General features: G+C 36.6%; 3 protein-coding genes and 1 pseudogene across 3 annotated transcripts; 1 reads left to right on the top strand and 3 right to left on the bottom strand.

Moving 5' to 3' along the window:
* Nucleotides 1–20,880: 20,880 nt before the first annotated feature.
* LOC149834272 (auxin-responsive protein SAUR78 pseudogene) lies at nt 20,881–21,258 on the bottom strand (annotated as a pseudogene).
* Nucleotides 21,259–70,139: 48,881 nt separating this feature from the next.
* On the top strand, nt 70,140–96,427 carry LOC149834271 (ARM repeat superfamily protein). The gene is made up of 19 exons (XM_090010042.1): nt 70,140–70,789; nt 71,753–72,281; nt 72,479–72,739; nt 73,231–73,322; nt 74,407–74,616; nt 74,695–74,886; nt 74,986–75,207; nt 75,634–75,812; nt 76,050–76,143; nt 78,657–78,713; nt 78,821–78,955; nt 79,062–79,133; nt 89,392–89,505; nt 91,765–91,926; nt 92,043–92,171; nt 93,439–93,540; nt 93,636–93,715; nt 94,787–94,939; nt 95,386–96,427. Exons 1-19 carry the CDS (start codon nt 70,280–70,282, stop codon nt 95,996–95,998), a joined length of 3,906 nt encoding a protein of 1,301 aa, XP_089866168.1. The 5' UTR covers nt 70,140–70,279; the 3' UTR covers nt 95,999–96,427.
* Nucleotides 96,428–98,674: 2,247 nt separating this feature from the next.
* On the bottom strand, nt 98,675–106,699 carry LOC149834270 (3-oxoacyl-[acyl-carrier-protein] synthase II, chloroplastic-like). The gene is made up of 13 exons (XM_090010041.1): nt 105,928–106,699; nt 104,864–105,066; nt 104,537–104,740; nt 104,126–104,236; nt 103,928–104,023; nt 103,746–103,791; nt 103,529–103,608; nt 103,231–103,299; nt 103,060–103,144; nt 102,807–102,961; nt 102,545–102,625; nt 99,211–99,270; nt 98,675–99,059 (listed from the first exon to the last, which is right to left on the bottom strand). The coding sequence occupies exons 1-13, from the start codon at nt 106,328–106,330 to the stop codon at nt 98,943–98,945; spliced, it is 1,710 nt and encodes a 569-aa protein (XP_089866167.1). The 5' UTR covers nt 106,331–106,699; the 3' UTR covers nt 98,675–98,942.
* A 21,232-nt stretch (nt 106,700–127,931) lies between these two features.
* On the bottom strand, nt 127,932–135,977 carry LOC149834269 (large ribosomal subunit protein uL4-like). The gene is made up of 2 exons (XM_090011310.1): nt 134,808–135,977; nt 127,932–128,253 (listed from the first exon to the last, which is right to left on the bottom strand). Exons 1-2 carry the CDS (start codon nt 135,921–135,923, stop codon nt 128,152–128,154), a joined length of 1,218 nt encoding a protein of 405 aa, XP_089867436.1. The 5' UTR covers nt 135,924–135,977; the 3' UTR covers nt 127,932–128,151.
* Between the last annotated feature and the right edge of the window lie 8,202 nt (nt 135,978–144,179).

Genomic DNA, 144,179 nt, shown 5'->3' with positions numbered 1-144,179 from the left:
GATGGATTTTCATGTTTTAATGATGTACGCTTTTTGGCGCGGGGTGAGTGGTTGATATAATATGATACTTTCTCATATATTGTTTTTATATTGCTTTATTGATAATATTTTGACTTTATATATACTATGATACTCTTTCATAGGCCGTTGTTATATCCCAATAAATGAAATAAATTTATGTGATTGTATAGAATGAATGGAATGAATATATGATTGTATGAGTATGTTCATTTTTTAATTAATAGAATGAATATATGATTGTATGAGCAGGTTTATTTTTTAATGAATGAATATATGATTGTATGAGCAGATTCATTTATGAAAGAATGGAATGAATATATAAATATATAAGCAAGTTTATTTTTTGATGAATGGAATGAATATATGATTGTATGTGCATATTTATTTTTTAATGAATGAAATAAACATATAATTGTATGAGCAGATTCATTTATGAATGAATGGAATGAATGTATAAGCAACTTCATTTATAAATGAATTAAATGAATATATAATTGTATGAGCAAATTCATTTATGAATAGATGGAATGAATATACACTACAAGAAACCTGTGGATTAACAATGACCTAAATCCGACACTAATCCGCCGCTAATCCGTCGCTAAACAGCTTAGCGACATATTAGCATCAGATTAGCGACGGATATCTTCCATCGTGAATTTTTCGATGCTAAATCGTGACAGAATATATCTGTCGCCCATTCCGTCGCTAAGTAGCGACGGACTGTATCTGTCACCAGTTTCGTGGCTAAGTTGCGACAGAATAACGAATGCCAACATCTGTCGCAAGGTCGTCGTTACTATATGGTGACTTTGGTTTTGCGACAGATGTATAGTCATTGCTAATTTGTCGCTACATTCAACGCTAATAGTAATTAATGACAAATATATCCGTCGCTAATCCATCACAAACAAGAAAAAAAATTAAAAAAATATTTAAAAATTAAATATCGAGAAGAATTTCTTGTCATACAATTTATATTTCCTGTACAATTTATATTTCTTGTGAATAAAAAACAAAGTACACATCAAAATACATATAAAAGGAAACTGAAACAATTAATCAATCCACTATAAAATTCGCAAGTTCTAATTATTTACAATTCAATATTTACATTTTTGAAACAAAAAGAAGGTAGAACAAATTCAACACATGAATCTAATCATCGTCAAGATTTTGTGCATTCTCTTGTTCATTGTCTTGATCTGTACCTTCAACTCCACTACGTTGATTATCGCCAGCAACCTACACAAGAAAAGAAAGGTCAGTATTGATAAACAAAATATATTGAAATAAAGTATACTCTATATGTGATTCTATCATCCTCATATGTGTTCTAAGGCAGTAAAAAAAACTATATATGTGATTCTATCATGCTCATATGTGTTCTAAGGCAGTAAAAAATTTGTATATGTGATTCTATCATGCTCATATGTGTTCTTAAGGCAGTAAAAAAAACTTATATGTGATTCAACCATGCTCATATGTGCTCTAAGGCAATAAAAAACTGTATATGTGATTCTATCATGCTCATGTGTGTTCTTAAGGCAGTAAAAAAAACTTATATGTGATTCAATAAGGCTCATATGTGCTCTAAGGCAGTCAAAAAATTTGTATATGTGATTCTATCATGCTCATATGTGCTCTAAGACAGTTAAAAAAATAATATTTATGTGATTCTATCATGCTCATATATGTTCTAAGGCAGACAAAAAACTATATATATGATTATATCATGCTCATATGTGTTTTAAGGTAGTAAAAAAAAGTCTATATGTGATTCTACCATACTCATATGTGTTCTAAGGCAGTAAAAAAACTTTATATGTGATTCTATCATGCTCATATGTGTTCTAAGGCAGGTAAAAAACTGTATATGTGATTATATCATGCTCATATGTGTTGTAAGGCAGTCAAAAAAATGGTATATGTGATTCTATCATGCTCATATGTGCTCTAAGGCAGTCAAAAAACTTTATATGTGATTCTATCATGCTCATATGTGTTCTAAGGCAGACAAAAAACTATATATGTGATTATATCATGCTCATATGTGCTCTAAGGCAGTCAAAAAAACTTTATATATGATTCTACCATGCTCATATGTGTTCTAAGGCAGTAAAAAAATTGTATATGTGATTCTACCATGCTCATATGTGCTCTAAGGCAGTCAAAAAGTTGTATATGTGATTCTACCATGCTCATATGTGTTCTAAGGTAGGCAAAAAATTGTATATGTGATTTTATCGTGCTCATATGTGCTCTAAGGCTGTCAAAAAACTGTATATGTGATTCTACCATGCTCAAATATGCTCTAAGGCAGTCAAAAAACTGTATATGTGATTCTATCATGCCCACATGTGTTCTAAGGCAGTAAAAAAATTGTATATATGATTCTATCGTGCTTATATGTGTTTAAAGACAGTAAAAATATTATACTGAAATATTATATAAAAGGTCAGTATTGATAAACAAAATATACTGAAATAAATTATATGCAATGCACCTAAGTTAAGGCAAACAAAGTTATATGAAATCTAACAACATGCAATATATCACATGAAGTTTTCATACCTGAGAGGCACCTGCAATCAAAGTTCTCATGTTCTGCAAAAAACTGTTGAACTCATCTCAGAGAATGTCGGCAATTGTTTTATGAAAGTAGTCACGCATTGTATCCTTAACGATCTGGCGTACATCATCACCGGAAAAAATAGGATGCCTGGAGCTGATGTTGATGGGAGAAGTCTGTGAGCCGTGACTGGAGGAAGCAACGACAGGTGAGGTATTCATATTACTCCTAAACCTGAACACACGACCTTTTTTGGGTTCACCTGCTGCAGTCACCCATGCTACAGGATCAAATGATGGATGTTGAGTAGTCATCATCATATCGCTCTACCATCTGTTGCTCATATGCCTCCTACAAAATAATATTTACAGTATGCGTTAATAATTAAGAATTACAATATTTATGATAACTTGTATGTTATAATGATTATTAATACAATAAATACATATCATTGTCATTCTCGCCTTCTCTGATACGAACTCTCCTATGGTCTTACATTTATGTGTTTTAACAAACACATCCTTGTATGGCACAATGCCTCATTTCTCTGCTTCCTGCGAAGTGAAATGATAAAAGATTTAGTTAAAAGATTTACAACAATACTTATAAAATTGACAATATATATATTGATGAGTTACAATTTTCTTCAGGTGGCTCCCAAAAGTCTTAGATCCACCTGTGTGTAGATGGGCTTCGGGCATTTTCGCTCGATTTTGTGCAGCCTTCACTGAGCAATTTTGAAATGCATCTCCCACCCACTTGTCGCACATTCTCTCCTAATAATCTCTCCTGATAGTAATAGGGTCATGGCCCTTCCACTATAGTGGATCATCTATTCTGCCAGATGTTTTTTTTGTTGCAGTCTTCATATTGTGCAACATGTCTGCAAATCGATTGGCAGCCACCTTCTGACACACCTTCCTTGCATCATGTTCCTCCATCGCAGTCGCGAAGCGATTCGAAGCCTATATATATTTTCATAAAGTTAGTAGACATGACTATAACAAAAAATTAAATATGAAACACATTAACTATGACAAACAACTGTATATCGTAAATAAGGACCATAATCTATCTATCACCCCTTTTGGATATTCTTTTCATTAAGCCACTGGTCCTGGTAGATGTTGAAGCAGTGAATTTCTAATATCGCGTACTACTTATTGTGGCTCAAACCTCGTCCTGCACATGAATTGGTACACAGTAAATATCAATATACAATATTTATAAGATATAGAATAAGTGAAAATGAAATACTTACGGTCGATTATCGATATACACTATTCGATTGAGTCTTCTTGTGCGAGACTGAGAAGACTTTGCATCCTGTGTTGGCTCCTGACTTGTATGATCAACTGGTGTAGGTGGGTAATGTATAGGCGAAACATCATCTGTAAAAAAATACGTTAGAAATTCTCAGAATGCGTATTTGAACTAATCATACATCCAATTAGTTAAATGATATACCTATCAAAGGAGCTCGTGAAGACGAAGGTTGAGCCTGGCTACTACTGGATGAACGACCACTGTAAGCTCCACGAACCATATTCTAACAAATAAAAAATATCATACAATACATTCAAATTGTTTCAAATCATTCACATCAATGCAATATATTTTAATACATTCAAATAATTCAAATCAAGTATTGCAATACATTCAAATCATTTATTTATTTCTACCAGATGCCCAAATTTCTACCAGGCTATCAGATAGGCAGCAGGTCTTCATTTATTTAGTGAAAATAATAGCAGCAATGAGAAATAATCATTCATCTCCAAAATAAAAAATAAAAAGCCATGTTTGGTGACAAGCTAAGAAAACATTATTTTCTGAAAATCTGGTATCCTGAGAACCTGGTTTAAAATCCGGTCTCTAAAACATCAAGAATACATGGTTTTCTTATTTGGATGACAACTATTAACATGTACATAACCTGATTAACTGGAAAATTCTGTTTGGAAGGCAGTAAATTGGGTTTTGTAATTTATTCACTAAATTTACTTATAATAATAAATTTTTAAGTAAAAATTAATGATTTTCATGAGTAAAAGAGATCTTTCTTACAATAACACTCAGTTCAGGCATTCACAGGAATAATCAGTTTTTTCACTGTGAATCATCACTATAAAGTATAAACATACTTTATGAATATTTCAATGGTGATATCAAGTGAATCAAAGTTATACAATAAAAAAGCATCATCAGTGATGCACTAACAGTAAAAAATAAGCCATCTAATCCACACAAACACTCGTATCAACAACTCACCAAAAATCAAAACCAACTTCTGAATTTCAATTTCCGCATAGATGGTTGAAGAAAAAAATACATAACAACTTCAGTTATAGAATTGTTTCAACACTGGAATCAAAGTTACACAATAAAAAACGAGGCAGAGGGTCGCCTCTCCTCCCTCCCTGTCGGAAAAAAAAAGTGGCAGGGGGGCGACTCCTTGCCCGAATAAAACAACGCGGCAGGGGGGTCGCCCCCTGCCGAAAAAAACAAAACGCGGCAGGGGGTCGCCCCTCCTGCCGAAAAAAACAAGCGAGGCAAGGGGGGCAACCCTCTGCTCGAATAAAACAATGAGGCAGGGGGGTCGTTCCCCCCCCCCTGCCGAAAAAAAAAAGTGGCAGGGGGCGACCTCCTGTCCGAATAAAACAACGAGGCAGGGGGGTCGCCCCCCTTCCGAAAAAAATAAAATGTGGCAGGGGGTTGCCCCCCCTGCCGGAAAAAACAAACGAGGTAGGGGGGCGACCTCCTGCCGAAAAAAATAAAAGGGGCAGGCACCCCTCCTGCCGAAAAAAAAAGAGGGATTTACCTGGGAGGCGTCGGGCGGGGGGCGACGGATCGGGCGGCGGACCAGAGAGCGATGGGCGACGGGCGGCGAGTGGTGGGCGGCGGGTCGGGGAGTGCGTCGGGCAACGGAGGAGTGCGTCGGGCGGGCGGGAGAGACGAAATAGGAAAGAGAAAAAAGGGCTCTGATTAGGGATTTACGAGAAAATTTACGACGAATTTGGCGATGGCCTAATTCCGTCGCAACACCATCATAAATTTATATGATCAGTTAGCGACGAAAGATTTTCGTCGCTAACGTCGTTGCTACGTAGCGACGAAAAAACTTTCGTCGTCAAATCTGTCGCTAATTATCGCGTGTGTTGTGGCTTAGCAACGGATTAGTTTCTCTCGCTAATCCACCGCAACGTTGCGACGGAAAAAATTTGTCGCCAATATCCATCGCTAATTGGCAATTTTCTTGTAGTGATATAATTGTATGAATAAGTTAATTTATGAATGAATGAAATGAATATATGAATGCATGAGTATATTTATTTTTTAATGAATGAAAAGAATGTATGATTGTATAAGAATGTTTATTTATGAATAACATTGGGATATCAAAAATATGGTTGTGTATTTATTTTACATAAGTTTTATATTATTTTGATATTTAGATCCAATTCAAGATCCATATTCGAGGCAAAAATTTATGAGTTTTGGCATACGTTTATAATTGGATCCAATATAAAACAAATTATAAAAAGTTGTATATCAAAAATATGGTTTGCATATTTGTTTTACATAAATTTTATATTTTTTCATATTTGGAACCAATTCGAGATCTATATTCGGGGCTAAAATTTATAATAAACATGTCAAAACATGTATAATGGTGGGGTGGATCGGGTCATACGATTCAAAATGATGTTATCTGACACACTGTCCATGTGTGTCCAAGTTGTCCACACAACATATAAACCAAACAATGAAAATAAGAAGCACAGCATCCATGTATAGTCTGTCAAACGTTCACCACAACAAAGCAGTGGATTAGCGACGACCACATTCCGTCGCTATTCCATCGTTAACCGCCTTAGCGACGGATTAGCGACGACGAGGCGACGGTATGCTTACGTCGCAAATTTTTCGACGCTAACTGGTGATGGAATAAATTCATCGCCAGGTCCGTCGCTAATTGCGACAGACTAACGAGCGATGTATTTCGTCGCCAATCTGCCAGTACTAAACGGCGACCTCGGCTTGGCAACGGATTTACGTCCATCGCTAGATTTATATGCATAGCGACGGATGGTTCCGTCGCAAACACGAAAAAAAATAAAACAATTTATTTGAAAATTAAATACTGAGAACGGTACAATTTATATTTCATGTAAATAAAAGACAAACCACACAAAAAATTCCATATAAAAGGAATCTACAACAATTAATCGTTCTGCCTTAAAATTATCAAGTTTAATTATCAACAATTACATTTAAGAAACAAAAAAAAATAAAACTTCTTCAACACAGTTCTCTAATCATCACTAAGATTTTGTGCGTCTTCTTCTTCATTGCCTTTATCTGTCCCTTCAGCTCCGCTACGCTGATTATCGCTAGCAGCCTACACAAGAAAAGAACAGTCAGTATTGATAAATAAAATATAATGAAATAAATTACACACTATATGTGATTCTATCATGTGCTCATATGTGTTCTAAGGCAATAAAAAAAATTTATATGTGATTCTATCATGCTCATATGTGCTCTAAGGCAGGCAAAAAACTCTATATGTGATTCTATCATGAATTATTTGTGTTTTAAGGCATTAAAAAAAATTTATATGCGATTATATCATGCTCAGATGAGTTCTAAGGCAGCTAAAAAAACTCTATATGTGATTCTACCATGCTCATATGTGCTTTAAGACAGGCAAAAAGCTATATATGTGATTTGATCATGCTCATATATGTGCTAAGGCAGTCAAAAAATTGAATATGTGATTATAGCATGCTCATATGTGTTCTAAGGCAGGGAGAAAAACTCTATATGTGATTATATCATGCTCATATGTGCTCTAAGGCAGGCAAAGCAAAAAACTTTATATGTGAATATATCATGAATGATATATGTTCTAAGGCAGTAAAAAAACTCTATATATGATTTTGGCATGCTCATATGTGTTCTCAGGTAGTCAAAAAACTGAATATGTGATTATAACATGCTCATATGTGTTCTCAGGCAGTCAAAAAACTGAATATGTGATTATAGCATGCTCATATGTGTTCTAAGGTAGTCAAAAAAACTTTATATGTGATTCTATCATGCTCATATGTGCTCTAAGGCAGGCAAAAAACTTTATATGTGATTATAGCATGCTCATATGTGCTCTAAGGCAGTCAAAAAACTCTATATGTGTTTCTATCATGCTCATATGTGCTCTAAGGCAGGCAAAAAGTTATATATGTGATTCGATTATGCTCATATGTGTTCTAAGGCAGACAAAAAACTGAATATGTGATTATACCTGAGAGGGACCTGCAATCGAAGATCCCCTGTTCAGCACAAGATTGTTGATCTCATCTCAGAGAAAGGGGGCGACGGTGTCATGGAAGTAGTCATTCATTGTGTCCTTAATGATCTGGCGTACATCATCACCGGAAAGAATAGGATGTTGTTTATAGCTTATGTCGGCGAAAGAAGTCTGTGAGTCGTAACTGGAAGAAGCAATAACTGGTGAAGTGTTCAGATTACTCCCAAACCCGAACACGCGACCTTTTTTGGGTTCACCTGTTGCAGTCACCCATGTTATAGGATCAAATGATGGATGTTGAGTAGCGTCATCGCCATATCGCTCTATCATTTGTTGCTCATATGCCTCCTACAAAATAATGTTTAAAGTATGCATTAATAATTAATGATAACATTATGATAACTTGCATATTGCAATGATTATTTATAGAATAAATACATACCGTTGTCATTCTCGCCTTTTCTGATACGAAGACTCCCGTGGTCTTCCGTTTATGTGTTTTAACAAACACATCCTTATATGGTACAGTGTCTCCTTCTTCTGCTTCCTGCAAAGTTAAAGGACAAAAGATTTAATTTACAAGTTTGCAACAATACTTATAAAATTAATATTATATATTGATGAGTTATCATTTTCTTCAGGTAGCTCCCAAATGTCTTGAATCCACCTGTGTGTAGATGGGCTTCGGACATTTTTGCTCGATTTTGTGCAGCCTTCGCAGAGCGATTTCAAAATGCATCTCCCGCCCACTTATCGCACATTTCATCCCAATAATCTCTCCTGATAGTAATAGGGTCATGGCCCTTCCACTGTAGTGGATCATCTATTATGCCAAATACTTTTTTTGCTGCAGTCTTCATATTGTGCAGCATGTCTGCAAATCGATTGGCAGTCACCTTCTGCCACACCTTCCTTGCATCATTTTCTTCCACCGTAGTTGCGAAGCGATTCGAAGCCTACAAATATTTTCATAAAGTTAGTAGACATTACTTAAATAAATTAAATATGAAACACATTAACTATGAGGAACAACTCTATACCGTGAATAAGGACCACCATTTGTCTAACACCTCCTTTGGGTACTCTTTCCATTAAGCAACCGGTCCTGGTAGATGTTGAAGAAGTGAATTCCTAATCTCTCGTACTACTTCTTGTGGCTCAAACCTTGTGTTGCACATGAATTGTTACACAGTAAATATCAATATAAAATATTTATAAGATATGCAATAATTGAAAACGAAATACTTACGGTCGATTATCGATATACACTATTCGAATGAGTCTTCTTGTGCTAGACTGAGAAGACCCTGCTTCCTGTGTTGGCTCATGACTTGTGTGATCAACTGGTGTAGGTAGGTCGTGTACAGGCGAAACATCATCTGTAAAAAAATACGTTAGACTTTCTCAGAATGCGCATTTGAACTAATCAAGCATCCAATTAGTTAAATGATATACCTATCACAGGAGCCCGTGAAGATGAAGGTTGGGCATGGCTACTACTGGATGAGCGACCACTGTAACCTCCATGAACCATATTCTAACAAATAACATATGTCATACAATACATTCAAATAATTCACATCAAGTATTACAATACATTCAAGTCATTCGCATCAAGTATTACAATAATTCAAATCATTCGCATCAAGTATTGCAATACATTCAAATGATTAGCAACAAGTATTATAATACATTCAAATCATTCATATCAGGTACTGCAATGCATTCAAGTCATTCACATCAAGCATTGCAATGCATTCAAATCATTCGCATCAAGTATTACAATGCATTCAAATAATTCAAATCATTCACATCAAGTATTGCAATAATTCAAATCATTCGTTGCATAAATTACAATACATTTAAATAATTCAAATCATTCATATCAAGTATTATAATGCATTCTAATCATTTGTATCAAGTATTACAATACATTCAAATAATTCAAATCATTCACATCAAGTATTGCAATGCATTCGAATCATTTGTATCAAGTATTACAATACATTCAAATAATTCAAATCATTCACATCAAGTATTACAATGCATTCAAATAATTCGTATCAAGTATTACAATACATTTAAATAAAATTTTTAATCATTCACATCAAGTGTTGCAATACAACTCATTCATTCGCATCAAGTATTACAATACATTCAAATAATTCAAAGCATTAACATCAAGTATTACAATGCATTCAAATCATTCGTATCAAGTATTACAATATATTCAAATAAAATTTTGGATGTTTCATACACAAGCTTGGTGGAAGGTTGTATGGAGTTACAAATACTGGTCAGCATGAGTATGGAGTTGATCTACCCCCAAATGGATTAAATCCATCTGTACATAGACCGAGTCTAACATTTCGCACTTCCATTGCGAAGTTTTGATGAGTACGATCAAAGTGCTTCCAAGCTTCAGCGTCAACAGGATGCGTGATCTTGTTTTCATCGTGTCAAACTTTATTTGCATGTCATCTCATGTGTTAAGCTGTCCTTGAAGACATATACAATCGCTGCAATCTAGGAGTGATAGGAAAGTAGCGGAGCGACTTGTATGAAACTTCCTTTGATCTCGTGCTACCATTGCCTCTTGTGTTTGGCTTGAACCGAGGATGCCCATATAACGGGCATGATATGTTGTTTTCCTGCTCCTTGAAATACAACATGCAGTGATTTGGACAAGCATCAATCTTTTTGTAACCCATACCTAGAGCGTTGACCATAACTTTCGCACGATAGAAATTTTGTGGCAATTTCTCATCTTTGGGCAACATACTCTTTACAATCATGCACAAACGGTCAAAACATGATTGACTCAAATTATACTTGGACTTCAAATTCATTAGTTGAAGAACTACAGACACGATAGTGTGACTCTCACAACCATTCCAAAGTGTCTCATCAGCATCTCTAAGTAAATCATAAAATCTACTAGCTGCATCGTTTGGTGATTCTTCATCTACGGCAGTTCTTATATCACTAGAACTCATAGCAAAACCCAGTTCTGTTCCTGCGGCATCAAATATCAAATTCGTATATGGATTATCGTGCACCACATTCACTGGTGCATCAAAATCGTTTCTAAATTCTTCTCCATGAAATGTCCAGTTCTGATAATCACTCACAAAACCCTTCCTGTATAGGTGATGTCTAACGCTATGAGGTTCTACAAATTGATTATTCTTACAAATCTTGCAGGGACACCTAACCTGTGGGATCCACTGTAATGATACTTGTCGTTGCAAATTCAATAAAACTGTCAACACCATCCATATATTCATGCGATAACTCATTGTCCACTATCTTACGGTACATTCATTCACGGTTTGTAGTCATTTTCTTATGATGTTACGAATAATAGCCTAACGAATTAAAAGAGAACAATCAAAATGCTACGATGAAGAAATTATCAAATTTATCATGCAATATATGATGTCATACAATAACAAGAATTTTGACGCATGTATTGATAACTTAATATTTTCATGTGCAAACTATTAATGACACGATACAATCATTTGAAACATGCTTTCAATATACAATTTCACATAGAAGTCATAATCAAATTGAAAGTAACTACATGCATGCATGGATACAATTACATCAAACATTGCAATATATCGTAATCATTCATATCAAACAAATGGCAAACATGTACTTGCAACAAACACACTTCAATATCTCACTAACTACTACCATGTCTAGCATGGACTCCGTACTCCAAAAATAAGAACACTTCAATATTCATACATTAAAATCATGCTCAGCATGATCTCTGAACTCCAACAAACCTAAATATCAACAACTAAGTAAGTGTGTGAACAATAAAGTGTTACATCTAATAAATTAAATAACATGTGATACACTTGCATCACTTACTCACCACGGGTATTTACCCGATTTGCATTGTTTTTGACACTTACTTACCACAGGTGGCTGAGCACGAGCTGGTTTCGTTGAAAAATTTGCACAAAAAAATACTGTTTTAAAATAAAGTCACCACGAAAAAAAAAAAGGTTGTTCCAACAAGGGGTCGACTCCCCTGCTGTTCCGGCAGGGGGGTTGACCCCCTTACGGAACATAGGGGGTTAACTGACCCCCTGTTCAGGCAGGGGGTCGACCCCCAGCCTTTCCGCCAGTGAGTCGACCCCCTGCCGGAACAGCAGGGCCCCCCCCCCGCCTGAGCAGGCAGAGGGTTAACCCCCTGCCGGAAACACAGGAGGGCCCCTGTCGAAAACACAGGAGGGCCCCTGCCGGAAAACGCAGGGGGTTAACCACCTGCGTTTTCGGCAGAGGGTCGACCCCCTGCCAGAAAACGCGCGCGGGGGGGGGCGTCCTTTACCTGTCTCCGGGCGGCGGGGCCGGCGGACGGTGGGACCGGCGAACGACGAACGGCGGGAGCAGCGAAAGAAGAAAAGAAAAAGTTGTCTGGGATTAGGGTTATTCGAAACTTAGCGACAGAATTAATCCGTCGCTAAGCCCACGTAAATCAAATTTACGAAACAAGCGACGGACTATATTCTGTCGCCAAGTCCGTCGCTAATTAGCGACGGACTAGAGGTTGTCGCAAGAGTCGTCGGCAAATGGTGTGGCCGTAACGACAAAATAGTATGTCGCAAAATCCGTCGCTAAGTAGCGACGGACTATATTCTGTCGCTATTTTCGTATGTTTCATTAATTATAGCGATGGATGTTTGTCACTCATTAATCTGTCGCTAACTAGCGACTGAAATATTTCGTCGCTACAGTCCGTCGCTAACAACGCATTTTCTTGTAGTGGTTGGATGGAATGCAGTTGTTATAAAATGACAAAACGTGTGTTCTATCAATTTTGTCCAATCTTGAACAAGCCACCAAACAAGCCCTTAAGACCTAGACTAGGTCAAACACATGGGTGGAGCATCTCTCTCTCTCTCTCTCTCTCTCTCTCTCTCTCTCTCTCTCTATATATATATATATATATATATATATATATATATATATATATATATATAAAAGAGATATCCAACCAAAAGAAAGTTTAAAATCTACAACCAATGATGCTGGGACAGCTCTCCTTCTTCAATGCTTGAGCATCTCATCGATCAAACCTCATATATTTGTTTTTTATAATTTATTTAGTAAAAAATATGTTTTACAAGAAAACTAGGACTGTAGGACATAAATACATGTTTTTCAAAACGTAAAAAATCAATGGATCACAATACATTTAAAACTCTCCAATACAAAGTAATGCGGGATGTTGATTTCTAGCGCTTTCAAAAATGCATTTAAATATTGAAAATTCTTAATTCAAAACATGTCGCTCACTAATTGAATGATAAAAATTCAATTATGTAAAGTTTAATCACTCAAAAACATGATCACTAGATAAGGGACGTCGCCCAGTTGTAGATTTTGGATATTCTTTTAGTTGGATGGTTCCTTTTTCTCATATATATATATATATATATATATATATATATATATATATAAAAGAAAATAAAAACCTCCTCATTAGAGCACCTACCAAACCTACCCACTAAGAAACTTTTTATCAGATTTCTTGTTTTTTTTTTTAATTCTGACCTTACAGCTTGTTTTTATAGTATTCTCGAGCATTTGATTGGGATGCATTAATAGGTTTTTATAAAGTTTAAAAAAAACAAAAGCCTATAATTTTTATAAATTTTGAAGGCTCCAAATACAATTTTTTCCACATCAGATGCATAACATTAAATGCCCTTCAACGTTCAACATGGTTGGATCGCGTGCACCTGTGAGAAATCCCCACTAAAAGTCTTTTTTATTCATTGTGTGTGCTGCTGATGACGTGTGTACAATATAACGTCCATTCAAGTGGGGCCCATCAGTCGTGGCCTTCCCATCTTTAGCATATTCCACGTAAAATAGGACCAGGAGTACATATAATCCTAGGATACAGGCCCATACCTCGAGAATACGAGGCTTCCCTCACTCTAAAGTCACTGCGAGATTTCCTGTTACATGCACTTGGCCAATCACTCCAAAGCAATAGTGGCCAAACCAACGTGGCTGATGTAAACAAACCAAAAGTTCATATATATATATATATATATATATATATATATATACTAAATGAGCTTTTTAAGGTTTTCTTGTTTTATTTTTTGAAATTCTAACCATAAAGATGTGAACATTTTGTATGGAACAGCTCTTGAAGTATTTGATTTCCCCACATGGGTAGGTTTTTATAAGGTTCAAAAAATCAATGATTCAAAAACTTTGTAAATTTTTGAGGGTCCAAATAACATTTTTTTTAATCAAAAACACATGATTCAGGTGTGGATTCCTCGTAAATCCATCATGTCCAACACATTTATGAGGTCGAAACTGTAAAAAAAACACCGAAAGAGTAGAAACACCCATTTAATAAGTATTAATTTTGCACCTACCAGTCAGTCTCTCTCTCTCTCTCTCTCTCTCTCTCTCTCTCTCTCTCTCTCTCTATATATATATATATATATATATATATATATATATATATATATATATGAGTAATGTGTTCCTTAGGCCCTTTTTTGTCCCTTCAAAAGCATAGTTTTAAGTATTTTTTCTCACATTTAATGTAATCTGTAGGTTTTATTTAGTGAGAGCTCACTTTTGGACTGCCTAAATTTGACCTGTATTAAGGTTTTGCTGGTGATCCAAAATCAATGGCTATGTACCAGTTTTTTTTTACTCAAAAAAAATTATATTTTTTGTCATAAAAATATGATTAAAGAGTAAATTCCCACTAAATTCAGTTTGCTAAATATATCTAATGGTTGAGATCTATCATAAAACACTTAAAACCTATGGGGCAGAACAAAAAATGGAGCTTAATATGTTCAGTGATATATATATATATATATATATATAGAGAGAGAGAGAGAGATGGACAAAACCATGGGCTCACACTGATTCGTGGTTGGTTTGTCTATATCTTTTTGTCTTCGTTGTGAGTTCAGGATGAAAAAAAAAAGGCTCATAATCTTTCACCCGGGGTTTACTTTATTGGGTGGCAGGCAGGCCCATTAATCTGCGCCCTTAGGAAGGTTCCTCATCATCAAAGAAAGAAAAAAACTAACTTTTTTTCCGTCATTACTGCAAAAAGTCACATCAAGTCGCTGGATGAGAGGAGCCCTGGTGGGCATTTTACCTTTTTATATTTGTTGTTCTTACTCTTTGGAAATTTGGAACGATTGTTATCAACTTACCAAACATGCATTAGTTCCTTTCAGTGCTTTTACCTTAGACTAGATATTTATTGGTCCGTCCATATGCCCGGCTTAGATAAATCATGTTTATATTAATTTTTTTTTAAAACAAACAAATAAATAAAGGCATACAAATATATATATGTTTAAAACATGTTATAACTTATTTTTAAAATATGTAACTAAATAACTTTAAAAATATATATTTTTTATATGATTTCATATATATTTAAATTAAAACACAGTGGCCCATCCATATGGATGAGCTTAGATTATATTATTTTTTTATGATGAATAAGATAAATAAACACATAGAAATGTGTGCATTTCAAACACATTTTCTTGAGAACATTATGCATGGAGTTGCCCGACCCCATACATAAGTTTTTTTTTATTGCCAATGAAAAAGGAGAGGGGAGTGATTTATGGAGATATTTTAAGATAGAGGGAGAGATTCTCATATGTTCACTATTGAGAAAGAGATGTTCTTTCTAACGGAATGAATCGATTTGATATGGCAAATGGGAGAGAAGAGAGTTATATACGGTAATTCAAGATTTTTTAAAAATTTACAAGATGCCATATAAGACTTTTATTTTTAAATTTGTATAAAGAAGGGCCAAAACATTTTTATTGACATTGTCAAAACATGCAGCAAGGATGTCAAATTTAAAAAAGTAATGAAGCATCTAATTTTTTACACCTATTATCCTTACTTCTACTTTCATAATATTTAGGACTTAGGATTAGTATATGATAGGATTTAGGATTTAAAATTATGATTATGATTATGATTAGAACATACGAGGGTTGGAGTAGGCCTGCTTCTTAGCTGCTCATCCATGTTCTACCTGATGTATTTCTTATGGTCGTTCTTAGGCAGCCGAAGACTGATCCAAAGTGGCTTCACCCCCTTTTGGTCGATTGTGCTGCTCTCCTTGTAAAGCTGGGGGTTGATTCCTCATCGTCTTGAGCTTTCTTATTCTTATTACTTTTATATTAATAAAATTTGAGTTTAATTTTTCCTCAAAAATAATATTTTAGGACTTAGGATTAGGATTAGTAAATAATTGAATTTAGGATTTAAGATTTAAGATTAGCATTATAATTAGGGTAGGATAATAAAATGTTGGAAGCATGGATATATATGAAGTTTGCATTAGTGCATGTCATAGACAATGTCATAAATCTACATGCTTGGATTTTTGGATTTCCCGTTATTGGTACATATCTAATAAATATCACACCAGCCCACAAGAGCCCTTCTCATTTGGTAGGGGCAACTTGTGAACATCACCAAGATAATGGGACATCACGAATTCAAAACCCATGGTGGGTATCCCTTGCTAGGGGTGTCAATGGTTGGGTTTGATCTGGACACGAACTTTACCAAACCCTATAGGGTTAGGGTTTGGTGATAAATAAGAAGGTCCAATTAGAATTTTGGACGAGCTCGAAGAATCCGATTAATATATGAAGCCAAGTATGGTTGAAATTTCATACCATACCCGAGTTCTGATTAAGATTCGCAATTTTTCAATGTAAAAATGATAAAAATTATTCTTTTATTGGGTATGGTCTGGATCTGGATCTGGATCTGGATCTGGATCTGGTTCATGTAATCTTTATAGGATCCATGTATGGTTTTTTTTATGGTGGGTCTGATTAAACCCAGGTCCAAACCCAGTACCATCATCTCAAGTCAGGTTTGGGTCTAGTTCCACTTGGGTCCGAACCAAACCCCGCCCGTTGGCACCTCTATCCCTTGCCACATGGTCAAAGCTAGGTATACTCCCTAGAAGGTAAGGAGAACCTCAAGGCCTCATTTGTTTCATGCAACTTTCATTGAAAAGTGTTGCTGGGTTGGCAATTCTAACGTAATCCTTTCCCACCTGGAAAAAACAAATATCGAATCATCATAGTTGTAAAGTGTTATGGTGGCACAATCGCGCCCTAGTTTTTCCCACCACCTCTTCTCATACCACATGGAATGCTGAGCTGACAAGATTTTTTAGAAATCAGTTTTCTTTTCCATGAAAAGCGTTTCCTTTACATGAGAATGAAACAAATGAGTCTCAAGTATTTTACCAACCAGAAGCATGTCAATGTGTGGTCAGTGATAGAGGGATTTTTCCTTGGGTTAGCTAAAAAAATAAATATATACTACACTGGAAAGGTTTTATGAAAACAAAACTTTGTATAGTGCCTTATATCACGAATTTCCTGGACCTTTGTTGTTGCTAGTAAGAAGCAAGAACATCAAAAAATGTTGGAAATCGTGGGTTTCTGCGATGCAACATGACCTTAGATTGTCTTCAAAATCCACAACACACTTGGTGGAAAACGCAGTATAAGTTGTGATATGGCATTGCAGAAGATAAACACAATATCCCAAATTATCCCATTTTTTTTATATGATAATTATGTGTGTGTTCTACTTGTAGTCTAAAAGCCATGATTTTCCAAGCTACTGAATTTTTTTTTTTTTACTTTGACCAATAATTGAATGACTTAACGTTCTTCTGCACAAGGATTCATGTGGCATGAGATTCTTAATGAATCCATTGAAAAGAACTAAGTCTAGTTTTTGTATGTTATCTATTTTGTGGGCACATGGGTAGTCTCCTTTATGTTTCTTCCTTTCAAGTAAACAAATTATTAATGGAGATGGGCACCCTACTGAAGGTCATGCATATATCCCTATTCATGTACCGACACTGGGACAAGACCAAGAAGTGTATAATACATATAAAACAGGACAATGATGTGAAGCAAATAGCTCTATAGGAATATATATCTATGCATGGGCATATATTCTTCCGAAACTTATTGCTAATTATTTGGAGCAACCCCTAGGTTACAATGAGGCAGATGAGGCCACACACATATATATAACTGATCATTGGGTATATTCAATCCCCGCCGCACATCTCACATGGGAACTGTGAGAGAAAGGCTCACAGATATCTCCATATTTGCAGTGGAGATGGAATATAACTGATGATGAATCAGTTATATACAATGTGACATGATCTTCCCCCGTGCACGTCGTGGGCGTCTGAATATTTGCTTTGATTCTTTCACATGCATTTAATCATTGAGCCATTTAATCCTTTATGTGGCAAGTGCAGATAAATGCAAGGCCGGGTTATCTTTTTAGAGCGGTGATATATTGACTCCGTGGTAGAACATAGAAATCAAGCTCTCATAATCTCATGCTGCCAACTGTAAAAAATTGGGTACACATGTATAAGAAAACCCATTGTGGTTGTGAAGTATGGTATGTTAGGAAGAAGGATTCAATTAATGCACTATAAATACATCAAAATAAACAAAAAACAAGAAAAATAAATCAACCACATGAATAACAAGGATTTTACATGATTTGGCAAGAGTTGCTTATGGTAACGGCCACACTAAGATCAAAACACATTATATTACAAGTAACAAATTGTTCTCTTTGAATACAAGGAGTTTACTACAGCTTATTCAAGATAAAATTATAAAACTACCCTGTCAGAAATTTTGCTCCACACTCCTCCAATATGGTACCATGCCTATGTAGGTATAGTCACTTGCTTGTGTGCATGTTGACATCAAATGTTAGATGTTTATCACTATAAAAATGTGTTTGATATGATGTAGACACCCAATTTTTTCAAGATGCCCAAAATACTAGCATTTTTTAAAGAATCAAGTTGAAGGTTAAAGTTTACAAAAGAGACTACACGAGAAAACTCAGAAGATTCGTTGGATGGCTATCTCAGTCTAACAGTCTAACCCTTGACGTTTATCTCAGTTTAACGGTCTGATATTAGACGGTTATCTCGGTTTAGCGGTTCAACCCTGGACGGCTATCTCAATTTAGCGATCTGACCCATGACGGCTATCTCAATTCAGCCATCCAGCCAATCCAGCGTTTGGTTTATCCTTTCCAGTAGATAGCCAACCCTGTTTAGTCGTTCATATCCGAATGGACAAACCCGTTTAGTCGTCTAATCAGTTCGAGTAAATGAGGCACATTTGCTTCATCTCTAACCATTTTTGCACTTTTTTGAAAGAATATTCTTCTCGGATAAACTTTCTTTCAAGAAAGACTCCTCCAAATTTCTTATCTAGAATGAGCACGGATCCATTTAGACCATATTTAAACCTGAAAAGTTTCATGATATGGATCCATACAGAACACCTACAAATAGAGGCACACCCCTATGATCAAGGAGAAAGGGAAGATGTCTGAGCGTTGACACTGAGAAGAACGAACGCAAGACCGCCGCCACTGGTCTCTTCGATTTTCCTCACTTACGCGGAGGTTCTGTCGGAACAACTGCAGAAAACCCTTACTTTCCTATGAAAGTGTTGTCAAATGGATGAAAAGAACTATAAAGTTTAAAAACATAACCCGAGTCCAAAAAATGTGTTTACTTCATTTCCTTCATTTTATTTGTTTATTTTATTTATTTAGTTAATTTTATTAGTTTAGAGCATATACTTACACACTTTTTTTTTATTTGCATCATTTGATGTGTGAATTGTGCTATGGAATCAAAAGGCGTGCTTCAGCTTTACATTTCCTTTAGCGAAAAATGGTCAAAGTTTGAATATTGTCCCCATATCTTTTAGAAAAGAATTTTTACAATTTAAAAAATAAGTTTCAAAAGTTTTTTATCAATACATGATTTCTTTATTATGTCAATATATAGGTTTATATATTCACATCCAACATAACATAAAATTCTTTTTTTTTTTCCTTTGATAATGAGAAACCCTCTCAGATAACCGGGTCCTCAGGTGGGGTCACTGATACCCAAGCCCTTACAAACCCACCAGTTAAAGACGCCCTCACACCTGGCTCCTCAGTTCATATATGTGTCTTATCAGCCAAAAATTGATATGCTTCACCCCCCCCCCCCCCCCCCCCCTAAACCAGCTATTTTTTAATAAATATAAAAAATTACTTAAAATTAATATTTTTTAATTATTTTTTGGTCGATTTAGAACGATCCACTTGAGTATCAGTATTGGCCTATTCACCTGAAGCGTTGGGCAAACGATACAGGGCTGATACTGATGCTAAAATCATTGGGTGTATCTGAGGAGGTCTGTTTCAAAGTGCAGGTACAAACCCACATCGCATGATACACAGATAATGTGGCATGGATTGTGAAAGCTTCATGGGGAGTGGTACTAAAATATTTACTCATAAAAAGTCGTGGGTGATGGGAAAAACTAAGGTCCATTTGTACCGGCATGACACTTTTTCACCATGAGGTTTTGATGTTTATTTCGTTCATCGTAAGAAACTATTACATTACGATTGCCAACTCAGCACTTTCCGGTGAAAATTGCATGAAGCAAACAAGAATTAAAAGTAAAGAAAAATATGAGAGAGAGGTGTCTCTTCCAAAATGCAGCTATGAATCCATTTCCCATAATACATAGCGAATGACATACAAAATTAACCAAAAGAAAATATGAGGGCCTAAACTAAGCTATATTAGCCTACCAAAAGGGTTAATCATTATCATCACCCTCCAGTGGCAGTCCATCCTCTTAGCTTATTGTAAAATACTCACATGTCAAGGTTACTTAACTATACCCTAGTCGAACCGTCAAAAGAAAAAAATAAGGAAAAACATATCTTAGTAGAATCTATGTATCTCTATGCATAAAATATTTACTTTTGTGCTTTTCCCGGATTCCCACTATCAGAGAATCATTTTCCATGGACAGAAGTTCAGCGAGCCGGTTAGTTAACATGCATAATATCCAGCAAGTTCATCTAGAGAGTCCTGTTGCGGGTCAGCGTTCTCCAACATCCAAAGTAGGTGCTCAAACAGGACCACTTCGCACCCTACAACCACTATGTCTGAGCCCTCTGACTTCTCAATAAGCTCGCGGACCAGGGGGTGGTTCACATGGTCTGAGCTGATGACGTAGCGCCGGCGAGATTTCCCCACATATACAGCCTGATATCCACCTGGGATCTGTTCACCGGAGTCCAAGCACCAACCATCGTCAGATGGCTTGGAGTCAATGCTCGAGTTCAACTTTGACCGCCCAATTTTGCTCAAGCCATGCCATTTCTTGATCATGAACTTCAGTTTCCATATGGTGCTTCCTTTGACCATCTTGGAAACAAAAATACCTGCAAAAAAAATTGGGTTTTATAAGACTGTACCTTCCAAACATGAACCATTTAAAACCGGTTCTTTGAATGACTCGGAATTAAGGAGTAAAGCACACAATGTGGCACAATAAGAAACAAAATCTGGTTAAGAGAAAAAACATATGATTAAGGTGCCTTAAAAATCCGGTTCTCAGCATACCGTTCTAAGAAAAACATATAAGGTACATTAGAAAACCGGTCATCAATATCCGGTTCAAAGAAGAACATATGATTATGGTGCATCAGAAAACCGAATTTCAAGCCCATGCACAATTAGGGCACCACTCATCTGGTAGGGGCGACTAGTGAAAGTCACCAAGCTGAAGGGATGTCACGAGTTTGAAACCCATGGCTGCACATCCCTTGCCGCCAGGCGGAAGTTAGGTGTACTCCCCAGCGGGCAAGAAGGCCCGGGGTTTTACACTAATGTACACGCCAGTGAGGTGCTTTTCCCCAATTGTCCAAAAAGAAAACCGGTTCTCAGTATTTTCACAGAACATGAAATGCATCGAGATCTGTTCAAACCCATAAACAAACGGGAAAGCACAAAAGTGTCTCTCCACGTATCAGAAATGCCACCAAGTTGACAGGATGTCACAAGCTCGAAACCCACAGGTCAAAACTGGGTGTACTTCTCAGTGAGCAGGGAGGCAAGGGATTTACCAACTGGAGGTCAGCCAATGTGCGGTGGGTGATTTGACACGGGGGGTGTTTACTTTGGATTATCAAAAAAAGAAAACACCAGAAAGTCCTTGATTCCTAAGAGGAACCAGGAAATTCTTCTCCATGGGAAAACTGGGATATAGACGTTTTCCAATGCAATGTGGACAAACGAAACGGGTTTGCTCTAATTTTGAGCCAGAAAAAACTGAGTTATAGAATCAACTTACAATTTAATTCAGAAGAACCAACAAAATGTTGGAAGGAGAAAACCCAGTTTTGGATCTCCAAACTGGGAAAAGGAAACCAGGATACACGCTTGAGTCGCCACCTAGTGTTAGCGGACTTAGGGAAAAGGAGCTGGCCTCTTTGTCTCAGGTTCTGACTCCCACTGGGTGTGCGGAGGTCTTTCACTGGTGAGCTCTGTAAGAGCTTGATAGTCGCCGGAGATTGTCGCCGGAGATTACCGGCTTCGGCAGAGAAAGTCGTCATCAAAAGGAAAAAAATGCAGATGCATTTGAAAATGCAAATGTGGTTATGAGAGAAACTTGGAACAATGATTTTCTATTTTTTCTTTTGCAGAATGAAGGAATGTTTTCCTGACTCACCTGCCTGTAGGATCGAGAAGCAGAAACTGCCTTGAGAGAGAGAGAGTTGGGAGGAAAGGAGGAAGCTTCCTGGCATATAAAGAGCTCAACTTGAGTTTTTCAAGCGAGTGAAGTAAAATTTTTGAGTTTCACCCTCTTTAACCATTTTCCCTTTCTGTTTGAACTTCTTTCAAATTTGGAAGAATACCACTTATTAGAAAACCGTCCCCACTAGCCGCAAGAGGCAACTGGCATAATACCCTCATTCTTATAGAAAATTACATGATGGGCAACCATTAGTAGAACCATCATGCTCGCATCATCAGTCCTATTTTTGGCTTCTGTCCTAGAGAAGCAGATCAGGTCATGTGGCATATAACTGATTCTTTGTTATATTCAATCCCCACCGTGCATCTAACTTGAGTGCAAGGGCCATTCTCACGCATCCCAAGTGAAATGCGCACTCTCGGTGTGAGATGTGCGGCAGAGATTGAATATAAGCAATGATCGTGTATATGCAATATATATGAATGTGCGTACGTTTGAATTGGAAAATAATAAGTGAAAGCTATATCGACTCAATTTGGATATGCAGATGTATTGACATGGTTTGTTTGTTCAAGACCAAACCTTCAATCTTGCTTTTTCATGTCAAAAGTATGATTTATTGAATTGTGAAATTTTGGTATTCTGTGAGCTGATTTTTTTTTTAATTATTGAAGATACTGCAAGGATATATATATATATATAATGAGTCGGTGTTAAATACGTTTTTTGGGCTTTTTTTATTTTGTTTTTAAATTCTGATCTATGTACTTGATTTTATAGGGATCAGCTCTTGAAGACCTTGATTCCAACACATGAGTGGGTTTTTATAAAGTTCAAAAAATCAAGGGTCAAAAATATTTGTAAATTTTTGGGGGCTCCAAACATTTTTTTTCCATGAAAACACAAGTGGTTTAGCCAAATGGGTTTAGGAGGGACCCATTACTCTCTCTCTCTTTTCAGCACGTGTGTTCTTTGCGAGAAGGCAGAAGAGGACATGACTCACCTATTTTGGTTTTACTTGATCGTTCTAAACCTATTTTTTCAAACTTGGGGTGCACCGTCTATTCAAATTCATTTGAGTTTCGTTATTGGGGACCTCTTGCTTGGTTCCATGATTTTACAGCAGGTATGGTTGTTTTTAGCACGGTGGGTGATATGGATTGAAAGAAACATCTTCCTTAGGGACATCAAATTTGATTTTAAAAGGCTTTGCCAGCAGGTTATGTCTGACATGTATTTAGCTCTTCAATTATATAGTAGAGATGAGGGTTTGATCAACTTGTACTCTGAATTGTGGTTGTCTTAACTTCTGTATTCTTCTCTCATCCTAATATTATGTATTTTGGTAATATTGAATGCTCTCTCTCTCTCTATATATATATATAGAGAGAGACGCGCACGGTGCAAACTTAGTTTTTTTTTTTTAACATAACCACGTAGACGTGATCTACATGTTTGTTTAATAGGATTAGAGTTTTTGATGGTCCAATCATGACATGTGACTAGGTAATTATACAATATTTCAAATTTTAATATCTTAATTTTTTTATAAATTTAAAGACTCATAAAATCATATTTTTTCATAAAAAAACATGATCCAACAACTTATTCTTAGGCTCCAAAGGGGTTCGGCATGGTGTGATGGGCCTTAGGCTGCTAAGCAGGCGGCCTCAGTTCAAATCCCATGGACGTTACTCCTTGCACAAGGAGAAGCTTGTTGACTCACTAGGAGCAAGAGATAAGCTCACAGAGTTTTACTCTGCTAGAGCAGTGATCTTAAGTAGGGCAGGCAAAGCCGACGTGGCTAGGTCTCTCATCTTTGAGAGCGGTTTTTTCGTATAAATATAAAGAAAACAGCATATTTTTTTAAGTAAATTGAACAAGCTGAATACATCTGCAAAGTTACATTAGGCAAACATGACTTGAAATATCAAAAATCAGCATTATCCACACGGTATGAACAGTCACTTACCAATTTTCACACACATCCAAACAGTGTTGGATCATACTTTATACGGTCTTTCATTGTAGGGAAGGTGTGCCAGCATTCAATGATTGCAAGAAAGTCACAACGTTAGCTCCCTTTTTTATCTTTCCAGTTTTTTATGTTATCTATGTGATGGTGTTAATCAAAAGGGGGATATACATTGTACAAGGGCATTTTTGGGATATGCAATCCACAATATAAAGATGTCTATGGGTCCGGATTGGGTTGGATATCCAGCAGTTAAGTTGCAGTGTACCTAGATCCGATAAGCCCCTTCCAGATCCAATAAGTTAAAAGTGTCGAAATTTGTAACCAAACAGGATAAAAAGTTAAACATTTCCAGATCTGGTAAAGCTTCCCCTGTTCGGGTTGAAATCCAACTACGTTATACCCAAATATATGGGATTCGGTGGTTATTGATATCCAACCTAAATCCCTAGCAGTTAGTTACGTACATCTGTAATGAGTCTTATGGTCCGATCTCCACGGCGAGAATGGAGGCAGTGATTATGAGACCTTATCCCTCACTCTCGGCCTGGTCCTGCCATCCCTACTTCCCTGCATTATTTTAAACTTTTTTTTATATTAGAGTAACCATTTCGAGCCGAGCAGACTCTATCCCGAGCCCTACTCAAGCCAGGGATCAGACCTAGCTCGGCTCAAACCCAACTCTTGTGCAGTTCTAATTAGACCTAAGATCTATCGGGCTGTTAAGTTGAGTACCCGACCCGACCTGGCTCAATATCCATAGCGATGAGTAGCTATTTAATTAATAATCTTCATTTATAGATTTATTTTATTCGTCAAGGCACCAACTACAAGTTTGTTGGTGACTAAAATTTGTTACTAGTGGCAGATACCCTAAGACTAAATTAATAGTTGTATTTTTTAATTGCTTAATTGTTTTATTAAATTATTTGTATATACAAAAAATAGTTTTTTTAAAATAAAGAAACAGTATTGATGGTGACAGACATGTGCCATTGGAATCGCCGAGCTTTCAAGTATTTTGCGTGGAGCCCATGATGGATTTCTATCTTTTATTTTTTAATTTTAAATGTAAATACATGGATTACCTATTTTAAAAAAGTTTACAAAATTTCTTTGTCAAAGAAACCTCGGGACCATCTTGGCTTTTGACTTTTATAATGACATTAATGCCCTTGATCTTTTAGAGTCGGTGTATATGGTGGGTGTGCACATGGGCTGGCCCGGCCCACGCTCGCATTAAAGTAAAAGTAGGAATGTCAACAGGTCCGGTTCAAAGTCAGCCAGATGCCTGCATGTTCCCATTATTTTATCCTCTTGATTGGTTTGAAAAGTTTATAATCTAGAGTTGAATCCGATCTAAGACCCATTAGGTCCAAAACTTTTACATGCTAAGTTTGGATCAGGACCTATTCATGCTAAGTACATGAATCTTGAAACAAGACAGATCCTTTTTTTCATCATAATCTACTCGCCCAACCTTAGCATTCAAATGCTTAATGGGTCTATTTAGACCTGGATCCAATACAAGCACCTCAATATTGATCTTGGTGTGAACTCACTCTGACCCAGAATAGGTCCAGTGCAATGACGGCCCTATCTAAAAGTAAAGATCCATCCTGAACCAAATTTGTCCACCTGTTTTAGCCAATGTCTAACACAATCCTGATCACGTGATGCTTAAGATGTGAAATGATATCAGATGATGCCTAGTGGGACCAAAATCTCCATATATAAGGATCCAACCCATTTCCAACCTCGATGGGGTCAGACTTGTAATATTGAAGAATGCCAAGTACCCATTAATCGGAACATTAAGCAGTTAGAAACGCAAATGGTATTTTCGTAATTTGATTTTTTTTTTTTGGGTCTTCGGAGCACTCGAGTACCTTCGGTGGCTTGTCGCTTTCGTACCCGCCGCAGCTGCCCAGCTGCATAGTCAAAAGACTAAAATGTCCTAATTAGAAGATGAAATCTCATTTTTGATATACGGTATAAACAAATCTGATGAAAACAATTTATTACGTTTTTCTTTTTTGTTTGAAAGGCACTACCACAACCACAGCCGCCCCCATGTGACAGAGGGATTTGATCCTGGGCCTTCAGCTTGACAAAGCACCCCGCTTACCACATGGGATACCACCTCGGTGGTACAATTTATTACTTGTAATGACAATTTTCTTGTGATGATTCGTAACAAAGATGGTCTGCTTTCTATGTTGAAAATACGTGGCTTTGAAAAAATAAAAAATACGATAAAAAAGATCATTTTCTCTCGTATCCTGTTTGTTGCGGTCCATTTTCATGGGAAAAGACCATCACATATACGCGTATAGAGGAATTTATTCTCTTAATCGTTCATAAGGTGTGTACGGTACTGATTTTCAATGTTTCAAGGAATCAACTGTTGGATCATGTTTTTACAATGAAAAAAAAATGATTTTATGGGCTTTAAAATTTATAAAATTCAGTGCTATTGATTTTTGAATCTTTATAAAAATCTGGTTATACGTTGTAATCATGATTCAAAAGCCAATTTCTACTAAACAAACATTGTAAATCATACCAACCGGGGCTCCGGTTGTCTAGCAGGAGCAGTGAGTCCACGGCACTTTGTGTTGGGACGTTGCAAGTTCAAATCCCAATGGTATGCTTGCCTATAAAAAAAATCATGTAAATCACATCTATAAGTCAGATTAAACAAAAAGATATTAAGAAAATAAAAAATTGAGACTGTCTGCATCCTCCTACCTACCTTCTCACGTTATGTGTTTTGCTGGGAGCATGTATTGCATGTGTAGACAAGGTTTTTAAGAGTTTCAAAAGTAAAAAAATTCCTAATGCACTAAAATTTGATGATTGAAGAAAAAAGAAATGGTCCACCCTTTCAAAATCTGTATGTTAAAAGTGCGAGCCTAAATTAGCACACTTGGTTGAAAGGGAAAGACAGGTCAGGCCGAAGAAGTCACATATTGTAAAGCACCGACAACACTGCGATAAAGAGTAAGGTTGCCAAAAGTTTTACTGAAGTAATGTTTTTTGGTAAATCTGATCATATAGACATGATCTTATGATTTCAAAAATCATTGATTATGAAATTTTCCTGAAAAATCAAAAAACTTTGATCCAAGAGTATTAATATGTGGATATAACATCGATATGGTGAGATTTGCCAATAAAACTATTTAACATTTTGAAATGGAGGACAAAGGGTGGACTATTTATTGGGTGGACCTTCAGCCTTCTCTCTCTCATCTTGTCTATAAAATCCTGGATGACGTATATGCGATTTTACGTATGCATCTTAGAGACCTTTCCTTTCATCTGAACAACATTCACTCAACGGTGGTTTCTTCTAATCCAGCGGATCCTGGTTGAGCTGGCTTTGTTGTTTGTTGCTAGCTGTGAGTAGTTTCTTTTTCTTTAGCTTTGTTTTTTCTATATTTTAGTTTTGTTTTCTATTTGGTTATCTTCATGAGTATTAATGTTGATCTTCTCTCTCTCTCTCTATATATATATATATATATATATATATATATATATATATATATATATATATATATATATATATATATATATATATCGTGTTTTTACATGCATGTCAAATGGACGGCTGAGAGTCAAAGGCTGCAGCCATAGCAATTGAATGACATTTCTTTAATGACTGAGCAGCATCCAAGACGCAATGGCCGCCCTTGATATATATATATATATATATATATCGTGTTTTTACATGCATGTCAAATGGACGGCTGAGAGTCAAAGGCTGCAGCCATAGCAATTGAATGACATTTCTTTAATGACTGAGCAGCATCCAAGACGCAATGGCCGCCCTTGATATGGTCCACACAATATATTGAGTACTATAGTAGGTACGGTACTCTTTAAGTCTTAAGAGCCTGTGAAGCCTGGGATGGGAATGCCCTTTCTCGTTAAAGAGCACAAATTTATAAAAATAACATGTCATGCTAGATTTTATGGAAAAATTCCTTCACCAGGGGGGAGGTGTGAAGGGATTTTCACGTAAAGGGAGTGAGAAACTGGAACCCACACCAGCCAATGTGAACTTTCCCTCTTCCTTTTTCATGCTGTTTGTTTTGCTCATGGTGGAAAAAACCCCAGCTTAATTTCCTTGGCCTGATAAACTTCAGGTCCCTTTGTTCTTGTATTACACAAAATAAAATGGACAAATTTATAAAAATACGCCTAACTGTTGGCCTATTTACAATAACATTCTTAAAAAATTTGAATTGTTTTGTTAATTAGACATGGATTCTTAATATCTCAAAAGTTAGGTTGTGTGCTTTTAAATAGGCCAAAAGTTCGGCATGTTTTTGTAATTTTTTTACTTAATTAGTTACATTAATTTTATGAAAACCAGAAAGATAATTAATTGGGTGCATGAAAAGTTGAAAACTTGTTAATTAACACTATTTACAAATGGATTTGGGTCAGCCCGGGCTGAACCCGGTTCACTTCACATTGGCCTGTTGGGGCAATGGGCTCGGCGATGGGCTGCTCTTCAAACCCGATCCCATTAAGAACCGGGTCATCTCCAAGCCGGCCCAGTGCCTACCCCTAAATATATCTACTATTTTTGGTATAATTTGTTGTAAGAAATTCTTCTTCTCAAAAGAACAAGTTATTACAAAAAAATGTATTAGTTTTTTTTATATTTACATGGATAAACCGTCCACATGATCAAAGACCGCTAGCCGCGATGCCTCTGCGGCTCTGCCTACCATACTTACAATCTATCTCCTGGCAGAGTAAAACTCTATGGGCTTTACCCCTTGCTTCCAGAGAGTCACCACACTTCAGCTTGTTAAAAAAAAGACACCCAGTGGATTTGACCCTAGACTGTCAGCAGCCTAGGCCCCATCCCACAACCAAAACCCCTTTGGGGCAAATGTATTTGTTAGTTTTTTTTTAAAGGCAAGCTAGGGTTAGACAGACCCCTAGTGGTTATACAACTAGGCCATTGGGTTTCAAACCCCGCTGGTAAATGTATTTGTTAGTTGCTTTATAGTAAATTCACAACATTAATTAAGCCAAAAGAATGGCTTAAGAGGAGTCACATGTCAATAAATAAGGGTTATGAGGCATCCAAATGATTGTGAATGTTCCTCTCTTGTCTTAATTTCAAAGCAAAACATAACTAAAGAAGGATCAAATAACAAGAAGAAAAGGATTAAATTAATATACATCTTTTGTATGACATCAAAACAGAGTGTTCATTTGTTGTCGAGTAATAGAAAAGGTTTTATTGTGATAAGGGGGCAGGATGTTAGCTAATCATATGGGACTATGACCATAAAGATAACTAAAAGATGATAAACATTATTATAATTGTAGCATTAGGATAAATATAGGATTAATTAAGGGAATGGGGTTTGACGTGTTTGGTAGGTGCGTAGGATTAAGTGGTTGTTGAGATGGCTTTACAATATGTAAAACAAATTAAGTTTAGTAAGATAAGAAAGCAACAGCATCTTATTCTTGGGGAATCTAATTAGGAAAAAGCTGATGGTCACTGCTGACACGTGGCGATCGGCGAAGTGCCAATATGCTTTTTTAATGTATCAGAGTCACCAGGATCCAACCAGCCAACTGAAACATAAATATTTTAGCTAATTAGTGCTTGATTAAATCAATCCATGGGTCCCTCTATGCATGGAACTTTACACATAGCATGGTGGTTGCAGTATATGAAATGGTTAGCAGATTGAGAAGTGGGTGTGAGAAACAATGCATGAAGCGTGAAGTGAAAATTGAATAAAGACATGCTTTGATACAGGAAACATGAAATATTTAGAAAACACAAAGGTAAGCAAGTATGATATAAAAATTAAAGAGTAAGAAGCAAGAAAATCAAATATAGCCTACACTTGCTTCTTTTGACCGTTTCTACTAGAAATACCTATCATAGCATATTTTCTGATATGAAAAGCACATTTCCAACATTAAGAAAATTCAATATCCTATTAAAAAACAAGATTTACCTTCTCTACAAACCAGTTTGCATAAAGTTTCAAGAGTAACTTTTTTTTCCATGAGAAATGGAGAAAACCACCACTGGGATCAGATACCTAGTCGCATTGGCTAAGCCTGCCATACTTACGATCGCTTTTCAGTGGCAAGAAGTCGCCTTGCTTCAGCACGAGCAAGGGACATAATGCCCTTGCCCCTTGTTATATGTATGGGGCTGATATCCACATCCCAATCCACTACAACAAAGCAGTAGATTAGCGACGACCACCTTCCGTCGCTAATCCGTCGCTAACCATGTTAGCGACGGATTAGCGACAACGCGGCGACAATATGCTTACGTCGCGAATATTTCGACGTTAACTGGCGACGGAATAATTCCGTCGCCAAGTCCGTCGCTAATTGCGACGGAATAACGAGCGCTATATTCTGTCGCCAATCCGCCGGTACTAAACGGCGACCACGGCGTGGCGACGGATTTAATTCCGTCGCTAAGCCGTCGCTAGATTAATATGAATAGCGACGGAATCATCCGTCGCAAAAACGAAAAAAAATCAAAAAAAAATTATTTAAAAATTAATTACCGAGAACTGTACAATTTATATTTCCTGTACAATTTATATTTCCTGTAAATAAAAAACAAACCACACAAAAAAATTCATATAACAAGTATCTATAATAATTAATCGTTCCACCTTAAAACTAAGAAGTTTAATTATTTACAATTCAACAATTACAATTAGAAAAAATAAAAAAAATAGAACTTCTTCAACACAGTCCTCTAATCATCGCCAAGATTTTGTGCGTCTTCTTGTTCATTGTCTTTATCTGTCCCTTCAGCTCCACTACCCTGATTATCGCTAGCAGCCTACACAAGAAAAGAACAGTCAGTATTGATAAACAAAATATAATGAAATAAATTACACATTATATGTGATTCTATCATGTGCTCATGTGTGATCTAAGGCAATAAAAAAACTCTATATGTGATTCTATCATGCTCATATGTGTGCTAAGGCAGTCAAAAAATTGAATATGTGATTATAGCATGTTCATATGTGTTCTAAGGCATATAAAAAAACTCTATATGTGATTCTACCATGCTCAGATGTGCTTTAAGGCAGGCAAAAAACTATATATGTGATTCGATCATGCTCGTATGTGTGCTAAGGCAGTAAAAAAATTGAATATGTGAATATAGCATGCTCATATGTGCTCTAAGGCAGGCAAAGCCAAAAATTTTATATGTGATTCTATCATAAATGATATATAACATGTTCATATGTGTTCTAAGGCAGTTAAAAAACTCTATATGTTATTATAGCATGTTCATATGTGTGCTAAGGCAGTCAAAAAACAGAATATGTGATTATAATATGCTCATATGTGTTCTTAGGCAGTAAAAAAACTGAATATGTGATTATAGCATGCTTATGTGTTCTAATGCAATCAAAAAAACTTTATATGTGATTCTATCATGCTCATATGTGCTCTAAGACAGACAAAAAGTTAAATATATATATATATGTGATTCTATCATGCTCATATGTGTGCTAAGGCAGTAAAAAAATTGAATATGTGATTATAGCATGTTCATATGTGTTCTAAGGCATCTAGAAAAACTCTATATGTGATTCTACCATGCTCAGATGTGCTTTAAGACAGTCAAAAAAACTATATATGTGATTATACCTGAGAGGGACCTGGAATCGAAGATCCCCTATCCTGAACAGCGGCCTTGATCTCATTTCGGAGAAAGGGGGCGATGGTGTATTGGAAGTAGTTATTCAGTGATTCATTAATGATCTCGCGTACATCATCACCGGAAAGAATAGTCGGCTACTTGGAGCTTATGTCGGCGCAAGAAGTTGGTGAGCCGTAACTGGAAGAACCAATAACTGGTGAAGTGTTCATATTACTCCCAAACCCGAACATGCGACCTTTTTTGGGTTCACCTGCTGCAGTCACCCATGCTGTAGGATCAAATGATGGATGCTGAGTAGCGTCTTCGCCATATCGCTCTACCATTTGTTGCTCATATGCCTCCTACAAAATAATGTTTAAAGTATTCATTAATAATTAATGATAACATTATGATGACTTGCATATATATTGCAATGATTATTAATAGAATTAATACATACCGTTGTCGTTCTCGCCTTCTCTGATACGAAGACTCCCGTGGTCTTCCGTTTATGTGTTTCTACAAACACATCCTTATATGGTACACTGCCTCCTTTTTCTGCTTCCTGCGAAGTTAAATGACAAAAGATTTAGTACACAAATTTGCAACTATACTTATAAAATTAATATTATATATTGATGAGTTACCATTTTCTTTAGGTGGCTCCCAAATGTCTTAGATCCATCTGTGTGTAGATGGGCTTCGGGCATCTTCGATCGATTTTGTGAAGCCTTCGCAGAGCGATTTTTAAATGCATCTCCCGCCCACATATCGCACATTTCATCCCAGTAATCTCTCATGATAGTAATATGACCATGGCCCTTCCACAGTAATGGATCATCTACTACGCCAGATGCTTTTTTTGCTGCAGTCTTTATAGTGTGCAGCATGTCTGCAAATCGACTGGCAGCCACCTTCTGCCACACCTTCCTTGCATCATTTTCTTCCACCGTAATTGCAAAGCGATTCAAAGCCTACAAATATTTTCAGAAAGTTAGTAGACATTGCTTAAATAAATTAAATATGAAACACATTAACTATGAGAAACAACTGTATACCATGAATGAGGACCACAATCTGTCTAATACCTCATTTGGGTACTCTTTCCATTGAGCAACTGGTCCTGGTAGATGTTAAAGAAGTGAATTCCTAATCTCCCGTACTACTTCTTGTGGCTCAAACCTCGTGCTGCACATGAATTGTTACACAGTAAATATCAATATAAAATATTTAAAAGATATGCAATAATTGAAAACAAAATACTTACGGTCGATTATTGATATACACTATTCGAATGAGTCTTCTTGTGCCAGCCTGAGAAGACCCTGTTTTCTGTGTTGGCTGTTGACTTGTGCGATCAACTGGTGTAGGTGGGTCGTGTACAGGCGCAACATCATCTGTAAAAAAATACACACCAAGTTCTCAGAATGTGCATTTGAACTAATCAAGCATCTAATTAGTTATATGATATACCTATCACAGGAGCCCGTGAAGATGAAGGTTGAGCCTGGCTACTACTGGATGAGCGACCACTATAACCTCCACGAACCATATTCTAACAAATAACATATGTCATACAATACATTCAAATAATTCACATCAAGTATTACAATGCATTCAAGTCATTCGCATCAAGCATTGCAATGCATTCAAATAATTCAAATCATTGACATCAAGTATTGCACTAATTCAAATCATTCGTTAATTGCATAAATTATAATACATTCAGATAATTGAAATCATTCACATCAAGTATTACAATGCATTCGAATCATTCGTATCAAGTATTACAATACATTGAAATAAAATTTTTAATCATTCACACCAAGTATTGCAATACAACTCACATCAAGTATTACAATGCATTTAAATAGAGGTTTGGACAAGCCAACCTCTCATGTGTGCTCCAACCAGATAACATACCATATGCAGGGAAGTCACTGATTGTCCATAGAACAACAGCCTTCATGTTGAAATTTTGTTTTTTGTGGGCATCATACGTGGTAACACCGTCATCCCACAGTACTTTTAATTCATCAATCAATGGCCTTAGATATACATCAAGATTTTGGCCAGGTGAGGTCGGACCAGGGATCAACAGAGACAAGAAAAGATTTGGACGTTTCATACACAAACTTGGTGGAAGGTTATATGGAGTTACAAATACTGGCCAGCATGAGTATGGAGTTGATCTACCCCCAAATGGATTAAATCCATCTGTACATAGACCGAGTCTAACATTTCGCACTTCCATTGCGAAGTTCTGATGAGTACGATCAAAGTGCTTCCAAGCTTCAGCGTCAACAGGATGCGTGATCTTGTTTTCATCGTGTCGAACTTTATTTGCATGCCATCTCATGTGTTTAGCTGTCTTTGAAGACATATACAATCGCTGCAATCTAGGAGTGATAGGAAAGTAGCGGAGCGACTTGTATGAAACTTCCTTTGATCTCGTGCTACCATTGCCTCTTGTCTTTGGCTTGAACCGAGGATGCCCACATGACGGGCATGATATGTCGTTTTCCTGCTCCTTGAAATAAAACATGCAGTGATTTGGACAAGCATCAATCTTTTTGTAACTCATACCTAGAGCGTTGACCATAACTTTCGCACGATAGAAATTTTGTGGCAATTTCTCATCTTTAGGCAACATACTCTTCACAATCATGCACAAACGGTCAAAACATGATTGACTCAAATTATACTCGAACTTCAAATTCATTAGTTGAAGAACTGCAGACAAGATAGTGTGACTCTCACAACCGTTCCAAAGTGGCTCATCAGCATCTTTAAGTAAATCATAAAATCTACTAGCTGCATCGTTTGGTGATTCTTCATCTACGACAGTTCTTACATCACTAGAACTCATAGCAGAACCCAGTTCTGTTCCTGCAGCATCAAATATCAAATTCGTATATGAATTATCGTGCACCACATTCACCCGTGCATCAAAATCGTTTCTAAATTCTTCTCCATGAAACGCCCAGTTCTGATAATCACTCACAAAACCCTTCCTGTATAGGTGATGTCTAACGCCATGAGGTTCTACAAATCGATTATTCTTACAAATCTTGCAGGGACACCTAATCCGACCTGTGGGATCTACCGTACTGACACTCGCCGTTGCAAATTCAATAAAACTATCGACACCATCCATATATTCATGCGATAACTCATTGTCCACTATCCTACGGTACATCCATTCACGGTTTGCAGTCATTCTGTCGTATGATGTTACGAATAGTATCCTAACGAATTAAGAAAAAAACAATCAGAATGCGACGATGAAGAAAATATCAAATTTATCATGCAATATACTATGTCAAACAATAACAAGAATTTTGATGCATGCATTGATAACTTAATATTTTCATGTGCAAACTATTAATGACATGATACAATCATTTGAAGCATGCTTTTATTATAAAATTTCACATGGAAGTCAAAATCAAATTGAAAGTAACTACATGCAAGCATGGATACAATTACATCAAACATTGCAATACATCATAATCATTCATATCAAATAAATGGCAAACATGTACCTGCAGCAAACACACTTCAATATCTCACTAACTACTACCATGCTTAGCATGGACTCCGTACTCCAAAAATAAGAACACTTCCATATTTCTACATTAAAATCATGCTCAGCATGATCTCCGAACTCCAACAAAGCAGTCCTAGATATCAACAACTAAGTGAGTGTGTGAACAATAAAGTGCTGCATTCAATAAATTAAATAACATGTGATACGTTTGCATCACTTACTCACCACGGGTATTTACCCGATTTGCATTGTTTTTGTCATTTACTTACCACAGGTGGCCGAGCACGAGTTGGTTCCGTTGAAAAATCTGCACAAAAACAAAACAAATTAAGTAACAAACTAACTAATCATGAAACAAGATGAAACACTAACTAAAAAAATTAAAACAAATTAAAACAACTCTAACTAATTGAAAGAAGAGAAAAGAAAAATAGTATATATGTTAAGCCAAATCTAACTAGAAGATGCTAATTTAACAAACCAGCTATAACATGTTGAACCAGTCGACTAACATAAAGTCATAGACAATTTCTAATATGAACTACTTAGCAAAGGAATAGTAAATCAATCAATTAGTTTACTAGAAAAGATGTAAACTCCGTTTAACCACCACTATCATAAAGAATTCAAATAGCCCTAATCTAACTAACTGATTGTGAGAACATTAAATACCAATCTATCTAAGAAAAATATAATTATAAAAGACTAATAGATTGAAATACTCTAACTAACCAGATTTCAAGAAAACAAATTGAAGTAAAACTAACTACCAGTAGACATTAACAAACTAACAAATTGAACAACATGGAAAACTTGTATATATACATTACAAAAAAAATTTCAACTTAAAATCCATATGGACAACATATATGCAAACTACACTTAAAACCATATGGACATCTTATATACACATATTACAATTTTTTTTTCAAGCTAATCACATGGACAACATAGGGATCACATAATAACTTTTTTTTTTTTTAAAAAGAGATCACATGGGCAGCATAGGTATCCATAACAAAAATTCTTTTCAAAACAGATCACATAGGCAACGTAGGTATCTCATAACAAATTTTTTTTCTTCAAACAAACACATAGGCAACATAGTATTCCTACTAAAGATTTTTTTTTCAAACTGATTTACATAGGCAGCATATGCATTAAAAAACAGATTTTTTTGAAACCAATTCACATAGACAGCATAATATATCTCATAACAGATTGTTTTTTTCAAAAGCAATACACATCGGCAGCATGTTATTCCTACTACAGATTTTATTTTTCAAACGATTCATATAGGCAGCATAGGCATTCAAAAACAGAAAATTTTTTTTTTGACAAGTCACTTAGGCAGCATAACGCAGGGGGTCGACCCCCCCTGCCGGAAAGCACGGCAGGGGGTTAAACCCCCTGCCTTTTCGGCAGGGAAGGGGGTTAAACCCCCTACCGGAAAGGCAGTTCCGGCATGGGGGGTTGACCCCCTGCCGTGCCTTTACGACAGGGGGGTCGACCCCCCATGCGTTTCCGGCAGGGGGTCGACCCCCCATGCCTTTCCGGCAGGGGGTCGACCCCCCCTGCCGGAAACGCAGGGGGTCGACCCCCCCTGCCGGAAAGCACGGCAGGGGGTTAAACCCCCTGCGTTTCCGGCAGGGAAGGGGCGTACCCCCTGCGTTTAGAAGAAGAAGAAGAAGAAGAAGAAGAAGAATATTACCTGCGCTTCGCCGGACGGTGGCGGGAGGTTGACGGGGAGCGGCAGCTGGCGAGCGCCGGCTGGCGAGCGGTGGACGGGGAGCGGCGGCTGGCGAGCGGCGGTGGCCGGACGGTGGCGAGAGCCGACGGGCGGCGGGAGGGAGCAATACAGCGAAACAGGGAAAAGAGAAAGAGGGATGGGATTAGGGATTTACGCGACATTTAGCGACGGCTTAGCGACGGAAAAATTCCGTTGCTAAGCCGTCGCGAAACCCAAATACCAAAAAAGCGACGGAATATATTCTGTCGCTACTCCGGCGCTAATTAGCGACGGATTAGCGACGACAGAGTTCCCTCTCTAAATTCGTCGCTAAAATGGTGTTCTTGTAATAAAAAGTAGCGACAAAAACATGCAGTCGCTAATCCGTCGCTAAGTAGCGACAGATTAGCGATAAAAGTCGTTTCCTCGCTAATCCGTCGCAAATTAGCGACAGATTCTATCTCTAGCTAATCTGTCGCTAAGTAGCGACGGGAAAAATCCGTCGCTAATTTCCGTCGCTAATTAACAATTTTCTTGTAGTGATCCTTGATCTTGTTATTTATAGGAAATTTTGTTTTTGGGTCACAGTCAACCCATCATTCAACCAGGTCGGCTTTGGTCACATAGGAAATTTTTTGAACTATGTGATCTAAAATGAACTCTCGATGGAATTTCTGCTAACCTGGATTATGACCAAGTTAGGGATGGTAAATGAACCAACCTCCTCATAAGTAGGTCACAACTTATATTGGTTAGCTTGGTAATTAACTTGTTTGGGCTCATAAAATAGGCTTTGACTAAGCTCAAGATGAGCTTATCATATTTTCGATTTATTACATGGTGGAAGCAAGTCTCTCTCTCTCTCTCTCTCTCTCTCTCTCTCTCTCTCTCTATATATATATATATATATATATATATATATATATATATATATATATATATATATATATATATATATATATATATAGAGAGAGAGAGAGAGAGAGAGAGAGAGAACCGAACATATTATGTCTCATTTATCGTTCTGCCCCATAGTTTTGAAGTGTTTTATGATAGATATGAACCGTTAGATGTGTTTAGCATGCTTAATTTAATGGAAATCAACTCTTGGATCATATTTTTTCGACGAAAAAACATGATTTTATGAGCCAAAAAAAACTGTATACTGGTCAGATTCCGGTGATCCAAATGTCTGTTCCCACTAAACAAAACCTATAGATCACATCTATGGTGTTACATGTGAGAAAAAAATCCAAAAATGACATTTTTTGAGGGGGGGGAGGGGGAATGGGGGCACAACGAGAAGATGGGCAGGAGGAGCACATTACTCACATATATATATATATATATATATATATATAGAGAGAGAGAGAGAGAGAGAGACTTGACCCATATTGGACCCGACTACTTTCCTAAACCTGTGAAGCTGACCTATCACCACACCAAAACACCTTGGCTTGTATCATCGTCCACCAAAGGCGTACACAACTACCCTTGGGTGTGTGTACATTTCACACACATATATTTCAATCAATATTTATTTTTTTCAACCAGAATACACTGATTTCTATTGTTTCAATCAATAAAAACAATTTTTTTCTTATATGACCGGCATGTTGTTAAATTTATTGCCTTGCATAAATCTCTTGAATGAAATAAAAGCAGACTTTTTAATCTTTTTTTTCTCTTTTTAAACTTTGCATATTCATGCAGCTTTTTGGGATACAATGATAATAGCTTTGCCTATTTTAGTTAATCAACACAGTAAAGAAAATGATGATTTTGCATTGCATCAGTCAATAAAAACACTCCAAGAACAATTCCTCAAGAAAAAAAAACTTTCCAAGATCCTGGAAAACTTAGCCTCTTAAATCCTTAAATGAGAGCTATTCTTTTCTTGACCCTGCATTTAGTTTTTGGGAACTGCATACTAAAAGGTTTGTCCTTTTCAGTTAAACAAACAGTGTAATTGTGAATGAAGATGATAGTGATGATCTAAACTTCCATTTTATGGTTTATTTGTTTAGTTGTAGTTTCTGATGGACAAAGATGAGCTGTCTATTACAAGGATGATGTTGTCTGCTTTCTTTAAAACACTGTTGCACCTAACTTGAGTGAGATTTATGTCTGTGTTTCTTATTCCAATTGCAAGTAGTTAGTGTTCACAGATCATCTTTGCCATTGATCTCATCATCATCATTGGAACTTTTCCCACCTTTATGGCTGTGGGGCTGATTCTTATTGCTGCTATACTTGTAGTCACTTCACATTTTTCCATTGCCTCTATGCATACTGAAGCTTGAGCAGTCCATGTGATAGTGGCACTAACAAAGAAATTAATACTTCTTATCACCATCTTGGTACAAATGCCAGTTTATTGGTGCCTATGAACTGCAGGTGCTCTGTATAGCAGATGTAAAAGAACAACAAAAATCCAAATTGAATTGATTTCTCTTTCAATGCCTAAACATACATAATTGGCTTTAGGTTTTGGGAATCAGGGTTGGTTGTTTTTGTTAGTCAGTAGGGATGCAAACGGATTGGATATGGTCAGATATCTGATTCGACTCCGACACGTTATTCTTGCATATGGATCCTTTAAGTAAAATCTGTATGTGCATGCAGATGGGATTTGGATCTGTTAAATTGAATTAATTTTAGATTTGGGTCGGATTTGGATTAGCATTTTAAGTCAGATCTTGACTTGGCCCGAATCAAAATCTGACATTGAGATTTTTTTACATGTAAATAGTTTGTTTTTGTTTTATTTTTTTCCTGGTCCAATTTTACCGCATGTATTTTGGATTCAAATTGAATCATATCTCCTCGGATTTTATTTGGATCTGGGTCTATTGTTTACATTCGGATTTGAATTTGGATCTGGCAAGATTCTGCCCACATTCGACCGTTTGCTCCCTTAAGAGTCCAGGATAGTCATCAAAGGGACAACCAGTCCATTGACATCTCTAGACCATGAGTGATTGAAATCTTTTAAAAGCATTGAAAGCTCGCTTGGAAATTAAGCATCAAGTTACTTCGCTTTTTAGCCCCAAGGGGTTTGGCATAGTGGGAGGTTGTGTTTGGGAGTTATGCATTGGAACTAGGTTGAGGAATCCATGATACACAGCTACATTTGGGAGTAACGTTTACCAAACAGTGGCATTGATGAGGGTGTTGGCACCTCCAACACTCTCTCCAACGTAGAAACACACCACCCACCTCCTCAAGTGGGTTTTGTAGAGTTCACCAATGAACACCAGCCTTGGTGCCTGCCCCAATGCCTCGTTAACCCAACAACCACACAATGCATGGACATATGAATGCAGGAAATATGCATGACACATATACTTTCATCAAAACATATCAAGGACAAATATACATACAAGGAAACATATTCATGGACAAATACTTTTGACATGCGTGGACATATGCATGAAAAAAAGACTAGCATATGAACTATCCTTCAAATAACAAAAAATTCTTTTATACTCGCTAATTGCTCTTATTACTTATGCAATATCTGTTCTGGTGCAAACCATAGCAAACATAAAGCTTTCTACTATACTGAGACATGTCTTCCTTTCCTGCATTTATGCTAGGGGACTGCTTGGAAGACAACTTGCAACCAATACGGGTTAAAGACATGTTTCACATCTTGCATTTTTAAGTCATACAAAATTTCTTGTTCTTTGTCCTTAAGTGCTTTCATCCTAAAGTATATGATTTGCTGCTCCCAAATCCTTCATGTCAAACTTCCTAGTGAGCTTTAAAAATGTAATTTTGTTCTTATTAGTGCCTTTAACTAACATCATTAATATAGAACTGCGATAATATGCACAATGATATGTATTGCTTATATGAAATCCTAATAATAAAGGAATCAAATTGCTTATACCGACACCTTGGCACCTGCTTCGCTTCATACAATAATTTGGTTAGCTTGCAACCAAATTCTTTGTACTTTATTTATTCTACAAAGTCTTTGGGTCGAGTCATAAATTTTTTCATCAAGATTATGATTAAGTACCTTTAGTTCTTGTTTGCTCGTGTGACCCAAACACCTGTGTCATATCATCATTGAATCCAGCATTGCATTGGGAACAATAACATTATCGATCAAAGTATCACTGATCAACTTATAAAGATTGTCACGTAGCTCATCTATTTTTTCATGATAATATTCAATTGGCCATTTTCTCCAAAAAAAATATGAAATCATCTTGGTCAATCATTCCCAAAGATAATAAGCTTTTTCACAAATCTGGAGCATGTCTTACAGTAGAAAGAGTCCTTGGGATGCCATCAAACATCTTGATTCTAACATCTCTAATTTTAACTATTTTACGTGAGTTATGATTTCTCATGCAAACTAGGCCTTTGTTGCATGGTCGATATGTGTAGAAATAGCCCCTACATGGAGTCATATGAAAAGATCCATCAAAATCTATGATCCACTCATGCTCCAAGCTATCACTAGGGATGACAAAGAATATATGATCATATTCAGATAAAGCATTCTCCTGTCATGTTTCATTGAGAATCCTTCAAAATTAACTTTGCCACTTTGGAATCAATTAGTTTGGGACTTGATTTTACTGGCTTTCCTTTGGGGTCTTACAATCTTTACTCAAATAGATCTTTTTATGACACTTCTAACATCTCATAGTTTTGTAGCATTTTGATTTAGAGATGAATTGATCTCTTTCACTTTTTTCTTATTTCATTGATATACCTCTTGTCACTATTGCATCAGTAAAGAAATTTGTACTTGATTTACTCTGACTTTCTTTAGGAAGGTAGAAATAATTGAATCCATGTTGAGACCCTTAGTGTTTCTAAGATTCATAATCATTTCATCCCACGAATCAGACATCGAACACAACAATAATGTAACTTTTTTTATTTCTTCAATCTTGACCTCTATGACAATAAAATGGCTAATTAAGTTGTTGAATTCGTAGATGTGTTCTTGCAATGATGTGTCTTCTTCCATCCTCAAGTTGTAAAGTGGGTGATGAAAAAGATCTTATTGGATATAGACTTTCCCTCATAAATGTTTTTCAATTCATCCCATAAACCCTAGTAGTTGTTTGATTGGTCATATTTAATAACACTGAACCATTAAATGCAATAAGTAAAACTATCATTGCTTACTAATTTCTTTTTATTAAAACAACCATTATGTATCTCTATGGGTTTCTTCACAATACCTTCTATTGCTGCAACATGACCATCCTTTATGAAGATTGCATTCATCTTCAACTTTCACATGGCATAGTTGATTTATCCATTTGAACTTAGCAGAAGATGTCTTATACAAGTAATGAACTTGATGATTTCAAATTTTGAAAGCTCTTCACAAACAAAAAGTTATGATACCATATGTTGAATTTGAATTGAAGCATGTAACACATCAAGATCGCCAAAAACAAAGAAAAAAAGCACACATGAAATTCAATGTGGTTTAACAAAGATGCTTATATCTATCTACAAGGCAACAACACAACAAATTTTTTTTACTATGAAAATGGAGAATACAAAAGAAATAACACCCAAAAAACCCAAAAACAAAAACCCAAATGAGAAACTATCTATCCACCTAGAAGACCAATTTTTATAACCCATGAGGTAATAAGTTAAATCATAACTCTCCCTCACCATATGTATGACACTTCCACGTAAAGGACTCCGAAGATAAAACAAAAAGAGATAAGGACATTGAGAAGACACAACTTCTTATGAAAAGTAAAATAAGTCTCCTTACTAAATTAGGACTTCACAAGGATTTAAGAAACTTGAGTGGCAAGGTTTCCTATCTCAATACTCACACACACACACACACACACACACACACACACATATATATATATATATATATATATATATATATATAAAGTAATTGATCAATTTTAAATTAATTTTACTTATTTTAATTCATTTTTACCTTGTTGAGATTTTTTTAATAAAAACATGAAAAATATCAAATTTTTGAGCTCTTCACAAAAAGATCACAACCATTTAATTGCCATACCCATTTGTGTTTTATATGAAATGTTAGAAAAGGAAAAAATTATATATTTGGTTCAATTTGGATAATGACACACAACATGAAATAAGCCAAACTCAACACTTCCTATGACTATCATGTCAAAATTCAGATATTCCATAGACTAACCAATTCTCAATGTTTTGATCACCCCTTGGCAACACAACATTGAATAATTAAAAGCTTAAATATGCAAATGCGGTGAATGTTTAAAAGCTAAAGTTACAATTTTTTTTATAAAAATACATTAAGCGTGCATTTGGATACACTAGAGAAAAATATGCATGGAAAAAGAATTCTCATTCCATAGAAATGTGAAGAAAGAAAATTCTCAATATTAAGAATTCTCTTGTTTGGATAATCCAAGCATAAAGAATTCCATTGATAATTCTTTTTTTAGTGTTTGTTTTTTTCATGGAATCCATGTGAATTCTCATTGTATATGTTTAATTGGATAAAAAGGTTATAAATGTGGATCTAATGGGCCCATGGTGTTGAGTGTTTTATGGGCTAAGAAGAACAAAAAAAATGTCACATGTTCTATAATATTTTAAAAAGCAGTGCAATGATTTTCTACTATGCCATCTAGCCCAACTCAGCTAGCTAGTGTATCTCATTAGTCACTTTTAACTTGTCCTAAAAGAAGGTTGGCCAACTTGTAAAATAAGATAAGCATAGATGTCCAATTGTGTTCCATAATGCCATGTTCTACCTGTCATACCAAGACACACCATTAAAGCACTCTAGCAAGAACATAAGCAAATTTTTGTCCATTAAATATCAATGTTTTTGCTGGAATAGGACCATGGTCAATGTACCACCTCTTAACTTGTAATGTGATATAATGATGGTTTCTCCTTGTTATTAAAAAAAACATGTTTTTATTATTCAATTAATACTAGCTTTTATCTCATTAATTTGCATAAGAGATGCATCTTTAACCCTTCTTCTTTTGCACTCCTTGCATTGAGAATCAAACACATTTCAGCCATAAGATCAACATCAACCCCATAGTTTCTCCAATTCTACTAAAGGTTGTTCCTTATTAAGGTCACAATGTTCTTTAAAATATATATATAATAGAATTCACTCTATGCACCCCTATTAACCATATATACCTATATAAAGAAAAGAAAAATAATTCTAGTATATTAGAATAAAAAATAGGGATTGTAAAACATTTCTAACACTAGTTTGGGACTTAATAATGAATCACTAAACTTTTAAAAACTAATCAGGATAACCAACATGTCAATTTCAATTATTTACTTTTTTCTCCTAATACCAAACAATAGAATCTTTAACAATGCTTTTATGGGGGGTGGGGGAACCCATCTCGCCCAACAAATTCAATATTCACCATAAAGATAAAACAAAATAACCAACTAGATTCCCAATAACTAAAGTCCAAATTACCCACATGATTACTTTGACAGCAATCATTGTTAATAGATAGAATAAATTTTTTTAACATATTCATTAATTCAAATTATCCATATCAATTCTTCAATCGTAATTACAAAATGAAAAAAATAAGTGGTTTTCAAAAACATTGCTCCAACATCAATGACTAAAGCAAAAACAACAAAGAATATTTCAACATGTAAAACTTCAAGCTACTCACATCACTACTTCAATTGTAATCACAGGAAATGCAAAAACCACCTAAATGTGAACATACAAAAACCCACATTACCAACACAATCTCATGTAATAATTACAACCTTCGGAGCAAGGAACAACCATCTCGAATTTGCATCAATGGTGTTATGAGACAATAAGATGCCAATAAAAGCATCCAAAAGGTTGCACAGGTCACCATTTCTCCTTACTCAAAATGCAAGATAGAGAAGGTGGTGCCCTTTAAAACACCAAATAGAAATAAATAAAAAACATTTTTAAAAATTAGTACCAAAACATGCACATGAAACAGTAGATCAAAAGAATCTAGGCACTACTTATTTTCTTCCATTCTACTCTCATTAGCTCCATCACCACTACCACCATCATCACCACCAACACCACCACTATCACTACCATCATCACCATCACCATTGCCATAACCACTGTCCATCACCATTATCACTACCCCCATCTACTATCCACCACTACTACAATAAATAAAAATAAATCTAAAAAGGGCCTAAAAATATTATATTTTTTCATATAATGTACATAATCAAACATTGAACAAACATATGTTATACTCCCTAGAGAGCCATTTGCATTGCAGCCTCACTACTTAATTGCATCAGCCATTGTTGGCTTTTTCCATTGGATCCTTTAAAATAAAAAGATAATGCATAGAAAAACAAGGACTACAGATTTTGTAATGACGACATAGTAACACATGCAAATTGATACACACCAATTATTTGAACTTTGTTCTTTAAAGAAAATCTAAAGAATACAAGATTCATGAGAGATAAAAAAAACTTTGTTTACTTCTGTCTACAAATCAATGAGGCGCATACACACAAAAAATTAACATTTAAAACATGATTTTTGTAAAGCACGATATCCTAAAGCATGTGCAGGTGTGTGTGTGTGTGTGTGAATGTGTTAGATACTCAGCATCTCATGTTTTATTCATTGACTCCCTTGTTAGGTAAGTGCCTAGGTCACATAGACAAATGCATAATCACATGTTTATATATATATGCAAACAAACAATCTTAATAGTAAAAATAACATAATATTATATTATTGAAGAAATATACAAACAAGCAATCCTAATAGCATGCAACAATAAATTTATATTAAGAAGCTAAATAAAGAAAACGTTCAAATTGTCATGAAACACCAAGAGTTGAGCAAAATGTTACTTATGGACAAGCACAAATACAATGACTACTTATGGGTCGATAAAGAGAACACAAACCAGTCACTTATGGGCACAACACACATAAAAAATATGATATTTATTATAGACAAATGCCTTGAGAAAGAATGAAATGAGAGAAGGGTTTTAACCCCTTTATATACAAAAGAGAGAGGCCATGTTGTAACGCCCTCAAAATCCTAGACTTGTAACTTTTTAGGAAAGGTTTGAAAGCTTTGTAATCAATCTTTTTTAAGAGTTTAAAATGGTAGTTCAGTGAAAAATAGTGTTTAAAATAGCAAGCCAATGAACCTTGGGTGCATTACAGGCGAACCTTCTTTTAAACAACGGATTTGTAACTCTATATATTTATTGAAACCAAATAGATTTAAAATGAGGTTTTAAATAATTAAAGTTTATACGACAAGTAGAATTTCAAAGAAACCCTTATACCAAAAAAAATGTCCTCAGGAGAGAAACGTCAAGGAAAGTGTCTCATCTTGATACCATCACGTCATCGTATTATCGCTTGTCATACTGACCTAATCATCACCTATACTCATGAAACGGGTCTGACTTATAAAAATCTTGTAGGTGTATAAATATCAAAAATTTAGAACAAAACTAACATATGTGTTTTTTCTTTTGTGATATGCAGTTCAAAATAAACAAAATGAGCATGATAACCTTGTTTTGATAATTAACTGTCTTGAGGGTATGCACAAGAAAAACATAGAAACAACTGAGACTGCCTGAGGGTTTATTATTTCATGTATTTTAATACTCCAGACAACTAGTTGAATCTGCTCTTAAGGGGACGACCAATGACCAAAAGAGAATTCCCCAGAGGCCACTTGTTCAAGGGGATGCATCCATACTTCTGCAGAAGTCCATGGGGTCTACCACCTATGATCATTTTTGGTAGCCTTGTCCCCTAACTCCGATGACTAGGAACACTGAGTCATTTGCTCAAGGAGTGTAATTGTTAACAACCTATTCATCAAAGTTTTTGTATCATTGTATCCTCTCCCTTGACAAAACCAAAGAGATAAATGAGTATGTCAGGTTTTATTTAACTGACGACTCATTCTACATGCTCTGATCTTTTAAACCAGCTCGAGCATCTTGCCTATGAAGGTGATCATCACTATTTATGTGATTTCTTTTTCATCATTATGCTTTTACACGTTATGAGGTTACCATAAACCTCTTATCCAATCATCGTAGTAATAACATGTCATGCATGTCTGATAATACCACTACGATGAGAGGGATATTGGTTTCTCATAAAGAAACCCCAACTTTATTATGGTATGAAAGAAATGATGTAACCATTTTAGTTTAATTCAACATGCTCTAGTCTTTCAAACCAACTTGAGCATCTTGCCTTTAAAGACAATCATCACTATGTATGTAATTTTCAATATTGTGCATTTACACGCTACGAGGTTACCGTAAACCTTTCATCCAATTATTGTAGTACTAACATGCCGCACATGTCTAATAGTATCGCTACGATGAAAGGGTATTGGTTTCTCAGAAAGAAACTCCAACTTTGCTTGAAAAATCTCAATGTCACATGCTCTAAGTCGGGGATATCCGAGTTATTTTCAGATATCAAAACAAATGACCATACATAACTCTTAGAGTTACGCAGGATTGAGAAAAAGACTTGGTTGCGAATAAGCAACCGCCAGATATTCATTTTTACTTTAAAAAACAACAAATATTACAAAAATTAGAATCTCGCATGAAATCTCCTTTTTCTTTAAAGACTTGGTGAGTATGCGCAAATTTGCATCTTTAAAAGTAAGCGTAAGGCAAGGCAAGTAGGAGTACGCAAAACTCATACTTTATAAATATATATAATATGTCAAACCATAAGCATGTGCACATTATAGCGCAATGACAAGATGTGTGAAACCACACATTGAGCTAAATAAATTGCTTGGCACCCTCCCTGTTAGCAAGCCAAAGCCACCAATAGTGATGGCTCTGGTCTGCCAGTGACAGACAAAAAAGAGGGGGTGGAAAAAAGGCAACACCCGAGTAGTGTTGTTGCCTCTAATAAAAGGAATAGTGGCACCCAAGCTCAGCTTGGTTCCCTTGCTGCGACAAGACAGGGCTGCATTCTCAGACAACCTGATTCATTGATTGTGCATTACGGTGCGATAGGGGCTGGCCTTGTCAAGACCCAACTTGGCTGAGGGTGGTGCGTTACGGGGGTAATGGAAGGAAAGGGAAAAAAGGGGATCGAGTGTTACCCTTTTTGAGGTTTGCGTCGATGTGTAAAAGAGGGAGATGGAGGGTATGTCTGACCCTTGTTGTCTTTCCAGAAATAGGAGGTGGGCGTAGGAGGCACATGCCCTTCATTTTGTTCGAGGGGCAGGAGGGAGAGGCATCAAGCCTTCCCTCTGGCTGCCCTTCTTGAAAAAAAAACAAAACAACAACAGCAAGAGGTTGTTGTCGGTCTCCCTGAAAGGAGGAAGGAGAGGGTGCTTTGCACCCTCTCTCATGGTTGGATTGCCTAGAGAAAATAGCAGGGGGTTGCAGCTTCAGCAGCCCCACCTGGTTGATAGGAAAAGAGAGAAGAGGGGAGGGTGCTCAACACCTTCCCTGATGGCAAGCCAGAGCTACCAGCAGTGGTGGCTCTGGTCTGTCGGCGACAGGCAAGAAAGAGGGGAGTGGAAAAAGAGGCAGCACCCGAGTGGTGCCACCACCTCTCATAAAAGGAACAACGGCACTCGAGTGGTGGTGTTGCCTCTGACAAGGTGGCAGCATCGAGCGATGTCGCCACCACTGAGAGAGAGAGAGAGAGAGAGAGAGAGAGAGAGAGCATACCTGAGGGGGAAGCGACACTGGTCTAATATGCCGGTGATAGGAATAGGAAGAAGAGGGAGAATAGGCAAGAGAGGGAGTTGGGGGAGCTCGAAGGTGAGGGGGTTGGGGTTCTGCATGGGAGGAGTAGGAAAGGGTTTTGGAGGTGAGGGTTGTGTTGGGGGGGGGGGGGGGGGAGGAGGGGAGGGACTCAGATGAGCACGCCATGTTCCGGCGTGGCTCGGGGTGCTAGGAAGTCAGGGGTCCTCGTTGCTTTAAAAAAATGAACCCTCACACCCCACCCCACTGAGGGTTTAAATAGAAATACAGGGCAGGGTGGGTTGTTGACCCGAATCTAGGTTGGATCCAAACACTTTTTTTTTTGAAAAAACCAGAACTTACACATGTAGCCATTGGGATCACCTCAACAACTGGAAATGCAGTCATTGGGGAGATTCCAACGGCTCTCTATCCTATAACATAAACACCCTCAACCTAAAACCTAAATTATATACTAAAAATAAAGACAAGAAAAACATACATGTACAATGACCACTATACCCTTATATAGGAAAAGGACTAAATACCCCTATACATACTTGCATTAATATTCTCACTCAAACTTACAGTGTGATCATTAAAAGTGTCTAACAAGAAATGAAAACTTAAAGAAGGGTTTCTTAAATATCTAATAATACACATAACAACACTCATATGAACATAGGTAAGAGATTGTTGAAATTGACTAGTCGTGTGTACTGCATGAGATATATCTAGCCTTGTAATAGTCAAATATGTTAAAGCATCAATGATCTGTTGGTATGGAGTTGGATTGTCCAATGGAGTTTGATGTAAGTTTTATGAATTAGATTTTTAAAATAATATTTTCAATAAAAATAGTGTAAAAGCCAGACACCAAATAATAAAAATTGGCTCACACAAGTGGTAGAGTCTGGGTCAAACTCAGGGAATGGGAAAAAGTACTTTGTATTCCAAAAAAGCTAAACTACTCTTTATTGCCTTAAAAAATAAAAGAATTAATTAAATGACTAAACTAAGAGTATGGCCCTCTGTGAAGGGCTTACAAAAAAGTAAATAAATTGTTTTATTATAGACCAATGAATTAAATAAATAAAATATAATAAGTTCTAATCTAAAAATAAAAGAAAAGGTCATCAGAGCTTAAGCTTTTACTCCCTTCCTTGTATTTGGTTGTGCTCTTTTCTTTATTTCTTCATCATTGGTTTTCTTGAAGGCCTTTTGAGGAGACCTTTTGGGGACCTTAGAGGGCTCTTCAGGGGCTTGTTTTTAAGGGCTCATCGTACGATCAACCGCTTCTTTGCAAAATACAAACGCAAAATAAGAACAAAACAACAAAAAATTAGACAAAAATTAGACAAAAATTCAAAGTTAGTTTAAAGAAAAATTACAAAAACAAGAATCTAACTACTAAGAACAAACTAACTATATGTAACTATTATGAACTAATATGTAACAAACTAATGCACTAAATAACAAAATAGCAAAACAAACTAACTAACTAAAAAAATCAAGAAATTAATCTAACCGAATAACAATATTTGAACTAATTATTTAAACTACTTAATAACTAACTAACAAGAATATATATTTAATAAACTAACCTATCAAACTCAGTTGTATGGTATTGACAAAATGTAAAACATGAAACAATAATAATAGCTAACCTAACTACTTGATCATGGATAAAATAAAGAATTGGCTAATATTTAACAACCTAACTAATTTGCAATATTCACACTATTAAATTGACAAACCAAAACTAATAAATTAACATGAATCTAAATTAATAATTAAACTAAACTAATATTAATCTACAACAAAACATGAATTATGATAATAATATATACTATGCTAGAAATCGATAATTGAATTAAATCAAAGGACATTCGACTAATATATTTTATCTAGTCTAATTTAATTATGCTAAATTAATTTAATCTAATGAAATTAAAACTAACTGCTACTTATATATTTAACGTGCAACCAGAAATAAAATGTGAAATTGAAATAACTAATTACAAAGAATAACTATAAACTATCTAAATTGGCTAATTAATCTATTTAACTAAAAATGATATTTGAGCGAAAACACAGTTTTCTAATCTAAGTACTACAAATTAATTTTTGGAAGTAAAAAATAATTTAACTAATCAATAAAGATAGTAAATAAAACTATCCATTTGATTGAAATAATAAAAATTAGGATAACTAATCTATTTGTTTATCAATTTCTAATTTAAGCTATTAAGTAAATAAAAACTAACTAAAGCAATTAACAAAACAATCAAGAACATGAATTAAGAATAACTAAACTAACCTAATATTGAAGATAAACAGAAAATATTCAGATCTACTTACAAAAATTAAAAAGAATTAAAAGAAACTACAAAAGGCCTAAATTGGCTATTTAAGAAATATAGATAAATTAAATTTAATTAATATCAAAAATTAAAAAAAAAACTTAATCTAAACTAAATCTAACCTAGATCTGACATAAACTGAATTAAAAATGCATGAAACATAAAGCTACTCTATGCTAAATCTATCAATTTGAATAAAATATTATTATTCTACACGAAAATCATGAAAATCAGCTAAACTATATTAAGCTATTTTATTTTATTTTTTTACTTTTTTAGATGATAAACTAAAACTAATCTAATCTAAATTCAATGAATATGCAATAATAAAGCAAAACTATATGCAATGATATGATGTATACTATACAAAAACTAAAATTATGAAACTACTGTGAGATGGGGGAGAAGAGGCAAAATCGTGTGATTTACCTCCGATGGAGGGGTTAAGAAGAAAAAGACGGTCTTTCCCTTAAATCAGCGTGTACCTTCGTCGTTCAAGGCAAGAAGAACCGGTAACATAAAAAGATCAGAAGCAAGATGAATCAAAACGGAGAAAAAAAAGATCAAGAGAGAACCGGTTGGGAACGAAGAGCAGGAGGAAGAGAAGAGAAGAGAAGAGGTCTGCATTTTTTCAAGAAGGAAAAATGTGGGTTGCAGCTCTAAAAATATTATTTATACTAATTCTTAAGTTAAAACACATTTTTCTATGAAAGACCAATAAAATTTCAAACATTCCAAAATAAGTCTTCCTCTGAAAATATGTTTTTCATAAAAACTACTTCTAAACTAATTAAAATTAATTCACCAACTCCTAATATACTTAAACTATAAGTTAGAAAATTCTAAATGAGGTAAAACACTGAAAAATGCAGGGCAAGCTCTAAAATATGCGATTTTCTGATATTTTCAATTTCAATGCAGTTTCTCAAAAATAATGATAAGATTGGGTTTTTAATGAGAATTTTTAACGGATCATGCATAAAATAGTGTGAATAAAATGCAAAAATATATGTATGATTAAATTCTTTCATGCTTATCATTTGTTAGTCCTCGAGCAAACTGATCATCAACCATAAAACAAAAGCAAACTAACAAAGCAAAACCTAACTCACTTTCGTAGGAATCACGGTTGCATTTAACATATGCAACAAGCCATTTAAACCCCTGGGTTACCCCAGTGGACGAGTAAGGTCTCGTGAGGGTTTGCAGTGATGCTACCCACAAATATCTCTGCCATGTATGCATAAAAATTCAACTTCAAAAAGTATTAGGTAGTTAAGGAGTTTGTTTTCACAAATATTTCATGATGTTACACTTTTAAAACATATTTAGAGTCTTTTACATGTCACCACAAAATAAATTTTTTTTTCTTTTCTAAATATCGTAATCATTTATGCTTTATTCTTAGAAAATCAAATATATACATGTCATTATTTATTTCTTCTCACTCATATATTTTTTGCACTGATTTTCTTAATACTTATTCCTAAGTAGTGAACTTTTTCTTTCTTGCCCTTAATTTTTTTTCTTTTTGTTTTTCTAGATTTTCAATTTTCCATACTTTTTCTTTCTTTTTTATTGAGCACTATATAAAAATTTTAGTTTTCATAACCCATGTAATGAGCTTTGGGTCAGTGACTCCCAGGTCAGATGACCTTAGGGCACTAGATGTAAAATATCTCTCAAACTTAATTGCTTGAGTCACTAGACCTTCTATTTTAATAGTTTTATGTATAGTTTGCTTCTTGTCATGTGCAATGTCGACATCTATTAGGCTCTCTATAAAGTCCATGTAATGGGCTTTTAGGCCGGTGGCTCCCAAGCCAGATGACTTTAGGGCACCAGGTATAAACACCCCTCAGGCTCTACTTGCTTGAACAAAATAGGTCACAGATATTAACTTAGACAAAGAAGTGACTTCCTTCGTTATCTTTTTCGACATAGGAATCAAATACTTTAACTTGTGTCTGAGCCCAGCTACTCGGGAATACAAAGAGATCAAACAACTAAATATATGTTCTTTTTCACTTTTGAACTCTTCTTTTCAATATTGTTTATTTGCTTAGTTTTTCAAAAATAAACTGTGCATATTCATACTTATGATTCAAAATAAACTCTAACATGCATCTATCGTCATTTCTTTGAAATCCACATAAATAATCAAATTTTTCTATATCAGTGTCAGAAAATAATTTTGTGGGGCTTAAAAATTCTCTAAAAACATTAGATTATGTAAAGCATTTGTATAAGGTCAAACTCATTCCTTAAAAGCCCATTTTTTATGAGTTTTTATCAATGTGCAAGTATAAAGACAAAAAGATTTGGGTGTGCAAACTACACCCTCCCCCATGCTTGAATGACACTGTCATCAATGGCACTCCCCATGCTTGCATGAAACTATATGAATGCACATGAGAAACAAAAGAAATAGGAGAAAAGTGGTAGAAGTCACCTGATTTGCACTGTAGAATCTTGCCTAATGTTGTTATGTACTGGCTCTGCAGATATTCCACATGTCTTAATGTTTATAACTTATAAAAAAATACACCAAATGCAATGCATATATGATCTAACGTTCACGCTCATGAACAAAGAAATAAACAAACACATCCTAAAAAAACTATGAAAGAACCAAAAATCTAATCCTAAAAATACAACATACAAACACTGTATACTGCCTCACTCATCAACGAGGTCAATGACCTCGATGTTCTGACTAACCACATCATCAGAAATATAGGGCTTCAGTTGTTGCCCATTGATCTTGAAGGTCTCATTCGTACGAGGATCACAAACAACTATTGTGCCATGTGATGACACCTCCTGTACTATGAACCGGCCATCCCATCTAGACCTCAGTTTCCCTGAAAAAAGATGGAGTCATGAATTGAAAAGCCAAACCTTCTGACCAGGCTCGAACTATTTCATTAAAATATATTGATCATGAAAATGCTTAGTCCGAGCCTTGTAGATCTTGACACTCTCGTTTCGCAACTCCTCAAGCTCACTCATCTGCAGTTTGCGCTCTGTGCCAGCTTGGGCTATATCAAAATTGAACCTCTTAATTGCCCAGTATGCCCTATGATCCAACTCAATAGGGAGATGACATGGCTTTCCAAAAATCAAGCGGTAAGGGGACATGCCAATCGGAGTCTTAAAAGTAGTCTTATGAGCTCATAATGCATCATCAAGGCACTAGGACCAATCCTTTCAACCTGGTCAAATTGTCTTTTCAAGAATTCGCTTGATCTCCTTGTTGGAGACCTCGACCTGGCCACTCGTCTGCAGATGATATGGTGTAACAATTCGATGTTGTATAGAGTACTTCCTGAGTAAGGAAGCAATATGCACATTCTTGAAGTGCTTACCCCTATCACTAATCATCGCTCTTGAAACTTTGAACCTACTAAAAATATTGTGCTTGATAAATCGAAGCACCTCTTTAAGATCATTGGTCTGGGTGGCCACGACCTCAACTCACTTGGACACATAATCAACCACCACTAAAATATAAAAAAAGTCAAACAATGGCAGAAAGGGACCCATAAAGTCGATGCCCCAAACATCAAAAATCTCTATGACAAGAATGGGAAGAAGGAGCATCATATCGCACTTGAAAATGCTCTTTGTATGATGACAGCGTAGGCACCTCTTACAAAACTCATGAGCATCTCTATACAGTATCGACCACCAAAATCTAGACTGGAAGACCTTTGTAGTGGTTTTTTGGCTAGAAAAGTAGCCTCCACAGGCCAAGGAATGACAAAACTTTAGAATAGACGTGAACTTCTCCTCGGAGTTGCACCTTCAAATCATCTGGTCAAGATATAATTGAAACAATTCTGGATCCTCCCAGAAATAATGTTTCACCTACGACAAGAAGCGATCTATCTCGTTCCTGATCCCATGTGCAGGGAACTCTCCAGTCACCAAGAAGTTGATGATATGTACGAACCAGGGAAGACACTTGACGTGAAGAAATTGTTCATCCAAGAAAGAATCATCAATCTGTCCCTAATAAGTGAATGTCTCCACAATCAGTCTGAATAGATGATCTGCTATAAGATTCTTGCATTCACTCTTATCTCAAATCTTGAGATCAATTTATTATAATAGAATGATCCATCAGATGAGATGCAGTTTGGTATCATTTTTACTCATCAGATACTGAAGCAGCATAATCAAAGTAAACAATAACCTTGGAGCCCAATAAATATGAATGAAACTTCTTAATGGCAAATACTACAGCTAGTAGTTCCTTATCAGTGATCGTATAATTCATCTGAGCATTGAAGAGGGTCCTGCTAGCATAATAAATGACATGAGACCTCCATTTTATCTTCTAGCCTAGAATGGCTCCTACCGCATAATCTGAAGCGTTGCACATTATTTCGAAAGGTACGAACCAATCGGGAGATCAAAGAATAAATGCAGTGGTCAAAGCCTCCTTCAGAGACAAAAATGCCTCCAGACAGACATCATTAAAATAAAATGATTGATCTTTAGAGAGCAGGTTGCATAACGATCTAGAAATCTTGTTAAAATCCTTGATGAACCGTCAATAGAAACCTGCATGCCCTAAGAATGAATGTACCTACCGCACAGAGGTCGGTAGAGATAATTTGATAATTGACTCCACTTTAGCCTTAACGACCTCAATCCCTTTCTCGAACACAATATATCCAAGAACAATCCCTTGATGAACCATGAAATGACTCTTCTCCCAACTAAGCAGGAGATTTATCTATATGCAACATTTAAGCACTCACGATAATTTTTAGAGACAATCATCAAATAAAGAGCCATACACCAAAAAATCATCCATAAATATCTTCAGGACATCGTCGACCATATGGGAGAAAATGGCCATCATGAACCTCTAAAAAGTTATCGGGGTATTGCAGAGCCCAAACGACATTCTCCTGAACGCTAAGGTGCCATAGGGATAGGTGAAGGTAGTCTTCTCCTGGTCCTTGAGGTGAACATCCACCTGATTGTATTTCGAATAACCATCTAGGAAGCAAAAATAATGTTGGCCTATGAGTCTCTTCAAAATTTGATCGATGAATGACAATGGGAAATGATCCTTCCGCGTTGCACTTTTCAACTTTCTATAATCAATGCACACTCGACACCCCATAGTAGTTTTCATGGGGATGCTCTCTCCCTTCTCATTCAGCGCAACGATGAGCCCAGACTTCTTTAGAACAACCTGGGTAGGCCTCACCCACTGACTATCAGAGACAGGATAAATGATCCCTACATCCAGCCACTTGACTACCTCTTTCTTCATATGGGGATTCAACCTCCTTTGCATCTCTCTTGAGGGCTTGGCACCCTCATCCATGATGATCTGATGCATGCAAAAGGAGAGGTCTATCCTTTTCAGATGTGTCACTGACCATTCAATTGTCTCTTTATGCTCATGCAGAACCTAAAGAAGTTGACACTTGTGAGTGTCAGTCAGGTATGCGGAAATGATGACAGAGAGAGTCTAATCATTGCCTAAAAAGGCATACTTAAGCAAAGTTGATAAGGGCTTTAACTCAAGTTTGAGCGGACTCTCAATGGAAGGTCGGGCAGGCTTCTCTGCAAATCATGGAGTGGTTCGAACTACCAGGTTCATTGCACTTCTCCAGTCAATCTATCAAGTAGACCATGGTCATCTCCCATGAGTGAATCATCATCCTCGTCCTGAGGTGGATCACTCAATGTCCATCTCAGCTCTGCTTCTACTAGGTTCTGAATGAAATCGACCTTGAAAGAAGCATTCGCTCCTGCAGGACCCATCGCAGCATTGAAAATGTTCAACATCATCTTCCGATTGCCAAACAAAACATCCATCGCACCAGTGCAGTAATTGATGCACGCGTTGGTAGTAGCCAAGAAGGGGGACCAAGAATAATGGGTGTTTGCCTCACATTATCCACTCCCTCTGTATACAAAATGATGAAGTCTACAGGGAAATAGAAATCTTCTACCTTGACCAACACGTTCTCAAGAATCCCTCACGGGACCTTGACGGAGTGATTTGACAACTACAGGGTCATCGACATTGGTTTCATCTCCTTTAACCCAAACGTGTCATAAAAGAAACCCGACAAGATGTTTACACTTGCCCTGAGGTTAAGCAAAGCACGCTCGACTGTAATGTCTCCTATGATGCAAAAGATAATAGGAGCCCCTAGGTCCTTGAGCTTTGGTAGAGTTTGGTGCTGGAGCACTGCACTCATCTGCTCGGTCAGATAAATCTTCTTTGGCACATTAGACCTCAACTTCCTCTTCTGCATACAAAGTTCTTTCATGAACTTTGCATATGTAGGGACCTACTAGATGGCATCAAGTAGGTGGAGGTTAATCTGAATGTGCTTAAAAATCTTAAGCATCTTCTGTATCTTCACCCCATGCTTGCTGAATGACTTCGACTTCTCTAACGCCTCAGAAAGAGAGATTGGGGTATATAGGACTTGAAAGGCTCAGATGGGAGAGCCCTCTCGCTTTCCTGGGGTATGACACTAGGGACTGACTGCTCAACACTAGATCTCTCATTTTCTTCTGCAACCTCCCTTGATTGGTACTGCTTCCCACTCCTAAGGGTTATAACCGCTTGAGCCTGCTCTTGATGGGCATCTGTCATGTGAGGTCATGCATCAGCTTTTTACCCCTAGGGTTAACCACCGATTGACTAGGCAATGTCCCCTTGCTTTGTCTGCTAAGTGCTTCGGTGAGATATCTCATTTATGTCTCTAATTTGACAGTAGATTGTGTATGAGAGCTGAGATTTGCGTTGATATCTGAGAAGGCCTACAACATCTTGTCCTTGAATGACTGACTAGATGCAGGCTCCTGGGATGGAGGCTAACTAAACGAAGGTTGGGCTGAAGGGAAACTAAACTGCTAGAAATCAGACGCATAACCGTCTTACCTGAGTGGGTTTTGGGAAGGTACTGGGGGATGTTGTGGATTCCTCCATTAGAAATTGGGATGGTTTCTCCAACCCGAGTTATAAGTACTGAAATATGGGTTGGATACGGGTTTAGCGAAACCTTACGTCAGCTGAGCTTGCTCCTAGACAAACTCAGGGTACTGTGGCGCTGCGAGGCAGTCAAACACATGGTGTGTTGGGCTAGCACACAACACACACATACATGGTTGGTGAGGGATTTGACAATAATTGATCCAATTTCTGGGTCAGTTTGCAACTCAAGGTGTATCCATATCTCGTAAATGCTAATCATTTTTGCTTCATCTTGTGCATATGCAACCCTCTTGAATCATGAGGCCAAAGTGTGGTGCATCGAATTCTCAAACAAGGCCCATGCCTCATCCTCACTCTTTAGCATGAAGGTGCCCCCACAGACTGCATTGATTATATGACGATTCTTTTCGGTCAACTCATCGTAAAAGTATTGCACTACTCGCCAATAGGGCACCTGGTGGTGGGGACACTTTCAGAGAAGATCTTCCATCCCCTCCCACGTCTCATGAAACTGTTCTCCCTCAATCTGTGAAAAGTTGGGGATGGTTTTTCAAAACTAGTTCGTCTTACCAATTGGAAAGTATTTCTTGAGAAATTTTTGTTGCATGCATTCCCAAGTGGTAATTTGAACTATATCTAAGGCCTTCAGTTAGCGCTTGGCTTTGTCCTTGAGGAAAAACGAGAACAACGTCAACCTCAATGTGTCATCCTCAAAATTGTTGATATGTACCATAAAGCAGATCTCGAGGAACTCATCAAGATGACGGTAAGGGTCTTTGTTGCTAAGGCCATAAAAGGATGGTAGCATTTGGATTATACTGGCCTTGATCTCAAGTTGATTGGTGCCTACAACAAGTCTAGTGATGCAGGAGGTGAGAGTATATTCAGTGAGAATGAAATACTCCCAGAGGGGACGGGTCAACTGTTGATCCTCAGTCATGGGGCCAGATCGACATACTCTCCTAATGATAAACTCGGGGTCCTCTACTAACTCAGCAAGCTTGGGGTCAAGCGAGCGTCACCCTTGCATACACTTGAGGCTAGATCGGTGTAGCAACCACCCTAAAGAAAGGTATTCTACCTAAACCTAGCATGCACATGTGATCAACCACACAAACCATGAAGCAGGCAAAATAACATAAATAAATAAAACAAGAAACATGCACCACTCACTTGCACTCAAATAGATATTTTATGGAAAAGCAAACTATAAGCACGGTACCAATCGTGCACAGTCACCTCCTAAGGGGAAGCTTAATAGGTGGGTCGTGCAGGAAAAGTGAACTGGTCTCTAGGGCTCACAAGCAACATGGTTCTAAAAATCCTAAATACAAAAGCAAACTAGCAATCCTAGTTAATGAACAAGAAAATTAAACTAGCAATCTTAAATATTATGTAGAAAAAAAACTAACAATCCTAAATAAAATGAGAACACACAAGAGGCAATAAAGTGAATACTCGTATTTCATTCGTCGTTCTTCATCAATGACACCAAAAAATTGCTGTAAGTTTTATGAATTAAAATTTTAAAATAATATTTTCAATAAAAATAGTGTAAAAGCCAGACACCAAATAATAAAAACCAACTCGCATGAGTGATGCGGTCCGAGTCAAACTCAGGGAACGGGATAAAGTACTTTGTATTCCAAAAAAGTTAAACTATTCTTTATTGCCTTGAAAAAAAAAAATAATTAAATAACTAAACTAAGAGTATGGCCCTTGGTGGAGGGCTTACAAAAAAATAAATAAACAGTTTTATTACAGACCCAATGAATTAAAAAAATAAAATAAAATAAATCTTAATCTAAAAATAAAATAAAAGGTCTTCAGTGCTTGAGCTTTTAGTCCCTTCCTTGCATTTGGTTGTGCTCTTTTCTTTGTTTCATCATCAATAGTTTTCTTGAAGGGTCTTTCGAGAGGATCTTTTGGAAACCTTAGAGGGCTCTTCAGAGGCTTATTTTTAAGGGTTCACCGCACGATCAACCGCTTCCCTGCAAAATACAAACGCAAAACAAAAACAAAACAACAAAAAACTAGACAAAAATTTAAAGTTAGTTTAAAGAAAAATCACAAAAATAAGAATCTAACTACTAAGAACAAACTAACTATATGTAACTATTATGAACTAATATGTAACAAACTAATGCATTAAATAACAAAATTGCAAAACAAACTAACTAACTAACTAAAAAAATCAAGAAATCAATCTAACCGAATAACAAGATTTGAACTAATTATTTAAACTACTTAATAACTAACTAACAAGAATATCTATTTAATAAACTAATCCATCTAACTCAGTTGTACGATATTGACAAAATATAAAACATGAAACAGTAATAATAGCTAACCTAACTACTTGATCATGGATACAATAAAGAATCGGCTAATGTTTAACAACTTAACTAATTTGCAAGATTCACGCTATTAAATTGAAAAACCAAAACTAATAAATTAACATGAATCTAAACTAAATAATTAAACTAAACTAAATTTAATCTACAACAAAACATGAATTACAATAATAATATATATTATGCTAGAAATCGATAATTAAATTAAAGCAAAGGACATTCGGCTAATATATTTTATCTAGTCTAATTTAATTATACTAAACTAATTTAATCTAATAAAATTAAAACTAACTGCTATTGATCTATTGAACGTGCAACCAAAAATAAAATATGAAATTAAAATAACTAATTATAAAGAATAACTACAAACTATCTAAATCGACTAATTAATCTATTTAACTAAAAATGATATTTGAATGAAAACACAATTTTCTAATCTAAGTACTACAAATTAATTTTTGGAAGTAAATAATAATTTAACTAACCAATAAAGACAGTAAATAAAACTATCTATTGGATTGAAATAAAAAAATTTAAGATAACTAATCTATTTATTTACTGATTTCTAATTTAAGTTATTAAGTAAATAAAAACTAACTAAAGCAATTAAAAAAAACAATCAAGAACATAAATTAATAATAACTAAACTAACCTAATATTGAAGATAAACAGAAAATATTCAGATCTACTTACAAAAATTAAAAAGAATTAAAAGAAACTATAAAAGTCCTAAATTGGTTGTTTAAGAAATATAGATAAATTATATCTAATTAATACCAAAAATAAAATAAAAAAACTTAATCTAAACTAAATCTAACCTAGATCTGACATAAACTGAATTAAAAATGCATGAAACATAAAACTACTCTATTCTAAATCTATCGATTTTAATAAAATATTATTATTCTACACGAAAATCAAGAAAATCAGCTAAACTACATTAAGCTATTTTATTTTTTTCTTTTTATTCTTTCAGATGATAAACTAAAACTAATCTAATCTAAATGCAATGAATATGCAATAATCAAATGAAACTATATGCAATTATATGATGTATGCTATGCGAAAACTAAAACTACGAAACTACTGTGAGATGAGAGAGAAGAGGCAAACCGTGTGATTTACTTTTGACGAAGGGGTTGAGAAGAAGAAGATGGTCTTTTCCTTAAGCAACGCGTACCTCTATCGATCAAAGCAAGAGGAATCGACGACAGAAAAATATCAGAAGCAAGATAAATCAAAGGGGGAAAAGAAGAGAACGAGGGAGAACCGGTTAAGAACAAAGAGGAGGAGGAATACAAGAGAAGAGAGAGAAGAGGTCTGCATTTTTTCAAGAAGGAAAACAGTAGGCTGCAACTCTAAAAATATTATTTATACTAATTTCTAGGTCAAAACACGTTTTTCTATGGAAGACCAATTTTTTTTTAGAAATTCCAAAACAGGTTTTCCTTTGAAAATGTGTTTTTTATAAAAATTGTTTCTAAACTAATTAAAATTATTTCACCAACTCCTAATCTAATTAAACTATAAGTTAGAAAATTCTAAATGAGGTAAAACACTGAAAACTCAAGGCAAGCTCTGAAATATGTGATTTTATGATATTTTCAATTTCAATGCAGTTTCTCAAAAATAATGATAAGACTGGGTTTTTAATGCATTTTTTCAATAGATCATGCATAAAGTAGTGTGAATAAAATACAAAAATATATGCATGATCATAGTTTCATAATCTTTTATTTTTTAATTGATAACTTCAATAGTGTCTACTATTTTTTCATAAGTGATTCCAGACCTATCAATAATCTCAGTAGCAAACTTGGATTGGGTCAATAAATATCTACGGGGAGAATAGGCTACCTCAATCCTCAAGAAAAATCTAAGAAAGCTTGAATCAGTCATTTCAAAACTTTGTTTAAGTATATGCTTAATATAATTTACTCCATGTTTGTCTCCTCCAGTTATGATCATGACATCAACACTAAGAAGCAAAATCACAATACCTGCATAAGATATCTTAACAAATAGAGTAATGTCAGTATAACATGAAGAATATCCAAGATTAATCATAACATAACTAAAGTGATCATACCATGCTTTCAGTGTCTATTTAAGTCCATACAAAGTCTTTATTGTTAAAGACTCATCTAGAATCAATTGTTTTATTCACAGATGGCAAGTTGGTCAATTCACAGGTCTTGAATTTTTCTAATGCATTTATTTCTTCAGTCATGGCATCTCACCATTCGGGATGGTCTTTGGCATGATTATATAAAACTGCTTCAAAGTAGGAGAATATTTTTGCTAGATTGACTCTATATTGATGGGTGACGGACTCATACGATACAAATCTATGAGGAACTTGATGCAATCTTTCTAAATGCCTAATGTTTCTAGTTTCTCTGTCTTCTAGGTTGAGTAGTTTTCTAAGGCATTGGGATGATAGTTATCTTGTCTTCATTTATATTGAATAATTTGAGAGTGATCCTAATATCCACCACAATAAGTATGTGTTTGAGGTTCATTATTATCAACACAATTCTCATATATCATCAAATCATTATCACTTTTAGAATCTAATTCTAAAAATATATATTCATCTTCTCTCTTAGGTACGTTTTTATCAAAAAAACTTTTTTGTTCCAAGAAGGTAACATTTCTTGAAACATACAGTTTATTATTTTCAAAATCATAACATCTAAACCCTTTTTGACTCTCACCATACCGAAGAAATATACAGAGAATGATTCTTGGATATAACTTGTCATTTTTATTAGTGAGCATAAAACACTTACATCCAAAAGTTTTTAATCTAAAATAGTCAAAAGGAATTTTGTAAAGTTTTTCATAAGGTGGGACATTTTAAAGATTTGAAGATGGAAGTCGATTTATAAGGTAAACATCGGTGAGGGCAACTTCTGCCCAAAAATCTTTTGGAACACCTTTGAAAATAACCAAGGTCCTCATAGTTTCTATTATATGCCTATATTTTCTTTTGGCTAAGTCATTCTGTTATGGTGTGGTTGTATATGACCTTTGATGAAAGATCCCATTTGAGTTTAAATAATCTTTAAAGTCATTTGACATGTATTCTTCCCATGAATCAAAATGAAAAATAGAAATGTTGGTTTTGAGAAGGTTTGTAACCAACTTATTAAAAACTTTGAAGTTTTAAAATACTTCATGTTTGTGCCTAAGAAAGTAGATCCATGTAAATCAAGAATAATCATCCACAAAAATAATGTAATATGAATATCCACCTTTAGACATCATAATGCATTAATTCAAGAGGCTTTAAAGCATAAAAAGTTCTCTCTTGATAAAGAATTGATTTCATTTTAGCAAAAATGCAATCATTACAAAACTTTCTTAAATGAGATACATTGGAAAATTTAATAATACTAGGATGACCTAGTCTTTGGTACTACAAAGTTATATCCAACTTTTATATATTAAAACAATGAGGTTTTTTTTAAATAATTAACTGATATATGTAGTAGCGGTCTCCTTCTATATGCCCTTCCCCAATCTGCTTCCCGAACTAAAGATCGTGTATTAAGCACTAGTCAAATGTGAAGGAGAAACTACAACTTTGATTGGTAATTTGAGAAACAAAAAGTAGGTTTAAATTTGGTTTTGAAATAATTTTTATTTTTGAAATACAAAAATTTAGAGTTTTTAAAAAAATTTCAATTCCTTTAATATAAAGAAAGGAACCATCAACAATGAAAATATTTATTCTACTTGAATCAACACTATAATAAGTAAGCATGAAACTATTATAAGTCATATGAAATGAATTACCAAATCTAGAAGCCAAGTAGTCATACCAGAGTGTAATGGAGTGGAGACAACAACACCAGTTTTGGAGGAACCTTTGAGGAGAGGTTATAGAGATTCCATTAATTGAGATAGTGACATGTTCCTTGTAGATTTTCTTGTAGTTTCTTTGTTGGCTTGAGAAGTACTAACTGAAGCAACTTTTATTTCCTCTTTAACTTTAAATTCATGACAATATGGTTTGATATGTCTAGGTTCTCTACAGTTTTGACATACAATAATGTATTTCTTCTTTCCATCTCCTTTTTATGGTAGAAACGAGGTTCTCCAAAATTAATTTTTTAGAAATGAGGAGGCCTATACGAATGAGAGTTGGCACCCGGTCTTGACATGACTAAGACATTATCCTTGGACTCCTTTGATTTGATTAAAGACTTAGTTTTTTTTCTTTCATGAATACTTGAGCCAAAACTTAATATATAGGTAAATTTTATCTTGATTTATATAAAGAATGTTACTTCTCACTTATTCAAATTCGGGTCTTATACCCTCTCATAAATTGAAAGAATTGTTCACTAATAATTTATTTCTTTTTATGTTGGGCATCATTAGGAGTATCCCAAATGGGTTTCAACTTAGCAATTTGGTCCCACAACCTTTTTAGAGTCTCATAGTACTCTCTTACATTATTTTCTCCTTGCTTACAATTATGAATTTTGTCTTGTAATTTTCATCTATATGTGTCATCACTTTGAGTATATGTTTGTTTGATAAAGAGTCAAGTTTCATCGGCTCTTTCAAACTTCAATATGTTCACACAAGTATCTTTACTCATTTTTTTCATAAATAGAGAAATGACCTTTGCATGTCTAATTTATCATTCTTTCATAGCTTTCTTATAGTTTAAAAGAGATTTCTCTCTTTCTTCTCCTTTAATAACTTCTTCTTTAGTAGTTTCATCTTTCTCACTAACGGTATTTGTTAGAATAGGTTGTGCTTCTATTGCGGAACCATAACATATTCCCTCAAACCTTTTCTGATCAATTTTTTTTATGGTGGTGACCCATAGATTATAGTTATTCCTATCAAACTTAATTGAGACCACTGTCACAACCTTCTTATCAACCATAAAAGAGAAGAGAGAAAGCTAGATAAAATAAAAGAGTTTTAGAATATAGAAGAAGAAAAGGTACTTGAATAGATGTGAGTTAAGCAAAGTTTCATGATCCACTATATGTGTATCAATACAAAATAGTCAATAAAATATCTAATCTTTAAGTAAGACTATAGGCATGCTTCTCGAGGCATTATCTGATCTACCACGCGAATTTAAATATCACCAAAATCAGCAATAGAGCACTTGACTCTGATACCATATCATAAAACACCAAGAGTTTAGCAAAATATCTCTTATGGACAAGCACAAATACAATGACCACTTATGGGTTGATAAAAAAACACAACCTATACACTTATGGGCACAACACACATAAAAAATATGAGATTTATTATGGACAAATGCCTTGAGAAAGCATGAAATGAGATAGGGGTTTTAACCCTTATATATATATATATATATATAAAAGATATGGGCCATGTAACCGTTGGGATCACCCCAACACCTAGAAATAAAGTCGTCGGGGAGATCCTAACGACTCTCTAGCCTATTACTTAACTACCCTTAGCCTAAAACCTAAATTACATACTAAAAAACAAAGACAAAAAGGGGGAAAAAATACATATACAATGACTATTATACCCTTATACAAGAAAAAGACTAAAATATGCATGTATATACATACATTAACACAAATCCCATGAAACAGATGTAGAAAATGGATCAACTATATTTACTAACTCTATAAAATTGTGACAACACATATCTTATTTCTCTCCATATATGATAGCTTAAGAAGTGAGGTATTTAACTTTAAGGCATTTGGGACTATTAAACATATCATAAAGCCCCCAAAATGATACTTTTAGCTAGTTTGAAAAAAAAAATATCATGACAAAAAATTGATGCATTCCATTAATCTTTTCCTTTCCTTATTAAGGTTAGCTTATTAGATTTGGGTGATTTAACTATATTTTGTATGAACATGTACTCAATAGTGCATCCATATCTTCAATGCTAGAACTTATGGCAGGTGACATTAATGATCTCTATGACTTATTACAAGAAGTTTCTTTTTTTTGCAGATTTATTTTAAAGTCTTATTCTTTTTTATTTTGGAAATTATTTATGTGGATTTGGTAATGAAAATGATTATTGATGTATATATTTTTTCATGAATTTTTACTTCAACTTAATAAAGCACAAGAGAGATTGGTTAGTTCATTCTTTAAATCTGGTGTATTTGCAAAAATGGGTTGAGTCTACATTCCTTATGATAATCAAGTGATAGAAAGAAAAAGGAAAGGAGAAGACACTACTATTAAATTGGGAACAACTATTCTGTTTTAATCATTCTCTCAAATTTATTTCATGAAAACTTGCTTAGAGTAGCACAATGAAAAATCTTCCTTGAATCATGAAAAGTAAGATATTGACATGTATATATGAGTGCATATATGTGAAAATATAAGTTTTCCTTGATGGTTGTCAATGATGTTTTCATTCATTAGGCTTGACATGTATATATGAGTGCATATATGTGAAAATATAAGTTTCCCTTGATGGTTGTCAATGATGTTTTCATTCATTAGGCTTCAGTGAACTATGAAAGTCTAATTTTTCCTCTTTCTTTTACCTGAACCAGAAATCAACCTTATATATCATATAATTTGGGGCCAGGGTACTCTTAAGTTGTATGTGGTGTATAATGTTCTAGAGGCGAGAATTTGGTCTTACTCTTATCTTTTTATGCAAAATTGCATGAAGTCAACTTCCTTTGATGTTGTTAGATTGATATATTTTCATTGTAAATATTTGACAAACTCTTCTGCCAATTATTTGGTGGAGAATAATGTTATAGAGGTGAGAATTTGGGCTTACTTTTATCTTTTTATGCAAAATTGCATGTTTATACTGAAGTCAACTTTCTTTGATGTTGTTAAATTGATATATTTTCATTGTAAATATTTGACAAATTCTGCCAATCATTTGGTGGGGATGTTGTACATGTGTTGTTTAGTTCTGCTAAAGAGGTTGCAAGTTCACTAAAAAATATGACATTTGAGCTTATGAGATTCATTATGTTTAACTGTGTATTTGGTCTTACATTTTTGTACATGCAGGTTTTAATTTGTGGTTTTGGCTTTTGTAGGTATATAGGCAATAACAACGACATTTTTGTGTGACTGCTATGCTAAGTTGTTATAGAGAGTAATAGTGGTGACCCTTTTGTCCCCTCTATTGCTTTATAGCAGCCATATTAAAGTGGCTGCTATTGTGAAAGTGGTGGATTAATACCACATCATAAGTGGCTGCTATTGCTCCACTTTTAAAGTTGCTGTGATTACTTTGGAAGTCACTGTTAATAGGGGTCGCTGCTATTGGCTGAATTAATAGTAACCACTGAGAAAGTGGCTGCTAATAGTGATACCAATAGCAGTGACCTAATTTTCTGGCTGAAGAAGAGCAATAAAAGCCAGATATATGTAACCAAAAATGTGGCTGCTATTGACTCAATAACAACAATATTTTTACTAATAGCAGCCACAAATGTTGTTGCTAAAACCCTTTAACTTTGTGGTGAAAAAGAAAAAGAAAACAGTTACTTCGCTTAAATATTTGAAGCTTCATTAAAATGCTTTATGATTTTATGTACATGCATACATACAAGACCTAAAAAGTAACATGACACCATTTACCTACAATTTGAATTGTCTATTGCAGCATCAATAACACATGATGTCCCTAAAGTTTCCATACTTAGCAATAAAAAATCTTGTGCGAGAAAATTCCGCACAAGGGATCACCTCAATAATAGTTTGTCAGGAAAAGCAATAAAAAGGAAAAAATTAGGGAAATAAATTTTAAAAAGAAATTACACTTTTAAATTCTACAACAACAAATATTCAATAACATTCTAATATCATGGAGATAACCCTAATGTCTAAAAATATTATTCAAATGGTGTTGAATACAAAAGAAAAATGCATGATCCCATAACCAATCAAAGTGTTCCAACCATGATAGCATAAAAACTATAGAGTTCCATTAAATTTGTAGTCTATCAAACATCAATAATATCTTCACCACATGCTTCAGGTTTTACACAATCAAGCTTGTTACAAAAGTAGCAAACACCTTCTCCTGCTATAAGTTTTGCAAAACTTTTAAAAAGATAACGGCTTCAATAAGAAACAAAGCCATTTAAGTAATAACTAACAAAGATAAGTCTTCTATCTATTTAGTCCACGGTGATTTTTGACATTGTTAGGGTTCTTAGATTAGTATGAGACTGTGAGTGAATGATAATAGTTATTTCACCCTTTCCTAGGGTTCTCATCTATACTATTTTCTCTTAACCAATCAACCCAAAATTCAAACAAAATGACCTTTATTAAAACACCCCTTTAAGTTAGGTTAAAGAAGCCAATAATCTAACTTGATTAAGAGATTCATGTCTTGGAGAACCAACTTTGTAAAAACGTTGGCCACATGTAGGGATTCAATATCCCTTTCTCATAAATAAATTGACAACTGATATAAATGTGCTTTGTGCTTCTCTAAGACATGATTTGAAGTATTTCTAATCAAAGCAAAACCACTCTAACAAGGGAATTCTAGAGTTTTAGAATTCATTTTCTAAAAAAAAAACATCCAAACCACAAAACTCACAATTTTACAAAATGTGAATTATCTTTCTTGAGAATTCACATGAATCAAAATACACCCTTAATATATAGATAGTTATTGAAATAGGAAACCTTGCCACTCAAGTTTGTGAAAGTAAAAGATGCTCAAAAGTTAGGCTATATTTAAAACTACAATATCTTAAATGTACCATGATTTTAACAAAATTTCATCATTTTTTCTTTTTGCATATAGGTAAGGAAAAAATTTCATTAACGGGTTTGGGTTGACATGGACCCGACCTGTACCAAACCTATAGGGTTAGGGTTTGGTGATAAAAAAGAGGTTCAATTAAAATCCAGGTCAGACCCAAAGGGTCTAACATATAGAGCCAAGCATGGTTTGTTAAATTTCATGCTGGACCCGGCCTGGGCCCAAGTTCCTATTAAGATCCACAAATTTACAATGTAAAAAATATGAAAATTATTATTTTATCTGGTATGGTTCATGTGATTCTTATAGGACCCAAGTATGGTTTCTGTGGGTCTGATTAGACCCCAGCTCGGACCTGGTACCGGCACCTCAAATCAGATCCGGGTCCGATCTTACCTGGGTTCGAACCAGATCTAACCCGTTGACAACTATAAAGGCCCATGGACCCGATCCGGTTAGACTTCTCTCTCTCTCTCTCTCATCTGAATACCCGAGTCATCTCTTCCTTTCTCAGGGTTGCCGCTAAACCCTAAACCCTAAGAACGAAAGGGTCGCAGAAACCCTAACTAAGCCTAGAACTCTCCGAGCCCTCTCCTCCGAGGGGAATTCATGGAGATCTCCATCATGGAGGCGGACGATCGCCTCTCCGGCGATGCCACCGGGGACCTCTGCGAGTCGATCATGACGAGGTACAAGAACTCTGCTCAGGAGGACCACCAGCACCTCTGCGCCGTCTCCGCAGCCATCTCCCAGGAGCTCCGGGACCAAAGCCTCCCCCTCTCCCCGATATCCTACTTCGGCGCCTCCGTCTCCGCGCTCGGACGGCTAGCGGCCGGCTCATCGTCCATCGAGTCAGGCGACCCGGCGGTCGCCGCACTCCTCAACCTTCTCTCCATCTCCCTCTCTAGGGTTTCGCCCGCCGTCCTCAAGAACAAGGGGCTCTCTGTGGCCGACGTCGTGATTATGGTCTCGGTCTCGAGCTCGCAGTCGCCGGTCGCCGTGAAGGCCGGGCTGAAGTGCGTCTCTCAGCTTCTGGTAGCGGTTGATAAGTTTGATTGGGCGGCGATAGCTCGGCCTTACGGTTTTCTGCTCGGTCATGTCACGGATCAAAGGCCTAGGGTGAGTTCTTCGATTCGTTATTAAATTCTTTCCTTATCTGAGCTGAGGTGATTTTGTTCCATCGCTTACTCAATTATCATTATTTTGCCTTTGAAATTGGGTTCAATTACTCAAATTATAAGAATGATATGAAACCTTTAGTCATTGGAGCTTTTGATTGCTTAAATATGTAATTGTGCATATATTCCCTTTTTTGCACACACGGTGACGAATATAAAAGAAGTTGTATTGTTGTGGCGATCAGAAAAGGGGGTAGGTTTCTTTGACGAATCTTGGTTTGAGGGGAAAATTAGTTTGATTCCTTTCTCATTATGGTATTTTTTGTGATTAATTGCTTAAATGTGTCAGTTTGAATGTAGTATCGTATTTGGTTTCATGCCCTTCAACAAACGTGATCAAAAGTTTATTTAATTCGTTTTCTTTTTCCTTTACTTTTTGAATTTGAAAGAGATTATATGAAATCTGTTAGTTTGTGGAGATGTGCAGTTCTTGCATCTGCTTAACACTGTTGTTTATCGCGTTGTGGGGATGGAACTATGGTGATTCTGCTTTTGTTTAACCTAAAAGAGGGAAAAATGAGATGCTTGATTATCGAACACCATTATTATATCTTTTCTCTCAAAAAAAGATTATCGAACAACATTAAGTCATAATTTTTTTTTGTAAGAAAAAGGTCAAGAAACTATTGCTTCTATAAATATACTATTGTTTCCTGCTGAGATACTGTTCGGCAGTAATTGCTCGAAAAGGATAGGGCACATGACATATTTCTGATGGTGTTCTACATTCAAGAGAAAAAAAAATTAAATTGTAGGGGAGGGGGCAATTTATGTTTGTATCTGGCATTGCAATTTAATTGCTTTTTGTAATTTTCTTGATTATAACGTGAGCTTATCTCCTTTAATTTGTTAGAGAAGATTAGTAAAGGAATTTAAAATATTTGCTATCTCGTTGGTGTAATAGGTGAGAAAGCAGGCCCACTTGTGCCTCCGAGATTGTCTACAAAGCTTTCATTCCTCAGCTGTGCTTGGCCCAGCAAGTGAAGGAATCACAAACATTTTTGAGAGGTATCTTCTGCTTGCCAGTGGTTCAAAGTCAACTGTTACAACTGCACCTGATGGGACAAAAGGAGCTGTGGAAGTTCTTTACATACTGAATGCTCTCAAAGATTGCCTTCCCCTCATGTCATTAAAAGCTTCATCCAACATTATTAAGTACTTCAAGACACTTATTGATCTTGGGCAACCAATTGTTACGAGAACCATTATGAATATTTTATATGCATTATGCACTAGTCCAACCTCAGAGGTTGTCCCAGAAGTGCTGCAAGATCTCTTATGCTCTTTGGCTTTGTCTGTATCTGCTGAGGGAAAATCGGTTGAAGAAGTGATATTTAGGGCACGTGTTATTCATGTTGTAACAAAGAAAGTCTATTCTCTTAATAGAGATGTTTGTGTGGTGAAGCTGCCCATTATATTCAACGTGCTTGGAGGTTTGTTTTTATCTAGAGTTTTCACTGTAGTAGTGCGGGTGCAGTTTCCTTTTCTTTAAGTTTGTTTTGAAATTAGTCCTATGATTTTTCCTATGCTATTTTTTTTTGGATTTCACATGTTGATATGAGATTTTATATTTGATTTGGTGAAAAAATGTATTGGTTATAATGTTCACATCTTGTTTACATGCTGGCAGAAGTATTGGCCTGTAAGCATACAGAGGCTATCTTTGCAGCCACAGAGGCATTAAAGGATATCATAGAATCATGTATTGATGAAACCTTGATCAAGCATGGGGTTAGTCAGCTCCAGATGGATCTGAATGGTTGCACAAGGAGGTCTGCTCCTACTACCATAGAAAAAATATGTGCCTCTCTAGAGGGTTTGGTTGGTTATCAGTACAATGCAGTCTGGGACTTGTCATTTCAGATCCTTTCAGTAATGTTTGATAAATTAGGTATACTCACTTGTTTGTGTAGTTTTTATCATATATCCCACTATGTATTCAACAGTTAATATCGTTGCATATAGTAACTATATTTTGTTTCAGTGTGTTTGACGTGCCCTTGAATTAGTTGGATCGATTGATTTGGAGTAATAGTTGTCACTCTTGACTATGTAGCTCATGTTTGTGGAGAGAAAAAAAGTCTCATGGTTTGGGTTGAGTTAACTGACTCAAGGGTGAAGTTTCCTGCTTTCTAGACTCTAACTATGATTGAGATCATATGTTTCCTCCTTTGCCCAGATAGTACAATGATCATAAGAATAATATTTTTTTATTGCTTTTATGAAAATTCTCATTTTCTGGAATATGTTAGATTTGTCAAAGATATTTGTACTGATTTATCAAGCTAGAAGTTCCTCATATTGAATCTTGTGCTAGTTTGACCTTCAGTTTATTATCTTTCTTTGTTGGTGCTTTATTTATAATTGTTATTTTCAATGCAGGGGACTCATCATCATATCTGATGAGAGGAATCATTAAGAGCCTATCTGATATACAGAAACTTCCAGATGAAGATCTTTCTCATAGGAAGGAGGTCAACTATTCCATGAAATATAATTTATTTGGATTTTTTGCATTTTTTATCAGCTGGTTTGGCGCCAGTTTTATGCAATTGACATCTCCATTTGCTTTTCAACTTGTATTTTCTTTTACTGTCCTTATGGTTCCCATTTGTATAACAACTTAACTGTTTATCATGGGTGAATCAGAGTAATTGAAGACAACTAGGAATGATTACTTTCTCTACACCTTGTTTTCTAATCTGAGTTTATTGTAAACAAAGCATGTAGCTTGTTTTGTTGTTGATGAAGTGATTTTGGTATTTTTGTACACCACCTGCAGTCAGAAAGTGTATTCTATTTTGTTCCTTTGAGTCTACATTTCCTTCTATGCAGAGAAGACAGAAATACATTTGCCTCAGTGGTTCACTAATTATATCATAATGGAGGTTATCATCTTGAGATTGTTATGCTAGTGTTGGACCTCTTTTCTTGTGTTTTGAAGTGCCTTCTATGGCGTATCCTATTTGTTTGATTTTAGACTTATATTTATTACACAAAAAGCATTTTCCATAATGTTATGGCTTGTGTTTTGGTGTATGCTGTTTGTAAACTACCTTATTATTGTTCATATGACTGCTGCTGCTGCTGCTGCTGCTGCCGCTACTACTACTGCTACTACTACTACCACTAGAGTAGTAGTAGGAGTAGGAGTAGTAGTAGCAGCCAGCACCGCTTTGCTACTGTTACTGTGAGTATTCTATTTATAAGTAGTAGATGTTCTATATCATGCCAGTTGATCTCATCACAATACGTCCTCATAGTTGGAGCCAGGTTCAATAAATTTTGCTAAACAAGATTCACTTAATAACTATTTTTAAGGCTTATCTAGATCAAAACTTATACTGGGACTTCTTTACCTCTGTAGCTCATAAAAACTTATACTGTGACTTGGAGATGGGGAAATCTTTCCTTTTTATTCCTGTCTTATATTTTATTCATAGTTTCATTGTCTGGACTCTGGAAACTTGACATTGTCCTATATTTGTTTTCTGTGCTAGGTTTAACTGTCCCTAGTTGGCTGGTGCTAATATCATAATACGTTTGTTATTTTTCCAGCTACACAAGTGTATTGGATCAGCTCTTGGTGCCATGGGACCTGAGAGTTTCTTAAGCCTTCTTCCTCTTAAGTTAGATGCTGGATATCCATCCCAAATTGATGTTTGGTTGTTCCCTATACTGAAGCAACACACTGTTGGTGGCCGTTTGAGTTTCTTTACTCAGACTATCTTGAATTCAGCTTTAATGCTGAAGCAGAAGTCTGAAATGGTATGAGCCTTTTCTCACAAAACATGACCTGTAATTTTGATTTTACCATCATGCTACTGCATGTGCTCTCTTTTACAGCTGGAGAAAGATGGGCGGATTGTCTCATCAAGGAGTGCAGCAGCGGTGGTATATTCTCTGTGGTCCTTGCTACCTGCTTTTTGCAATTATCCAATGGATACTGCTGATAGCTTTGGAAGTCTAGCAAAGCCATTGGCTGAGGCACTTCATAGAGAACCTGAATTGCGTGGAATAATATGCTCAAGCTTGCAGGTTCTTATTCTCTGTCTATTGTTGTGTATGTGGGTCTGTATTTGCTTTTCGCTTATATGAAATTTATCTCTAATTTGCTTTTTTTATATCATTATTTAGATTCTCATTCAACAGAATAAAGCAGCAGTCACTGGGAATAATGGTCATCTTGATGGAGAGTTGCATGAAATAAGTGTACCTGTACAGAGGGCTCGAAATTGTTACACTCCTGAGGTTGCTGCTACTAATTTGAAGGCTTTGGGCTCCTTCTCTCAGAATTTCTTGTCATTCTTGTTCAAGATCTTTGAGGACTCACCAGAAGACAGTGGCGGATGGTTACAGGTGCTTATGTCATTCTAGTAGAGTTGTCCGTGTGAACTGCTGGTTTATGGGGAAATTTTCCCCCATGCCAATCCTCGTACTATTCTTGAGTCTTTAGGTATTCATATTGATGATAAATGACTAGAAAACAACCATTAGTTGTTTACTTCATTTTAATTCCACTAAACCAGGAGTTCGAGTTTATTTCCCATTTGCAGCTTCAGCACCACTTTATGGCAGCTTTTGATTTGGAATTGGTTCTTACATCTCTTAAGTTTTTAACTGATTGGATTAATAAAATCCAAAAACAGGGTAAATAAATAATTTACAAAATGTCATTTCTCTATAACAGGTTGGAATTTCTTATTACATTCTTCATTGATTCATTTCAGTGAAAAACGAAAGTGCAAACTCTAATAAATTGTCAATCTGTTGATCTTTTCACAGTCCACAATTGGAGAAGTTGCTTCTGTGTCAGATAAGAAGGTAGTCAAACGCTTCTTTAAAGCAGCTATGGTGAAACTTTTGAAGGTGACTCAAAAGGCTGGTGAACAAGGCCAATCAGCAGAACCCAATTCAATGCAAGTTGATGATTCAACCAATAATGATGATGCAACAATTGCAAGGTGATGTTTTAGATTATCCTGATTTTCCTTGATCACTGGTATATGCAAAAGTTAGCAGGTCTTGTTTTTTTTTTGGTCGTTGTTGTCCTTAAATAAATTCATTTTACTTGTACAATAAACAAGCAACTCTTAACATTTTCTCTTAAGTTGCTAATTTCCTCAGTGACATGCTGATTTTATTAAGGTGGACTTCATTGTATCTGATATGTTAACACTTGAAGCATTAACTGTTTGCAGGGCCCGCTTACTGGACTTGGCTGCATCACTTTTACGTGCTTTGAATGCAGAATCCATAGATTTATTGTATCTTGCAATAAAGCCTGCCTTACAGGTGTGAATTTGGTTCTTTTGCTTTTCCATAATCTGTTTGATAATCAAGTTCTTACATGGTATGTCTAAGCCTCAAGTATAATGATTGAAATACAAATGCCTGGTTTAGGCATGTGAGCTTTCTGGCAATGGTACTTTAAAGTTTAAAGCATTGACACATATTAGATTGAAGGCCTCTTAATTTGTCCTGAGAAAGCCAATTGTTCCATTAGTCATGAAATATTCTCTATTAATATTTGAAGGACACATAGAGTGCAGCATTGCAAGACTGCTCTCAATGAATGCAGGAATAAAGTGGCTTTGATGATTGGAGAATGATCGTGTATACTGTCACTTCACTATCTGGCAGTGAGTTTAGACTTTTGATCATCAAGTGTTCTAAGATGAAGATGCTATATGGGAGCTATCTGTTACTTTCAAATGTTTCTGACAGGAAAGACTTAATGGCCATTACTTTTTAATTCTTGTGTGGAAAAATGGTGCAGAACTTGCAACAAAGAGTACATCATGAAGGAAGAATCCGTAATTGAGACATAAATTGAGAATCCAGTTTGCAATTGGGAACAAACTGAAATGGAGTTAGGCCTTTGACTATACTGAATATCTGGAGACCATTAATATTTTGCAGTGAAGTTAAGGAGTCCCTGTAAGCTGTGAAGGAGCCAATATTAGGCAGTTGACTCCTTTCGTGCACATTATCTTGTTATGTACTACTGATAGCTAGACATGAAATACCCCATAGATGTTGGGCAAAAAGATGGGGTGTCCAAACCTGAAAATTAGCTTCCTCAGAAGTTAGCTGAAGCTAAATCATATTTTAATTTGTACGAGAGCTCTAAAATCTATGTAACTCAAATGACCATGTCATGTTGCTTCTTATTGGTGCACACAGAGACCGTGAACAATGAATCACTATGGTTGAAGCTCCATTTGATTGGTTTTAGTGAAATATACATTTAAATGAATGCATGACTGACATTCAAGCACGGGGAAAACTAATCATATTCTTCTCTTAAAGTGATCCATTATCAATGACCCAAGCAATGCCTGTTTTCAATCTTATGGAATAAGACTTGCAAGAAATTTCCACGCCTTGTCAATTGGGATTACCGTTTTGAATCTAGTACTAGAGCTCATATGATGCACATTTTGGCCCTCTTCATAAAATTAAGATCATGCAACAGAGTTTAACTAGAAGGGTAACAGCAGAGTGACCTTTTTCTTGCATTCGTTTGGTAGAATCAATCTGGAATTTTTACATCAGCTAGTCAGTTAATAATTTGGCAATTCAACTGAGTTAAGGTTGAATGATTCATGACATATATAGTTTCTTGTGGAGAGCAGGTCATTCTCTCAAAAAGCCTCTTATGCTTCTTAGACATTGTGGTTGTGGATCACAGTGCAACAGATTTCGTGAATAAAAGCGAGTTGTTTTTATCAAGCCTGTAGTTGAGATCCAGGATATGTAAATCAACTGAGGATGTAACCTCTGCTTTGTAGAGGTAATGTATTTGGGTGGAATTGGAAATAGGAAAGTGATGATAGGTCACAACTTCTATTTGAGGCATCAGGGATGGAACCAACAAAAGCTTTTTCTCACCATATAGGTTTCTTAAACATGGTGAATCATTATGTTCACTATTTACCAACATATTTGTAGTGTCATAGCTTGAGACTCCTGTACATATGACAGGATATTTGAAATATAGACTCGTGTTCTAGGTATACTCAGTATCATGTTGTCAACATAAGGTACATGATCCTATAGTCAAAGGTTGCTGAAAAAGAATTTCCATATTAGTTGTGGAGGCAATGGTTTGCTATGTGATGTCGTAATACTCAGGCCTTTTGGCACTTAACAAGATACTAAAGTGTAAGGACTAATCGAATTGTCTGGGTATGACTCACAAAGGCTTAGGAAGTGGGAACAGGATTCTGTCATGCTTCTCCTAGTTTTGTATGTTGGTACCTCAATCAAACAATTTTGTGTCTGTTTATGTTTTTTATTGAAGTTTGCTTTCTGAGCAGATCATTAAAAGGTTTTCCTTCTAAGCAGTTCAAGGAGTATCTTTGTTAACCATGGTTGCCTAGTCAATGTGTTCAGTTGATAACCTCGATCAACTGGTGCATTGATTTCAATTTACTTATTTTATGGATCAACTAATAGGTTGTCTACAATCCAGGTGCACACCTGTACTTGTATGTGTGTGTGTGTGTGTGTGTGAGAGAGAGAGAGAGAGAGAGAGAGAGAGAGAGAGAGAGAGAGAGAGAGAGAGAGAGAGAGAGAGAGAGAGAGAGAGAGCTATTCACATGCTGGTGCAGAGACGTATCTATTCTGTGTTTCATTTTGTGTAGTTCATATGCATATTGTGATACGATGTTGCAGAATTAGTTGTTGCTTACAAGAAGTTTACCTATGTTTCAGTGCCTCTGGTTCTGGTATTAGGAGCTCGCTTCCATTTCTCAAGCTTCTTTATTAAGAAATGATTTTGAAAGGATATCATTGAATTGCAGGATAAAAATGGCTTGGTTCAGAAAAAGGCTTATAAAGTTCTCTCATTGATCTTGAGGGTATGTGTTACTGTTATATCAGCTAAGGACCATTATCTGTTCCAGATAATTTTGCAATCTTACATCATACTAATTCAGAATGCTTGACTTCTGAATTTTGCATCCAGGATTGTGAGGAATTTCTTTTGAGGAAGGCAGATGAGATACTTGAACTGATGATACAAGTATTACCTGACTGTCATTTTTCAGCCAAACGTCATCGGCTGGAAAGTTTATATTCATTAATTGTCCACTTCTCCAAGGTTAGGAATTGTGTTGATCATTTCTGCTATTCATGGTTTCTTATAGTGTAAATGATTTAATTATTTTAGGGCATTCTTTGAAATAACTGCTTCTTTTGTTCCCCAGGATTCTTCAGAACAAAAGAAAAGAGAAATTATCACTTCCTACCTCACGGAGATAATACTTTCATTGAAAGAGGTATTTCCTCTTTTTCTTTCTAGTTAATTTTTGATTTTTTGTTGATTGGAATTGCATTTCTTCTACTATGTAAATTGTTAAAATGTAAATTTGTGTATATAGGGGTATTTTGGTAATTCTGTACACGTAATTGGGCTGCCCATTAGGGGAAAATTGATATTTTTCTGTTTTCTTTATTTTTGGCTTCTTGTCCTTTTACTTTAGGTTGAGAGCTCTATGGTCAAAAGACCATAGAGCTGATAGGAAGGCCCAGCGGCTATATTTCTAGTCGTTGGGACCTTCCCAACGGCTATAGAGGGCTTTCTTTCAGCACTTTGTTGTGTATAAATAGGGACATATGGTCCTCTTGTTCCTAATGGGCACTGTACTTTTGAATCCTTGTGGTTTCATTACATGGTATCAGAGCTTTTGGATATCGACTCTTGAGGGTGAGTTCGTGTGGACGTGAACTTGTGGATCGTGTGTTTGTAGGCCCGTGGTGTTCAAAAGAGCTTTGTTTACTCTCTCTCTCTCTCTCTGGTCATCATCATGGAGAAAAACCATGAGACCATCACCACCATTCCCATGAGACTCAATAATACGATGTTATATGGGTTTCTATTGTAAACTATGTCACACAGACTCTTTATGTGTCGTTTAGTCAAATGTCCCTGGGTGATGTCAACCTGCACCCAAGGTTATATTTGACCAAAATAGACTCGATCAACTTTGACCGAGTCTATTTTGGTCCTTTTTTTTAAATGGGTTGTGGGGGGAGAGGGGTAGGGCAAAATTGCCCCCCTCCCTCTCCCGGACTCCTCTTCCGATGATGACAACAAAGGAGCCCCTCCCCTCCTCTTTCGACGACGACGATGAAGGGTCCCCTTATTCCTAATGCATTCACTAATGCATATTATATGAATAAAGCTTATATTTTAAATTGTGTTTTTGTGTTGGCTTTATGAGTGCCCCTTTTTGTGGGTTGTTCTTGTGCTTTTGCCCAATGTTGTAAGTATCACACCCTATCATACAATAGGGTACAATATGTATTGTTACTATGGGCAAAAGTGATACGAGTGTGTATCATACGATACACCTTCGACGCACTTAAAAAAAAGGCTGAAACTTGTTTTTTATTTTTTGGGTTTTAAAGATCTCTTGAGGGCCCACTTTCTCATTTGTGTAAAGGCCATTAGAGGGTATCCACGTACCCTAGGAGTTGTGAGAGCGATTTGGGGACCGATCCATGCGCAAAGAAGATTGTTTTTGCGGTTTGCTCAAGTAAGAGTGCATTTTCACCATTTTTTCACTCAAGAAAGTAGGTTAAGGAAAAAAAACTCTATTATGAGTAAAATTATAAAATTATCCTCCAAAAATTTTTTGCCTCAGGGGCTCACACCCCCACCTTATATCAAAGTAGAAATTATGCTCTACACCCCTCCAACAAAGATGACATATGATGATCCAGCATGACAATGTGCCACTCAAGTAATGAGTGAAAACCGATTGAAAATCGAGTTGAATTATTATCATAATATTTTTGTTTATGTAATATGAAAGTATGAGTCTTGTGACATGTTCTTAATTGCAGATATTTAATATTTTGTATTGTTTTTGTAAGATAGTTGATGTTTGATGATGTCCTATTCTGCTCATAGAGACATAAATGCTTCATATGTGATTTTATGGTTGTATTTTGTACAATTCATCATTGTTTCATGTGTTATGATTTTTTTAGAATTTTTGCTATTTTTATGATTTTCATGATTTTTTTTAATTTTTTATTAAAGATTATGTTTTTGTACGATACAATATGATAAGTGTCTTATTTTGGGCTCGACCGATACGGGTAACAATACGATACTTACAACCTTGCTTTTGCCCATAGTAGGCATTGTATTTTTGAATTCTTGTGGATTCATTACTTGGTATCAAAGCAAATGTCTTACTAACTATGTCACATGGGTGCGAATACGGTTGTGGCGGTGCGGCACTTTAATAAAACTTGGGTGCGAGGTTGCGGGGAGGGTGTATATATATGGTTAATCTACCATTAAACTAGTTAAGTTTAATGTTAAACCCATTCAACCGAGTAAAATGACCAAATAACCTTTTACAACAATAGCACTTTTGAAAAGCAGTAAATCTTTTAATGGGTCAAAACAGTAAAATCAACTCAGCTCGAAAAGCGTGTTTTAAGGGCTTCCTTTTTGCATTCACTGTACAAACCTCTAACCGAAGGGTTAGCTAACAGAGGAAGCCAAATGAGATGAAAGAAAAATTAATAATAAAAAAATAAAAACACAAAGAAAACATAAAAAAAAGTTCACTTTCCTTTTCATCTCATCTCTCTCTCTGGCCCAACAACCCCTTTCCTCCTCTTGCTCCTACGGCCCCACAACCCCACCCTTGGGTCCTACTCCTCATTCCCACCATTGTCTCCTGCTCCCACGGCCCCACAGCTTCCACTGTTTGGTGAGTGCCCTCCTCAACCCCACGTCACAGAGAGCCTTCCTCAACCCCACGGCCCCACAGCTTTCACTGTTTTTCTTGGATTATGTTTTTCTCAAACGTGGTCATCTAATAGAATACACATGCTAGAGGAAATAGGTCACTACTAGAGGACCAACTAGCATGATTGACGTTTATGAAAAACAGAATTTCTTGATTGCAATAGCATGCTTGACGTTTTGTCTTGTTTTCTTTGTATGGTTCACTGTTAGAGGACCAACTAGCATGCTTGACGTTTCGGAAAAACAAAATTTCTTGATTGCAATAGCATGCTTGACGTTTTTTCTTGATTTCTTTGTATGGTTAGAGCACCATTTTGAGGTGCTTCAAAAAATCGTTCGCTGTCTTTTTCTATGATTGCACAAAAAATGGACTGCTCCGTCTCCTTGAGTGCCACCTTTCCGGTTCAGATGTGGCCACAACAAAATCTTGAGTGGTTCTTGGTTGAATTTGGACAGGTGTCGGGCAAGGAGATGGCTGGGGCAGCATTTTTTTTGCTGCGATCACATTGCACCTGAATTAGGGGTTCCATATCTGGTGAAATCTTGGTATGCTTTTATATCAGGTGAAATAAGTCGGTTAAGAAGGCATGCTAGATGTTTTTTCTTGATTACTTTTTTCTTTTGTTTCAGATATACAAACTCATCTTCTTCTTGGTCATCTATTAGAGGACACATGCTAGATGAAATAGGTCACTGCTATGCCAGATTTTTTTTTCCTTTGTTTCAGTTATGCAAAGTCACTCATAAAAAGCCCCTTAAGTAAACCTAAACAAAGAGCTCTTTAGTTTCTTTCAAGTAAATCTTAAACAATGATAATCAAGTGATCATTCAAGTAATTCACCTTGTTTTACTTTTTCTAACTTGCGGGTTTAAAAAAATCAATTTAACATGGACCTAACAAGTGACAATTATGATGCTCCTTTGCCGACTCATCACCCTTGTCATCCAATGATGAAATTGTTCCATATGTAGGACAGATCATTAACAGTGGTCAATATGCATATGATTTTTATTCAACCTTTGCAGAACATAATGGATTCTCTATTCGATGTCAAAAAACAGTAAAGGATGATACCAATGAAATAGGCTTTTTGTTTGCCATCGTGCTGGACATCTTCCAAAAAAAACTGATTCAGACAACATTCAACGAAGACAAAGGTCTATTCGTTGTATGTGTACTGCAAGTTTGGCTACCGGCCCATTCAAGTTTCTTGTGATATATCAGTCATACCATAAACATTAACACCAGGCTAACTGTTCAAGATCGTTCATAAAGGTTTTCACTTCTCAAGATAGGTAGAAGAAATCCTATGAAACTTCTTTTCATCGAATAATGATTGGGATATCCCCTGATTTTTTTTCATTGACCAAAAGAATTAAACAGTTAGATCAACTAAACAATGAGTATAACGAGCATCAAATCCGGCAACTTATCATTCCAATACATTGGGTCTCCAGCCAACCCACTCCTTATACATTGATAGGTACTCCATTGATGACGCTGGGACCTTATTTACCCTTGCTTTTGAAACACAACCTGTAGTCCATGATATTAGTTCACAGTGCCTCTCTCTTTGATTACAAATTTGAGTTGACCAACCACTCGAGCAACTGCCCTCCATGCCCTTGATCAAACTTACTTACCCGTCGCAATCATGCATTATCTTGGTATACCCACGCTCAGAAAAATCGAAAGGCTTTCAGAGTGCTAGATATATCATCCATTAGTCATGTCATCTTTTGTAGTCATTGTTCATGACAGATGCTTGAGAAAATTGGTCAGGGACTATCATCCTCATTCAATCCTTCTGTGACTCCATTGTCCTCTCCATCATGTACTCCTCTTCAATGGTTTCTTTGAGGATGAATGTAGTCATTGTTCATGACAGATGCTTGAGAAAACTGGTCAGGGAGTATCATCCTCATTCAATCCTTCTGTGACTCCATTGTCCTCTCCATCATGTACTCCTCTTCAATGGTTTCTTTGAGGATGAAAAGCCTCTCAATAACCACCGGCTGTACCATCTTTCGTGCTTCTCTCAGGTCAATTTTTTGTTGTAATGGTACACATCCATCATAATTGTAATCCATTGATGTAGCTCTTTGGGAGTTCTGTGCCATAAAGAAATAAAAGTGACCCCCCATATAAATGAGTGAAATGTATGGTTAGCAGGACAACATTATTAACCAGATGGCCTAAATCTAATCAAGCAGATCAGCTAGATCATGATGTTCTTGTGACACATATAGTACAATTCTTAGAAGTTTTTAAATTTAATTACATCTCATAATAGAACAGATCCTACAGAATCTAAATCATGATGTGCACAAAAACAAAGACAACTAAATGATCATAAGCTACAAAAAAATTCTATCAATGTCATATTGCTATCAGCCCTCAAAATGACAATAGTTCAAGCCATGGACCTCTTGTTATACTCATATTTTGTAAATTAATTATTAGTTTATCTTTTGTGTCATAGAATCAAGAATTAATGAGAGTTTGAGACAAGGTCAAAGTCAGCTGGGAATTGCAGCATCCACTTTATTATAACAAATCAAACACCATATTTATGTTGGTATGTGCAGTGACAAAAAACAGCAAAAAATCAAAGATGTGAATACATATAAGGTAAAAAATGTAACAGATAAACAAGATTAGCAACAGGAACATTGACTCTTTCATCATGCTAATAATAAATCCTCCAATAACTGAACAAGTAGACACCCCCATGGCAGATGAAATCCATATAATAGCATATCAGAGTTTCTAGTTGCTGTCAACCAAGCAACTTGGCACAAAAGGTGCAGCAGAAGTTTGCAAAAAATAAGAGCATATCTACTTTAAGGGAGTGATTCTGCAGACCTTGTTTGAACTTCCAAATTGGTAAGAATCAGAAGCAATACTATGGCTGCTTGACTTTGGATTAAAAATAGTGTCTGCAACAGTGAAATGGAGAAAGGAAAACAAATAAATATAATAAGCAAACTGCTCTGTGTTTCTTTGGGTCATTCACATTATTTGTTTTCTTTTTCTTCTTTACAAGATTCATCAAAGAAGTGGCAAACTTAAAATCAGAAATGAGATTCAAATGGGACTATATATGAATTACCAGGAAATTAGCAGCACTAGCCCTCAAGCCTGGAAGAGGACAAAAGCTCTTAGGTGGCCACTGGGAATGTTTTCAGAAAGAGGGTTTTGGTGTCACCCAAACACACCAAAACCTGGGTTTTTGGCACATAACTCAGATTACACCCAAAACTCAGCTATAAGCTGGGTTTTGGTGTCATCCAAACGGTACTTAAGGCTGGTCTACTTCCAATTTTGTTTTTAAGAAAACGACTACCATCTTGAGGTTTTGATGAATCAAAAACAGATTATACAAAATAGATATTATAGTTTGAATTATCTTGTTTAATGGGAACTGAGAACCGTGTAGTGCAATTAATTGAAAGCTCCCTTTAACACTTTGGTAAGATGGCCTCCTCTTTTTCTGCATCAAGTTCAACATGGTGTAACCTAACCCCTTTGAGAGCTTTCAATTACACAGAAACTTGCAACCAATAATATAAAAAAATCCAGTGACCCTATCTAAGCAGCAAACTAATAACATGATAACATGGTATTCATTCGACAAGCATATTGAGGCATAATAAGATAAAACAACACAGAAAATCACAACAATATGGTAAAAGCACAAAACTATAATCAATTAAACCCTTCTGAAATGAATAAATAAGAAAACAGGCACCACTCTCATCTTGCATTACGGAACAGGCACAAAAAAAAATGAGGAAACAGAATATTTTGGATCTGAACAGGCACCAAAAAAATGAGGAATCAAAAAGCAATAAAAAACTTCAGATCTGAATGGTTTCAGAGGAAGAGATCTTGCATATTCAACCATAAAACCCTACAGAAAAATGAAAAACACATGAGCAGCGATCAAGCGACGCAAACATAAAGGAGACCCAACCACTGCCCCCAAGAAAAACTCTAAAGGGAAAGAAAAATAGAGAAAACCCTAACGGGTTTTTGAGAAAAAAATAAAAGGACCGCTCTGCACGATCGATTGAGAGGGAGAGGGGGGCTAATGCGAAGATCTCCTCGCCTGAAGGGAGAGATCGATTGAGAGAGGAGAGAGAGAAAGAGAGAGGGGAAAGGGCATGCTGACTGGATATCAAGCTCCAACGATGTAGAGAGAGAGGCACGCTCCGGCGATGGACGAGTCCTCTGGTTGTTGAGTAGATTAATATGTGACGTGGGAGTGAGAAGGACAAGGGTGGGGTTGTGGGAGCAAGAAAGGAAAGGGGCTGGGTCAGAGAGAAGGAGAGAGAGGAAAGAGATGAGATGAAAAAGAAAGTGATTGTGTGAACCTTTTTTTTTCTTGTGTTATTATTATTATTAATTTTTATTTTCTTCCTCTGCTAACTAACTTCTCCATTAGAGGTTTGTACAAGGAATGCAAAAAGGAAGCCCTTAAAACACGCTTTTCCAGCTGAGTTGATTTTACTTTTTTAACCCATTAAAAGATTTACCGATTTTTCAAAAGTGCCATTATTGTAAGGTTATTTGGTCATTTTACTCGGTTGAATAGGTCTAATATTAAACTTTACTAATTTAATGGTAGATTAACCTATATATATAAATATAAATTTTAACAGTTTCAAGCAGTGTTTTAAAACTCGCCGAGTCAACTCGTTGACTCGGCTCGGCTTGCCCCTCCAGCGAGTCAACCCGGCAAGGCAAACTCGGTTTGCCAAAACTCAGGCTTGACTCGGCTTGACTCGGCCTGACTCGGGCGAGTTTTGTGATGTTTGAAATTTGTTTTTTGAGTTTCAAATTACAGTTTTTTGAGTTTTGGATGCCTATGGGAAGTCACATTTAGGTTTCATCATCCATTTGTTATGTGAACAAGCATTGTACATATTCAAATATTAGTAGTCTTTTTATAGTTGTGCCATTAATATATTTCCTGCATAGTTTTATACATGAGAAAATTGCTTATTTATGTTGATATTGGGCTTTCTGTAAACTTTCAATATGCACATATATCCCTGTTTTACATTTATGAATTTGTTAGAGAGAGAATTAAAACTTTTAAAACAAGCTAGCATATATGATTGGCCATTTTAGGAACCTTAGGTAGTAGCTGACTGAACTCATGGTGACCAAATCCTCTAATTCAAGTCATGAATTAGTCAAAGTGCTTATATAGATATCAAATTCAATTATTCAAGCAAACCTCTATAGCTCTTTGCAGTTGTTTTTATATTCTTATAGACATTTGGAGACTATATGTTTACTCAAAAACATGGTTTCAGACAAATTATATATTGTTTTTCTTTTAAAATCAAAAGTTAACAAAACCCGGTTTGAGTCACCGAGTTGACCCACCGAGTCACGAGTCAATAAAGAACGAGTCGAGTTCCGAGTCACGGGTTTTAAAACCTTGGTTTCAAGTTAACACTAATGAAATGAAAACAATTATCATATCATCAATTCATCATTCATAAATTCAAGCAATAAATCAAATTAACAATCTACTATTCATCATGCATAAATTTACCATTTTCATCCTTAAAACCAAAAATAAAAAAATTATTAAAATAAAATTCATAAAAAAACTGGCAGAATTTAGAACCCAACCCAAGCTTGGGTTTGGTTCTGTTGAATCCATCAGAACCGAACCGAGGCCTACTGGGTTCGGCCCTTTCTCCAATGAGGGGAGGAGGAGGAAGGAAGATAAAGAAGAAGAAAGAGAGGAGGCGACAATGGAGGGAGGAGGAAGAAGGAGAGGAGGAGGGGGTAGGGAGGAGAAGGAAGAAGGAGAGGAGGAGGGGGCGGAGAAGGAAGAGGAGAAGGAAGAAGAAGAAAGAATTGAGGAGGAGGGGGCGACGAAGGAAGAAGTAGAAAGAATGGAGGAGGAGGCGAAGGAGGAAGATAAAGAAAGACTTACCATTGTCGCCACCATCAGAAGAGGGGGAGAGGAGTTAGGGAAGGTGATGAGGAGGGTGTTAGAACTTCAGTTTCCTCCTGGGCTGATCTGCAAAAGAGGGAAAGGTGAGAAGAAAAAAGGGAGAAAGAAGATGAGACACTGAGTCGATATTACTGCACACAGGCTGACGATATTCTTTTCAATGTGTTATCGTGGCCTGATTTAATGTATTTAAGCATTAGGTATTAGGTTACAATTTAACAAGTTACAAATTACATGCATGCCCCAGTAAACACGTCAATAGGATTTCCCAGTTTGGGTCTGGGTCAGACCCAAACTGGGTCCAGCATACGACACTTAATAGAGGGGTCAGCGGAGAGGGGAGGAGTCGTGCCTAAACACCCCCCTCACCTCGATATATATATTTTTAAAAGTGGACCAAAATGGATTCGGTCAAAGTTGACCATTTGATTGAGTCCATTTTGGACACGTATAACTCTGAGTGCAAGTTGACCTTACCTAGGGTTTATTGACTACACCTGATGCGGCATAACGTGAATTTTGCCGCACCTGCATCGCATCTTGTCAACGTGGGTGCGGCAGGCTCTTTGGTGAGTCCCTACTAACTTTCATGGATGATAACTTGAGTGGAGTCCAAATTGACATCATGGAATTTGTGCATGGCTTATGTTTGTTTAACATCAATCCCTAGTAACTTTGTGAAGCCAGGAAAGGCTAGGCAACTAAAAGAATGTGTGTATGCTTGACTAGGCAAGATCTTGCCTCACCTGTATCATAGGTGTCAGTATTGGAGTATAAAACAATCTTGCTGCTCAAAGCGAACCCAATAAATCACCAGCTGCTCTTGGCCAAAGAATAAACAAGCTTTGCAGCATTGACTTGTTTGTAACCTATGACGAGAATCTTGTGTGCAAGCACCTTTTAAGCTGTGGAAATAAATCACTTAAGTTGTGCCTTTGGGGATGTGAATCACATTATTTTTCTCAGCACAACATATATTTATATATTAATCATACTCACAGATATCGATGATATTTTCAAAATATTGCGATATTATTGCTGTAAATTCAGCAAACAATAATATAGTTAAAATATCACAATATTTTGAAAATATTGCCAATTTGACAATATCGCAATGTTCTCGTGATATTATCATGATATTATCAAGTAGTTTTACTGTTTTTATTTATTTTTATATTTTAAAATATGATTTTCCTCTTTCTTTTACATTGTTTACTTATTTTTTTATTATTTATGTATTTTTTGTCTAAACATGCTATTTTTACTTATTTTTTATATTTTAAAGCCCCGAGATTTTCTCGAGATTTATCACCAAACCTATAATATCACGAGGAATAGCCTCGCCATATTTGTGACTATGATATTAATAAAATATAAAATATAAAATATATCACATCCATATATTATCTATAATATATATTACACATACAATATATAATATATATCATATTACTAGCAAAGAGTTTGAGGATCATTTTCCCTTCGAAGGGGAGCCACAAGGTCAAACTTGTCTCCCTTTCTCAGGGAGATGGGCCTCTAGTTTTTCAAGTGAGATGGATTCACTATGCACCAGAATGTTGTACTGGATAATCTTGATATCCTTTTAATTTATATATATCTAAAATCTTATTCTAGTCATTCATGTCATCTTGTCAATGTTTTATTCTGATGTTCTTGCCCAGACCATCTGAAATGCCCTTCTTGATCCTCTAATGTACAAAAAGTATTCCTTCTATTTGGACAATTAATTCTTAATTAGAATGTTTTTTTGTGTTCATTATGCAGACAAACAAGAAAACAAGAAATAGGGCTTACGAGTTGCTTGTGAGGATTGGTCATGCATGCGGAGATGCAGAACAAGGAGGCACAAGGGATAACCTTCTCCAATTCTTCAATATGGTGTGCAAATCTGTTACTTCATGTTTTTATCATTTTATGTTATATTTGGTTTCCTGAAATTCCTTCTTTTGATGCCACTAATCTTTGTTTGTTTTCGAAACGTGAGACATGAGGTTTACCTTAAACCTTTAAGAATTGTGAATATAAGTGAAATACTCCCATCTTTATGAATTTTTGAAAAGCGAATGATCTGAAAAGCTCTTGGTTCTTAACAATTTTACAATTTTGATTTTCATCCAATTTGTATATCGTGGAATTCTATCTGAAACATCTTAATGGATGTCAAATATTGAAATCATTAGTGCCCTGTTTGTGCGTAGAGCAATAGCCAATTCCAGTTGTGAAACCCATCAATCCAGTTTGTTTCTGAAGCAAGGATAGCATCCCAGCCTCTTCCTAGCAGTGCATTCTGGGATTAGCTAATCCAGTGTGCAGTTTGTCCAGCAACTATTTGACTATTAGAACTAGTTTAACTTCCTGACAAGTGGAGCAATCATGTTCTATAAATAATAAATAGAAATAGTATCCATAAATATTTATTAAGCAATAAAAAGCATTAGATTATTGTTATTAAGATGATAAACGTTTGAAATAGCTTTTACATGTAAATATGCTTGGATTTTTATGGCCATTAGATCTGATTGGTTCCCAACTGATACCACAACCATGAGGATCCAAGTTGAGAATAACTGGATGCCTATGTCACAGGGACTCGGCCAACTAGGTGCCGCACACGTGTCGCACCCGTGTCGATGCGACACGTGTGCGGTCAACCTGACCCTGGGTGCAGTCAATGCACCCAGGGTCATTTATGTTCGACTTTTGGACTTTATATATATATATATATATATATATATATATATATATATATATATATATATATATATATATATATATATATATATATATATATATATATAATTTTTTATATTTTTGCCGCACGCACGCACCGCCGCCCCCCCCCCCCACACACACACAAGTTTTTTGAAAGTGCCGCACCCACACCCGCATTCATGTGACATAGGTGGATGCATGTTTTAATCTTACATGGGCTCAAGTGGTTTAAGTTCAAACATCAACGGAGCTTTGTTGGATCCTATTTAAATTAACATAGTATATCTAGAGTATCAAAATTATGTGGATCCACATGGTGCAATTAGGTCTATGAGTTGGTTCTGGTTCAACTAATCGATCATGGTGGTTTGGAGTTGAACCTAAAGATCCATGCTAGTTTTTAGGTCCATTTATTGAATTAATTGTTGTGTTTTTAATGGTAACAGAATTTAAACAAAAAAGTAATCATAAATAGGAAAACTAAGCATTAATTGTTGTGTTTTTAATGGTAACAGAATTTAAACAAAAAAGTAATCATAAATAGGAAAACTAAGTACCTTCTCTCTTACCTCAAGTATAAAAATTAGGGGTTTTCTATTTATGTTTCTTAAACAAAAAAGTAAGAAATTCATTCAAATACAACTGTCTCCCTTTAAATAATTAAACACTAACAGAAATGTACAAATTTGAACACATGATTCCAAATACTACCTTGGTGTTAGAAATGCAAACATGGGTATTTATGAGGCAGGTCAGAGAGCTCTCTTATGACCTTTGGAATGGAAGCTAACTTTTATTGAGCTACAACTAGAACTTACTGGAAAAGAAGGTAATGAGACTATCTTGCTTGAGTTACACATTCACTGATTGTATCAAGAAGTCAAGACCCAAGAGTTGATTTATTGTCTTTTTCATTTTATTGCTTATATTCAGTTTGATTTAGGAAAGTTTGCAAGACTGTTATAGAAGCATCCCTTCAGTTGCCTGTGACTTGTGGCACTTAAGTTTGCACTTGGGAATCATCTTGTCTTATTCTTCCATTATTCTCTTTTGTAAGGATAATACTCGTGAAGTTTCCCTGGCCCATGGGGTGCTATGCAGCTTGTTAGTCTTATTAGAGGACTCTGGACTGGGTACTGCAGGGACAAAAACACAACTTTTACTTCACGCTTGTTCGAAAATTGATAAGATTCTCTCTCTCTCTCTCTCTCTCTCTCTCTCTCTCTCTCTTAGCACTATATACGACAGATGCCTTAGACAGACTTAGACCTAAATAATGATTGCCATTTATGCATTACACATACATGACTAAAATAGTGTTGTCCAACAACAAATATATCTATCCGGTATGCTTCATTATCACTGGAAGCTAAACATAATCTGTGAAGTATTCAATTTCTTAATATTTTCTTACAATTGCTTCAGGTTGTTGGGTGCCTGGCTGGTAAAACTCCACAGATGATTAGCGCAGCTGTAAAGGGCTTGGCTCGCTTGGCATATGAGTTCTCTGATCTTGTCACTGCAGTTTCGAACTTGCTCCCATCTGCATTCCTCCTGCTGCAGAGCAAGAATAGGGAAATAATAAAAGTATGTCTGTTCATATTGCAACACAAAATTTGTGAAATTTTAGAATATTTCAGTGTGCATCTATTACTTTCATCCTGCTTTTCGATGCAGTTCCAGTGCTTACATGTTATGTGCAGGCTGATTTAGGGCTGATGAAGGTGCTGGTGGCCAAATTGCAAGCAGAGGGTTTACAGGTGCACCTGAAAAGCATGGTGGAAGGGTTATTGCATTGGAAAGATGACACTAAGAACCATTTTAAGGCCAAGGTTTGTGCTTTATTTATTTTCCTGGATTGTGTAGCTTATTATCTTGCTAAGCATGGTAAGTGAAAGATAGTACAGAAAGTAGCAAAATGGAACAAGAGGGTTAATTAAACAGGTATTTGTTATTCCAAGGTGTGTTTAGATAGGAGGGAAATTAATGGTAAAAGGGCTTCCTTATTAATGAGGACGCTGCTAGAAATCTGGGGAAATGAGAACTGTAAGGTACATGTGGATCCTTCAATTTCCAAGAAATCTAATTGCCACCTATGTGGGTGGTTACTCTGGATGCCATTGAAAAACCCATGTTTGTCAGTTTTTGAGATATTAGAGGGATTCTGGCACCATTCTTTACTTTCTCCATGTTATGCAAATGAGGGAAATGTGGACCGCAAGAATTCTCGGCACTCATATGCACAAATGATGCACTTTTTGTTTCAAGAGAGCCGCCACAAAAATATGTAAATGCTTTCAGTTTTTGGACTCCGTTGTTGGATACTTCTTTTGAAAACAGTTTCTGTTGTCAGAAGTATATGTAGAATTATCCATACGCTACTGACTACAACATGGTGATAAATGTCCTCGACATTTTGAGAATGTTGCACTGCCTTGAGACATATTGGCAAAGTGAGTTTTTCGTGGAAATTTCCTGGTAGTATAATTCTTCTTCATATAACATGAAAATATATTGGAGAAATTTGTTGAAATTTTCTTCAACTTAATTTCTTTAAATAAAATTTTCTTATTTGGTCCCATTTCTCTGTGTTATTGACAGCTCATTTTATTTTTTTGTTTTAGCAAATGTAGTACATTTTTTTATTTTCTTAGTTTTCTCAGTTTTACTTTTTTTGACAATATTTCTAGAAGCTGCTTTGAAATATATTACTCACTGTATTTTGTTGTCATGATCTTCTGATGCTAATATTTTCTCTGATGCGACTTTGTTGTTATTTTTCTGATCAGATGAAGTCTGAGGAAAGCTACTTCATTTGGTTATGATATGTCTTGAGTCTTACTGTTGTGCTTTGATTTTTCTTTAAGATTTGAAAACTGTAAATAAATAAATAGAATTTTTTTTAATGTTCCATATAAATCAAATTTGTAAAAACCATCTAATAATGTAGTTATTTGAAATTTTAAATTCATCTTGAGTTTCTGCTATATGTAATATTTTTCTTTCGAAACCATGCACCCAGAAGGATGGAATCCTCTGTTTTTCTCATCTTAATCTTTTTATTGGCTTAAAGTGCACATTTCTTTTTCCCGTTTCCAGGTTAAAATTCTGTTAGAGATGCTTGTGAAGAAATGTGGTATAGATGCTGTTAGAGCTGTGATGCCCGAAGAACATATGAAACTCCTTACCAATATTAGGAAGGTCAGACTATATGTTATCAGTGTTCTGTTTCTTAACTGATCTTTTAGCCGCATTCACTGGAAAATAACATTTTCGTCTGTTTAAAAACTTGTCAGACCAAAGAGCGTAAAGAACGAAGCCGCACAGCTAAATCAGAAGAGGAAAAGTCTGTTCATTCAAGAGCAAGCACAGCAAGGTTAGACTTATTTTTTAATGAGAATGCCTGCATGTGTCATTAACCACTGCCAAGTGAGGTTGGAAACTCGTTTATGATTTGTCTTGGTGGTCATCAAGCTCCACTGTAACAACCTCATCTTGGATTTCGGAGATCTAAGCTTCAGTCAGTATTTAACGCGATGCTTCTACAATATTGGGGCTAGTGGGCAACGTGCCGGCCCAGTCCATTAATGGTTTGGTGCCCAGTCAAAGGGACCTGTCCAAATGGATGGGCTGCACTTTGGCCTTGTTCTTGCTTGCCTGGGTTTCAAAATAGTGGTCGGCCGTACCATTCATCCTCTGGTGCAGGTCTGGCAATCTCATGGACTATCCAATGATGACCACAGTTCTGATACTTTTAAGTCAGGATCTGTTTGGTTTGAGTCCTTTGACGCACTAATTAGCAAATATTTCAAAAACTAAAACTTAACCTTGGCTTTAACTCTGCACGTCATAACTTGTCACCTTGGTTTATTTTTGGGTTATTAAAAAAACGTGCCCAACTGTTTTCATAATTCAAATTCATATCTAGAAAATTTTATAATTCAAAAGCACACCTCATTTTTTTAGACATTCAAATACATACCCATGGTATTAGCGTCTAACAATTAAAAATTTAAAAGCTTATTAGCTTACCTTTACTCCCATTAAATGTTCGTTCTTTTACCCCTTTTACTCTCATGAAGTTCCCATCTGGAAAATGAAGTTTTACAAGAGAAACTGGGAAAGATATAGGTGTAAAAGTTGACCTGATAATTATAAGGGTAACAATAACGAAACGAGGAACTGTGGTCAAAAGGAACTTACAATAGGTATCATTGTGGTTAACCACAAGAAATGTGGTACCTTTTTGAATTATAAGTTTTTTAGTATGAACTTGAATTCTAAAAATAACTGGATATAATTCTGTAAATAACTGTCATTTCTTATCAACATAATTTAAGTGTTCCTTTACTGTTCCTAGTTTCGAATGTGTGGATGTGGATATAATATGCATGATCCTGAGGGATGAGTACCATTTTTACTGATTTGGTCAAAATAAATATTCCAGGCTGAGCAGGTGGAGTCACACAAATATATTTTCTGATGTTGGAGACGGGGATAGTGATGTCAGTTATGATGAGATCATGGAAGGAAAGACTGCTGCTAGCCGACGCAGCAGCAAGGCTGCCTCTGGGGCCACCTCAAAAGCTGCATCTTCAAGGTCAGTTAGCAATCTTGATTGCTGGCATCTCTCTGTCTTCAGGGTCAGTTGGCCATTCAGTGTGCTTGATATACGCATAGTGGGCAAATAAATCAGTCTTGATTGCTGATAACTATTTTCACGTTTCTGCCCCTCCCCTTCATGGTATCAGTATGGTCCAAGATAGAGTTGATAGGCTGATGACTAGTTTGTGTTTTTGAACTCTTCTAACGGGTTGTGTGGTTGTTGGATATTTGCGAAGCAAATGGGAGCATAAACACATCTAGTAAAAGATGACTGGTTGCTTGCGTCAGACTTAATTTTATTTTTTTGACCTCATGATTAGTTTTAAGATTGTGTTAAAGAGTTGCAGACTTTCTTGCTTTATCTTTCAAGAAATTGTAGTTTTGATGATATTAGTATATTATGTTTTCCATTTCTATATTATTTGGATATCAATTTTGTAGGTCTAGCCGAGCACGTCGCTCAGGGAAGAGGTTGCCGCTGGATTCTCTTGACCGATTTGAAAATGATGATCCTCTTGACCTCCTAGACCAACAGAAGACTACATCGGTTCTTCGATCTTTGAACAAAAAACGTAAATCAGAATCTTATGAAGAGCCAGAGTTCACTCCTGATGGGCGATTGATGATCAAGGCAGAGGAAAAACCAAAGCAGCACAAGGAGCCTGAGACCGACTCTGATGATGAAACGGATTTCGGAAGCCAAAAAAGTGGACGGTCAATGAAATCGAAATCTTCAGATCGGGGAAAACGGCGGAAGTCCAACTCTGGTTGGGCATACACTGGAAGCGAATATACCAGCAGAAAAGCAACTGGAGATGTGAAGAGGAAAGATAAGCTTGAGCCTTACGCATACTGGCCGCTTGATCGAAAAATGCTCAATCGCAGGGAAGAAAGAAAGGCTGCTGCAAGAAAGGGGCTTACCAGTGTAGCCAAGTTGACGAAGAAGCTCGAGGGGAAGAGCGTGGCAAACGCCCTTTTGGCTAAAGGTTCTAAGTTCAAGAAGCAGAAAGGCCAGAAAGGCAAGGCTGGAAAGAGAAGCAGATCCATGCTTTGAACCTAGAATGAATGGATTATCTTGATATTGTTTAAGCCAACTTGTTACCACTGGTTTTTCCCTTTGCCGGATCATAGTTGGTTTCGGATCATAGCTAGTAGGTAGCAGCTGCTCGTGGAATTTTGGTTATTTTATGTAGTTATGTATTATTTTGGGGTAATTTTTTAGTTTCTTTTATTTTTCATCTGAATTTGTCATTTTGTGGACTTCAAGGCTTATGTTGGTTTCGATCCTGCTGTCTGCTCAATGGGCGTCATCCCTCCATCCCACCACCTTTTTTTTTTATTGTTGCCAGTGATGTTCAAACATGAGATTCTATTCCTGCTCTCCCGTTTGTTTTCTCCCCACTTGATAGTCAAGCTGAGATTCAAACCTGAGATCCTTGTAAAGAATCTTGAAAATATTGTAATTTTATCATGGTGTTTCAAAGGCTTTGTATGTTTTGAAAGATTGTCGTGGTATATCTTTAAAAATAGCGCAATTGCAAAGATAGACGTAAAAAGTTCCACTGGGTTGGATTTAATCGGATCTGAAGTTAATCCCAATCTGGAATTTTCCAGTAATGAGTATGAGTAATGTGTTGGATTTGGATTGGATATCTGACTTCACTGATCCACTTGCACAATGCTATTTGTGACAATTGCATACTATTGAAAGCTTCTTGTTACATGGAAAAGCTCATTTCTCAAAAAGCTCGCTTAGGAAGTGAGAAACTCTTTGTTTATCTGAAAGGAGGAGAAGCTTTGGGAAACTTGATTCTGAAATATGAGAGACGTGATTGCTTTTAATGGGAAGCCTGCTTCTTCCTAGTTTCCCAAATCGCTTTCCTTTTGCTTAATGTTTGTTTCACGGTTCCTATTACTTGCCATGTGTTTTCTCCTCACTTTCTATGGTTTTCATATTAAAAAACAATATTTTTTTATTACATGCTCTTATGTTGGTTTTATCTCATTTTATATCGCTTGGCAACCGTATCCCCCTTCCCACTTCATAATATTTTTTAACACTTGGTTCTCCACTTTCACTTCACGCTCGTATATATTTCGTTTCCATATAACTATGCTACTGTGTGTTGAAGTGAAAACTACCTTACCCCATTAAAACAAATAGGATATCGTGTGAGACATGCACTCGGATCCATAATATGAACCAGCTGATTTGTTGACATCTGAATGAGCCTAACGATGCAAACGAAAAGAACAGGGCATGTTTGGGCCCGGCTCGTTAACTAGTGGATTGAGCTCATGGCTTGGCTTGTGCTCTTGTTTAGCCAAGCCGAGCTCGAGCACGTCCCTGAATGAGATGAGCCAGACACGAGCTGGCATGTGTAATAATATTTTGTTATTTATACATAGTATATAATTTTTATATATTATACTTGAAAATATATATAACATTTTATAAATTACACCTAATAGTTCATATTTTATGTATATATTTTCATTCATCCTTCTTTTATATATGTTTTATGCATTCTTTCTTTTATATATATATATATATATATCGAGCCAAGCCGAGCTGAACACCTTGTGTTCAGGGCAGGACTCGTTTAAGCTAAACGAGCTGCTTGTGGCTCGGCTTGTCAACTACATGAATCAATCACAAACGAATTCGTGACAAGCCGAACCAAGCCAAGTCACAAGCTGCTCGGTTCGTTTACCAGCCCTAGATGCGACCAAACCTAACCATGAAGATGCATAGCTCACTGAATAAAAAAAAACTGGCGACCCAGTTTTACACTCGACTTAGTAGAGACGCGGCCTATTACTGGACCAAACCAAGCTGACCCAGTTTTACACTCTACTTAGTAGAGACGCGGCCCATTACTGGACCAAACCAAGCTGACCCAGTTTTGAGGTCCGTCTTTTTTTTTTTCTTTTTTGCTAGTAGGTAGTTAGTCTCTCTTTGTTAGTAATCCAAATATCCACTTTTATATAAGGATTAATTAAAAAAACAGAATAAAGGTGTACAGAGAGACTTCCCTCATTGTTTTTTAAATTGTATACTTAATGAAACAATATAATAAGCAAGACAATATCCGAGCTGTTTTCACGAAGGATTTTTCCTCCCTGCAAGTTTTAAGGATTATTGAAGGTAATAATAACATGCCCAGTGGTGAATTAAATCTCATCTCATTGGGTTGTTATGGTGCCCACTTGCCTCATGCCCGGTTATGAATGGGGGACCAGTCGGGGTGCAAATGGATTGGATTCAGGCTGAACTTCTTATATCCAAATCCAAGTCCAGAGTGCAAAAGGTAGAGTTGAATCTGAAACCAAAAGATAGGTGGTATAATACAATATCCAGTAAAAAAAAAAGGATTAAAGACAATGTCTTTACAAGTAAAATTGTACTCGAATGGAATTTGTATCCAAATCTGAATTGGACTTTACCTAAAACATCGTTCTGAATCTGAACCAAATCCAATCCAAATGAACATTCAAATCTTGAATTTGAATCCACAAATAATATGCCGAATTTGGATTGGATATTGGACCATATTCCATCCTTTTTGCACCCGTAGGGATCAGACTATCAATACGGATAAAATCTAAATAGTGAACAGGTTCCTTGGAACCCCAGAAAATACCAAACGAAGATTTAATCATAATAAGGAACCCTGTTTTATAGCTCCTATCATGCCCTCATTGTACTAAGCAATGCGCCACAAGTAGCTTATCACAAGAATCACTAAATTCAACAAAATTACAAGCATCTCACAAAATTTCAGTAAGTGATAATCCAATGAGAATTTGCATTTGTTGCCATCAGATTTCCACAAGAAAATTCAGTGGGAAGAAAAATTTGCTGCACAGATGCAGATCCTTTTTTCTTTCCCAATCAACGTGCTTGAATGCATCAGAAAGTACATTAATGAGACCGGGGGATTGAGAGGGGTTGATCCTCTCTCCCTCACTCGTTAAGATGTATTTCAACCTAAAGGTTACTTGTAAGGAGCAAACACGATGGAAGAGTTATGGCCACCGAAGCCGAACGAATTTGACAGCCCCACCTTGATATCTAGCCTTTTCTTCGTGGGGCCAACCAGTACCTTGACATCCTGCAACAACATAAGTTTCAGATTATAGAATCAGAATGCATGTAACTTTGTACAATTTTGTGGTGGTCTATATGGGTGTGCTGCGCATGTGCATGTGCATGTGCTTATATGCATGCGTGATTTCATAAAATCACTTCTTTCAAATACACACCACGCCTGTGTCTGGGTTGTTGAGGTTGACGTTTGGATGAATCCAGCCTGTTTGAATTGCCTGTATTTGGACAAACATTACTTACAAGTCAGAAAAATAGTCACCATTGCAAATTGAAAACATTAATCATTGTTACCTGCATCATTATCACAATAATATAAAACCATGTTTTATTGACGGGGAACAAGAAAGTGATCATTTAGCTGATCAAATTCACATGCGTATTCATTACCACAATACAATACCACAATTAAATTGTTGAAATTTCCATAATCTCATTGAACATGAAGAATGTGTACCGGTTATTCTCATTTAACACATGCACACAAGTGTATGCACTTTACACACACACAGCCAACAACACCCTCCCCCCCCCCCCCCCCCCCACATGACGTATGCCATAATGATGACCATTTCTTTTATTGAATAGAAGAAGGCTTGACCAAGCTGAGCTCAAACAACCAGGCTCAGGCTCGCTTGTGTACATCCGTATGCTTCATCACCTCATGCAAATATCCTATCTCATGTTTAAAGAAAAATCCAATCGACTGTTACATATTTTCTGTAAACCAATACAAGTAAAATAGCCTGTCAAACAAAGTCAAAGCACCCATCTGAAACACAAGCAAGGGTATGAAAGATAGAGCCATAGAGGGATAGCATCTTGACAATGATTTATCTTCGTTATTCCAACTTGCTTGTCACTGACAACTCTAATAGCTTGTGTCAACCCACATAATGTAAGATGTTCAAACACTGTTCACCAAAAGAAACTGCATAAAAAGTCCTTGTTTTTTCTACTTCCAAAGATATACTTCCACACTCCATGAAATACGTCCATATTTTGGAGCCTCCATACATATTGTGCACTGCGAGTTAACAGACTCTCAATGATATAAAAAAAGAGAGTACAAAAATGTACATTGAGATCATTCTCTAATAGAAATTATTATGGAGTCCATTTCAGAAATATACCCTGAAAAAAAAAAGCCAGAATCCTAACTTAAGGTTCTCAAAGAGGATGACAAAGTGAGGGCCATGACTTCAATGAAACTTGATGTGTTTTCATTCATACTTTCAATTTTTTGTTTGTATATTCTCCAGTCTTACGGATAGGAAATCTCATCTACAAAACACACATTGGGACCACATTCCAATGTTCACTACAAACTTGCGGTACTTTTTTCCCTTTTCTCAACAAACTTTGTTTCATTCCAGGGTTTCTTTCATAGGCTTTCCTTTTCTTCCCCAGTATATTCCTACGAACTGTTTAATCAACAAATAACATAAGATGGATATGAAACACCCCTTGTCTAGACATCTTGTTATCCAAAACAATACCAAAGAATACAGCTTCAAGAATCTACTTGAGCAGCCCATCTGTACCAGAAACAAGCCCATCTCTATAGACCACTTACCAGTCAGATAATATTTAGGGACATCAAACCATCAAGTGGTTGATGCCACTGTTCTGTCAAGCTGTGATCGAACATAACAACTTCTAAAAATGCAGCTATCTTTAAACCATATAGTCAAAGGTCATGGAATAGACAAATAAATTCCAGCAAATTACGATGTCACACACATAACAAGTGATAAATCACGGTTCAACAAAATTTGGAACAGAAGAATTAAATGTTTTACAACCTGCTTGATTTAGCCAAAGGAACATGTGGTGAATTAAGGCCACAAATGAAGACATATTCATGTTTGATATAAACATGAATAAAAAATATGTAGTTACATCTAAAGATACACACAAAACATAGAGGCCATTGTAGTATTAAACACATGAAGAAGAAAATTCTAGCTACTAGGCTTTAGTTTCAACAAGAATATTGTCAAATGTGGTGGAAATGAGTATTTGGAGCAACACCAAGAGCATCATGGTTATCAAATTGACCTATAAAGTACCCAAGAAATACACGAAGAACAGTAGCTTGACCACTATAGATGGACCATGCTCATGCTGAAAGCTAAATGGGAATAGAAAATAAGATATGAATCTGATTGCAATGTTACACACGCCAAGATGCAAATTCTAGATAAAATTTGCAATCAACAAGATAGTTTCGAATATGATGAAACTGTTTACCTAGAAGAGAGTTACCAATAATATGTATACTCGTAGCTCGTGCCCATTGTAACTATGATATTGAAATGTATTACACAACTCAGAGACATCATTACCAATCAAATTTGCACAACAGGCAAAGTGGAGAGCATGTTATGTTAAACAGATATTCCTCTAACTGGAAGGGTGATTCAAAGAAACCTGTAAAACCCACACTATAATATGCAGTGAAGTATCAATCTACAAAAACCAAATAAAAGAGAAAATGTGTACAAGGTTATGATACCGATGTCTAGATTAAGGAGAAAAGATAAACCACCATATATTGGTAGCCTCAACAAAGAGAAAATATTATTAAATGTTATGTGTGATTGCTTAAGCAAATTCCTTGTTACAGCCAAAAGGTAAGATAGGAAGATGTGATTTAGGAAGAAGGAAATAGATAGAGTACCTAAAGCAACCTTAGGTGTAAGAGATATGGAAATATAGCTTGCAAAGCCAACATCATGTAAATAGGACAAGGACTAAAGATGAAGATATAAGCAAACTTCAAGCTTTCAAGCATATGAAAAGACATAGCTGAGATTCAAGAACGAAAAGCCTTTTATTGCATGGAAAGCTCTATCTTGATAGTCCCCGTTTCATGTGGGTGGTGCAAGTGCTGAAAGGACACCTTAGTAACAGATATAAAGCAAGCCACCATTTTAAAGAAATTTAGGGACAAAATAAGATATGGTGAACTCATCAAGGCCTCCTAAAAGCCATGGGCATGCATTCATTATCTACACAACATATAGTCTGCAACAACCATTCTACCTTTTGTTTCTACCCATTTCTGTAAATAGGTCTCCATGTACTCAGTGTAGCCAGGGCCCCAGGCCAGAGTGGACTTTACCAACCTACCCATAATTACCAAACTCAGTAGCCTTTACATAGGTGCTGTTTGCCTAAGAGATGGCAGTGCTCACAGGAGATATATGATTATAAATTTATAATCATAATTTCTCCTCTACGTAGTGCAGCAATAATCAAATTGCTTTGCATCATTACAGAAATGAAGAAGGTGATAACATGAGTTCTTCGTAATGCATCTTTAGAGGACTAGGCCATGCATCATCATCAAAGCAAAAACAAGAAAAAATAAATTAAAGACAAACCTCTGTCAAGAATGTATTGTATAATTGGTCTACAGGAACAACCAACAGCAAACATGATAACAACTTCTTCTTTTTTTCTAATTACTGTATAAGCTGCGTGTACCTGTACAGTAGCAACAGCTTCTAAGGCCCCTGCTGCTCCCAGGGAGTGACCGATCATAGATTTGGTAGAATTAACACGTAACTGCAAAAATTATATCTTTGAATTCACAATATCCAAAAAAGTATAAAGAAACCTAAAGCAACATACATGAAATATACAAAAATAGTAACAGGCGGAAGAACAAGAACAAGAACAAGAACAAGAACAAGAACAAGAACAAGAACAAGAACAAGATAGAAAACAATAAAGCCAGTTACATCACCTCAGGATTCTGACCAAAACAGTCCATCATAGCTTTTAACTCTTTCAAGTCACCGGCTTGTGTGGAAGTGGCATGTGCATTTATGTAGTTTACATCTTCCCTAGCTACACCAGAATCAATCAAAGCTTTTTCCATGCAAAGTGCCAAACCTCTCCCTGTTACAACCAGCAGCAGAGTTTAAACCTCAAAATCTGTTTACAAAATTTACGAATTTTGATACAGGAAGCAATTATCTACAGTTCATTTTTCATACCTTTAGGATGAGGCTCTGTCATGTGATATGCATCACAAGTAAAGGCTCCACCAAGAAATTCAGCATAGATATTAGCTCCTCTTTGCTATATGTTCAAAAATGAACCAAAAAGTCAGGCAAAGAATAAACAAAGACATGAACAACTCTTAAGAGTAACATGTATTTTTTAACCTTAGCATGTTCTCGCTCTTCCAGCAGCAAAACACCAGCTCCCTCTCCCATAACAAATCCGTCTCGGCTCTGCTCAGAATGAGAAAAGAAGTATGGTATAAGAGAAAATACAATGTTTACTTCAACTTTTTCCATACTTTCATAGCAATGAAAACAATTCACTATAAGAATAGGTGTGATGTTCCACATTGAAAATCAGGTCCAGTAATACGATCCTTTTGCTGTTTGAATACATGAACAATAAAATCACAGATATTGTTTCTATGGGTGAAAAAACTTAAAGAGAGGGCTAAGCTACCCTGTCCCATGGACGAGATGCTTTTGGAGGTTCACCATTTCTCTGAGATAGCGCTCTGCATGCTATGAAACCTCCAACACCTGCTCCAAGAAAGAGAAACATATGCTGAGATAAGCAATAGCATTACATCTTGATCAAAATATGAGGAAAAAAATAATGGAGAAAAAAAAAGTCATGCAGAAGTGAGGGGGCATCTTTTTATAGGAGGAATGCATACCAATGGGGGTAATTATCCCTTCAGAGCCACCAGCTAGCATTACATCCTGAAAATCATTAATACATGCTCTTGATTGAGATATATCTATTTTGTGCTTTGAAGTGCTGACTGAGCATCAGAAAGAATGCCAATCTTGTTCAGATGGATAGAGAGGGAAGGGGATTGTGAAGGCAGAAACTTACAGCTTCACCTCGTATAATGTGGTTAGCGGCATTTAGTATGCAAAAGTTGCTTGTGGCACAGGCAGCTGAAATTGAATAATTGGGCCCCATCCAACCCTGAAGTTAAAAACAAGCAGACCATCTCAATTGCATAAATAACACCTGAAATTGAGAAATTAGCTGGTCCTGGTTGAAGTTTCATTGTAAATGCTGGCTTACCAAATCCACTGCAAGTATAGCAGAGCCCATATTAGTCATAGCGAAAGGTACACAGAACGGACTCATCCTTTTATAGGAAACCATGAGAGCAGCCACAGAATCATGAATGACCTGTTCCAGTCAACATGATATAATGTGAGGCAGGTCAAAAATTCCTCTAATTTACTTAGGACATGTACCATCCGACTCTCCCAAAAAACATTAAAAAAAGCAACTCTTTTTGGACTTCATACGTAATACACATTTTATACATACACTTTCTAACTAACATATCATTCATGTCAAAACAACAGAGAACTTGAGTGTGTAATGCAATTTCCATTTAATAGTTCTAACCATTCAAATTTCAAAAGAAATGAAGTGCCAAGCAATTGGTGAGGATACCAAACATTGAAAGGATGCCCATGTTACCTTCAATCCACCAATTGCAGAGCCTATCAGAACGCCACATTTTGTTAGATCAAAACTTTTCATGACCTCTTCTGTCACCTCTCCATCAATCAATGCTTTCTTTCCAGCAGTGAGCAAGTAAAGCATAAATTTGTCCATTCGCTTTGACAGTTTTGGTGAAACCCATCCATCTGTGGAGAATGATTTGATTTCTCCTGCAATCCGCTGCATAGCATGCTAATCAGTAGACAAGATTAAAAAAAACATTTCAGATATACACAACAGTCTAGAGACTCTCGACTGAATTAGACAGGAACTACGATGTATCCGGATAACACAAAAACTTACTGTTGAATAATCTGAACAATCAAATGATTCAATTTCACTTATTCCACTGACACCTTCAAGGAGGTTGTTATAGAACAACTCTGGATCATGGCCTAATGAAGACACTACACCCATCCCTGTAACAACAACCCTTCTTTGCTTAACAGTCATCTTCACCGCAGCCATTTCATCTGTTGATTGCACAGCTGCTGCCACAGTTTTTCCTGCACCATTTATAACTGAATTAACAATAATCAAATTTACAAATGCAAGAACCATGCATAAACAACCACCTACAAGAACCAAAAGCTTACAGGGCAGCAATTACCGCCATAGGCCAAAAAGACAATAGAAAAACATATTTATTGGAAAAAAATCATCAAGTATAAGTTCATTAAGGTTTATGACCATTGACATGCAATTAGAGCAAAATTAAGAAATTGAAACATCCAACTGCTAGACTGAGGTAAAACCCAAGATTGATAACTGCTCATCAAACTTTATGCCAAAGAAAGACAAACAGCTTAACCGGAAAAAGAAGAAATGCAAATCCGTCTAAAACCAAAAATCTAAATTTATAACATTCATCCAAACTAATAAAAAAAAGGATACTAATGTCCTTTATATTAACTACATCTTCCCCTTAAAAAACAAAAATACAGTGCCCGACAGGATATTAACAGACAAAAAGGGAAGATGACAATTCGAGATTATCAAACATTATGCGAAGAAGGATTAACACGTAGCTATTCAAGAAAAGAAGAAGAAGAAGAGATGCAATTATTGCATGACCTGGAAACTGAATCAACTTTAGTACAAACAATGCATTGAAGTACCAAGTGAAACAAAACAAGATCTAAATCATATAAAAATTAATAAAAAAAGATATCCAAAATCCCATCACTCCAAATCCATATATGCAGTACCCCAAACAAAAGTAAAATAGACCAGCAAATAAGACTACAAAAAATCCCCCCAAAAAACATTAAATTCACAACAAAAACACCCCATGCCTAAAAGACGAACATATTGGCCAATGTAAACAAAATGAGAGGCAAATGAAGAACACCCATTAAGGCACATACCAGCAGCAATGCCACTAGATCCCTTTCCTCGGCGGCTGACGTCGGATCCTTTGGAACCAAACAGGGAGAAACCAACCTCCCCAAAGAATGGGGATCCTTTGGAGTTTTTGTAATCTTGGCAGGGCTCAAAGGCCAAGCAGGAGCTGAGTCCATGGAGGCTCGAGGCCAGGCTGGTCTTGATGAGAGAGGAGGGCTCGAGCCCATTGAGTCCGGAACGCCAGGAGAAGTCGTCCATCAGAGAAGCGATCTTCCTCCTCCGAGCCCACTTGCTGAACCTCCTCTTCGAGCTGAAACCGTGGGAGAGGCCGAGCTTGGGAGGCTTCTTCTCCTCCGTCAATGAGAGAACCGTTCTTGACATGCATGCTGCCACTAGCCATGTGCAGAGAGGAGACGCAACCGACATTTTTTGTTCTCTCAATGTATATATGCACGGAGTGATGGAAATCCAAGATGGGGCCTCTATAAAAGGGTGAAGGGAATCCAAGAGGACAAAGATGTCTCCCTCTCCCTCTATATGTCTCTTTCTCTCTCAAAAGGAGATAGATGGAAGAGAAAGACGAAAATCCAAGATGGGTCACCCTTCTTGAATCCAGATTAGAGATGCAAGACAAATGTGCGCCTCTCTCTATATATATACTTTCTCTCTCCCCTCTGCTCTCTCTTAGCTACGCAAAATCGAGCAGAGTGCCACCGAAGTCGCGCAAGAATCTGAGGCCTGTGAGAAAGAGAAGCCGTCAAAATCAAAATCATCGATTCATTGCGGCAGTGTACCGGGCGGAAATGGGGTCCATCCTGCGATCGGTTTGGATCGGGATTGAGGACATAAACGGAAAATAAATCGGAGATGGAAGTCAAAATTTTAAAAACCGTACAGGATCGACTTACTTTGTATCTTAAAAAATTACTATTATATTTTTACATATATTATAAAATCTTATATATATATATATATATATAATTTTATATTTTTAATCTTAATATAAAACTTTTTCTCTCCTTCAAGCTTTCATTTTTTTTCCCCTCTCCTTTCTCTCACTGTAGAAAAAGGCAATGGTCAAATAACCGTCTAAACCCTGCCCCCGCTTAGTTCTATTTGGATTGAAAATCAACAACATTAAACAAAGAATGGATCAAAGATAGAGGTTATAATCAAAACTCGTAAACAGGTGTGGGAGAGAGAAAGAGAGAGTCGGGGGACTCCTCCCCTGACTTTTTTTTCCATGTAATCTCCGCATCCAGTTTTTTTCGTAACAGAGAAGGAGGGCCGTGTCCAATGTTTGTTGGAATCCTTTTTCTTAGCGCGATTTTCGTTCAAATCCTGCTGGAAAAACGGTGCATCAAAGTAGCCATCAAGATGGGTCGCTGACAAGTAGGTCAATACATGCCCCACTTTGTAGCGACGCTGCATATAATGTGCATTCGCTCAATGTCTTTGTGGATTGTGAAGTGTGAGAAGCATGTGTTTCTTTTGCAGTGAGGGAGAGAGAGAGAGTGCGCAAGTGTGTAAATGTATAATGATATGGTGCTTAGTTTTTGACCTATTTAATGCTTTGAAAATGCTTTTACATAAAAACTTTTAAAAGGCATCAGGATTAAATGCAGTGTCGCTGCATGGTTGGTGGTTACTGGTTATGCAGCAACTTGCCTGACAACCATTCATCTTGGCATTTGCGGCTGTTTTTTTTTAATAAATATAAAAATTACTTAAAATTATTTTTAATATTATTTTAATAACTTTAACACATGTTTTGGATTGGCACATAATATTTTTTAATTATCTTTTTACCGATTCAGAACGATTCACTTGAATATCGGTATTGGCTGATTCACCTGAATAGTTGACCAATCGATACAGGGACGATACCGAAACTGACAACATTGATCCATCCATCTCGACAAATGTTGAGATAAACGATCAGTAGTAATTGAGCTGCATGCTAAGCAATAAAAAATAACCTCAGTATGGTAATAAGGGTTTCTGTGATGCATGCGCTCGGTTCTAAACCTAAGTCCAACTTGATTGGATATTTCCAATATGTTTTGATTCCATATCCAAGATCCAGTCCAGATCTTGGCTCGTTTAGAACCGGGTCAAGAATGAGACCTCGACCAGTAATTCCAGGCCTAGGTCATGCGCTGACAAATCCGAACTGGAACTGACCCATACCAGATCCAATCGGATACCAGACAGTATCTGATAAGGACCCCTCATCAGCAGACTTGGAGTTGGACCTACATTCATGTAGATCCAACCTGATCCAATCCATTGACGGCCTTTCTCTTTCCTTTTCCTTTTCTTTTTGGTTAGTTTTTTTCCTGGCTTCCGTCCTCTTTGAGTTCTAACTGGACAACTTTTTCTCTGCAGGATAACAGTTAGGGCCAACATCGGTTGGAGTTCTGATCTATGTCCGAACAGGATCTTATCCATATTATCAGATCTGACTAAGTGCAAATAAGAATCCAGGTCAGATCCCGGGTCTGAAATATGGTCAGGTCTACGTTTGAATCAAGTGTATCTCGACATTTTCTGCATGAAAATCAACAGAGTTTACCCATTTTCTTCTGATCCAATATCACAAAGACATAATATGATTGGATAGGGGGATCTATTGTGGGACACAGCTAGATTCAGATCCAAACCACTCTTTAAAAATTGGACACATTGTCAGGTCAGGCATGACCTGACCCATTAGTACTCTTAGTCGACCGAATTCATATTTACAATCTCACTTCCCGACCCAAGTCATTCACTGGATTAATAAGGTTATGGATCTGGCCTGTTTTCCTTATATGGGTTGGATAAATTGGATGGGACTAAAAAATAGGTTATATATATAAGAAGGTTAATGCTTGCTACTTTTGTGGGTAAGGAACCACTAGTGAAAACTATAATATTTTTTATTTTTAATGTTTTTTATACATCTAAGACTATGTGATTTACATATTTGAGAAAAGTTTTCAAGTGATATGAAAAACATGGGGTAAGCCCACGAAGTTTTACTCTGCTAGGACAGTGCTCTTAAGTACGGCAGGCAGAGCCAGTGTCGCTAGGTCTATGTAAACTAATAGAGCAGCTCATGACTCAGCTCGGTTCTGCTCATCACAAACTGTTCGTGATTGGTTCTTATAATTGGCAAGCCAAGCCACAAACAGCTCGTTTAGCTTCAACGAGTCGAGCCCGAATACAAGGTAAATGGAAAATATATACATAAAATATAGACTATTAAGTGTAATTTATAAAATGTTATATATATATTTTCAAGTATAATATATAAAAATATATATACTATGTATAAATAACATTAAATATTTTTACACGAGCCAGCTCGTGTTTGACTCATTCAAGGATGAGCCGCTTGTCGAGCACGAGCTCAATCCACTAGTAAGTGAGCCGAGCCCGAACATGCCCTGTTCAGTTCGTTCGGCTCGTTTACCAGCCCTATCTCTGATGGTTTCTCCGTGTAAATACAAAAAAAAAAGTGATATGAAAAACATGTCATAAAAAAATTTGTCACACAAAACCAATTGGTAAAATTGTGGTCTCCATATAATAATAGGAAGAACCAAAGTGTCATTGGTACACAAATATGCATAAAAACAGAAATAAATTATGCCATTGATACAGGGAAAAAAAATTAAAGTGCAGGTCCCACACAAATGAGAAAAAGTGGAAAAATGGTTTCTCATGGAGAATGGGGGAGGGTTGATGAAAACTTTTTCTCAGAGAAATGGTGAATTGTTCGACTAAAGTTTTGCTATCCTTTAGTTTGAGTGAGGTTCATATTCTAACAACTGGAGGGTTCTTTTGGGTACTTAGGTTGATTTCTGAATTGTCGTCTCTGATCACTATAGAAGAATTTTCTTGCCTTTCAAAAATTCTTTTAAAATCAAGAACCTTTGTGATGTCTTCCCTGGGTGTCTCTATTTTCATGCCATGCTCTTGGTCTAGACTATGCTCATGCACAGTATGCTCTAAAGGAATTTCAGTGTTTGATTTTTCAAATTTTTTATCTTTTCAAAATTTCAAAATATTCATATTTTTTTATTTTGAAATGAGAAAGAAAAGCATTGATGAAAATGAGAGGTTTGGCAAAGACTTACTGGTACTCATCGATAGAAATAACAAAATTCTGGAATGAGGGGAGAGCAATGCCATCTCGGACAAAGAAAATGACTTTTTGGGGTTTTTCTATTTTCTATTTTTTTTTGAGTTTTTTATTAAAACGGTACAAAATCAGGATCAAAATCACATGCTTTGGGTATCACTATCCAGTTCTTGATCAAATTCATGGTCATCCTCCTTAGTGGAATCTCTGGCTATAGAAGTAGAACATGCATCAAACGACCAGAGAATAGCAAATCTAATTCTAAGGCTTCGAGATCTGAATTTATTGTTGGGTTTCCCTCCTTTGTCAGATCCATTGGTTCGATGCACATTCAGTATCACTGCAAAATTCTAAGCAAGACGCCTAATCTTTTTTAGGACGATTTTCGTATTCGCTGGATAGCGATTTGTAGAAGTCCTCTGAGCTGAATGTTGATTCAACTGTTCAGAGTATGAGGATCGGCGATTTGTTGGTAACGATTTGGCGAAGAGTGCTTTAACCTGAATAACGATTTGCAGTATCGCTGGATAGTGATTTGTGGTATCGCTGCATAGCGATTTATAGTAGTCGCTGGATACCGATTTGTAGTAGTCGCTGGATAGCGATTTGTGGCTTCAGGTGGATAGCGATTTGTGCTAATGTGCTTCAGGCGCATTGTAAGTTGTGCAAGACGTTTAGTCTTTCACATTAAATGTGAGTCTCATCCTCTATTTAAGGGATGGATGAGAGAGCAAAATAAGAAGCAGAAGAGAGCAAAAAGGTGTGAGCAACTCTTTTAGGGCACCAAAAGGGTGTGGAGTGAACAAAAGCAAGAAGTGCTGCTACACTTCTTTCAGGACAACTTCGTTAAGCTGGTTCTTCAGATCATTCGTTCTTTGATCCTCAGAGAGGTATATCCTCTTGTTCATTTCGTTACACCTTGTGTGTTTGTAAGGCTTATGCCTTTTGGTCACTCTATAATCTTTGTTGGAAGAAAGTGAAAGTTGCTGACTTATTGGTCGTTATGGACGTATCTCAGTTGAGAGAAAACCACGTAACTCGTTGTGTGCTGTTTTGTTTATGTTGTTGGTTTGTTTTGGTTTATTTCTTCCACTGTCATTGCTTTATTGTTTTCATCGATTCACACTTGTGTGGAAACTCGGTACATCCATTTTAACCCCAACATCTGGTATCAAAGCTTTGGTTTCTAGTCTCAGTTTGTCATATATTTGTGTGTGAGTCATGGAGAACAATGTCGGCCACATGATCAGTTTGAATGTCACAAACTGGATGACATGAAAAACAAAAATGGAAGACTTTTTGGTTTGTAAAGATCTGGATGGACCTATAGATACCAACAAACCAGAAGAGATGAAAGATGACGAATGGAGAGAGCTAGACCGAAAGGCTGTCAATTTCATTCGGCAATGGATAAATGATAGTGTCTTTCATCATGTATCCATAAAAACTTTGGCGCATGGTCTTTAGACCAAACTAAAAAGTCTTTATGATAGAAAAACGACAGTGAATAAGGCATTTCTATTTTGAAAGCTTGTGAACCTCAAATACAAAGAGGGCAACTCTATTGCAGAGCATTTAAATGAGATCAAAAGCATTGTAAATCAGTTGGATATAATGAAAATCACTTTTGATGATGAGTTGCAAGCCTTGTTGCTCCTTAGTTCTCTTTCTGAGAGTTGGAAAACCTTGGTGGTCATAGTCAGTAACTCCACACCTGATGGAACGGTAACAATGAGCTAAGTTACCAGTAGTCTTCTGAATGAAGAGACGATAAAAAAGTCATCAGATCCTTCTACCTTTGAGGCACTTGTGATTGAAAACCAGAGGAGAAGCAGGAGTAAGAGCAAGGCTCTACACTACCGTGGCAAATTCAGAGGCCACTCAAACTCAAGCTCAAAGAAAGATGTTGAGTGTTATTATTGCCACAAGAAGGGACATATAAAGCGGGAGTGCGGGAAGCTCAAGTTCAAGGAGCAGAGCAAAGAGAAGAGCTCAAAAGAAAAGCAGAGTGCCACAACCGCAGTCACAGATGGAGAGCTCATGGTTATTTGTGATGGCACTAGCATCAATCTGATCGGTCAAGAGACTGATTGGGTTATTGACTCTCGAGCTTCATTTCATGTTACCTCACGAGCTGATTTCTTCACTTCCTACTCGCAAGGTGATTTCAAGAATGTTTGAATGAGAAATGAAAATGTCGATTCAGCTGTTCGGAGTTTGAGGATCAGCGATTTGTCGATAATAATTTGACGAATAGTGCTTTAACATGGATAACGATTTGTAGTAGTCGCTGGATAGCGATTTGTAGTAGTCGCTGGATAGCGATTTGTGGCTTCAGGTGGATAGCGATTTGTGCTAATGCGCTTCAGGCTCATTGTAAGTTGTGCAAGACGTTTAATTTTCCACATTAAATGCGGGTCTTGTCCTTTATTTAAGGGATGGATGAGAGAACAAAATAAAAAGCAAAAGAGAGCGAAAAGGTGTGAGAAACTCTTTTAGGGCACCAAAAGGGTGTGGAGTGAACAAAAGCAAGAAGTGCTGCTATACTTCTTTCAGGACAACTTTGTTAAGTTGGTTTTTCAGAGCATTCATTCTTTGTTCCTCAGAGAGGTATATCCTCTTGTTCATTTCGTTACACCTTGTGTGTTTGTAAGGCTTATGCCTTTTGGACACTCTGTAATCTTATTAGAAGAAAGTTGAAGTTGTTGACCTATTGGTCATTGTAGACGTACCTCAGTTGAGAGGGAACCACGTAAATGATTGTGTGTTGTTTTGTTTTTGTTGTTAGTTTGTTTTGGTTTTATTTCTTTAATTGTCATTGCTTTATTGTTTCCATCGATTCACACTTGTGGGGAGACCCAGTACGTTCGTTTTAACCTCAACATTTATGACCATGTTATCCTATAGGTGTTTTACGATTTTGATGAGAGTTGTTAGAGAATTGGGATCCAAGTTATTAGATGCTCTGTGTGAAGTGGGAATGGATCTGACGTTCTGTAAAATCCTCCAGAGTGTCTCTTATAGAATCCTTGGTGAACAAATTGGCCAAATAAGGGTTTTTCAAATAGCTTATACCGATAAGTTGACTTTTGTATCCAAGACATTCTCTCAAATTCTATTCAACGACTTTCATTGGTCTTCTCAATTCCTCATCTAGATTCAGACCCATTTCCAACATTTGCAATAGATGTCATTCTCAAGTTTCAAGGTAGTGAGGTAGCGATCTCTCGTTCGGTAACTTGTTCTTCTGTCCATGAATTTTCTGATTCTCAAGAGGGAAGAGGGATCTTTTTGTTCTCATCTTTAATTTGCTTTAATATGCTTTGGATATGTGTTTGAGCTTCTTCTTCTAAGATGAAGTGTGCTCATTGTTCTTTCACCCATTTATTATATTTTGCCTAAATTTTTACGGTTGAATCCAAGTAATAGGTTAGTCTGTATGATTGATATTTTTCGATGCCCTAGCTAATGGCTCCATCAGAAAGTGGTAGGGCTCAAATGAGAATCCTTCAGATTCATCATCACTTTCTTCTTCTTGTTCTGAACTATCATCCTCTAGAGTCTAGATATGATTCTCATTCATTGCTTCAGAATCCTTGTTGAATAGGTTATAGACCTCTTTTTTCTCATTGGATATAATTTGCTTCTACTAAGGTTTGATGCTGGGTGATTGACCCAATAAGTGCAACCAATGCCTCTGTGAATCTTTTGACTTCGGATAGTAATTCGGGTCTTCTTTTTTTGGGAGCCGTTGGCAGATTCTCTTCCCGGACTTGATTGATGCATTGTCGAAAATAATCTTTCAAAGTTGTTTTTGGAAGATCATAGCAGAAGCCTTCTTAGATTTGTTTTGTCCAATTATAAAATTTGGCCTTTACCTCATTTTCCATATTGCATTGTTTGATCCAAACTTTGTATAGAATTGTATCACTGAAGAAGATCTCAGCTTGGGTTATTGGAATGGAGTAATCTGGACCATCATACTGAAATTCAGGATTTGATTCTTCATATGGCCCTGATTCTTGGATTTCTTCCAGATTGGAGGGTTTAAGAAATTGGACCACTCTTGGGATTGCAATGGTTACAGTGAGATCATCGTTATCAGATCCATCACTTTCTTCCATACCATGAGGTTTCCATGTAGGTGCAGGTAAAACCAGGACATACTCTGATGGATATTGTTCCCCATCTAACTCATTACTTTCTTCTAGATCAGAGAAGTTCAGTATGAGCCTTATAAAGGATATGATATGCTTTGTTGTTTGCTGACGAAGTGAGGGATTTGGAATAGGATTTTCATCTTCGACATCTAATTGATAGAGTCTTTCTCATAGACAAAACTCCCAACAACTATTTGCGAGTTTGGACCAACATTTTTCTTCCAATTCACCTTTCCAGTATCAATATCAAATTCTGTCAATTGCTTTTTATCCGGATCATCCAACCACTTTGAACACCCTCTCCAGTGGGTATAGATTTTGATGAGTGGTGGGGATGTTTTCCTGTGAAACTTGGGTAGGGTGAACAGTTGCAACTGCCTTTGATAATAGTGTTCCCAAGCTTATTGGGACACATCTTTCTCATAATCTTATCTTATTGAAACTAGCCACTGTTGAAAGGCACATTGGATTTCTTTATCTCGAATTTGATCTTAACCCAAATCTTCAAGTTTGGTTCTTTTTGCAAAGAGGGTTACTTCCAGATATATTGGGATCAGGCTTGAATCTTCTAGATCAGACCATGTAGTAGGATAGTTTAGTTTCTATTCACTTGGAAGGAGAGTGGACATCATGTTGCCCCTGGAGACTGGTGTTTTTAAGAAAGTGAGACCTTCCAAGCTTGTTTCTTCAGACAAGTTTGTGGTGTCCTTCATGATGATTTCAGGAACAACTTTAAGATTCATGATTTCTCTTGGGACAAAACGAGGTGGTTTTAGTTGTTTTTTTTGCTATCACCTTTTTTTTCCCTTTTGTCATTTTCTATGCATTCTCCTGAATTAGCTTTGGAGGCTAGGATAGGTGTTTGCATTCCTTGCTCATCTTTTCACCGCCCTTTATAAGGCAAATATCATAATTTTAGCATCATGGGTTATCCTTTGATGCATTTGGCAAAATTTAGGATACTCATTGCATTTTCTAAAATCAGAGTAATCAATTCTTCCAGATAGTTTGAGAAATTTGGGCACTTTTGAACAATCCATAATGGTAACTTTCGATGTTTTTTTGATGCCAGATTCTATGACAGTGGAAGAAGCTTTTCTTTTTTCCTAGATATAGGGAATGTCAACGGTTCGATCAGCATGAGGAATCATCGATTGCACTGATCTTATGGTTAGATCATCAATGAAAATAACAATAATATGATCTTTCTATGGTATTTTTATGTACTGATGATAGGTACACATAACTGCCTTCAAACCACAGATTCAAAGTTGACCCAAAAGTTGACCCAAAAGTAGGTTATAGGAAGATGAAATATCCACAACATGGAATAGAGTTTGGTGAGCTATTGGACAGATAAATAATTCCAAAATTATTGTCCCCCAAGTAACTGTAACATTTTCTTCGTAACCATTAATTTGGATGCAGTAATCTTCGAATTCTGAATGGGTGATGTTGAGCTTTCTAGTGATTATATACAGCCAAATGTCCAGTCCTCCCCACCATCTACACATGGGTCATGACTTGGGACACTAGTGTTGTCAGGCTCCCTGGTTAAGTAGCCGGAGGGATTTTGACTTTATTTAGAATGCCCTTTAATGCTTTATGATGTTCAAACAACAATATGATTAGTTTCAGGACCGATATTGGTGTACTGACCTTGGAGGTCGTATTCTCCCTTTTTGTAGGCTTTGCCCCAACGAGAGTAGTTGAAATTTTATTCTTAAGTACTTGTCATACTTGAAAACCTATTTGATGGGAGAGAAGTGGTACACTTTTTTGGAGGTGTTTTGGTTGATATATTCATTCAGATCAAGTGAGGTGATCAACTCCTTTTGTTGAGTCTCGACCAGATAAAATAGTGAGAGAGAGAGTAGTGCCTATGACTCTTTTTTCTAGACACGACTTTGTTTGGACGGTTGGATTTTTTTTCCAGTGGATTGATCCAAGTAGTGATCCATCTTTGAATTGAGTGATAGTGTTTTATGTACTATTCGCTGACAAATACCTGAGGGTACAACATAACATGTGATCTTCGATGATGGGAGGGCCACTGCGATGGTTCCTCCTAACTTGCAATTCCCACTACCCCAAAGTTGTTATCATGTTCGTGGTTATGAAACAAATTGATATAGATTCCCATATCGTTGTTTCCTGTGGCTTGATCTTCATTTTTTGTGAACTTGGGATCATTTTTGTCTATAAGGTCATAGACAATATGTTTTAGGGTGATACACTACTCAATTTCATGTACCACATTTGTATGAAACTTGTAGAATCTTGTGGTAACTTGATCATCTATGATTTCAATGACTCCTAGGGATGGCAATGGACGGGGGCTGAGGAGGGGGACAAGGTATCCACCTCCGCCCATCTCAAAATTTTGCCTTCCATTCTTGCCTTCATTCTCGCAGAGGTTTTGATTTTGAACTCCATCCCTGTTTCATGTCCTCGGTCCAAACAGGGTGAGGCGGGGTAGCGGGCTGTATTTCTCCGGTCCAATGCCATCCCTAAACGTATTTTAGTTATTTTACTAACGGGGATCGGGGATGGGGCGGGAGAAAGTGTAAGTCCATCTTCGCAGAGGTTTTGATTTGAACCTCCATCCCAGTTTCATGTCCTCCATCCCCGGTCCAAATGGGGCGAGGCGGATTTTCATGCTACACAAACAAGTGAACGTTTTTAGTTGAAAAAGTTATCATATCAAAACCTCTCATAGGCAAAACTTTTTTTTCCTATGAGAAATTGTTTTGCTTCCAAACATGCCCATGTTTACAAGTAGGAAAAATGCAGGTCAAAAAGGAAAAGTGGCAACTTTTCTATTTGTTCAAAATAACAGAAGAGTTTTGAAAGGAATTTTTTTCTATTTTACCTTGGTTTTGACAAGAAAAAATTTCTCTTCCTCTTAGATGGAAAAAAAATCTCCTTAAAATTTGTGGGTTTTGTGGGCAGCCCTCACCCTAATCAAAACACTAAAACATTTTTCCAACCTGATTTTCTCATGTCACACAAACAAGAGAAAAATTCTTCATAAAGAAGAGATTCTCACATGTAAATTTATCATAGGCAATGAGATATTTTCCCATTTCCAAATGTCAGGATGTTTGGAAGTGGTAAATGATGGGAAAAGTGTGAGGAGAAAAGAAAAATATATAAATTTTTCAGTGTGAAAATTTTCATCATCTCTGGAGACTGAAGAATTTTTTCATATGATAACCTTCTCTCTCTCTCACACACACACACACGCACATTCAATTTTCATGCCACACAAGGAAAATAACATTTTTAATATGAGAACTCTCATATAATCTTTTTTTTCAAACATGTTTGACTGTGGGAATAAAATCACTAGATATAACTTCATCTGAGGGGAAATGAGAAGAAAATCCCCCGGTCAATGCAAAAAGCAGAGAGTTTTTTCTTCCCTGTTTGATAGCATGTGTGAACACCATACGAAAACAATATTGCAAATATGAGATTTTTCCATTATGTCTCGAGAAGGAACTTTCGTTTCCATCAAACGCTCCCTTAATATGAGATTTTTCTCATTTCCAAATGTGGTTTTAATCATATTGGTCAGTTAATGAGATTAATCACTTACAGGATAAGTGAACTTAGAATGAAAATTATTATATTTCCTTTGAGGTCATTATCCTTTTTCATTGAATAGGTCGACCTACTGATCTGATTGTTGGTCCAACCTGGGCCCACCCACCTCGACCAGACTGGTCAGGTTGTTGGTCTAATTATTGGCTGGCTGGTCATGGCCTAAAACGTGCTGTTCTAAACAAATTGGCTTCTTTGATAGTACAACTATTCTATGGTATTTATTGCAGCAAAAAGAAAACAATATTGCACCAATTAAAACACAAGAACCAATATATTATGGATTATAATTTGGTTATCTAGAACAGGTGGACTATATCATAGGTTGCTAGAAATATCCAAGTCCATTCTAAATATCAAGTTTATAATGCTTCATGAGAGAGAGAGAGAGAGAGAGATCAAAAGGACTGGAAAACTTACATGAGAGGGTAGACGGTAGACCCAATATCAACCTCAGCACCTAACATTTTCTATCAATGTCCTTCACTTTAATAATGAGAGGGAAAGAGAAACAGATTTTTCCCAAAAGTACTCAACTCCTGCTCCACACGATTGGTGCAGCTTCAATTTCCAAACCAAAATGACAACTCTACAATTTTAAAATAAACGCCCCACTAACAAACCATACACGTCAATGTTTTCAGAGAAAGAGAGAGATTACAAAGTTGCTTTTAATATAGATTTGAACGATATCTTTGGGATTTTCTCTTCAAATTATGTTATCGGGATTTTCTCTTCAAGGAAATCTTGCAATAAATTTAAAGGAAAATATTATAATATATAAAATTTGATAATGAGAGGGAAAGAGAAACAGATTTTTCCCAAAAGTACTCAACTCCTGCTCCACACGATTGGTGCAGCTTCAATTTCCAAACCAAAATGACAACTCTACAATTTTAAAATAAACGCCCCACTAACAAACCATACACGTCAATGTTTTCAGAGAAAGAGAGAGATTACAAAGTTGCTTTTAATATAGATTTGAGCGATATCTTTGGGATTTTCTCTTCAAATTATGTTATCGGGATTTTCTCTTCAAGGAAATCTTGCAATAAATTTAAAGGAAAATATTATAATATATAAAATTTGAAGTTCTAAAAAAAATTGACAAAAAACCTAAGATTTTTTTTTGAAAGGCATGCTGGGGTTAAGCAGACCCCTACCAGTTATACAACGATATCTTTGGGATTTGAGATTTGAACTTGCAACAACCCACCACAAGGTGATGTGCCCAAGCAGATCCTGCCAGACAAGTGTAGCTCCCATTGATAAAAAACTTAAGAATTTATTGCATATAAAAATCAAAAGATTGTTGGTATTTGGATAATGCTGCAAAAATAGGTGATTTTAAAGTATCATGTCAATCATAAGTTTTTTTCTAAAGATAGAAAGACAAAAATCATGACATTTTCAAAATATCACCTGATATTTATAGTTATAATTTGATTTGGGTACGTTAAATTCCTAATGCTCGAATTAGCTTTTCTATTTTGCTAGACTAAGATCCATAGATATGAATACGGTGATTAAAGACATTTCTCTAACCTTGTCTATGCGCCATAGTTTGGACTATGGAACTCTACATGCACATAATCACACACACAATTTAGGCAAGACCAAGATGTAGGGGTTCAATTGGCTCAGATACGATTGAAACTTCTCTCCGAATTCGACACAATATTGTATGTTATGGATCTTAAAATAATATAGGAATGTGTATTAGGATTTGAATTGGCTCAAACTTGATCCAACTTTTTTTTCTTTTATTTGGATTTGAATTTGGATCTGTGTTCAGATCTAGATCCAACCAGCTTGCACTTTTGCATGTAAAACCCTTGGTTTTAACATTTTTTCAATGGATCCAATATTATCCTTTAATATTCGGATTCTAAATTGGCTGCACTACATTGGATCTAGTATTTTGACCCAGAAAAAAAAACTTTTCGTGTGTACGCATTCTTCCCTGGGTGAGAAATTGTCACGCACTAGGGGCATGTTTGCTTTACCCCAAATGGGAATCATCCTCTCAAAATCATCACTATATTAGAACTTAAGCGCAGTCGCCAGCGCCACTAAAGGGTTGTTCTTTTTATGTTAAAGCTTGTGCATCCGAGTAATAGTGAACAAAAATGTCGTCCAACGTTACTCCCATCCACATTATATATATATATATATATATATATATATATATATATATATATATATATATATATATATATATATATATAAAGAGAGAAAGAGAGAGAGAGAGAGAGAGAGAGAGAGAGAGGAATGAAAACCTACCCAATACAAAAAATTTGGTGTTTTTTTTTTAATTCTGGCTGTATAGATGTGTTCAACATGATTGATTTATTAGAAATTGACACTTGGATCATGAATTTTGGATAGAAAAAATGGTATTTGGAGCCTCAAAAATTTATGAAAATTGTAGGTTGTTGATTTTTGAAACTTATGAAAATCTATTCATGCATAGGAATCAAATGCTCCAAGAACTGGTTCCTATAAAAACAAGCATATAGATCACAACTGTAGCAGGAACCTGGAAAAAACACCAAAAAATCAATAAAACGTGTGGTGGGTAGAATTGACATGTTTTTTAATGGGTAGGTTTTCATTCCTATATATATATATATATATATATATATATATATATATATATATATATATATATATGGAAATCTACCCAATAGAAAACCTCATAAACCTACTCAATAAGAAACATTTATCTGATTTTAGGAGTTTTTTCAAAATTCTGACCTTATAGATGTATTCAGCATGATTGATTTACTAGAAAATGATACTCGGATCATGCATTTTGGATAAAAAAATGGTATTCCGAGCCTCCAAAATTAATAAAATTGTAAGCTATTGATTTTTGAAACCTTATAAAGACATATTCATGCATCAGAATCAAATGCTCCAAGAACTGATTCCTATAAAAACAAGTGCATAGATCACATTTGTAAGGTCAAAATTCTAAAAAAATACCAAAAAATTGATAAATATTTCTTATTGGGTAGGTTTGGGAGGTTTTCTATTGAGTAGATTTTCATTCTCATATATGTGTGTGTTTACATTCCTAAATCAAAATTTTTATGAATTTTTTATTTTTTTAATTTTTACCATACCAATGTAATCTAGATGTTTGGAAACAAACTCTTAGATCATTTGATTACCCGGTATAAGAAGGACCTTTTAAGGTTTGAAAATCAATGGCTAAGAATTTTCGTAAATATGAATGCACCTGTAGGGTTAGATTTGCAAAAAAAAAAGTGCCAAAAATGGCTAGTTCATACCAGCAAACATGTTTTGCTAGTAAACATATTTTATCCTCTCTCTCTCTCTCTCTCTCTATATATATATATATATATATATATATATATATATATATATATATATAGTCACTGAAATATGTTAATTGAAAATATGTGAACTGGAGTATAAAATGAGATTTTCATGGTTTTTTTTTCTTATGTGATCTAGATGGTTGGTTATATATATAAAGTCACTAGAATATGTTAATTGAAAATATGTGAACTCGAGTATAAAATGAGATTTTCATGGTTTTTCTTCTTATGTGATCTAGATGGTTGGTTTTATAGAAACATACTCTTGGATCATTGAAGGATCTTTTAAGGGTAGAAAATCAATGACTCAATTTTTTTATAAATATTCAAGCATCCAAAAATTATATTTTTCATTAAAAATACATGATCCATCAGTCAATTCCTAGCAAATGAACCAGACTAAATTCATCTGTAAGGCTGGATTTGCAAAAAGTGTCGAAAATGCCTACATTGCCTAGTTCATATATGCTCTTGGTTCACATATTTCTAGTTAACATGTTCTAGTAACCCTACACACACACACACATATATATATATATATATATATAAATAAACAGAGGAATGTCTAAAATCTACAACTGATGATAATTGATGGCATTCATTCTCTAATGAATGAATTTTTCATCGATTGGACTTTACATATTGAATTTTTATGATTCGTTTACTGAGCAACATATTTTGGATTATGAAATGTTCGATGTTTAGATGCATTTTTTTAAAGTACTAAAAATCAATACCCCACAACACTTTGTATTGTACACTTCTAAATACACTGTGAGAAGTTAAATTTTCACGTCTCAAAAAACATGTCTATATGTCATAAAGACTTTGTGTAAAGCATACTTCTTACTAAATAAATTATAAAAAAATGTATGTGATCTGATCGATGAGATGAACAATTATTGAAGGAGAGTCATTCGATCGTCGTTGGTTGTAGATTTTGTACCTTTCTTTTGTTGGACGGTCTCCTTCTTTATATATATATATATATATATATATTAAAAAAAGAAATATTTTTCTAAAATTATCTTATATTGTAAAACTTTAGGTGGGCGTTTTTGTGTAAAAAATCAAAGATTCATTTTTAGGTAAAAACATGTGTTTTATCTTTTTATTTTAATCATGCTTTCACCTCACTTCTTATTTATGCTTCCAAACCAAATACCCAGTCAAATATCGTTAAAGACTGATTTAAGCTATGACACTTGTCAGATATGGCATTTGACAATCCCTCCCCGATCCCATCTTTTCCCTTAATCTACTAAAAATCTTGAGTGAATGCATGACAATACAACCCCTCGGGTCGCACTTGGGGAGAGGCGACTCCATCTCATGCGCAACTCTCACTGGGCGTGCAGGTGGCTTTAGCTTGGGTGTCAGTGACCCCACCCAGGATTTATGTGTTAACGGTTGGGCCCATTAGTGCTTGTTTGATGCACCGTCCATCACCCGAAATTGGATGGTGCGGCCGGTTCGGTCCCTGTATGAAATAATCATTGGACGTGGCGATCTTGTCCAAGGAATGGTATTTCATTGTTTCACCTCCCCTAATACGAAAAAAACAGGGATGGGTGGAACAAATGGTTAAAAAAAAATAGGGTCGTTCATCCCAGATATTTCTCTCTTGTTGCCTCTCTCTCTTAACCTCGGATCTTTCCTCTTTCTCGATTCCTTTCGACCTCGAAACTTCACCTTTGGCAAGCGATGACCACCGTTCCTTTGACAAGTGACAACCATTGTCCCTTCGACGAGCCTCGACCACCATCCCTTTGGCATCCTTTCGATGAACAAGCATGCCCTCTCCAAGCCTCGACCACTGTCCCTCAGGCGTCCTTCCGACGAACATGCACGCCTCTCCAAGATGATTAGATTTTAGGAAGTGATATTCGGGTATGCTTAGATTTTAGGGATTTTAACCTTTGATTTTGAAAATCTTGAATGGATGCATGCTAAATCAATATATGTTTAGATTTTAGGGATATTCAAAATATACTTAAATTTTAAGAATATTCATGTAAGATTAGATTTTAGAGATTTTAACCCCTGTTTTTGCAAATCTTGAGTGAATCAATTTTTTCATTATTGAGGTCGCTTTGCATGGTGAGGCAGTCATGTTTATGACACAAACATAAGATTATAAGGTTCTCGTACATTACTGGTTTTAAGCAGCTACATCTCACCAAACATAAGAAAGTTAGACATGATGAATTGACTATGACAGTTGTTTTCTCATTTATGTGAGAGTTTGAGGTTTTTTTAGGGTGATTGTTTGTATGCGGAAGCTTGTTGGTGGGTCTAATTTATAGCTAACTGAAGCAGTTGGTACTTTATATGATATTGAGCATGATATAGAAGTCTAAAAAGAAAAAAAATATATGCATATTAAAAGATGATTTTTATAGCATATATAGAAAAACCTAAACTTTTTTTTCGTATGAATGATGATGATGCTATAATGTATATCAGTTTGAAATTGAGTTAAATAGATGCTTATTGTTCCTTGATTTAGTGTTTTAGTATGATATAAAGCCCAACTTTAGATGGTGAGGGTGATGGCACCAACCATGATGTTGATGGTTTACAAAGGCCATTTGGAGCTTGTGATATTCAACTATTCAGTCATAAAATCTGATTTCTTCTAGCTATGAAACAATGCATATATGACGTAAATATTCATTGTAGTTTGCATATAATATCTCCTTTCTTTTCATGTTAAATCCACTCGCATGGGCATATGTACTCTGCACAAAGGTGGTGGAGAGTCAAATGAAAGAGAAGTTTGGAGCTGAATTTACTTTAAAAAAAATAAAGTATGTCAAGCTCAACTTAACAATAATGAACCAAATATTAAACACTTTAGTATTTGGATAAGACTCTAAACAGAAGATGCATGTATCCGATAATGAAATGTGGATTGAATATGCGAGAAAAAAAATCAACGTAGAAGAATTATCATAAACTAGAAAATTTGAGATATTTTGAACATGTGGATAGTTTAGACAAACATTTATAATTGGATCCAATATGATAACAATTATAATATTGGGATAGCAAAAAAATGGTTGCATATTTATTTTTTACACAAGTTTTATACGGTTTTGGTATTTGGATTTATTTCAAGATCTATATTTAAAGCAAAAATCTATGATTTTCAACAAATATTCATAATTGGATCCAATATGATACTAACTATAACATTGGGATAGCAATAAAACAGTTATGTATTTGTTTTTACACAAGTTTTATATTGTTTTGGTATTTGGATCCAATTTGATATCCATATCTAGGGCAAAAATTCGTAATTTTTGACAAACATTAATAATTGGATCCAATATGATACTTATTATAACAATGAGATATAAAAAAAATGGTATTCAGAAAAGTTTTATATTGTTTTTGGTATTTGGATTCAATACAAGATCCATATCTGAGGTTAAAATCCATAAGAAATATGTTAAAACATGGATATTGGTGGGTGGATTGGGTCGTACAATCTAAAACAAAGTTATCCAACCCAATATTAATGTGTGTTCAAGTTGTCCGCATAGCTTAAATCAAACAACAGACATAAGTAACATTACCTCAGTAGACACTCCAAACAAACGTTGAACTGGGTATAGTTGTTATAGAATATAACGTGTCTTTTGTCGGTCTTATTCGTTCATTCTGTCCAATCCTGAACAAGGCATCAAACAAGCCCTTAAGTGACCTGGTTCTCAACGATGGTTACTCATAATCCAAAAAAATGTAGCAATAGTTCTTTGTGTTTTGATGGCAAAATTTTTTATGACTACCGGATGATAATTTGCATGCAAAAATCTATCGTTCCTAATTATCTGCTGCCACGTAATAGAGTTCCACTAATTACCAAATACTACTAACTCTGAGCACATGGCAGCATATGCAACGGTGGCTTGTTTTTCAGATTGCAGCAGTGGTCAAACTATCATTACTATAGTGACAAATCCTGCGAGATTTATATATAATTGTTTTTACCTGCAATCTAATTGGTGCCTCACTATCCAAGTTGTTTTGACTCAATCACACTTCATAGATGCATTCAGCATGATCCATTTATTAGGAATCGACCCTTAGACCATGTTTCTTTAACTCAAAAACATATTATTTTGAGCGATTGCCGGATCACCAAAAAAAACTGTACACAGGCTGGATTCAGATGATACAAAAGTTGCTGTCCATTGCTAAATTTCTTGGCAGAAAATAATTTCTATGAATTGGCTTGATAGTTGCAGCTTTAATCATTCCCAACACGTTAAATACAAGCTCTGGCTTAATATCTACTCTTAGTATGGTTTAGTTCAGGTCCAAAAGTTGTGAGGTTGTATATTTCAGGAACCCATGATGCAGGCTCCACCGAAAGCTAATCAGAACCAGATAAGCTTGGAATGAGTAACACTAGTAAAGAAAGGCTGTTGACCAACCAAGAATCAATGCCAATAAGGAAATGGGATGAAGACAAGGCAAGCAGCCTAATATAGGCGTGTTTTCTTAGCCTCAAAAGGAAATTAGTTCCCACTTGCTTCATTTCTCATGTGGAAGCAAACATGAGATGCAATTACTCAGGCATTTAGAGTTCCATTATGTTTGGTAATGTCTCGTGAGATTCAGACTCATGCAAATAAAAGAATGAGTCATTGGGTGTGGCACAGTGGGAGAGGACCTAGGCTGCTAGTTGGGTGGTCAAGGTTTCATTCGCATGGGTGCCACTCCCCTTGCATTAGTCAGGCAAGGTATGCGTGCCCACGGAGTTTTACGCTACCGGAACGACGGCTACATGTGCGGCAGGCTATGCCCAGTGCAACTAGGTCTCTGTTCCGAATGTGGTTTTTTCATGTCATAAATCAGAAGAAAAAAAAGCTTTGGCTAACCAAACAGCAGAAAATGAGCAGTGAGAAACCAACTCTCATTTATAAAGGCAAATGAGAGTCATTTTCTTATTTATGTGAAAATCAAAATCGGAAGGGTCCTCATTGTGGTTATAATTCATATGACTTGATTTGGAATCACATGTGCATCCAACAAACCAAGTTTCTTATCAATCATTTTACTCACTCATGTGATTTGAAATCACATTCTGTACCCTGCGATCTCAAATCAGACGATATGCGACAAAAAGGTGTCCTATATATTTCCTAATAAAACTTTGAATAATGACATTAATATCTCGACCTTGGAGCTTCAAATATCCCAATTGCCAGCAACATTTAGGTGCTGTTTGCAAATACTGAATCCACAGAAGTCATGGTTTTGTCAAATCCATGTGCATGTTTGGGGGCGTTGGTATAACTCTCTTAAAAATTGACCCGTTCCAACCGGTTGCCTGTTTGGAATGCTACTTTAAAGCTGCATTTTGAACCTCGTTGGAAGAGGAACTGGAACAGTCCGAAGCTTAACCGGAGTGGGAACCTTGGTAATAGTTGGCAACTGCCAAATCATTAAGGTGGTATCTACAGGTATCGGATTATAATCGAATATAGTTTTGGGTTACCAAATTCAATTAAATGCAGTCAGACATCGGACAAAAACGGATCCATTGACATCCCTACTTTCCAAGAACATGGGTATTGACCAAATTTCGAGATGAATACTGACATGGGTATAAAGTACAGCTAGAAAGGTTTAAAATGTTCCGCTATGTTTTACCTATAATGCAAAAAAAAAAAAAAAAAAAATTTCTAGTATTTTTTTTTCAATTTTTTAGTTGTTTTCCATGAAACTAATGGGGTGTTTGATGCGCCATCCGCAGGATGCTCAGAGTGAGGGCCTCATGCCAGTCCGCACGCTCATGCAAACACGGGACAGACACATCTCTAGTGCGTCCTGCAGATAGGAAAACAATCTTCCACTGTTCCGTGCCACCCCCCCCCCCCCCCCACGGACCACCAGATGCACGTGAAAAAAAAATATTTTTTGAAGGCGGGACAGCGCATCCTGTCCACACATCTGCAATTTAAATGCCCCCCTAAGGGTGTGTTTGATAAGCTGGACAAACCCTGCCTGAACACACCAGGTGGCATATGTCCAGGACCTGTGAATCGCACCCCTAGGGAAGAGACTCACTGGTTCCATCCGACTCTTTGAATATAGAAGCAGCAAGGTCACTGTTACCGAGTATCAAACAAGGGTGTGCCAGGCGTATCAAACACACCCTAACATTACAGATGTGAACTACATGTTTTCGCTTTGGAGCCTGATTATGACATGTAAGCATTGTTTTACAAGACAAGAAAAATCACCAGCGAGCGTACAATGTGGCAATATTTTCTAAACTAAAGCCGTGTTTTAAGATTATAAAACATAACCCAATGCCAATTTCTAGCATTTGAGTTATGTTAAATCCATCTATGAGGTCTGATTGGATGAAAACGACCAGCCACAGCGTATTGTATAGGAGATTTTATCACGTCATTGTGAGCAGATATTACTAACGGCACCCAAATGTGTACACGGATGACAGACACTCATCACTTGGATGGCACATACGTTTTTTCCCAACATCATTCGTGTTCCAGATGAACGGCATCTCTGGTTCGAACCCCAGGCCAAAGAAACCTCAGGTTTGCATAGAAAAATGCATTTCAGATCCCCAAAAAATAAGAATCCGAGACACGTACTCTGCACCAGGACCTCCCCACACCACATCAGATCCCGAATTTGAGATCAGAGGTCACGAGATCCAGCCTCAGAAGGCATTTGTTTGATCCCATATGAGAAAGTAGGGTGAAAAAAAACGACCCCATACAGAAGAACAAAGGGGAGTCATCTTTGTGAACAATGATATTGATGCTCTACTAAATACCAATAACATGTTTTTTGCAAATCCAAAATTTTTTAGATCATAAAGAGAAGGCATAAAACCCTTATAAATATCCTCAGCCCTAGAAGTAATATCAAAATCACGAAGGCAACAAAACCACAACAAATCCAGACACAAGAAACAAAGTTTTTTCTCTTTTCCAAGTTAAAATCAAATCCATCAGAGACTCACTGTGACACGCCAAGCCACTTGGAGAAATTATCGAACTCAGTGTAGTCGCTGTCTGATATCATTGTCTGGTACCACGCCTTTCCTGCAGCCTTTATCTCCTGCAACCAATTCATTAAGAAGAACAATCAAGCACAGGAATGCATTGGCAATATTAAATTTGTGTTGGTATATAATGGACGACTCAAGCCTACTGCCAGGAACCAGACTCATTGTACAAGGTCCTCAAATTCCAGCCCGAATGGTCATGTATGTATTCTAAGTTACTTGCCAGTAGTAGCAGCAGCAGCAGCATTATGAATTTGTAGTGCTTAGTTTTCCCATTACAAAGAATTCAACAATCCAAAGTATTTTTCAACCAATACTAAGTTTTTCAATTACAAAGACTTCAAAAATCCAGAGTGTGTTTTCAACAAAAAGGTTCAGCTAAACAAACAACAGTACAGACAATCAAACCACAATCTAATGTTAGCCTGAATGCATTACATAACAATGTTTAATGTGTTTATATTAAACACGACTACTACATTCCATAAGGCAAGTGCTTGATTGGTGGTAGACTCACGCTGGAAACCTCGGTCACCCAATGTGTCTTCTATGGTGGTGTGTTTCAATCACAATCACAAACTACGTGCAGTATACAGTAAACAGAAGAAGTTTGTTTGGCCACCAGAGACAGTTGTTTAGATGAAAAATAAGCATACATTATGAAGCATTCAAGTAAACATAGACCAAAACCTAGGGGAAAAACAAAAAGATTTCCCTGAAGTAACAACTACAAACGTCAGTGGTATAACTATTTCCAAAACCTTATTTTTCAAGCCCAAAATACTGATAGATAAATCATAGAGGGTTGATACTTCATGACAGAGTGGCACCAAGAACTCAAATGTAAAAACAAGAGGTGAGCAGGGCAAAACGGTAATAGTGTTTCAACAAGCAATCTGCACTGCTGCACCAAGGATAAACAGCACATTAGAAAGTCACATTTCATGCTGTTGGTACCATCTATGCAAATGGACACACATTTAAAGTCACATTCCATGCTGCAGAAAGCAGAGTGAGGTAGAAAAAACCTTTCCCTTGGGTGGATCCAGTGGAAAGCAGAAGAAATAGAACGCAAAATTCTATAAAAGTAACATAACCAATGAACTCGCAAACATCAGACAACTGAAAATTTATGTTCTATACAAGTCTATTTGCATGTTCTGTCTTCATCAAGGCTGCTTTATTATTAGCTAGATGTTTTAGATACTTAAGTTCTAGTTGAGATGGAAAATGACATAGCCTTAGGAGTCTCATAACAAAATGCTATGAAGGACTTATTGGGTCATTTAAGTTCATCAATTTCAACTAATTTCTGAGGTTTGAAGCATAATGAAGGAAGAACACATACTAACAGTTACATATAGATAAACATATAGCTTCATTTTTCAAGTTCCAGTTGGATTGCCAACAACAGACCTCTCAGACATTGCTTATAATCGATTATACAGATGGGATTCTGTTTAAAAGAAACTTTTATATACATAAATAAAATCTTTAAGGAATAGAGACAAGTGACTATACTCACAGATCATACGGACTCAAATGAGAATACAAAGAAAAATCAAAATAAACCTGATAAGATGGTACCAACTTATCATATATTTAATTTACAACCTTGGGATACTTATTTACATAGGAGTTAGGACAAAACAAACTCCGCCTGTGTAGTTATACACTGCCGGTCCCAAGCCCGGATAAAGGAGGAGGGTTGCGGTAGGCCTGTGACAGCCAGCATAAAAACTTTGTCATATCCTATGAAAATGAACCAATATGAGAATTTCGTTGGGGTGTTCCCTACTGAGCGACGCGCTGTACTCTCTAGGCCCGGAGGCAGTGATAAATGTGCAAGGGTTGCTAGGTCGTCGCCCAGAAGCGACGCGTCACACCGGCGCCCGGGTGTGGTGTCAAATAGGCAAGGGTTCCCTCATTTTGTTGGACGGGTGGGGGTAAAGAAGTTAGTCCAAGACCATAAAATTAGGTTAGCCACTTGGAACATAGGGTCTTTAACTGGTAAGTTGGTAGAGTTAGTAGATGCTATGTGTAGGAGAAAGATTGATATTTTATGTCTTCAAGAGACCAAATGGGTAGGTGAGAAAGCTAAAGTGATAGAACCTTGGGGATATAAGATTTGGTATACAGGAATAAATAGGAATAGGAATGGAGTAGGGATTGTTATGAGTCGTCAGTTTATAGATAATGTAGTTGAGGTCCGTAGGAAGGGTGATAGAATTTTACTTATTAAATTAGTATTAGGTACGGATATTATTAATATTATTAGTGTTTATGCACCTCAAGTAGGTTTAGATGATTCCATTAAGCATCAATTTTGGGAAGATTTAGATGGAGTAGTACAAGAGACATCTTATGGAGAAAAGCTTTTCATCGGCGGTGACCTTAATGGACATGTAGGCATTAGTAGGGATGGATTTGAGAATATCCATGGAGGCTATGGTATAGGAAAAAGAAATGAAAGTGGAGAAAGGATTTTAGATTTTTGTTTGTCCTATGATATGATCTTAGCAAACACTTGGTTTAGGAAGAGGGAGTCTCACCTAGTAACATTTAAAAGTGGGGTTAATACGAGTCAGATAGATTTTTTCCTACTTAGAAAGAGAGATAGGGGTTGTTGCATCGATTGTAAGGTTATACCAGGTGAAAGTGTAGCTACACAACATAGAGTCTTAATTTTAGATCTTAGAATTAGACAATGCCGCAAAAGGGATAGACATAGGATAGATCCTAGAATTAAGTGGTGGGCACTGAAAGGAGCTAAACAAGGAATGTTTGTAGAGCAGGTAGTTAAGGAAGTTGATTGGTGTCTCGAGGAGGATTCAGAATCAATGTGGAATAAGATAGCGGGTGGTATGAGAAAAGTAGCTAAGGAGGTATTGGGTGAGTCTAAAGGCGGTGCACCACTAGGTAAGGATACATCATGGTGGAACGAGGATGTCAAATTAGCTATTAAGGTTAAAAGAGAGTGTTATAGAAATCTAAGTAAGAGTCGTGATAATGAGAATTTGGAGAAGTATATGATAGCAAAGAAGGAAGCTAAAAAAGTTGTTCGAAACGCGAGGGCTAAGGTATATAAGGAGGTTTATGACAAGTTGGATACCAAAGAAGGCGAGAAGGATATTTATAGGCTTGCAAAGATGAGAGATAGGAAATCGAAGGATTTGGGTATGGTTAGATGTATCAAAGATGAAACGCAAAGGGTTTTAGTCAAAGATGAGGAGATTAAGGAGAGATGGAAAGATTATTTTGATAAGCTATTTAATGATAGTCATGCTCAAGATCTTGGAGACTTCTCCATTCCTTTTCATGAGATAAATCGTGACTTCATGCGCAAGATTCAAAAGAAAGAAATTGCAGAGGCTTTGAAGAAAATGAAATCAAGAAGGGCAGTTGGCCCAGATGGTATACCTATCGAGGCTTGGAAATGCTTGGGAGAGAAAGGTTTAGAATGGTTGACAAATCTTTTTAACTTGATTTGGCGAACAAATAAGATGCCTAATGAGTGGAGGAAGAGTACTTTGGTGCCTTTATATAAGAATAAGGGTGATATACAAGATTGCACAAACTATCGTGGTATAAAACTCATGAGTCATACTATGAAACTTTGGGAGAGGGTGATTGAGTCTAGGTTGAGGAAGGTTGTCATGATATCGGAGAATCAATTTGGTTTTATGCCTGGAAGATCAACTATGGAAGCTATACATCTTCTTAGACAACTTATTAAAAGATATAGAGAGAGGAACAAAGATTTGCATATGGTTTTTATTGATTTAGAGAAGGCATACGATAGAGTACCTAGGGACGTTCTCTGGTGGACAATGATGAAGAAAGGTGTTTCTCTCAAGTACATTAGTATAATTAAAGATATGTATGAAGGAGTAGTAACCAATGTCCGCACTTGTGGAGGGGTGTCAACCAATTTTCCGATAACGGTTGGGTTACATCAAGGATCTGCTTTAAGCCCTTTCCTATTTGCGATAGTGATGGATGAGCTTACGAGATCAATTCAAGAAAATGTACCGTGGTGTATGTTGTTTGCTGATGATATTGTTTTGATTGATGAGTCTAGAGCTGGGGTTAATGCTAAGTTAGAATTATGGAGACAGACATTGGAAGCTAGAGGTTTTAAGTTGAGTAAGAGTAAGACTGAATATATGGAATGTCGGTTTAGTAAGCAACGAAGTAGTGATGGGAGTGTAGTGAAGCTTGGTGAGCAAGATATACCGGTGAATGATTATTTCAAATATTTGGGATCCATCATTCAAAAGTATGGAGAAATTCATGGAGATGTAAATCATAGGATAAAGGTTGGGTGGATGAAATGGAAAAGTGCTACTGGAGTGCTGTGCGATCGTAGAATGCCATTGCGGTTGAAGGGAAAGTTTTATAGGACGACTATTAGACCTGCTTTACTATATGGTACGGAATGTTGGGCTGCCAAGAGACATCATATTCAAAAAATGAGCGTAGCTGAGATGCGGATGCTTAGATGGATGTGTGGAAATACAATAAAAGATAAGATTCGGAACAAAGAGATACGTAAGAAGGTAGGTGTTGCACCCATTGAAAATAAGATGCGAGAGAATCGTTTACGGTGGTTTGGACATATTCGGCGAAGGCCTAATGATGCTCCAGTTAGAAGGTTGGAGAAATGGGAAAATATATTAGTTAAAAGAGGTCGGGGTAGGCCTAGGAAGACTTGGATGGAGATGATAGGAAAGGATATGAATGCTTTGAACCTCACCGAGGACATGGCGTTGGATAGAAATGATTGGAGGAAAAGGATTCATGTGGAAGACCCAAAATGAATTTCTTTTTTGGTTCATATCGCTGACCCCAATTGTTTTGGGATGAAGGCGTAGTTGTTGTTGTTGTTGTTGTTTGTTAGGACAAAACAAAAAAGCGAAATAGCAAACTTAAATTAATAATCAAATAAAATGGTTTTAAAAACATCAATTGTTCAATCTTCCAGTGAACCTTAGCAGCTGATAGAATCAGCTACTACAAAATGTACTTCAATTAACAGGTCTTTTATGCAAGCAAAACTCAAAGAATTAACTTTCTACATGTGAATCTGCACATAACTTTACTATACTGAACACCAAATATCATTGCATCTAGAAGATCAACGAATCTGGTTTAAAGATGCAAATCAAAATGACACTTTTCATGTATATGTACAATCTATGTCACATGGGTGCGGGGGTGCGGCAAATATATATATATATATATATATATATATATATATATATATATATATATATATATATATATATATATATATATATATATATATATATATATATAAAGTCCAAAAGTTGGACATAAATGACCTTAGGTGCGGTCAACCCGATACAAAATTTAACACAAAACATGAGCTACATGTATCATGAACTACTAAAACATCTAGGAAATACCAACTATTCTCCTAAGAACATGATCATACAAACACATAAGACAACACTACCAACCAAACAACAGCAACAGTAGTTACAAATGCAACTAGTTTTGCAGCATATAAAAATATCACATATACAAGTTGCCTAGAATATTAATAGAACAAGAACTATTTTGGATCATATCTAACTGATTACATGCTTCAAACTAAAGAAGCAATGCCTCTTGATCATTATTGAACTGACATCCGTCCATGAGTAACCCACCAGATGACTTTCGATAACCCATGAAGTATACTGCAAAATCATTCTCAAGATATCTATAAGTGGTGACTCGAGCCTTTTCAATGGATCCCCACCTAGCAGAACAACTCAAAACGTAAATTGTTAATTTCTTTATACTCATTCCCGTTTTGAAGAACCATTTGGACAAATGAGAATCCCCCTCCCTGTATGATTCCTTCTTCATATAGATAACTATAGGATCTATCGGATAGATTCACAATGACCAATCAATCGACAGCCAGTACAACTAAAGATTCACAGAAGACAACACTGAAGCTTCGGTCCCACAATTACCAACAACAACACAACAACATCAAGCGATATTGCATAACCATCACAGCCATATTCTTACCAACATGTATCATATTATTCAAAATAAGAAATTGCTGCTCTCCTAAACCTAAGATAACCACAAATTCTCAAGTACATGAATGGAAGAATTACACAAGCAAATGTGTATAGAACACAGGTTCTAGGCAATAGCTACATGATATTCCATAGTCAATCATTGCATTTACATAACCACAATTTCCTACACTAAGATGGGTCATCACTCTTGTCTTAAGTAAGATACTGAGAAAGAAAAGGGAAAATAAAAATGAAATCCAGATCGGCAAAACCAAAAGACACAAGAAAAGCAGCGGAAAACACACACACACACACACACACACACACACACACACACACACACACACACACACACATATATATATATATATATAACCGGACCTCACTGTGTGTGTATGAGAGAGAAATGTGACCAACATAGGCAAACACATGAAAATCATATTTCAACAGCTCCACTCCACGATGCAACCAACTAAATCGATCTAGCGAAGATAACAAACAAAATGGAATTGCAGAACAAACACAAACTAATAATAAAAATAGGAAAGAACGTATAGAATATAGACCTTTGGCACCTTCCTCTTCTTATCGAGCTTCTCCTTCTTGGCCTTGACCCTCTGCTCCTCAGCGAGCAGTGCCATCCTCCTCGCGGTCTTTGCATACGGGTTGAGCTTCAGAAGCGCGTCAAGGCTCTTGAGCGGGTTCTTCTTGAGCGTCTTGCGCTTGACCACCGTCTTGGCGGGCCTGACGACCGACTGCACCTCGTCCGAGTTGATGATCCTCGAGAGATCGGCATTCGTCATCTTCGCCCTCGGCAGAACATACCCGGTCTTCTCCTCGGACGCCTTGTCGAAGGTCCCATACACAGCGTCGAGCCTCTCGAAGGCGCACTTCGTCCAGATGATGAACCGGCCGATGTGGCCGCCTGGGGCGAGCTTGAGGAGGTTGAGCCGGTCGACGCAGGCGACCTCGATGCCGGGGATGTTGCGGAATGCCTTGACGAGCTTCGATCCCTTGGTGCCGTAGACGATGAGGGGGCCCTTGCGGGAGAGGTACCGGCGGTTGCGCATCTTGCCCTTGCCGGGGCGGATCGTGCGGCTCTTCTTCGCGCGCTCGACGTCGGGGCCCGCACCGATCTGGCTGAGAAGCTTCAGGGCCGCGGATGTCTTCTCAATGGACTCGACGGAGTCGGGGAGGACGAGAGGCAGCTCGGGGACGGACTCGACGCGGTGGCCCCGGGCGAGGACGAGGGAGGGCACCGCGGTGGCGGCGAGGGCGGAGGCGACGGCGAACCGGCGCTGGCCGATGTTGATCTTCCGGTGCCAGCGGCGCCAGATTTTCGTCGGGGCGAACATCCGGCCGCCGCGGCACATGTTGCCGAAGGCTCCCTGGCCGGCGCGGTGGGTACCGCCACCGGGGACGCGGGGGATCCTTGAGACGGCTCGGCCGGTGCCCCACGACTCGGCGGAGGTCTGGTGCCCGGCGCGCTTCGAGACGGCGTAGGGCTGCCGCTTGTTCTTCGAGAGGTTCGCGTGGACAAACGCCACCACGTCCGGGCGGATCGGAGCGCGCAGGACATCCGGGAGTGGAACGGACGCACCGGCGCCGTCGATCGCCATGTCGCCCTCTACATGATGGACGGTCACAAGCGGGCGGGCTGCGGCGGTGGCGGAGGGAGCCATCTCTCTCTCTCTCTGAAATGAAATGAGAATCGTTCTACTCAAGTGGAAACCCCAGAGGAGGGTTGTCTGCTAAAAATTACAAAACCCTAGAGGTGGAGACGGGTTGGAATGCAATGTTACCGTAACGCCCTGAAGTTACTATAAAATAACGAAAATATCATTTCTTTTTAATGTGGTCGGTGCCCAGATCTTAATCAATGACCCGCTGCAATGGGTTGGATTTTATCCCGATATACAACCAAATATGACTCCACTTAGGCGGATTTGGTAAGCCAAAACCATATCGATCATAATCTGACAATGCACGTATGGTGTTGATGAACATCTGGATTTGATGGATATTTGAATTAGTTTACATGTAAAAAAACTAGATTTGGTATAAGCTTTTTCACTATTTGGATCCGAATCCAAATTCTAATTAGTTTAGCCAACATCCATTTAGACGGATATGTTATTGGCTACATTTTATTCTAATTAGTTTGGCTATAGGGTTGACAATGTGCCTGGTTTGTATTGGGTACCCGAATCCACCCGAACCCGAATTCTCATGTAGTGGCATGAAAACCACCGACCCAAACAACATTCGAGTTGACCTGAACCCACCCCGAGCAATATGCTGGCCAGGTTTGTAACTTGACCCAACCCGACTTTTTGTCAAGTACCGGACCTGACTCTTGAGTATTTTATATGTATATTTAATATAAATAAATTTCTAAATTATATATGAGTTCGAATTTTATGACCCGACAAAACCCCAACCCAACAATTTGTTATTTGAATAGGTTGGGGTATACCTTGATGGGTCGGGTACCCGATCCATTGACAGCACTAACTAGCTGTGGACGAGAAGAGGGCCAGGGATGCAGCATTTAAACAGGTCGATCCACATTTGTTGAGATGGGTTGGGTGTCCATTTCAAGCAGTGTCATTTGAATTAAAGTGAATCAACCTGAAAGGGCCCGTCCGGATCCAATTGGCTAAAAATCACTTCACCAATGGGGACTCTGCTTTTCTGGCAGGAGCAGTTAGTGCACGTCAACTTGTGTTGGGACGTTGCAAGTTCCAATCCCAATGGTATAGTTGTATAACTGGTAGGGGTCTGCCTAACCCAAAAAAATCAGTTGGCTTCTGGCCGACTAAAACCTAGAAGAATCAATAGGTCGAATCAACCCCAATTCAACTTGAATCGGGTATAATCATCCCCATTCGGCTGAATCGGCCTTTTTTTATCATTTTTTATTTTTATATTTTTTAAAATAAAATAAAATTATCAGATTCGGCTCCCCAAATACTTTTTGAAAATCTATTTTGGTGTGAAACCGATTCTGACGACATTGATTTTGAGAAATGTTAAGATGGATGGCGCAAAGCTCGATAAAAAATGACCTCATACTAAATTCATCCCATAGTCACAAATATCGGTATCCACTATATCTTGGTGAAGCTATTTTTCGCGAAATTATAGGTATGGTGATAAATCTCAGAAACATCTAAAAAAAATGAGAATTAAAAAAATAAACAAAAATAAGTAAGAAAATATCATGTTTATATAATAAAATATATAATAAAAATACAAGTAAAAATACAAAATAAAGAAGAAAAACACATTTAAGATATAAAAATAAATAAATAACTCTATCAAAATTTTATAATATTTTCATAATATAGTGATGTTTTACTTATAATATCGTTTGTTGAAAATACAGCAATAATATCACAATATTTTGAAAATATAGCTGTGACTGTCATTCATCATGATCAAATATTGCTTAATCAAGTTTGGAGTTGAATGACAAAAAAAAATCTAATCAAACTTGCCTAAATAGCTAAAACATTATACTTTTTACATGTAATCAAATTCATAAGACCATCAGCTTCCAGTTCAGCTGAGATTCAGTTGTAAAATTGAACAGCAAATCAAAATATGATCTTTTTTTTGAAAGGAAAGCTGGGTTAGGCAGACCCCTACCAGTTATACAACTATACCATTGGGTTTTGAACCTGCACAGTCCCAACCAAGGTTGTTAAATGTGATGAGGCGAAGCGAGGCGTTGAGCCTGCGCTTCGCCTCTGAGGCGTACGCCTCAGGTACTGAGGCGTATGCCTCTCACAACTGGTATGAAAGTGAAGCGGTGGGAGGGGAGGCAGGGAGCGGCGGAAGAGCAGCTGGCCGGCACGTGGCGGTGGATCCACCGACACTTGGGGTTAGCACAGCCGGCGAATCGGGCGGAGGAGGAAGACTTGGGGATGAAGGAGGGGATTCTGGAGGTTGATGAGGGGCAATTTGCGCATCAGAGCACGCCTCAGTACCTTGAGCGTGTGCCTCGCCTCTGAGGCATACGCTTCAGGTACTGAGGCGTACGCCTCTCACAACACTGGTCCCAACACAAGGTGACGTGCACTAACAGCTCCTAACAGACAAGCGGAGCCCCGTTGAATTACTGAAGGGGTGTTCTATACTTCGTTAAAATCGATGATGAAATGGATGTAGATTGCCCCACTTCTTGAGTTAATTAGTGTAAAACCTCATGTCCTCATTGTCCCTAAAGGTGTGTTTGATTACCTCGGATCTATAAGGAGAAGCGAGGTTTTGTGGATCGAGGCATGGGGCCCATGCCTTGATCCAACCTCCATGCAAATGGAGGATATCAAACCAAGGTTTTGAGCTGTTTTAGGCTAAACCTCCCAAAACTGCAGATTTTAACTCTGTGGAATCAGACTAAAGATCATCTGATCTCTAGTTTAAAAAACTTGGATGTTAGGTTAAAGGTAATCAAATTCACCCCTTGGGACTACACTCGGCTTCTGGCTTGTAGCGAGGGACATGCACCCATGGGTTTTGAACTCTCACCAAGTTGGTGACATGCATAAGTTGCCCCTAACAAATGGATGGAACGAGCATGAGCTAAAAAAAAAAACCTTTATGGGAAACTGGATTTTTTTTTTTTTTGAAAAGGCAAGTTGGGGCTAGTCCGACCCCACCAGTTATTATTCAACCTACCACTGGGTTTTGAACCTGCAACGTCCCACCACGAGGAGACGTGCACTGACTGCTCCTACCAACAACGCGGAGCCCGTTGGTTATGGATTTTGGTTTTTGTTATGCAAGGATTTGAAAACAACGAGATTGTGAATGGGGTGGTCAAGCTAGAGATGGATCGAATAAGAAAGACTTGTTGCGATCCAATTAGCTCCAAAGGTGGTCAGGCAACAAGGTTGGTGATAGTGTGTGGATTCAAATCCAAACCCCTAAGATCCATGATAATCTTGGAGAATTTAAGTTGCCATTTGGGTAATTAATTTGTGTGTGGTTTAGGTCTGGAAAAAGAAAGCCTACAACTGAATAACTTATTTTTTCATTTGTTTTTTTATCTTACGACGAGATAGATATGATAAACGCTTATCAACAAATAGATAGATATGATAGGAGACTTGAGTTTAGGGAAGGTGGCTTTTAGGTTGTATGAAATTATTATTCTTATTGAATTTGAAAACTTCTTTCAAGTGATTTGAAACTTAAATATCTAAACTTCTCTCTTACGTGCCTAGAGTTAATATTTTGGATAATTAACCGATTTCTTTTTTTAATATCATGATTCTTATCATTATTTTTTCATAAGTGTTTATTTATTTACTTACTTTAGGTTAAGAAATTAGTGGGGCTTGTAAACAAGCTGAGCCACTCATGGCTCTGCTTGAATTTATCTCGTAAAGGGCTCTTCCCAAACCGGTGAATCTATGGATAACCTTGTCACGGAATCTACTGAAGAAAGGGGTTATTGGTTTTGACAGCAATGACTCTTTAGATCCTGACATTGATGTTCAAGATGGTGAAGCTTTTGATGATGGAATGAGACTCATGTGCGTGCAGATGATGTATATGTTGGAAAACTTTCCCGATTACATTGTTTCACAATCAACATCATGATAGAATTCAGAATAGGAATCAACGTGATAATCATGATTAACAGTCGTTCGAAACAAAAATAGGGAGCAAACATATCGATTTCCACATTATACCAAAATCAAGACAAATGCAAATGACCAAACATATGCATAGAACATAATAAAAACAACAGAAACATGTTAATATTATGTAATAGGCTAAGGCGTACGAAAGTACTCATCTTAGAGAAGATTCGCCCCTACATACGGTGCAAATAGGGTCTGACGTCCTTCTCCCAGGTTACAATAGCCTCGACGATCCGGATCGGTGCACTCTGACGGCAGATCGTCCTTCAAAGACAATCTCTCAGAACCACTGTTGCAGAAAACCCCTTTTGGGAAAACTCAGGAGAACGAGAGAGAAAAATAGCAGCAGGGAGAAAGAAAACGAAGAGTCAGGCGACTTCCTATGTATTCATAACCCCATCTCTAACCATGTTTTTATAACCTATGAACGGTTACAAAAATATGAAAGAGACCCATTACGGAATACGAGGGGTCGTGACCCGATAACAGATCTATCCATTATCCATTCTCTTAACTCATTATCTAATCCAAATAAAAACAGAAAACTGGGGCAAAAAGATCATTGGACTCTGATTGGATATGGCCCTAAAGGGCCAATTACCCAAACCCGAGCCCGGCCTGGCTCGACACAGCACGGCACGGTAGGCGGGTGCACATGCGCGTGTGTGTGGTAGCCATCACACTCCCTTGTTCTTTGTAACAAGTGTAAGAGCTTCCATGTAGGTTATAAAGCCCATAACATACTTGAAACTCTTAATATGGAACTATTTCACATCATCAAGTCCAAACATACTCCAAAAAGGAGTGGTCTCCATTGTTTTCCATTATTTGAATTCACTCTTCTCCTCTTCTTACACCCAACATTCTCCCACAAATTCAAAGAATGAAAACAGGAGGAAACCAAGATGCAAGATGAAGTAGTCTGTAGCAGGACATATCATGCTTTCAGTAATGGTACCTTCCGGTTTGAACCACTACCTTAGTTGACTAACTTTACCCTCACAGAAACGAAGTGAACTAAAGTCTTGAACTTAAACCTTTGGTGTAGGAGTGCCCATTAGCAACAACACGATAAAGGTTCTGGTTGTAATCTTTAAGGGCGGCGTGTTAAAGGTCATGCGCCCGAATCCTGTTTCATGAGTGACTTCAGGAATAACCCAATTCCTTAAACTATGGCAACACAGTCACACTCACATAGGTATACTTCTCCAAAGATGCATTGCTAACATCTCGCCTAAAAGGCTTTGAACTCATTCAGAGTTTTAACTCTTTATTAACTTGCAGCTACAACACCTTTTCAGAGTAATTAGGGGAACAGACACAGATACATAATATCACATTAAGAAGGTGCTATCCAGTTCACCCTACAACTTGTTATTATCACATTGAACCAACTTTGTGAGATCTCCACTCAGATAGGTTGGGTTGCTACTGTAGATGAATTACTGATGGGTTTCAGTCTCATCTCATCTCTGGATTTCAGGACTAATGACTTATCTAGTCCTTTCGTTAATAGATCAACTGCGTTATCTTTGGATCCAACATAATCCACAACAACCACTAACTGAGACATCAATTTCTTTACAGATTTTATTCTGACTTGGATGTGTCTTCTCTACTTTTGATTATATTTTATGTTTTTGATCTTTGTAATTGTGGTCATATTGTCACAATGCATAGATATTGCAGGAATTGGTTTGCTCATTAAAGGAAGTTTCTCAAGAAGTCACTTAAACCACTCAGCTTCTATTTTTGTTACATCTAAAGCACAAAGCTCAGCCTCAAAAGTAGACAGTGACAAGATGGTCTGCTTTACTGATTTTCAGGCGACTTCTTTCCAATGCCTTGCTTCAGGTGAATTCATTGCATCTCAGAAAGTGGGTGGATCATCCTCGATAAGGTAAGGTAAGTGATATAATCACTTCTCAAATCCTTGGTAATTCGTGGTCTCTTACTCTTTCTTGGTTCAACCACTTCCTCAAACTCAATTGGTCTAGGGTGGGAACAAGATGGCTCAACCCTCACATCTGTCATCATTTTCACATGTTCGAAAATGGAACCAGAAGTTGAAGGTATATCTAAAGAAAAAATATTCTGAGGTACACCAACTTTCATGGGAAATACATCCTCAAAGAATATAGCTTCTCGAAGCTCAACAATAGAGTTTACATCTATGCCAGATATCTCAGACTTAATTACTAAGAACTTGTAGGCATAGTTGTTCTCTACATAACCCAAAAAGATAGCATCTAGGGTTTTAGGACTCAGCTTCTTCTGTTGTGCTCTGAGACAAGTACCTTTGCAAGATACCTCCATACTTTGAGGTATTTTAAGTTAGATTTCCTATTTCTTCAGAGTTCACATGCGCTACTGTTCTTATGCTTCTGGCAAACTCTATTCAGAATATGGTAAGTCGTATTCAAAGCATCCCCCCACATATAGGTAGGTAATTCAGAACTCTCAAGTAGAGAATTTATCATGTCAGTTAGGGTTCTATTCTTCCTTTCTGCAATCTCATTAGATTGAAGAGAATATGGAGCGGTAAGCTCATAAACTATGCCAACAGATTTGCAATATTCATCAAGTTTGTTAGAGGTATATTCTTCCCCTCTATCAGACCTCAATCTTTTAAGTTTTCTATCAGTTTGTGTTTCTGCTTCATTCTTAAAAATAAGAAACTTATCAAAAGCTTCATCTTTTGATTTTAACAGATACACATAATAGTATTTAGTGTCATTATCTATAAAAGTGATAAAGTACTTTTTATTATTTCTGGTTAACACTTCATTAAACTCACAGATATCTGTGTGCACCAGATTCAATATTTCAGAATCTCTAACAATCGTATGAAATGGTTTCCTACATTGTTTTGCTTGCACACAAATTTCACATTAATTTTTTAGTTTTATCTATGGAGTCCTCAAGAATCATCTTCAAGTTCATCATGCGTTTTACAGAATTAAAATTCACATGACCCAATCTATTATGGCACAAATAAGATGATTCTATATTGTAAGCAACAACAGACAATGAATCAAAAGAAACATCTTTCTCTAATTTATTACTGCAAACATGTTCAACTCGAAGTTTAAACAAACCATCATCTAAATATCCCTTGCCAATAAAGGTTCCAGAATGTAAAACAACAACTTTATTATATTTAAAGTTAAATTCATAACTCTCTCTAACAAGACATGATCCACTTAAAATGTTTCTTCTAACTACAGGCACATGATGCACTTTGTCTAGAGATAAAACTCGTCTTGAAGAAAACTTCAGATCCACGCATCCAATCCCTAATACCTTTGCAGTCGTTGAGTTGCCCATAGTCACAGATCTGCCTGCAACAGTCTGGTATGAGACAAAAAACAAACTTATTAGTACAAACATGCACATTAGGCCAGTGTCAACCAGCCACTCAGTCGGCTCATAAACATGATAGATTTGCGGGCTAACATAAACATACTCAGTACTAGTCCCAACGACCTCAGTCACCATATTGACTTGAGGTGTTCCATCTGTGGTCCCATGAGCCTTGGCTTTCTTGGAAGGACATTTCTTAGCCCAGTGCCCAACCTGTCCACAGTTCCACCACAGTTTGTTCTTTGCCTTCTTCTAGATTTTGGCTTTAGGTTTAAATTGGTTTTTTATTACAAGTTTCGGTTTTTGTCCTTTGCCTTTAAAAGATCTGGTCATCATATTCACTTTAGGTTGTTCAGTTGGCATCATAACCTGTTTCTGACTCTGATGCTCTTACTTAATGGCTATGGCTACCATAAGATCATCTAGGAAAATCTTTCCTCTACGGTGCTTAAGAGACATATCAAAGTCTACCCAAGACTTAGGAAAATTTTCCATGATGGTCATAACTTGAAACTTCTGGCCCAACTGTGAAGCAACAACAAAAACTCGTGTGCCTGTTCAGTGACCGACTTGCCCTCTATCATATGATATTTCAAAAACTTGGCAATCGAGTACTTCTTAAGACCTTGGTCTTCGATATTGTACTTTTTATCAAGTTGATCCCATAAGGCTTTAGCAGTGGTAGACAAGAAACAATATACATCGAACAAAGTGTTGGACAAAGCCAACAAAATACAACCACAACATATATCATTCTTCTCTTTTCACTCTACATCTGTATTAACTGCAGCAGGATCAGAGTCAGTCTAAAAAACTGAAGGGCATTCGAGTTCTAGAACAGATAATAGACCTATAGTTGTGAACCAGATTTTTATGCATTGTTGTCAACGCTTGAAATTATGACCGGCAAATTTTTCAGGC

The sequence above is a fragment of the Nuphar pumila genome, chromosome 6, assembly GCF_984573655.1.
Source record: "Nuphar pumila chromosome 6, dmNupPumi1.hap1.1, whole genome shotgun sequence".
Taxonomy (NCBI): Eukaryota; Viridiplantae; Streptophyta; class Magnoliopsida; order Nymphaeales; family Nymphaeaceae; genus Nuphar; species Nuphar pumila.
Note: the sequence above shows the minus strand (reverse complement) of the source record. Positions and strands in the feature narration are given on the sequence as shown.

Excerpts from the sequence above, each read along its gene's own strand:
- LOC149834271 (XM_090010042.1), top strand. The coding sequence starts at position 70,280 with ATGGAGATCTCCATCATGGAGGCGGACGATCGCCTCTCCGGCGATGCC. Across the intron at positions 89,506-91,764 it reads TTCTCCAATTCTTCAATATG|GTTGTTGGGTGCCTGGCTGG; the intron begins GTGTGCAAATCT and ends CAATTGCTTCAG. Across the intron at positions 93,541-93,635 it reads TCCTTACCAATATTAGGAAG|ACCAAAGAGCGTAAAGAACG; the intron begins GTCAGACTATAT and ends AAAACTTGTCAG.
- LOC149834270 (XM_090010041.1), bottom strand. The coding sequence starts at position 106,330 with ATGTCGGTTGCGTCTCCTCTCTGCACATGGCTAGTGGCAGCATGCATG. Across the intron at positions 103,609-103,745 it reads AGGGATAATTACCCCCATTG|GTGTTGGAGGTTTCATAGCA; the intron begins GTATGCATTCCT and ends TTCTTGGAGCAG. Across the intron at positions 102,626-102,806 it reads GTTTTGGTCAGAATCCTGAG|TTACGTGTTAATTCTACCAA; the intron begins GTGATGTAACTG and ends TAATTTTTGCAG.
- LOC149834269 (XM_090011310.1), bottom strand. The coding sequence starts at position 135,923 with ATGGCTCCCTCCGCCACCGCCGCAGCCCGCCCGCTTGTGACCGTCCAT. Across the intron at positions 128,254-134,807 it reads AGAAGAGGAAGGTGCCAAAG|GAGATAAAGGCTGCAGGAAA; the intron begins GTCTATATTCTA and ends AATTGGTTGCAG.